The sequence below is a fragment of the Halichoerus grypus genome, chromosome 9 (genome assembly GCF_964656455.1).
Source record: "Halichoerus grypus chromosome 9, mHalGry1.hap1.1, whole genome shotgun sequence".
Classification (NCBI taxonomy): Eukaryota; Metazoa; Chordata; class Mammalia; order Carnivora; family Phocidae; genus Halichoerus; species Halichoerus grypus.
In genome coordinates, this window is record NC_135720.1 from 99,175,136 (window position 1) to 99,319,314 (window position 144,179).

At 38.3% G+C, this 144,179-nt stretch overlaps 1 pseudogene; it reads right to left on the bottom strand.

Annotated features, from left to right (window-relative positions):
- Nucleotides 1–34,430: 34,430 nt before the first annotated feature.
- LOC118522615 (ornithine decarboxylase pseudogene) lies at nucleotides 34,431–35,439 on the bottom strand (annotated as a pseudogene).
- Nucleotides 35,440–144,179: the final 108,740 nt, after the last annotated feature.

Here is a 144,179-nt window from a genome sequence, read left to right on the forward strand (position 1 = left end):
GTTTTAGAAAATTAATGTCTAAGTTTCCTAGCTATGTAAATTTCATTGTCACTTAAAAATAGCTCTGAAGAGAATAACCATCATGTGCTATATATCAGAGTCATTAGAACATTCGAACTGGAATATATTCTTAGAAATCATTTAGCCCAAATGCCTCCAACAAATGGAACCTGAGGGCTAGTGGAGTTAAATGGCTGCCCAAGGTCACACCGCTAGTTGTGAGCTGAGCCATAACGGAAATATTTCTGTCCTCCTTTCTGCAAAATTATTTTCCAACCCAAATTGCAGAATTGATCATTTTCTTGTTTGATTTGGAAAAAAAAAAAGATTCTGTGAGTAGATAGAAGGTGGAGAAATGCCCCAGATCTAATGTACATTTGTGTAGCACTTTGGGAGTTTTATGAAATCTCCTTGCAAACACGGTTGCCTTCAATGATGCTTTGGTATGTGAGGGAACTTTCACGTTCCCTTACATTGCAAGAAAACTTTTCTTCTGTTTCTTAGCACTTTTCATTCTATCTTTATGAATTCTGATACTCAGTAGAGTAAGGGCTGATGCCCCCATTATGCAAACCATTAAGCTTATATGGATGCACTATAACTGCTTTGGAAATGGTTATTTAGAGTACTCAGCTCACTGGTGCTGAATTACGGAGTTTTTTTCTCCTCTGCTGTGCAGTTCTGCGACCTCAGGTGTGTAATGGACACGAAGAGTGGTGATGGTGTTTGGTGCCTGGGGCAGTGCCACCGACATGGAGAACTGTCATGATCTCTGTATACCTCCTATCCCCTCCCTCCAGCCCGAAGAAGGGAGGGAGCAGGGAGGGCGCAAAGAGACTTCTTTGATTACAATTCCCTGTGGCCAACTGCTTTTCTCCATCTCTATTTCAGAACATAACTACTGACTTCCTTGGGGAGAGTTGGGTGAATTATAGAATTTTAGTATTAGAAAGAAATTGTAGAGACTTCCCGTTCAACTCCCTCATTTTATAGGTTCACAGTGATTAAAGTGACTAGCCCAGGGCCATTCACTCCTTTATCTATTTATTCATTAAACATGGTCTTTTTTTTTTTTTTTAAGGATTCTACTGTGTTGCAAGGGTTGAACAACTACATAGTGACAGAGCTGGGGATAAAACTTAGTTTTCTTTAGTCAAAGTCTGGTGTTTTCCGCTAGCCACGAAGCTTCCCATAAAACTATCGACAATGTTGTTGTTGATATGAAACCATTAATTCACTTGTGAGTCTTTGACTTGACTTGACTTGTTTATTTTTTTTAAAAGTTGGCTGAAAATTGCATTTTTAGGAGCTGTTTTCCAATGTTCGGGTAAAATATCTGATTAGTAGTAACAAAACTGTTCGAAGGAATCCTATTAGTTTGGGGGGAAGGGGTCTGTGACTCCCTTAGAAATACCAGAAGTGTTCTTTTCCATATTATTAATTTAGTCTAAAATAGTTTTCTTTAGGTATATTTTACTCCCCTTTTCCCTCATTTTATTTTATTTTTTTCCCTTCCCCCATTTTAAGTTTACCTTTTTTTTTTATTAATTAGGAGAGATTATATTGTTTCAAAAATAATATGTGTTCATTTTTTGAGCCTAATACAGATGGCCAGCCCTATACAGCTGGGCACAGCAAACAGTGTATGATGCAATTTTAGTAACACTTCCAAATAACAGTCCTGTCCACTAGTCTCCAGTCAGCTTCTGTTGGAAGCAGAAGCTTCTGTTGGGAATTTCCATTGTTTCACAAAGTCCTTAGTTGAGTTTAGGATACGGATACAGGCAAAGGGTAACCCAATGCCTGGGTAACACATTAAACAATATGTGGTCATCCAGTTAAGTAATTAGGACTGATTGTCACAGGGCGTTTGTTTGGCTGGAAGAGCTTGTTTTGATAGGGGAAATGAGGGAAGAGTTTGGAAATAATACCTAAGGACAGCTGGAATATTGCATTGGGGCCAGCCAGGGGGCATTATAATGAAGATAGAAGGCACCAGGGGATGGGGGAAATATGATTGTCATAGACTTTAGGGAGATAGTAAAATGGACAAATGGAGGTTCATTGATTTAAAAAAGCAAAGCAAAACAAACATTAACCCTCCTTCACTTTTTTATTTATTCAGCAATGTTTAGTGCCTACTATGTGCAAGACATTATGCTGGTTCTTTAAAATAATGGTGGGTTTGTCTTTTCATTTGTTCCCCTAGTATAACAAGTCAGCTGTCTGGGAAACACAACATCTGAGAAGTAGGTATATATTCTAACCCTGCAGGCAAAATCCACACTGTCTGTTTGCACCTTTGCCTCCGTCTGTCCCTCTTCCCTTCCCTGGCTGTTTTCAAGGGACACCATTAGGATGAAAGAGCAGAAGTTTGGAAGTGGGAATGATGAGCAGTTCCACCCCCAGAATTGTCAACAGGTATGCACACAGCATCTGCGACTCCGGGAGAGCTGACAGGCTGGGAGCCACCGTGGCTCACACTCGAAAATAATAATAATATCCACTTTGGAGTATGGAATTATTTATTACTACTGGTGGAATTTTTGCCAAAGGCAAAAAATGAAAATATCCAGTGAAAACTGTCCTCGGTCCACAGCCCGTGATACTCATGCACCGTAGGAACTGATTAACTCTGTGACCAAGAATAAACTGTACTATAGTTATTACTATTATTATTTTGCTTTTTAAAGACATTGGGAGTTTAGGAATCAGAGCAAACATAGCGCTTCACAGCGTTTGTATGAGCACTTGGGCAGAGCTGATGTGCATAACTGATGTCTCTGAGGGAGTTTCTTTCCTTCCTTCTTTTTAATTTCCTTTATTTTTCTCTTCCTCTCTTGCTCTTTTCTTACCTACAGTCCTTCTGGGGCCCAAGCCAGGCATGTGAAGATGGGGCGTGGTGGGACAGAGACCTACTGGCAGTGTTTTTTGAAACCTGCAAGAGGGAGTGCTCTCTGGCTATGTTTACGCGTTGAGTGTGTAATTAATACTTACGTGGGGGCTACTGTTACGTTCCTGTGCTCAGGTTGTCATATTCGCTTTTTGTTCTCCGGATGGACTGTGCATTGTGTGCCGTAAAGCACCGTAAGGCTTAAGTATCTATGTGACTGTATGCACTCGGTGTGAGTTCTTGCCAGCCCTACGACTCTGCGAGGGGCTTTTTAGCTGGATGAAAAGGCCAACCAACCTGCTGTCCAGGTTGCGCTCTCTGTGAGCCTGTCTGTGAGAGAAGGCCATGTCTGAGGATCTTGTTTCTGTACCAGTATTCAGCCTACATGGATTGGGTTCATGCCTTATTTTGACTCTGATCCTATTTGAGACCCCCAGCATTAGATGGTCAGGTTGGGTCTAAGAGCATCCAGCTCTCCATCCACATTTACCCTTTGGTGCAGCTTGCTCGTGTTCTGGGCATCTGGCTGCTTTTGGTAGTGTGGTTTTGATTCATAAATGTCTATTTGGGGTCGCATTTCATCTCACGGATCTGGGCTTTGTTTCCAACCCTGAGCCCCTTTCTGAGTTTTCCTGGGCTTTACAAACAGTGCGCCCATGGGGGATACCCGTTCTTCAACTTGATCCTTGAAGAGTTAGGTTCAAGGTGCCAAAGCACCACCATCTGAGAGGGAAATTGGGCTGTGTGTTCTGCTTTCTCCCTTCTTTTTTCTTCTTTTTCATTATCCTTTCCTTCCTTCACTTTTCTCATTTCTTTTTCTCTTCTCTTTCTCTCTTCATTTCATATGGGTATGCTAAAAAATCCAGAATGGAATATTTGAGTCTTGCCTAATTGTCAGGATATATATGATATCATGGATAAGGATTCTAATTGTATGACTTAAAGTTAACCAGTAAAAAAAGCCCCATTTTGCTATTTCTTTCCTAAGTAAAATATAATCCTTACAGAAACAAATCTAATATCTAGAGTTAGCCTAACATGCTAGGTCCAGAGTTTTGGGACGTTCTAGGTTAAGAATAGAAAATTGCTATCTTAAGAAAAAAACCTTGGATGAAACCAAATAAATTAGTAAAAATTGTGTGTCTCAAACTTAATACTTAACGTCCTTTTTTGTGTTCATGCACATATCTTTGGGGCTCCACATTTTATTCTATCAAAATATATTTAATAACAATTTGACATTTTAGGTTGTATGCAGACTCTTAAAATATTTTTATAGAAATATAGAAAATATGTGGAATATATTAAATAATTAGACATATGGTGAAGTGAGTCTTGAAGCAATGAATACCATAAATAATATTTTTAAAAACATTTATAGTATTTTACAGAGGACAGCTTCTAGAATTTTAAAATTTTTTGTTCAATTTTCTAAGTAATAACCCTTAAAAAGAAAAATAGTAAGGAATTTCTAACTACATGCCCATATATCCTCATCTTCAATTCTGAAATCTAAAAGCCTCTGGAAACCCCAAGTTTTGAGAAATTAATTTGGCATAAAAGATTGACCTGAGCTGAGGAGGCTATTTATAGACTTTATTCATCCTAGTTATTATGAATATTCACATATTTCACTATGGAAATGTTAATGTGTTCATGATGATCCAGCCTTAGGCCCCATCGAGGGTTCTACATAAGATATGGTAAATTACTTTTAAACTTTCGCAAAATTCTGAATTATAAAATACATCTAGCCCCATGTTTGGGATAAGGGTTTGCAGACCTGTATGTGTGGGTTATATTTCTCAGGAGATTGTGGCTCTTATTTGGAATCTAAAGAGAACAAATCATTTTCAGAAAAGGCATTTGTGGACTGGTCACTGAGAAATAATGAAAAATGGACTTTATTTTCCTGCTCCTCACATAAAGTAAAGCCATTCTCCTGTGACAGCACAGTGTAGCCTTGTTCTCGCCACGCTGAAAAGTAAAGCACCTTCGGCTCATATCCTAGTGAATCATCTTCAAAGAAAAAAAGCAAAGGCAAAGCAAAACATCATAAGAAACTTTGATACCTGGTTTATTTTTTTAAACTCCATTATATATTTTACATATATATGTCAAAAGGTGAATATATATGTACATATAATTTTCTTTTCAATGCAAGGAGCTTCTATTAAGTATGTCTTTTGAAATTTCCTGGGAAGTGTACATTGCTCTGATCAACCTGGCTCCTTTCTATAGCCATTTGCTAAGACTATAGAAGCCTTCATATGATTAATCAAGGGTCTCTGTTCACAAAATCCAATGATGAAAACATTTGACTGCTGCTCATCTGGGCAGACAAAGGGGTTTTGATCTCTGTGCTCTGCTGAGCTTAATACTTTACTTCAGATACATATCAATACTCAATCCGTACTTCTCTTCATATACCTCTGAAGAAATCTAGGGAACAAGAATTTTCATGACCCTAAAAATCACTGTCCTTAACTTTTGGCCACTCTAGGATTACCACGTATTTTATGCATATGAGATGCCATTGCATGTGTAAATAGAATTTTCAAAGCAGCATTTAAAATTTAAAAGCACAATGTTGCCAATCATGAAAGTTCTGCACACTATTTATGTTCGAGAATCTGCCTTATGTAGATATTTGAATATATTCTTTAATTTTCATTTAATGCTTCTAAATATTACAACTGTTTTTGAAAACTCTCCAAAATAAAATATTTACAAGAATCTCTTTTTTTTTTTTTGGTCCAAAGATTTTCATTAACATGAGAAATGATTTTTGTGTGTGATATCTAGATATATACCTTTGGATATATATGTCGCCAGTAAGTATGTAAGTATATAATATATATCCATCTTTATTTGAGAAATTACTGTCATCACACATTAAGTTTTGTAAATTATATTCTTCACTTCATTCTCATTTCCAAAATGCCTGTTGGTACATTCTCCTCGATATCAAAAGAAAAAATGCACCAAGGAATTCAGACTAGAGGGCTTTCAGTGAATGTCATAGGGGATCCAGTAGTTTCTGTCAACCACCTATAAGTCTCATTTGCATCTCCTCTCCTCACTACTTCTTATAATATGGCCAGATTTAACTTTTCTGACCATGACTTTTCTAGTCTAGACATCTGGTCCTCCTGCTTCTCTCCACCGCTGTTTTCTTCTCTTTGCCTTAATGCAGCCCACCTGGTCCAGCGGGATCTCCCACATGGTTCTTTCTCCCTCTTCTAATCCCCTAATCCTAATGCTGCCCTGCCTTTCACCTCATCTGAGGACACCTCAGTTTATACAGAAAAATGTTTGCTGAAGTAGGGGTGAAGGGTCTCTGTCTAAGGCTACATCATTTATCATTACCATCAGGATATATTTGAATAACAGGAATTTGTATCAGAAGGTGAAAATATTGTTTCCCCAGTGGTTTATTTTGACTGTTTGACTCTTTAAGAGAAAAAGACTTCAGAGAATCAATATGGTTTTATTTCAACCATGAGCTATTTTTCCTTTAGGAGAACAGCACGTTGTCGAGTGAACTGTTACTTTGGAGACCCAGTGAAGTCTCGTTCTATTAACAATGGCATCAGTTTTATTTTTCTGAGATAAAGGGGCACACCGAGGCTTTTTCCAGCAACTGGGAAATTATGCCACGATACCAAAATAAATAAATAAAAGCATTCTGTTTCCAGTATGAGATTCCCTCCAGGATTTCCGTTTTGGCTGGGATTACGGGAGGAGCGATAATGGTTTCGAGCCCATGGTGCATTTACTCCTATGCGCAACCTGTTCTATGCCCAACCTCTCCATATTAATATCCTTAGAATGATGAACTGTGAAGCCGTCTTCTAGACCGGATTCATCAGAAAATAGGAAAAGTTAGGCCCATTCAAGGCCACTCTGGAAACAAGGCAGAGGAGTGTGTCTCCTAACTGTGAGGAATATCTATACCTGGAAGTGTGGGTATTCTGGGATTCTGTGCAGCATGAATGCGTGTTCTTAATGCCTTAGGTTTCAGCCTGGGTTCTTTACACAGAGGGGCTGTTTTCAGTTTGAATCATCATTGTAGCCCTGTATATAACTACCCCACCAATAAAACTCAGGGCCATACAGGAAAATGAAGACACAGAGAGGCACAGACAGGAAACAGACAACCTGAAAACTCTTCCAAAGATCTACATTCTACTATGATGATGACTATTGCTCCTACCACTGCCACCAAAAAAGGCTTCTTTCTTTTAGTTGGGAGTTTGGTTTTTGAAAGTCCCCAAATAACTTCCGAATTTTCAATGAAGTTTCTTAGAAACCTTGAAAAGTAGGGCCAGAAAGAAGTTCTTTTCCTTCAGAAGGGTGGTATATTACCAATTCCTTCCAAGTGGGGAGGACTACACGCAGGAAGAAGACTCATGAAACCTGGCTGTCATTCAATCGCTAGAATGAATGTCATCCAATTGCTTTTTATTTATTTATTTATTTATTTATTTATTTATTTAGTTATGTTAATCACCATACATTACATCATTAGTTTTTGATGTAGTGTTCCATGATTCATTGTTTGCATGTAACACCCAGTGCTCCATTCAGTACATGCCCTCTTCAATACCCATCACCAGGCTAACCCATCCCCCCACCCCCCTCCCCTCTAAAACCCTCAGTTTGTCTCTCAGAGTCTTTTGCAGGAGACCTCACAGCATGCCGGGGTGGGGGAGGGGGTGGGGGTGGGGGGTGGGGGGGTGGAAGGGTGGTTGGGTGGGGTGGGGGAGGGATAATAGCATCCGAGCCCCACAGCTTGGGGTATTTCAGTTGTTTATTTTTTTGAGTCCCTAAGAAGTCAGGTTGCTGCAGCTTCACAAAGCTGAGGCAACTCCTCTGCCCAATTTAATCTGAGCAGCATAACAGATCCCTAGTTTAAAAAATACCAATTTGTAGATATCGACCTAGAGAGGTTTGTCCATTTATGACCATAGTGTTGCTGGGCATTCATTAAATAATCATTAAATAATCATTTACTCTACTGATGTCACAGAATGCCCAAAGTTAACCAATGTGAAATGAAAAAATGTTTTAAACTTTTCAGATGAACAAAAGAATTTTAAATTAGCAAAATATTCTGGAAAATTCAGAATTTCTGTTCTTTGGTTAAATTTATTTGGCAGTGCTAGAGAGCATGTTGTATCTCTTCTCTCCTAATCTCTATCTGGAGACATCCTTGTGCCTGTTTTTCCAACACGAAAACTCAGAAAAAGTGGTGAAGTGACTTGTCCAGAGAGTCATAGGAAGGAGCCTCTATATCCTAGAACTGATTTGGTTTTTTTTTCAAGATTTTATATATTTATATATTTATTTATTTATTTATTTAGTGAGAGAGAGAGAGAGAGAGAGAGCGTGAATGAACATGAGCTAGAGGGAGGGGCAGAGGGAGAGGGACAAGCAGACTCCCCGCTGAGCAGGGAGCTCCCACAAGGGACTCAGCTCGATCCCAGGAGCCTGAGATCATGACCTGAGCCGAAGTCAGATGCTTAACTGACCGAGCCACCTGAGTGTTTCTGATTTTCAGTGTTTTACATGGTATGTTTTTCCTCCAACCAAATGATATTTTGAGAATAGACATATATCTTAATACCATGCTACCTGGAATTTATTTAATGCCTTCTGTAAGTAACTCCTATCTCCCTGCTAATTTCATTAAGTAGTGGTACTCGATTAGACATTTTAATGAAATATCATGAGTTGCTATCACCCCACTCACCTCCATTTGAGAATTTATGTCTCCATGTAAAGGTGAAAATACTGACTCACCCTTGAAAAATCTCTAATCTTAACCATCCTTCAGACATTGGTGGTAGTGTGGTAAAGGTTACAAACTGTTCTGGGCAGGTTAATCGTCAAAAATATATTCTGTCCCCAAACAACTTCTCAGAATAACCCGAGTTTATTTCTCTTTAGCTCTGAAAGTCAAGTGATCCCTTAGGAAAGAAATCTCAAAATCCATCCAAGCTAAAGTTCTGGAAAGCTTAGAAAAGAAATCAAATATTCCACACTTGCAGATCAGACTCTGCAAAATATCTTGACTGCTAGAGAATCCTTGGGGATTAGAAAATATATTCCAATGCAACGCTCTCTCCCAAGGAGGGTGAACCACACAGTGATTCTCAAATACTCAAAATGGGACACTCTCCTGGCACCTGCTCCTGAAAAAGAGCTACTTGTTGGAGGAGGTGGGGGAGGGGCGGGGAATAACCCTGCAATTATCCAACACCAGACAACTTCTTGAATCCAGCTCACCTAAGCTATTTTTTCCCCCCCTACTCTGAGAGCAAAATGAATGCTGCAAGCAGTCAGAGTAATAATGGTCTTCCCCCCCCCCCCCATTGTTTCCCTTCATTCCCCCTGAAACCCTAAGCAAGGGACTGGAGAGACTTCAGGAGCCTCTTCACGGTAGCACTTCACAGGCTAGAAGGTGACAGCTTCGCCAGGGACTAATGCAGTCCGACATAATTGAATGTGGCCTGGAGCAAGGCAGCTGCCTGCCGCCACTCTTGATTGTAGCTGTCATGGGTAGCGCCTGGTGCAGGAAAACGCGTTCCATGGAACGCCGGCCCACCGCTCAGCCCCGTGGTGATAGTTTAGTCACCCGGACGCTGCGACCACGGTTTTGTAGTTAATAATTGTCAGTATCACACTGCTGAGTGAGTGCGGGCGCTGGGCCTTTGAATTATCAATAATCTTTTTAGTGATCTCTCTTTCTCACTCTTTTTCTTTTCCTCTCTGGCTCTCTTTCCTCCGGAATTTAATCAGACCCTGGAATTCTGTGTATACACCAGAATTTGACCTGATTCAGAAGTACTACTCCATCCATTTTTGACTTTGTTTCATTTAATGGATTCAATGTTTCTTGGCGCACAAAACAACAGTACTTCTGTATTTTCTGTTTCTGTACTGAAGCTGCTCAGAAAATGATCTGCCAAATTAAGTTTTATGAGTAGTACTGAAAGTATTTGACATTTTGGGGTTTCTGTTTAAGTGATGTAAAAGCTCGTTAAATGCAAATGAATAATGTTTCAAAGTATTATATTTCTTCTTCCAGCTAGATAGACGCAGATTTTATATTTCTTCTTCCAGCTAGATAGACACAGATTTCAGGTTAAATTCTTTGCAAATAATTTAACTTAAGGGTAAACATTTTATATGCAAATAAAATAATGAGCAATAAAATAAACATAACTATATTTAGTATTTGTGTATTCACCTATGAAAAAGCAAGTTATGCCTTTCTGTAAATTGAGGTACAAGTGAATGGAAGATGGAAAGAAAAATCATATGGTTTGGATTTTGAGGATTTGATTTTACTTTGTATTTATTCCTGATTTAATAATTCAGTGTTTTAAAATCATATAAATATTTATGACTTATTTGTACCCATTTGACTTTGAGGTAAGAATTAAGTTTCTCTTATGACATTTTCTACAATTAATCTTTAGTTATAATTAAATTCTTTTTTTTTTAAAGATTTTATTTATTTATTTGAGAGAGAGTGCACGAGAGGGGGTAGGGTCAGAGGGAGAAGCAGACTCCCCACTGAGCAGGGAGTCCGATGGCGGGACTCGATCCCAGGACTCCAGGGTCATGACCTGAGCCGAAGGCAATCACTTAACCAACTGAGCCACCCAGGCGCCCAGTTATAATTAAATTCTAATGTCGGATAGTGGTGTGAGCTTTATTTTACAGATAGGTAAGTGGAGATGCTGAATATTTCTAAGGCTGATGCAAGCGTACAGTTGTCAGATGGTAATGCTAAAAAAAAGAGATTTGGATTCTTGAAACCAACTTTAAATGATAAAATCTACACTTTTCTTGGAAAGTTCTATGGTTTTCTCACAACCACAGCCCCACCCAAATACCTAGTTTCTTTCATCAAATCTTGTCTGTATCTACCTCATGGTATCAGTACTCTTCTCAACCCTCCTTTCCCCCCAAATTGGGCTCTGTGTGGCACTTAGGAAGATATTTGATAAAATATTCAAATGAGTGGCAAGGGTAATATCTACATGACCAGCTTCAAATGCAGCCAGACTGTCATTTTACTGGGACACTAGGACCAATGTTTTTGTTCTTTGCTGTAAAGCTAAGTCATGGCTAAACCAGCTACATTTACTATTCAGTCTCGTATATTCATGTTCTTAAACTTAACCAGAGAGGTTTAGAAAGTTGATCTATCACCTGTTGAATTCTAATGACAGACAATAAAAAGATAATAATGCTGGACTTTTCAAATTCTAAAATATCCCCTTTAAGGTCCATATCATTGAGCTATACTCCCTATATTGTTTGCATTTCTTGAGAGAGCTACTCATCTCTCTAATATATGGATTACTTATTTTTTCTCTATTAGAAGTAAAAAAGAAAGAGAAAGTCATATTTATGAGTTCACTGTGTGTTTCTCAGAGATTTTCACATGTTTTACTTTTTTTGATGCTCTCAACAGTCCCTCAATGAAACCTATGAGGCTTGGTTGTATTAAATTAGAAGATAGATAGGGTTAAGTCCTGAGTTAGAGATTCAGGATTTCCTATGGTTACCCGCAGAGCCATAGTATCTTGAGGCTGACATAGTTAAAGAACAGATTCTACATCAGTATAGAATTTTACTATAAAAGTGAATTGCTACAAATAAGTGTATTGTAATATTTTGCATGGTGTTTTTTTGTTTGTTTGTTTGTTTCTTTCCTGGAATGAGTTTCCTGTTTGCCCCTTTCTGTAGATGTTACCCTGTAGATAGTTCTAGGAGCTAAGGTTTAAGGTAATTGCTTCAGTAATTTCATTCTCTGGAAAGCTATATGGAAAGATGGGGGTGGGGTGAATATTTGATGTGCATGAAGGTATTGCTCTGATTTGCACAGGCCATTTCTGCAACCAAAAATGTTATGACTAATCCCTTCAACGTGGAGATGTGTGGAGAGGCAGTGGCTGAGATTTAAATGCTGAGGTGTAATTTTAGATAGAAGTAGCTTCCAAAGTGGACAAAGTGGACTTTAGATAAAAGTAGCTTCCAAGGTGGAAATACTGAAATCTAATGGGTGTGTACAGTGCTGAAGGTAGACATCTTGAGTTAAAACTCACTTCTGATTTGTAAATGGTAAATCACCCAAGTGCCCTTTCCTACTCACCCCAGAAACAAATAAAGAGATAATGTTATGACCCTCCATCCCAATTCTGCTATTAACCTGATCATTTAGAACCAATAGAGAGTGTCAACCTTGAAATTCCAACTGTCTCCAGAGGCTCAGTTTCATGAGCTGTTGTTCATAGACTACTTTACTTTGTCTGAAAAAACATAATGGAAATCTATGCCCGTCTTCTAGATATTAATATGCATCTCTTTATATGTGCATCAATATAACTATAATATATATACATGTAATTATATGAACATTTCTCAATGAGAGGATAAGAATTAGCAAATTAGCAAATGAACCCCAAGTGTATGAGGAAGAGATAGTGGTAGCTAGCATTTGATTTGGAAACATTCTGACACTAAGAAATGTCTTTTCCTGTGCTTCTACATGGAGAGTAGAAGTGGTCCCCAAACATTCTTTTGGTTTAAAAATTTTAGCTATGATGCCTCAGCACTGCGGTGTAATTATCAACCATGTTGTTTCATAGATACTCTCTTTGCCAGGGTCTGTTCATTTCTAGTCACAGTCAAAAATCATTTGCTAATGCTTCTTCTATTTTAATTTTAAAATATAGAGTTTGCATTCTATCACATGTGCTGGTCAACAGTAGCTTTTTTTTTTTTTTTAAATGAGTGAGGCCTCTGTGTTTTTACTTTGTTAGGTGTAGGCAGTCTGTATTCCTCCTATATTTTGCTTTAAAATTGATCACCTTTCACCTGTCAGTTATCAGTTATATTGCTATTAGTCAAGATAACAAATACCACCAGCAACTGTAGCTCTTTTTACTTATCTCCCATTATTTAGTAACTTCAACAGTATTTGGCAATGGAGTTATACTGAAGTCCTTGCAGGTAGTTAACTTAGAAGTTCTACTCTAAAAGGGCAAAATGGCCAGAAGCCAGAAGCAGAGTTGTTCACCATCATACTCTATTTAAGATGGATTTTTAAAATAATACCAGGACTACTGAAAATGGGGGGAAAGGCATCAAGCAGAAAAATACGACCTCCATGGGGCGCAGCTAGCTGTCTCCGTGAGCAAGGGGAAAGAGAGGCTTTCACCCGGTGCTGGTTCCATGGCTGCCCCAAATGAGATTGTCCTCCTCCTAGGATTCCACGCTCCATCCCTGCGAGGGAGCCGCAAGTTTGCTGTATTTCCGTGAATATGAAAAAAGTATATTTTTAGGAGTCGGCAACTATGACTAGTCAGCTGTCGGATTGTATTTAGATTTGGGGAAGGCTCCGGTGAGGGTTGAAACCACTTGTTTCGCTCTCTCTCTTTCTCTACTTGTCACTGCGATGACGTTGGCCCTGGCTCCAGGGAGCCCTTGGTAAAGTACAATGCCCAGGGCTATGGGAGACACGGGCCTCAATAACTGATATGAAAGGTCCTTAATTAAGCACTTAGCATTTCAAGGCAGTCATCACTGCTCGCCCACAGCCCGGGGTGGCAGCCCGTCACCACCGATAGGCCACCTAGAAGACTAACGTGAGTTGAGTCGAGTCTTTTGTACTTGAGGCGAGCCGCCCGGAGGCACAGGCTGATCCGGTGACCCTCCCAGATACACTTTCTCCGCCGAAGGAACAGGATATGGGATGTGACAACACCACAGCTGGGGAAGGATTTTCCTCCCTGCCGTCCACCCCACACCCTCTGAAAGATCAGGGATTTGAGGAGGAAGTTAGAATGACAGTGGCACTTTCTTGGCTCAGCAGATCAGGACGGATATAACCGGACCCAGTGAATGAATAATGGTGAATGTATTTATTATGAAGCAAAAGGGAACCCCTCCACCATTGTAAAATGTCAATTATCTTGCAATTACCCAAGGCCTCGAAAAAGTCAACTAGGAAAGAAACATCTCCCTCCGCTTTTTTTTTTTTGCCCCCTCCCTCAACACAGCACATAATTCTCTGGGCATGAGAAACCAGAATAAACATCAATGTTTGGGGAAGTTTATCTTGATATTAAGGAGCTGGGAGACTTGGCAGCATTAAAATGGAAAGGGTTAATGGAATGAACTATAGATTAAATTGTAAAGCAATCAAAGAAAACCAGTTTATAGCAGACACCCATCTTCTGGTGTTTGGGTCTGTGTCAAGCCATGGATGTGGAAAATTAAAGCCATACTGAGAAAGGAAATGAACCATGTCTAATACATCCCCAGCAATAAAATGTTTTCACTAGGACTGTAAAACTGTGGCTTACATTAGGAAAAAGAAAATCAAACTATATGTCAATTCCACATCATGGGACATGAAGTGTCCACAAAAATTTATATTACTATTTAGAAGTGTTTCATTCTGGTGTTTTATTGTGATTGGATGCGCCCTCCTCAGTATCTTTTGACTGGTATGAAAATGATTTGAACTACTTTTTTAGCATTTATTTTACATCTATTACCTGTTCTATTACTTTTTATTATTTTATTGTGCTTGTGTAGAGGATTTTGCACAGTTTTCATTATAATGTAACATTAAGTCAATTTATTTGTGTATTACATGCTGTATAATTGCACCTTTTTCTAGAACAATTTGGATTTCATTATCTAACAAATCAGCACTGTTACATTTCTAAAAGCTCTTGTTAGAAATCAAGTGCATTTTCAAAGTAGGACAACAGAGGTCAAGTTTGCACCAAAAAGATTCCTCAGTAATGTTGGAACTATTTGAACATCAGGTGAAGGTCATATTGAAAAGAAGGAAAGACTTGTTTCTTTGAGGAAATATTTAATTATTCACTATTGTACTAGGTTAAGATCAATAAGGATCAATACTGCAAGAAAAGGAATCTTGTAGAACAAAGGGCTCTGACATGGAACAGATAAGAGTGAGATATAGATCACGGAACGAACAAATTAATCCAGGAAAAATGTCAATTGTAACTGTGTTTGGTTTATTATTATAAAGGATATCAAGATACCATTTGGATGCTTAGTTTACAAGGGCTATAAATTGCAAAACTACCAGGCACGATGAAGTGTACATATGTTTTTCCATAGCTATTTTCATAAACTGCTGCCTAACACAGAGGTGGCATAAATGATTTCAGCAGTCACATAGGTAAAGTGCAAAACAGTAAAACAAAACAAAACAAACCCCAGCAATCACTAAGAAATTGATTAAGCTGTGAAATCATTAACAGAATGTGGATTGATGTTTTATAGGCATAATTATATTTTACATCTTCAATGAGTAAGGATGTAAAGATGCTAAGTTCTTTGACACTACATTTTCTAGATGGCATACTTGGTATTTATCCCATATTATTTTGGCTTCTTTGTCAACTTCTCATGAAATTTGCCTTTTTGTTCTTATTAGACTCTTAGCAGCCTCAGGATGGTGACCATCCGATACTTAATACATCTCCACAACCTGTGACCCAGGAGAGAGAACAGTAATATTGACTTAATACTACTAATAGCAGTAAACATCAAGAAATATGATTCCATTATTTAAGACAATAAGTCACTCATTTTATTTAGTTTCCATGAGATGGGTTACCAATGCCCTTTTTTCCCCCTTAAGGATATATAGTATATGGGAACTTTAATCTAGAGAAAATTCCAATTTCATTTGTAGGATCAATATGAAATTCTGTTTTGATGAATTTGGTGATGTATATACCAAATAAAAGTGTTTTGATTTCAAAGAGTTCATTATAAAAAAATGGAATATATTTTATTCGACCTGAAAGTTTTACCTGTTATTGGAATTTCACCCACAATATTCTCAAAATTGTTAAGTAATATCTCTTGGTGAGGGGTTTTATACTCTCCACCCACATGGAAACTGCAGGGAATGTGGGAGAGGATGCTTTAGTGAAAATTTTAGCACAGCTTTTGGACATGTGAATAATATTTCATTAAATCTTAGCCTTTTTAAAAACTAAATTGTTACCTTTACAAATAATATCTTTTAATAACGTTTCTGTGATGTGCTGCTTTGTGACTCTTACATAGCAAGTCAAGTTGTTGGGGGAAAACAACAAACAACAATAATAAAATGCATCCATGCATTTAATGGCTCAAGTAAGTTTGAATGAAGCCTTCAATGTATGATCTTCTTTTGTCCTTTTCTGTTTCTTCAATTTTCCTTTTTTATACTTTCTGCTTCTTGTTAGGCTTTCTCTCATTTTGTGATTTATTTCTACCCTTGGATTTTAGATAATAGTCTAGTGATAGGAAAGTCAAGGTATTTATTGGCCTCTACTTTAATCAGCTCTTTATTCCTTTGGTGAAACTCCCTCGTGCTGGCAGCTAATAGCCTTCAGGCTAATAGCCATGCATTTCTGCTTCTCCCAGTTGAGATGTATGGTTACCAAGAGTTAGTTCTGTTTCCCCAAATTTGTACTTTTCACTATAATTATACAGTGTAAGTGTTCTATCACCCAGTAAGATCTAGGCTAAATGTTTGTCTCTATGACAACTGTTGAATACTTTAAGAATACTTGATAAAATAAATTGCAGTAAAAGATTTCAAGCCCTCATGTGAATAAGACAGAAAAACAGTCAACATTTTCAATTCTGTACACATTGCTTACATCTCATCAAGACACTCAATTCTAAAGAAATCCAAACTAAATATACTAGACAATACTTTGTGGGCATGGTTTTTGCTTTAAAAATAGTAACTCCAATCAGGAGATCCATACTCAAAGAAAAGATCTGGGCCCTACCTCAAAGTTTGATGGGCAATGAATGAATATTAATACTTAATAAGTTAAAATAAATTTTAAATGGATGCATCATTTTTATGAGTCCCTGGATAATAGCGCTAAACATAGTGCTAGTTGATATTATGCAGTCTAGCTGGTCCAGCTTTCTAGGATTCCTAGCAACTATATTGATACTAAAAATCAATGTAGGTACATACCACAACAGATACCCAAGTATCTAGATTTATATGCATAATCCAAATATATAAGCAAGCAAAGCAAAACATAACTCTTCATGGAAAAAGTGAGCTAATATTTATATTTCTCATACTGAGAAATTAACAGACACTATTTCAATTTCCTGGTTAAACTGAGAAAAAAGAAATATAATTTTTAAAAGGTAAGAAATAATCACTTAAAAAACCAAATGAACAACAAAACACTGTATTTTGGAATTTTTAAAGGAGAAATTAAAGAATAAAGGCCTATTGCCAAAGATAGGAAAATAAACTATTTACAATAGAAATAAAATGACAAGTATATACAGACTGAAAACAAAAAATATATAGGATAACATGTATATGTTAAATATCATATGAAATATATATATTTTGGGATAAATATAGCTTTAAAAGAAAAGAATATGAAATTGGGTTAAGAAGAAAAGTGATTACCACCTAAAACAAAACAAAACAAAATGCCTCAGTTTACAAGTAGAAATATAAGAAATACAAACAAACCAGATAATAATCAATAATCAAGTTATTTTAAGTTGAGTTCAAGTTAAAAGCTTAAAATGTAAGGGGGAAAAAACCCAACCATGTTAAAAGTAATGATAAAAGGTATGACGGAAGGGGGCGCCTCGGTGGCTCAGTCGTTAAGCGTCTGCCTTCTGCTCAGGTCATGATCCCAGGGTCCTGGGATCTAGCCCCACATCGGGCTTCCTGCTCAGCGGGAAGCCTGTTTCTCCCTCTCCCACTCCCCCTGCTTGTGTTCCCTCTCTCGCTGTATCTCTCTCTGTCAAAAAAAAAAAAAAAAAAAAAGTATGATGGAAGAAAAATTACATCAGTGTAATGCACTTACATGTTTCAAATTATGTAGCAGAGAAATATTTGAAACTATGTTCTGGTATTCTAAGAAGAATTGAATGTACAGTGATAATGGTGGTAGATATTAATATACCCTTGATTTCTTGATAAATCTGGAACACAAATTATAAGTGATGCTATAGATATTTTAAATAATTTAGTTAATAAAATTAATATCATTAATCTAATAAGCATGTTAAAATTCTGTCATGAAGAAAACACAACTTTTTTACATGTCCATGAAACTTTTTTTTAAAGGACTATATATTAGGTCACAAAGGGGGTCTTAATAAAAGCAGAAATGTTACAAACCACAATTATCTGTTTATAAATAGAGTAGATGTAAGTACCAAACTGGGAAACAACTGAAAACTTCTCAATCATTTGGAAGCCCCCACCTCTGTTCACTCAACTATTCTAAAACATCCTTTGTCAGACGTCAGTTTATCAGGGGCAGTTTTCCTCAGGGTGTTCAAGGACCACTATATTTGAATAAATGTGGGAGTGTCTGTTAAAAAATGAATATTCTGGGCATGAATGCAGTCATTCCAAACCAGTCTGTGAAGGTGGTGCTTGGCGATCTGGGTTAAGCCATCTAGGGAATTTTAGACCAATAGTGATCTGGAAAATTAGTGATATTAGCTCTAAACTTAAGTTTGGAAAGAAAAATAGAGACCCCTCTTGGGAGATGAGAGATAGAGCATCTGTTTATCTCTCTTCCTCTAAAGACCCCTCTGAAATGCCAGAGAGGGAATAAACATGTAAATTTATAGAAGTAGATAATAGCAGATAGAATTAGACAATACCAGATAAAAGTTGAGGAAGAAAAGAGTGTGCTTCGGGCATCGAGAGATTTCAGCAATTCTGGAAGATGAAAAGCAGATAGAGTGGTAATTCATGTAATAGGGCAAAGAGGAGAATATGGATAAAAGAGTCAACTTGCCTCTTAGAATCTCACAGAGTCTTAGATCCAAGAGAAACCAGCGTGCAAGGTGAGAAATGTGATAAAAATAGGACTTGTTGAAATGTATATGTGGGATAGCTGACTCACAGCCCCTCCCTCATCCAAAATATATATTGTAATACAGTCATATGTCTGCTCCCCCTCATATGATCTCATATGATCTCATATGATCTGCCCCCAAATCACAGGTAGGAGATTGGAGGTTTCTTCTTAGAAGAAAGAGAATGGCCTCAGAGAAAAGAGCTTCACGTTCTGTATTTTTGTGCTCCCCTAACAAATTGGCTGGCATTCTGATGATCCTAGATCCAAATGCAAAGTCAATAATTCAGGAACACAAAGCTTGTAATCAGCGGCTTAGTGACTTGTCATTATGAATATTCAATCAAGGATCATCAAATATCTGAGAAAATTCTTCAACATGAAAGAGGGGCACTGTGGTGGGGGAAAAACAATTATATTAGAGTAGCCAGATGTAATGAAGTTCTAATAAAAGATGTTTGTAAAAGTATTGAATCATAATTTTATTTATTATTTTTTAAAAGATTTTATTTATTCATTTGAGAGAGAGAGAGAGATCATAAGCAGTGGGAAGGGCAGAGGGAGAAGCAGACTCCCCGCTGAGCAGAGAGCCCGATGGTGGGACTTGATCCCAAAACCCTGGGATCATGAACTGAGCTGAAGGCAGATGCTTAACCGACTGAGCCACCCAGGCACCACTTAATCATAATTTTAACAAGAAGTTGTGACAAATAAAAAAAAATCAAAGAACAATTCCTGAAATACAAAAGTCAGAGAGAAGTAATATAAAGTAGAAGAAATCTCTGTCAGTAAGTTAAACAAAAAGACAGCGAGAGGGCGAACAGAAGAAATAAAAGAGACATGAAGGGTTATCCTTTAAAATAATTCTCAAAAGAAGAGAAAAACCAAGGGGAAGAAATTATTAAAGAAATAATAGAAGAGGGGGACCTGGGTGGCGCCGTTGGTTAAGCATCCAACTCTTGATTTCAGCTCAGGTCATGATCTCAGGGTCATAGGATCGAGCCCTGAGTTGGGCTCCCTGCTTAGTGCAGAGTCTGCTTGGGATTCTCTCTCTCTCTGTGCCCCTCCCCCCTCAAATAAATAAATAAAGCCTTAAAAATAATAAAAAGAAATAATAGAAGAAATTTTCCCAGCCCTGAAGGTAATGAGGCTCTAGATCTGTGCTGTCCAATATGGTAACCACTTGCTGCAAACAGTTCCACACACATACTCAAAATAGCATCAAAATATGTTCTCTATAAAGCAACATGAATCACACAGACACAGATTTGCCAAAGTAAGCCAGGAAGCTTAAAGTTAATGAGACAAAACCTTCCAAGTTCCAAGGGAAATGATTTTTAAACTTAAAATCTAAAATCAGACAAATGCTTTATCAAACCATTTTTAAATATGAAGAAAGGATATTTTCTGACTACCAACAGTAAGAAAATTTACTTCCAATGTACTCTGTCATAGGTAGCTACTTGTGGATGTGTTCCAGCAAAATCTAAGAGTAAACCAAGAAATAGGAGGATATGGGAACCAGAAAAATGTGGGTTCAGCCCAGAACATCAGGTAAGCAAAGTTGCAAGGTAAATTTCCCCCCAATCTCCCTAATGTGAATTACATGAAAAATTTATCTATCCCTGTTTCGGGGCTTTGATTCTATTTCTTGCAAATTGGATTATGATGTTAAAAGAAACTTACTGTCATCCTGCCTTGGTTTACATTGCAAAGCATCCCTGTTACAGACCCAGGCCTGAATCATTTTGCTTTAATTTGGATGCTTTCCCCACTATTAGGCTAGGGGGTAGAAATGTTTATTATAATATGTACCTTATTGTGTCTTTGCAGAAAGATGTCCAAAAGAGTACTTACTAAAAATTGTGTTTTTTAAAAGATTTTATTTATTTATTTGAGAGAGAAAGAGCATAAGCAGAGAGGAAGGGCAGAGGGAGACGGAGAAGTTCACTCCCCACTGAGAATGAGCATGAGCCGAGGAGGGGCAGAGGGAGAGGGAGAGAATCTCAAGCTGACTCACCCCTTAGTATGGAGCTTGACACAGGGCTCCATCTCACAACTCTGAGATCATGACCTGAACTGAAGTCGGACGCTTAACTGACAGAGCTGCCCGGGCGCCCCTAAAAATTTGTTTTATGTTGACTCTGGGTGCTGGGACTTTGGGAGAATTAATTTTTCTCTTTTCTCTTTATTGATTGAATTTTGTACATGTAAGCATTATAAATTCACAGGGAATAGTGAAAGATTGGAAATAACTTAAATGACCATAAGTGGGAGGGACTGGTTAAATAAATCTGGTATATCGGTGCAATGCAAGATTTTTAAGTACTGATGTATTAAGTAAAAAACTCAGTGTGACTGTCTCAGTGTGTAGAGTAAGGTACCATTTGTGTAAAAAAGTGTGAAACAAAAATATGTACATCTATTTGTTTATGTGCAAATATCTCTGATAGGATATGTAAAAGCAGGCAACATTTGTCTCTAAGGAACCAGTGATTTGAGGTCAGAAGTAAGAAGAATTTTCACTATATGCCCTCTTCTAACTTCTGAATTTTGAACTCTTTGCATGTACTACTTATTTACAAACAATATTTAAAAAATTACAAGTATATCCTAGGTAGGATAATGTTCAAAATGTCTTCCTCCCAAATTTCAGACTAGAAAACTCTTAGTTATAAGACTCACTTAAAGGGTTATTTCTTTGAAGATTTTTTTTTTTGATTACTATTTTTTCCTTTCACAAGATGACATAAGCATCCCCCCTGTCTTCTGCCAGAGGACCCTATCTATAAATCTACTGTAGTCCCCAGAATATTGTATCACAGCCTTTCAATTCATCCTATCTCAGAGAACAGCATCTCCAACTATCTACTTAGCCATCCTTCATTTATTCATCTCTTATCCTTTATGTTTCATCTATTACCAAGTGCTATAAATTTAGCTTTTTATATTTAATTTTTCTTTTCTCTACTGTTTCTGCCACCAGATAATTCAAATAACTCATCAATTATTACCTGTATTACTGCAATCAGTTTCTAATTTTCTTCCCACTTCCAAGTCAGTAATTATAGTGTGATCTTTCCAAAATACAAATTAGACACCTTACTTTTTAACACTGGTCCTCCAGAAAACAGGGACTGAGGCAGGCATTAAAAGGATAATCTGGGGGCCCTGGGTGGCTCAGTCAATTAAATGTCTGATTCTTGATTTCGGCTCAGGTCATGATCTCAGGGTCGTGGGATTGAGCCCCACATCGGGCTCCACGTTCAGCTCTCTCCCTCTGCCCCTCCCCCATCTCTCTCTCTCAAATAAATAAATAAAATCTTTAAAAAAAAAAAAGGATAATCCATGTGGGAGGTGCCAACCAATGGTGGAAAAAGAAGAAAGGACAGTAAGCTAGAGAAGATGTGAAGCATCAAAATGGTCCAATACAAAGTGATCAGCTAGGATTAGATACACAAATTGTTCTGTGTTTGGTTCACTAGGAGAAAGAAAAAAGGGGGGAATTTTAACCACCCCGTTTTCCTGCCTCCGATTATTCAATGTTCATTCCATGAAAAGCCAGTTCTGAACTCGGGGACTTTTTTATTCAGAAACTTTGTGGTCAGATTCCGATTCAGAAAGAGTTGCCAGATTCCATGGCTTGCAATGTATTGTTTTTATGCAAGTCAGAAAGTGGCAGAAAGGGCTGGAAACTGATTGTGCAGCACTCCTAGGACGCGTGACCGCCCTGTCCCTGATGGAGGGGACCCTGTCTAGCAGTCAGCCAACACCTTCAAAATGGAGGAGTTACAAGATATTTGTGTCTGATACAGCTGTTAAATTAAAATGGCTTTGGGTACGCCTGAATGGCTTAGTTGGTGAAGCGTCCCACTCTTGATTTCAGCTCAGGTCATGATCTCAGGGTCCTGGGATCAGGCCCCGCATCAGGCTCCCCACTCAGCAGGGAGTCAGCTTCCTCCTTCTCCCTCTCCCTCTGCCCCTCCCCCTGCTCTCTCTCTCTCAAATAAATAAATCTTAAAAAAAAAAAAAAATGGCTGCAATGGCTCCCACATTTTCTTAATTATAATATTCAACCTCCTTAACAGACCTCATCTGGCAAACTTCTCTCCGTCTTCTTTTTTTCCAGCCATGCTGAACTTCTTGTGCCTCCCATAGGCCACACTCTCAGGTTTCTGTTCTATTCACCTGTTCTTTTGTTGGTTCTCAGTTATTTCCTTTTTTAGTTGGCTCACTCCAGGTCATCCTTCAGAACTAACTTTGGCCATTATGGACTTCATGAGGCCTTCCTTGAAGCCCCCAGCTTTTGTTAAGGAGATGGGCCAACATGGCTCACTCCTGTATTTACTTTGCTCTTGGTATTTATAATGATTTTTCCCATTAGAGGGTGAGTTCTTCAAAAATAGATTTTTGTCTCTTACCACTACATTCCTCATGTTAAGGTAGGGCTGGTTCTTTTAATAAGGCTCTTTGTGTATTAGGACCAGAAGCCCACTCAGGCTTGCTTAAGTGAAGTGGGATTTATTATGAGGATACAAGGCAGTTTACAGACATTGGAAATGATGCATACCCATACCTCATAGGAATGGAGTTGGAAATGAAACTGTCCTCTTTCTCTTTTTTCTCCCTCTCTCTCTCACTCAGTGATTTACTTTGCATCTCTCACAGATTTCCAAGTGACACATCAACATGGTCTTCGCATCTTTGCTTTCTCTCTCCCTCCTTCTCTTTAGACAAAAACAGAGGAATCTGTTGTTTTTGCCCAAAGCCCCTTCCCCTTAATAATGGAGCTCTATTTTTTTCTTTCTGGGCAACTTTTTGCCTCCTGAAAATAGCCAGCACCCCCCAGCTCCATACAAGGGATTGGCCTGTGACTTAAACCAGACCATAATATTCTATTTTCCTAGGGATCTGAATTTGGAGCGACACTCTAAATGTGATTAAAGCTGATAAATTTTTCTGACTATATATATATATTTATATATTTTATATATATAGATATATTTTTTTAGAGAGGAAGAGAGAGAGAGGAGGGGGGAGGGGCAGAGGGAGAGAGAGAATCTTTTTTTTTTTTAAAGATTTTATTTATTTATTTGAGAGAGAGAGAAAGCATGAGAGGGGAGGGGAGAGGGTCAGAGGGAGAAGCAGACTCCCCGCTGAGCAGGGAGCCCGATGTGGGACTCGATTCCGGGACTCCGGGATCATGACCTGAGCTGAAGGCAGTTGCTTAACCACTGAGCCACCCAGGCGCCCGGAGAGAGAGAATCTTAAGCAGGCTCTGCCGCCAGCTCGGAGTCTGAAGCAGGGCTTGATCTCACAACCCAAAGATCCTGACCTGAGCTGAAGTCAAGGGTCGGACGTGTAACTGACTGAGCCACCCAGGCGTCCCTCTGACGATAATACTATAGGGGGATCCTTATTTAAAGAGACCTCAGAGCTTCTTCAATTCTTTTTGATTCTGTGAAGTAACCAGTTCCCTTACAACAAATTCTCTTTAGACATTTAATTTAGTCAGTTTCTGTGGCTAACAACCATATGATACCTACTGATACTCCAGTTTTCTCTGCTTACACATGGCCAACACCCAAGCTCATGGCCTGCCAAAGCCCTTTGTTCAAATTCCAATAAGAGCATCTGGTCCCCGGTTATCAGTGTACTCGTTCTCCTCAGTTTATACATACTTGTTCCTATCGACTGTGGCCAGGTGTGGTGAGGCCCCATTATAAAAATGTGGCTTCCTAGGGCTACTCCTGAAACTAGGGCAATGGATAAGAGAATATACTCTGCGACAATATGAGTCCTGAGCTGTGTGTACTACTTTGGCAAATAGACCTGCTGACTCCCCTTTCCTGCACCCTCTAAAGTCTCTTTCCACAACCTGAAGGCCACTAGCAAGATAGGTGATATGTGTGGATGTACAAAGAGTTATTTAAGGATTCAGTTTATTTACTTATATTCTGGGGCCAGGATTCCTCTATTTGAATCTCAGCTCTACGACTCAAGAACTGTCTGACCATTGGAAAATTATTTAACTCCTTTGAACCTCTATCTTCTCATCTCTAAAATGAGGATAATAAAACTACTGGATTGTGTGAGGATCAAATGAGTTAATCAGTATAAATTGTTTAAAACAGTGCCTGATGGGGCAGCTGAGTTGCTTGGTTGGTTAAGCATCTTACCTTCTGCTTGGGTCATGATCCCAGCGTCCTGGGATCGAGCCTCGTGTAGGGCTCCTCACTCAGCAGGGAGTCTGCCTCTCCCTCTGCCCCTCCCCCTGTTTCACTCTCTCTCTCTCTCTCAAATAAATAAGTAAAATTTAGAAAAACCCCAATTTTTTATTTATTCATTTGAGAGAGAGAGAGCGAGCAAGAGCATGAGCAGGGGGGAGGGCCAGAGTGAGAAGGAGAAATAAAAAATCTTAAAAAAAAAACAGGGCCTGAAGGATAGTAGTTTCTAAATGGATGTTAGCTAGTATTGCTGATTATTTTTGTTATTACTATTATTATGTTTGGGATGACATCATTGCGAGAAAGAGCAGAAGTGAATTTTGTGCACTCCTGTGAGCTTCATATTTGGGGACAAAGGGGAATTTGAAGGAGTTTTAGTTGAATAATTAATATGCATGTAGTTTTCTTCATTATGTCAGCATTAAGAAGAATTTCCATATTGGGGCACAGCAGCACTGTTTTCTCAATCTATTTTTTGTCATTTTTCGGCTCCAAATAAGTCAGACTCCAACTCCTCTTTGCCCTGCTCCATCGTTGCGATTTCAAGAATGTAGGATCTTCAGGTTCTTCTACCATGTTTTACTTGTGTCTTCACGTAACTTATACATTATAGCAACATATAGTATATATAATATTTATATTAAAATGACAGTTTCCAAAATATAAACCACATATTTTGGCTTTTGAACTAAAATTTAAGTGTTCATTATTAATCATTTATTTTTCCTCATTTCGTTTCATGGAATCAATTAATTCATTATTTAAAAGATTGTATGTAGTTAGGGTACACAACATGATGATTTGATCTACATATACCCAGTAAAATGATTACTATATTCAAGGTAATTAACATGTCACCTCATGTAATTACCATTTTTTTTGTGATGAGAACACAAAAAAAGCTGAAATCTACTCTTAGCACATTACCAATATTCAATATAGTATTATTAACTATAGTCACCATGTTGTACAATAGTTCGCTAGACTTGTTCATCCTACATTCCCACCCCACCCCAGCTCCTCTTTATCATTATCATCATTCTACTTTCAGCTTCTATGAGTTTGACTTTTTCTTTTAAAGATTCCACATACAAGTAAGATCATATAATATTTGTCTTTCTCTGGCTTATCTCACTCACCATAATTCCCTCCAGATTCATCCAAGTTGTCACAAATGGCAGGATTTCTTTCTTGTGGCTGAAACATATTCCATTGTGTGTGTATATATATATATATATATATATATATATATATATATATATGACACATTTTATCTATTCATCCACTGACAGACATTGAATTTTTTCCATAAACTTGGCTACTGTGAATAATGTTTTGATGAACATGGGAGTGCAGAGATGTCTTTGAGACACTGATTTCATTTCCTTTGGATATATACCTAGAAGTGGGATTGCTGAATCATATGATAGACCTAGTTCTGATTTTTTAAAGGAATATCTATACTTTTCCATAATTTTTATTCTCACCAACAGTGCACAAGTGTATGGAATTTCTTTTTGATCAATACTACTCATTGTGATATGTAGCTAGCTAATGCTTATATAATGAATCAACTTAGAATTTCCCATCATGTTTCTCTTCTCCCTGGTGTAACTACATTAAAATTCTTGCGTCTCTCAAGTCATGCTTTTCCATACTTTTTCACCTTACACATTCAGTTCCCGTCTCCTGGAATGCTGTATTTCCATCCACTTTCTTCTTGGCTATCTCATGTTCACTCTTTAAGACTAGAATCCAATGCCATTTCTCCCTCAATAGTAAAAGGCACTCTTAAGAGGCCATACTCCCACATTTGGAATGAATTTGGTGATTTTGAATCATAGTAAATGATCAAGGTCATCTGTGAGGCATGTTGCTTCAATTATTGTGTTAAAATATTGAAATTTGCATATGAAATTTTTAACATAGAAGTCAGACTTTTCACTCTTTGCTGTCTTTTCACTCATGGGTAGTGGAGGTGCTGCTTTAAGTTATCCTTGTTACCAGATAGACTCTTTCTACAACCTGGATAGCTACGTGAACAGAAAAGTGTAGATAAATGCCAAAGCACATGGCCTTACATGGGTCTTGCCGTTGGCAAGGGTAATTTCATCCCCTTTCCTAGGACTGAATGCAGGTCAGCTCTGCAGGACATTACAGGAAATGCCACTTCTACCTAATTCTTTGGAATTTAATATACCCCTTGTTTTTAAAGATCTTTATACCGACCATGCTATTTCCACAAATTCATGGTTTTACTTCTGTTCTTCCCTTTGCTTGGAATGACTTTCTCTTTCTTTGTCCCCTACAACTCATCTTTGATTCTGTGAAGTACCCATCTCAGATACCATCTGCAAAAGAAAACCAGTCCCATGTAGCCCAGGTTTGTCTATATGCTATTCTTTGAATAGCCCCTTGTCATATGCTCATTCCCTTAGCCCCTTGTCATATGCTCATTATTAAGATTATCAATTTACAAAAATAAAAGTTCTATTTATTTTCTTGTTTGAGTCTCTTACACATTTATCTTCAAGACCCACCGAAGGAAAGGGACGTTTATAAAGTAAGAGCAGGAAATCTGAAAGGGGTGAACAATGCAAAGATGGATGCATGGTCCTGGGAAGGAGCCTTCACATGTGTGCATGAGCTTCCCGATGAGGTTGAGAACCGAGGATCTATGCTTGCACCTATCTGCCTTCTCTCCAGTGAGAAAAATGGAAGCTGACATCTCAGGGCAATTCTTTGTCAGAAATATACATCTGCATGAAGAGAAGAGAGTTAAAAATTTAATCTGCAAAGCTATTTAGAGAGTGGATAGGCCTTGACAGGCCTCCCAAATGTATTACAAGAACAAGAAGAGTGGAGTTATGAAAAAAAAAAAAGCTGTTGCAGCAAACAGAATGAAACTAAGCTTTCTTGACAGAATCAGTTTGCCAAATGACTTTAAAATCACATTTGTCCTTTTTTTTTTCTTAAATATACTCTAATTTAAATGTCTAAGAGAAACTTTTAGAATGTATGTGGTACCATTAAAGAACTCTAAGGTAAGGATACCACAATAACATACATCATGTTATTTAGGAGAAGGATGTGTGAAGCCAAATTAAAACCTGTCAAACCACTAACCAGTCACAAAAAGGTAATGAGGAGTCTGAAGGCATCTGTGAATATCTGACTGATAATTTCAAACTCTCCACCTTATGTTTAAAATACTGCTTGAGATGAATGAACACAGTAAACCACTGCTAGTCAACTTCCAAAAAATATGATGATTTCATGTCACTTTGTGTTCTGTGTTCATTTTCTTTTACCTACTACTGCAGGAAGTTTACCCTTATATTACAGCCCACATTTCATCATTGTTATAGGGAAAAGTGCTGTTCTATTTTTTGACTTAAAGTTAGTATTAAATTTCTTTTTCTTTTAAATTCATAGTTATTTCCCTGAATGCTAAAATAAAGAAACATATACTTTTTTTTATCAGTAGTACTTGGGGTAGATAGACCACCATTATCAAATAGTTAAGAAAAAAAGGTATAAAATCATATGATCTTTTCAAAAGATATACAAACAACTGTGTAATAAAATTCAAGATTTACTGAATGACTTTAATGTTTCAACCAAGTTCTGCTATTTTTACAGTCCTACTTTTTTTTTTTTATCTGACCAGACCTCAGATTAGGCAAAAACATACTACTTACTCTAGCAATATCCTGCCTATTAATATTGTAGAAATTTTTTTCCATTTGAAGTCCTAACAACTACTGAAGCATAACTTTTAAGTCCTAAGATGTAAGTCTATCTTAAAATGTTCTTTTAAATCTTTAATATCTAGGGCTTACCCATGGTTATCAGATTTTCTGTTAAAGTATCAACTTGTTAAATATAAATACTCATCATGTGGCCCCCAAACCCAACATATCTGCTTTTCTTAACCTACTATGTTCTTTGTTAGTGTGTTCTGAGCTAGCTTGTACTCTGCTCAGATATAGGTAACTTAATGGAAGGATTCAGGTTTATCACATTGTAGTAATTATGAGGATGTTTATAAATATATTCTTTCTCTTCCTCCTTTTTTTTTTTTTTTTTTAAGATTTTATCTACTTATTTGACAGAGAGAGCAGGAGAGAGCACAAGCAGGGGGAGAAGCAGAGGGAGAGGGAGAAGCAGGCTCCGCACTAAGCAGGGAACCTGATGCGGAGCTCGATCCCAGGGTCCTGGGATCATGACCTGAGCTGAAGGCAGATGCTTAACCAACTGAGCCACCCAGGCACCCCTCTCCTCCTTCTGAATATATGGTAACTTTGCATTTATCTAGAATATTTTAATTGTGGTCATGTGCCTTCCTTTGGCCAGTGAGATGTGAGAAGTGATATGTTTCACTTCCAAGAAGAAGCCGTATGAGCCAGTGCATGATGTCCCATGTTTCCCTATACTTCTCTGGAAATGTTGGAAACGTGTATTAAGATGAATCTTCTGTCAGACTTGGCTTTTGAGCACCAAGTGAATATAGTCCTTCTCTATTCCCCAATCCCTGCTGATGACACCTGTTGGCTATTCAGTATGAAAGAGAAATAAATTTTTGCTGTGTTAAGCCACTGAAATTTTGGGGTTTTCTGTCTAGAGAATAACTTATTCGATCCTAATGTATCATCTTTTTGGTTATGTGGAATCTGGAGTAGGGAGACAAATTTTAAAAGGTAATTTTAAAATCATTTATTAGATACTGAATCTTGTCATGTACCTTTTCTGAATGTATTTTTTCTTTTATTTTCTAAATGTGGTAAACTATAGTGACTGATTTTTTAACAGTTTTATTGGAATATTATTTACATACCATATAATTCACTTCTCTTATGTGTACAAGTCAGTGATTTTTAATAAATTTATAGAGTTGCACAATCATCACCACAATCTAATTTCAGAACATTTCCATCCCCCTGAAAAAAAATCGAATGGTTATTTGCTGTTATTCCTTATTCCCATCTCTAGTCCTAGGCAGTCACTAATCTGTTTTCTATCTTTGCAGATTTGTCATTTCTGGACATTTTATATAAGTGAATCATACAATATGTTGTATGCTGGCTTATTTCATTTAGCATCACGTCTTCAAGGTTCATCCATATTGCAGGATACATCAGTTCCTTATCCCTTTTCAAAGATGAATAATATTCTACTATATGGATATACCACATTCTGTTTATCCATTCACCGGTTGATGAGCATTTGGGTTGTTTCCAGTTTTTGGCTATTATAAATGATGTAGCTATGACAATTTGAATACAAGTATTTATGTGGACAAATGCATTAATTTCTCTTGGCTAGATAACTGGAGTGGAAATTTATGTTTAACATTTTAAGAAACTGCTAATCCGTTTTCCGTGGTGGAGGATGCACCATTTGCCTCGTTGAGCAGCACTGCTAGATCCACACCACCGTTAGAGTCTTTGCATCTTAAAGGCCCTTCTATATCAGTGAAAAAGTATTCTGGTAATAAATCAGAATATTCTATCTCTCATTCCTTTCTTTTTAACTCATACATACTTACACACATGGAGAGTGAATACCCATATGTTCTGGCTGGTTAATCATTCTGGGTAGAAGAATAGCCATTAGAATTTCCATTTGTTCTTGAGCATTTCATTTACTGAATCTTGTATGGCAAATAATTCCTAAAGGCATGAGTTTTCTGTTGGGATAAAGTCTGCATGCAGAATTAGGTGATACTGCTTCTTTCTGACTCCTGCTTACACATCCTGACTTAGCAGTGATGCTTTCAATGTTGAAAAATCATCTGTCCTGCATGATTTTATTTTTATCATGTGCATATATGACTGTTCCTGAAACAACAAAGAGCCAGCTTTTAATAATATGTAAATATAAATGGCTTGATTATGTTTCTTTAAAGTCATTTAAGGAAAAACCCCACCTGTTTTGTCATCTACTTTATCTTTTCCTTCATTGTTAATTTTCATTTATGTTGACCAAAGGTATTAATTTTTTATTTGTTTCAAATAAATATCCTAAATATTTCTAAATATATGTATATATTCCTGATAGTAGGACCAAGCCTAAAGCCGAGACCTAAACTGTAATATTTTCTACGTAATCCAAACAGGTGGCCAGCAGAAGAGACAATGAGAGGGAGTTCAAACAAGAAAAGCAAGATGAAGAAAGTGGCAACGGAAGGACAATGGCAGCAGAGAAGTAATTTGGGTTTTGAACTTACTGACATGAGGAAACAAGGTGTGATTTCCCTCTACTTACTGCTGAAAAGCAGGCTCCAAGCTGAGGCAAAGTTCAGTGTGTAATAGGGTTTAATCATAAGACTGGTGGTTGGGAAGTAGGATCGATCTAAGATGTACCTTTGGAGTTATGCATCTCCAACTGTCCTATATTTATCTAAAGTTGGAATGCTTCTCTGCCAAGAGGGAACTGGATCTGATAAGCTACTCACATTGTGGTATCACTTAGATTGCTTGAATGGTTGGCATTTTGGGGTATGGCTAAAAGCTTAGGCATTGAGGTAAGTCTATGAAGTTTTGAAAACACTAGCCCTTTTGTGACCATGGTCAATTTACTTAACATTTTATATTCAAAATAGGTATAATTCCAGAACCAATGCCATAGGTCTTTTGTGAAGGTTCATTGATATAAGGCATGTAAAACAGTAGACACTGTGTCTGCCGGAGAGTAAATTCTCCATAAAGATTGGTTGTTATTGTTAATGATGAGTGGTTGCCATTCTGAATGGTAGAGTATTTTTTAATTCTTTTTCTTTTTAATAGCTTTATTGATATATCACTTATATGCTAGACAATTCCCCCATTTAAAGTGTAGCATTCAATGCCTTTTCTTATATTCACAGATGTATGCAAACTTCACAACTTTAGAACATTTCATTATCTCAGAAAGAAACCCCAAACCTTTTATCTGATACTCCACTATATCCCATCACACCCCCAGCACTAAGCAACTACTAATCTTTCTTTTTTATAGATTTGCCTTTTCTAGATATTTCACGTGCATGGAATGATACAATTAGAGGTCTTTTGAGACTAGTTTCTTTCATTTAGCATTATGTTTTTAAGACTATCCATGTTTTAGCATGTATCAGTACTTTGTTCCTTTTTATGGCTTAATAATATGCCATTGTATGGATATACAACATTTTGTTTATCCATTCATCAGTTGATGAATTGTTTCCTTTTGGTTATTATGAATAATGCTGCTATTTTCTCTGTGGAAATAGGTTTTCACTTTTTTTTTTTTAAAGATTTATTTACAGGGCACCTGGGTGGCTCAGTCATTAAGCGTCTGCCTTCAGCTCAGGTCATGATCCCAGGGTCCTGGGATCGAGCCCCACATCGGGCTCCCTGCTCAGTGAGCCTCTTCTCCCTCTCCCTCTGCCCACCGCTCCTCCTGTTTGTGCTTTCTCTCTCTGACAAAATCTTTAAAAAAATGAAGACTTATTTATTTGAGAGAGAGAGAGAGAGCACGTGAGAGCGGGGGAGGGGCAAAGGGAGGGGGAGAGAGAGAATCTCAAGCAGACTCTCCACTGAATGTGGAGCCTGACATAGGGCTTGATCTCACAACCCTGAGATCATGACCTGAGCTGAAACCATGAGTTGGACGCTCAACACATTGAACCATCCAGACACCTGTTTTCACTTCTTTTGGCTAGATACCTAGGTATGACATGCTGGGTCACATGGTAAGTTTGTTTAATTATTTGAGGAATTGCCAGACTATATTCCAAAGCAGCTTCACCATTTTTCATCCCCACCATCATGTACAAGGGTCCTGATTTCTCCACATTGACTGTGTACAATCTTTTCTGTTTTTTCTTTTCTTTTTCTTTTTTTTAAAGATTTTATTTATTTAACAGAGAGAGAGACAGCCAGAGAGAGAACAGAAGCAGGGGGAGCAGGAAAGGGAGAAGCAGGCTTCCTGCAGAGCAGGGAACCCAATGCGGGGCTCGATCCCAGGACCACGGGATCATGACCTGAGCCGAAGGCAGATGCTTAACCATCTGAGCCACCCAGGCGCCCTTTTCTGTTTTTTCTTAAGATTTTATTTATTTATTTTATTTTAGAGAGAGAGAGAGAAAGAGAACATGCACAAATGGGGGGGCAGAGGGAGAGAATCTCAAGCAGACTCCATGCAGAGTGTGGAGCTGGATGGGGGGCTCCATCTCACAATCCTGAGATCGCTACCTGAGCCAAAACCAAGAGTCGGACACTCAGCTGCCTGAGCCACCCAGGTGCCCCAGAGGCTTTTCTGTTTTCTTAAAAGTGAAATGGTTATAATTTAAGTCTATAAAAACTTCACAAGAACTTAAACTGGATAGAGGATATAGTTGGACCTTATTGAATTTTAACTTTCACAGAAACTATATAAGATTAAAGATAATGAGCCCAAATTGTACTTTTATTTGGGAAGTTTTGATGTCTACAGTCATATAGAATGATTTAATGACTATCTAGTTGTATTTGAGGGACGAGACAAACTTAGGGTCCCCCTACTCTTCTGCCATCTTAACTCCTCCTCCCTGTCTACAGTCATTCAAACATGGCTTATTTTATAGGACCAGCAAGTAATTTATTGTCCAAACTACAATACCTTATAGAGGGTGAAAGGAGCTCTATGTATAATTATGCTGGGGAACAAGAGTAAGTTGAGGCAGTCCCAGGCTCACTAGGGCATGTGGTCACCTGATGTATAGTGAAAGACCTCACTCTGCACTCACTCATTTGGAAATATATTTTGCTTGTTTTCTTTTTTAGCAGAAGATAAATTTGTATTTATCTCACACTTATAGGCAAAAGTACATGAATATATATGTGCTGTTCTAAGTTTTCTTTTTTTATTTCAAGATACTTCATTTTATTTATTTTTTTAAGATTTTATTTATTTATTTATGAGAGACAGAGAGAGAGAGAGGCAAAAGGAGAAGCAGGCTCCCAAGGAGCAAGGAGCCTGATGCGGGACCCGATCCCAGGACCCTGGGATCATGACCTGAGCCGAAGGCAGACGCTTAACCATCTGAGCCACCCAGGCACCCTCAAGATACTTTATTTTTAAAAACAGGTCAAAACACTAAGCTCGTGGCCCATTCTGCCAATGTACAAGCTACAAATATTCCCTCAGCAGCTGAGTGGCACTCTGGTAGCATGTTTGAAAAGTGAATAAAAATCCATATAAAACAAATATTCAAATAGTTCCCATAGGAACACAGATAAATGGCCCCATCTCCTAGTGTTCCATATTGTTGCATCTGCCAACCCCACTTACAAAGACAGTTCAAAAAAAACTAGCAGTACTTAAGTTAAACGGTCCCCCCCCAGATCCCATAATTCAAGCTAAACTCGAAGTTAACGGCTATCACACGATAATGCTAGCTGAAGCACAGGCAGCAGGGGACACTTCATCCCACTTCATCCTGCTCTCTCAGTGGGAACACAGGACACAGGCAGAGTGCTGACGTCCTGCTCCTCTCCTTCCAGCAGGAAGTCGTGGTTCTGGATCTGCTGCATAAGCTGCCATGTTGGTCCCAACGTCACAGAGTAGATCGTCGGCCTCTGGAACCCTTTGAAAGTAGAAGCAGTGGCAACAGTGTAAGCACCCATGTTTCCAAAGAGCGTCCAATCGCCCACATGCATCTTGAGCAAGTCACAGTGCTCAACAATGCAATTAAGGCAGTCACATGTTGGTTCCCATATGCTGGTTGAATAATACTTCTAATCTGGTTTGGGTCTCTTCTGCATGAGGGGCTTCATGTGTGCATGATCATAAATGATGCAATTAAATGATCCATATACCGCATCATTCACATAATACCTAAAGGTTTGTTCACTAGACTCATCTTCATCATCAGAGCCTGTCTATTCCTTTAGTACGATTTTTTTTTTTTTTTTTTGGCAATGATATTAACTGCAAGCGTGAAAGCTTGGAGTTATCTGCTGGGCTCAGCTATGATTCTCACTCCCGAGCTTGCTGGAAAACACTTGTCCAGTGCTGGGTTAGTAACACTGGTGATCTCTTCAAATTTAAGCTTTACATCTTCAGATCCAAGAAAGCCACCATTTATATCAAGCAGATACTATGCTGAAGCCAACCTCAGCTCCCATGTCAAAGACACAGCCAGTATGAGAGATGGCGTGCCTGAAGGTCTCAGTATAGCCACTTCCTACGTGGGAGCTGACACTGATGACATCAGTATGTAGCTCTTTTGCCCCAAAAGAAGACTGCTGGTTTTGAGTGTGGCACCAAATTCAACACGGAGGCAGCAGACTGCTTTGAAATCATTAGTGGTGATCTGCAAAATCAAGTTCGCCTTTGGGTGTGCCCTGGCAACTTTGATTAGTCGGACTTCACAATCAAAAGTTATCATCTGGACTGCATTATTAACAGCGTACTTAATCTGAGACACCTGTTTGGATTTGCATAGATAATCGTCTCTGGAGGCACCCGGAGCCTCAGTGCCAATGGTGTTTCAGTCTCGCTGGTGAAGTCAAATCCTGTCCCAATGGCAGCTAGGGTCTTCACTGTGCTTCTGTTATCACTGCATTCAACTGCATCAAAGGGGGTGACCTGAGGAAGAGCTTTTAACCATCTCAGATGTTTCTTTAGAATGTCTCCCAGGTCTACAACACAGAGGGCATCCTTATCATCAGAAGATGAAACTTCATTCATTTTTTTGGTCCAGACTGTGCTTGGCAGTAAAGCCTTCAAGGAGGAAGTGGCAGTCAAACTCTGTATTAACTAAAGTTGTTCATGGTTTCTTGATGTTCCCATGGAAAACTAAGAGATGGAATTCAGAGAAATTTTGGCCAGCATTTCACAAAGGCAATTCCCGGGAATTCCAAGTCCCACTGAAGATCCGTGTGCCCTTGGGGCTGCAGTGGAGATATTCTGATGAATACAGAATTTGCTGTCTTAGAGCCCCCGGGGCACCGCGGGCCAGCCCCATGGAGAGTGCACAGGCCGGCCTGCTGCACCGCTGCCCTGGTCAGCCGCCCCCCTGCCGCCCCGCTCCCTGCTCTGGGGACCACCGGCCCCAGGTGGCTCCGGGAGTTCTGGTTCAGAGGCCGGGGGGCACTGACCTGTTGTTCCCTCAGAACAGGGACAAGATAACTGATGCACACAGGAAATGAACCCTAGCTGTTCTAGTAGGCTGTGTTGTTTTTCCAGCCATACTGAAGTGGATTGCATCATGGAATTTACCTTTTATATAATGTCTACATTTTAAAGATTTTGTGGTCCTTATATCATGTTTTTGGATTCTTACAGCTCCCTCCCCCAAGAATGCCTATTACTGTGTTAGGCATATAAATGTTGCCTCTTCTTCCAATAAGTATTATAGAAATAATTCATGGCAGAGTGCTTAGTGTTGTGGAAATGTGCAAGGGGGTCAGTCTGCATTTCAGGGGTTGGGGTTTCTAAAACAGATTCTCCCAGGCAAATTCTCTTCTCTGAATCCTTTTTCCCCGTTCCCCTTCCATTCTACTTCTCTGCTAACCAGCCAACCAAACTGACCCCAACATCCTCAATCGTATTGGCTCTTGAAAAAAATAACAACTGTCCTATCAATTGGAATTCTGATTTCAGTGAACATACAGGGTCAATTTGACAACTTAGAAAGCTGGAGTCTTGCAAAGTATCACCATGCAAATGACAAACAGAGAGGCACCTGTTCCTGCCCCAGGAGGGAAATACCGAGTACCACAGTCTTGCCTTAATTCACCCTCTCGAGGAGTTACATTTGTCAGCAGCACAAACCGAGTCATAGCCATTAAAGAACAAACAACTGTGAGAGAAAAGCAAGCTGAGAGAGAGGAAAACAATGCTATCCACTTTAATACACAGGAGGGCTTCTTCAAGAACATTTGAGTTGCATGGAAGGTTGACTCTCAAACGGTTGCCTAGGTCAGCAGGACCTGAGGCAGTCCCTGGGGTGAGGACTGGTCAGGTAAGTTAAAGCTGCCTTCAGGGCACTTTCAGCTTAGGCACCAATTTCCTCAAGACTGAGGGTAAGAAAGCAACACTGTTTGAGTTCAACTTTCTCCTTCACTTTTTTTTTCTTGTTTCCTTTTTTCCTGTGAGTCCAGGATATCCAAGAGTTCTTCTAATGGCTGGAAAAATTCTTTATAAGGATGTTGCCTCCTGGTTTGATCTGGGCTTAACTTTTTAGGAATCCTAACTCATTTTCTACGCTCCAGGCATGACTGCGCAGAATTTTTTTAAAAGATATTTTTACTTCCAACCCCCTAAGTTCTAGGTTCCCTTTCACCATGAATTCTCCAGACCTTTTCCCAGTACCAAGTTAGGTACTGAGTTTGGTACTGAGAAACAGTTGCTGTTTCTCGTTACAATTTTATTTCCCAGCTCTCAGCTCTCCTCATGTCAGTTTTCTTCCATATACCCTTGAAACTGCCTTATGTCTCTTTGTGCTGATCTCATTCCTGGCTTGACATATTCGAAACAGGGTTTTTTTTTCCCCCCAGACAGAAATTGTTCTACTTTTATTAATTGTCAAAGTAGGATATTAATGGAAATACTCTTTATTTCATATATATTACATTATAATATTATATATATCATAATATATATGTATATATATTTTAGTCTCATGTTTCCATTACTGAAGAACAAAAATACTCTGTGGTTTTACTTCTACTACTATTAACAAGGCTAATCAGAACTTTGCTTTGAATAAGATTTGGTGATCTTATATACTCACTAGATCTCTGCTGAATTTGAAAGTCATTCCTCATAATCCTCTGGCTATTTTTCCTGTCTCCGATGGCTTCTCTTTCTCAACGCACTTCACAGTTCTGTCCTTGGAGCCCTGTGCTTCTTACTCTATGCAACAGAATAACGTATTCTGCAGCGTTCAGACAAAAACTGCTTCTTGGTCAGTTACCCATGAAAATTTCCTAAGAAGGTGGCACACTGGAAGCCAATATAGCATATATTATCGTTTCCTCCAATATTGAAGCTCTAATTCTGACTGAGGCTCAGATGAGTAGTGGTTTACCCTTAAGGACCATGCTGTATGACATGTAAATAATTTTAAAGATGAGCATCCTTTTTAACAAGGCAAGATGTCTATCACAGCTCAGGAATATGGGGATTGAGACTGAAGGAGGGTATATTTCTTTTGGATTGGCAGGTGGAGTCGCTGTACTTACTAAATTGTGATCTGTTTCTGTTTTGCAAAGCATACACAGTTGAATTTGTAATAGTGAAATGTGTGCGTGATCAGGCTTTGTTACTCTCCTAGGGTGATCCTGTCTGTGCTCGCCATTTCATGTACCATCTCTATGTATATGTGTATATATGTGGAAGCTGTTAGTAATATTAGTATTAAGTTAATTACTTTCCTGACTGAATGTGGTAGGTCCTGAGGCCCCAAAAATATGGGAAACATTTACAGCTAGCTACTTCTTGATACGGGTAATTTTCCCATTCATTTGACAATTATCCATTCAGCTCACTGTATGGCAGGCTCTATGCTAGGTATCAGTGATATTAGGACAAATTAAAAAAACAATTCCTGCTTAACAGACCATTATGCCTTATAAAGAGTGGTCAGTGCATTCATTTATTTTGTTAGAGAATTGATTAATTTACTATGTATTAGGTATTGTGTGGCAACCTGTTAATATAAAGAAGCATAGTTCCTGATTTCTTGGGGCTCTCAATTTAGGGTTTGTACAGGAAGGGAAAGAAATAGACACATAAAATGGTCATTATGATACAATAGAGCCATGCAGACAGTTAGGTGGTATTAGAGAAGAAGGACAATATTATTGTGACAAACTAACCTGCATCCAGGAGGAGTAAAAAGAAATCTTGACCTAAGATTTCTCTTACTTGTGTAGTTTAACTATTGATATCATTGATTTGTTCTTTCAGGACTGACCACTTCTAAAAGAAAACCACTACTGAGGATTTGGTGGCTGGTGGATGACTTTATACAAGAGGTAGCACTTCATTTGGGGCTTGAATACCACTGTTATTTTCCATGTGGGGGCACAGTTAGGGACAGTGGGCACTGTAGCCTGGGAGACCACGATAAGCCAAAGCATAAAGTAGAAATCATAAGCCATAACATAAAGCTAAGTAACATGAAGTAACGTAGCATAAGTTCTTAGTAAGGTGTATTGTGGCTTTCCTGACTGCACAGAGGTTGTGTGTGATAGAGAAAGGTGAAAACAAGGTGAGGTGGTTGAGATGAGGATACGTATGGGCTGACTTACAGAGTAAGCTAGGTAGAAAAATGTGTACTTGGTGCAACATCCAGCTTTCTATCCATTGCTCCATCCCAGCAGTTTTTATCAAGTGTTTACATTGTACTTATAGTGCTGTGTTCTGAAAATATGTTAAAGAAGAAAAAAGAAAGAAAAAAAAGACAGGATTTACCTCCAAGTGTATAGTTTAATTTAAAAATGGATAAGCAAAGTAAGGAAGTATGACACAATCTCATAACTGGTATAACACAAAAATATACAAAGAAAAATTTCTGGAATCTGCCTGGAAGAATCAAGGAAAGCTGTACCCATTTGGTCACCTTGACTCATATAATGAAGGAGGGGTATAAGATGGTAAGGTTGAGGGCACTGCAGACAGAAGAAACAACAAAGACCAAAAGGTATAACAGATAGAGCCTTTCCGGGAGAAACCGTGTGTAGTTCTAAAATGCTACAATTTAAAATGTTTTTGTCCTTGGAAAGGGATCAGTATGGTGGGAAGTGAAAATGATCAGGGGCTGTTGAGCTTTATCCTCCAGCTTTGTCGTGCTCTGGAAGGGATTAATGAGGTGGGTTATTATACTCAAATTTGTACTTTACAGATTTAATATAGACAAAAAGTGGAAGGCATTTTGTAGTAATAATGCTAGAAATGAAGCCTGTCTGCAGGAGGACTAATTAGGAGGCTCTGTACCGAGTGCGGTAGCAGAAATGGAGACATAAGAGACATGAAGTAAGTAACCAGACTTGAAGACTGAACATATATCTGGGATGAGGAAGTAGGGGGCACACAAGAAGCTCACACAGTTTCTGTCATGGTAACTAAGTAGATAGTGACACCATTAGCTAGACTAACAAGTGATTGAGCCAGGCTGCATCAGGGACTCCAAAGCTATGAAGTTACAGGATACCTCTTCCCCATCTTCCCCATAAACATATTTGGTGTGAATTGATAGGCATAGGGCTATTTCCCTGATTGGAGAGACAAGATCTGGAGCAGTGTCTTCCAGAGAATAAGAAGTTAAGGGCAGTGAAGAAGATGGCACAAAGCTGAGACCACTGGAAGAGACTGCAAGTATTTATTACTATATTCTCTGTGCCTATTATGAATTCAAGAACTAGAAGAACAATAGCGAGAAGAAATTCAACCACAGATTTGGAAAACCCACTCCTCCCTACAGAAAAAGATAAGCAATAGGTCTTTATAATATTTTTTAAAGCTTTATTTATTTGAGAGAGAGAGAGAGAGAGAGAGACAGCACACTCGAGCACCAGTGGGGGAAGGGGCAGAGGGAGAGAATCCCAGGCAGATTCCCCGCTGAGTGCAGAGCCCAACATGGGGCTTGATCTTAGGACCCATGAGCTAAAATCACTAGTTGGACGCTCAGCCGACTGAGCCACCCACACATGCCAGTCTTAATAAATTTTATAAGCATGAATTTTTCAAAGTATTTGTTGCAAATTGTTCATTATTCCATTTTATAAAGAACAACTGTCTTTTTCCAAATGTGGCTTTGCAACAAGAATTTTCATTCAAATTCTAAAGAGGTACTCTGAAGTATTCAATATGATTTGATTTTATAGGGGAATTTCAAAAATAGGCAAAAAATGAGGAATATGGCACAAAAAATAATTCATTCCTGTATATTTAAAGAAAAAAACTCACGAATCACCATTATTTATCTTCTGCTAATAAGAAGTCAAACATGGAGAAATGCTTTTAATTTGATACGCATTTAAATTGCAAAAAGAATTTGAGCTTGTTTTTATTTGAAATGTAGAGATGTGTTTTGTTTTTATAGAGTGAGTTATGTACTTTTTTGATGTTTTCAAGGTTTTATTAAAACATGAAACATAAACAATCATCAATCCAATTAGGGGAAAGTCTTCACAATAAACATCTGTTGGTTTTGCCAGTCAGCATCCAAACAACCTTTTTTGGTAAAAATTTCCTTTGGGAAACTGCCCTTTTTTCACTCTCGACAGTAAGATTGTATGGTAATAGACCACATCTTGCTCTAAGGATGTGTCCTGATTGGAATAATGCAATCAGCAGAGCCCATCAGTAGAGCCCTGACTACAATGATCAATCAGTTCAGGTGTGGGCACATAATCCAAGAGTTAGATGAGGTCGCTTGGGAAGAAAGTCCTCCTCTCTCTCCTAAGGGCTCTAAGTGAGGTGACTCTAAGTCTTCCTCTTGATGGTATAGTAGGAAGACATGAGGATCAGAATTGGTGCATTCATTTTGCTTTGGGAAGAGGGAGAGCCTGAAGGTTCCTGGGGGAATCACCAATGAGGAGACTCCCACTCCGAAGGCAGAGCAGATAAGCTGGATCTTTGTGACAGTGTTGAGTTGCATTTTCCTGTGTTTCCTAATATGTTAGCTAATTTAGTTAAGAATCAACTTTCTGTTGTTACTTCATGGGAGTGTCGTGGGGCCGTAAGTAACTTTCATCTTTAATAACTCGAGGTAGTTTATCTACTAATTCAAACATATCATGTCCATAATTATCAGATCATTCAAGATTCTGAATATGAAAGGAGAATTATTAGGGATCGAGGTTATTAATGGGAGTGCTTTTATAGGAAATTTAATTGAATTAAGCTATATTCATTTTGCAAGAGGGAGAAAGAGTCAACATGTGTCTTTGAATATATAACCAAAGCCCAGGAACTTTGAAAGCTGATGTACTCTACTTGAGAGAATTTCCTGTGTCAGGGCACCCAGGTGGCTCAATTGGTTAAGCATCTGCCTTCGACTCAGGTCTAATCTCTGGGTCGGGTCCTGGGATCGAGTCCTGTGTAGGGCTCCCTGCTCAGCAGGGAGTCTGCTTCTCCTTTTCCCTCTGCCCCTCCCCACCTTTCCTCTTGTGCACTCTGCTCCCGCTGTGCTTTCTGTTCTCTCTCATGCTCTCTCTCAGATAAATAAAATCTTTAAAAAAAAGAAAGAAAATTCCTTGTGTCTAATTTTACAATTTTCCCAACTGTTAAGACATAGGAAGTGGAGCAAAAGAGGGTGAATGTCATGATTTTCTGTAAAGTCCCTTTCTTACTCGAAAGAACAAAGTGAAGAACTAATCATTTAGAGTCATACAACACGAGAACTCACGAAGGGTCAAGAGTAATAGATCCTTATAGAACTTTAGATGAGTATTCCATCTCATTGGCCTCTAAAATGTTTACATAGAGTGAGCATAAGGTTTATCCCAAGTTAAAAAGATACTGTGACTCATTTCTGAGATATCAGAGGCTTCTCTGAGTTTAGACCATTGGGTGGCTATGTTGGGGCAGCTCTGCTGGGCAATGTGCTTGGATCATAGACATCAGTAGAATGTGTGATAATGTCAGGAGGAGAAGTAAGAAACAGAATTTTCAGAAACAAATCATTGACTATCATATACCAGATACCAAAGATACAAAGTCAATGCCAAAGGCATGTGTCATCTGGAAACTGTACCCAGGCCTATTACCTGAGAACAGTGACTCTTGATCTATCAGACCTAACCTCCCCTTTTCATAATAAATGTTTTGTAATCTTCTCTTTGCTGTCCTTGAATGAAAATCATAGATCATATAAATTAACTATACATGTAATTAAAAATCAATATGATGGTCTAACTGTAATATCCAAGAAAAATTATATAAAAATAATGTTTATATTTTTCAATATATGAAGGCTTAGGCATCACTGCCCTAGATACAGTGAGGTAGTCAAGTGCTACAGCTGTACCTAGAATCATGAATAGAGAAGCTACAAATAGAGAAAGGTAATGATGTGATTAATTGGTAACTGACATATCAGACTAGTGATGTGCTCTTCAAAACACTGAATAACTCTAGAAAAATTTCAAACCAGACAAAGTCTAATCTTCCCTGGATTTGCATTCTTGGAAAATTTAAGATATTAAAATCCAGCATATTAAAGTTGCAAAAATTGTATATTTATAAATGAAGTCGAATTAGGTTCTAGATGCAGATATTTGTAAAATGATTTTAAATTGGTCCATTATCTGTGATTTGTAACAGATGCTGGACAAATGACCTTTGTGTAAACACATTGTACCCACTCGCTGCCAGTAGCATTCCATAATCATTGTGACAATCTCAAAACACCCCTACCTGTTTCCAAAACTACCCATAGATAGCGGTAGTGTCCCCTTTGATAATCAGTGTTTTACATGTTCATAGGGACCCAAACCATAAATCACGACGAAGGGCGAAACTCTACATAAACAGCGTTATGCACAAGGCTGAATGAGAATGCAGAATAAGGATTTTGCTTGGGTAGTGTACAAACATATAACTGTATATGGATACACAGAAATTGTATATGGCCACATATAAATGTATCCATATAATATACCATTTAAATTATTTCCGTATAAATATACATGTCTTGTCCCTAAAAGAAGTTTTTTTTTTTTCTTACTCCAAAATAAAAGAATCAATTGAGAAGTAAATAGTAAGTACTTAAGGTCATACTTGTCATTTCAAAGAAAAGTTTTATTTTGAAACTTAAGTGTCTCTTCTTTTCCCATGTTTTATATTTGGTGTAGAGCCTGGAGTATGCTTGGATTCAAACATGCAACTCCAGGAATGGCTTTTATTTTGGAATTGGGTTGTACAGACTCCATTACTGCCCGTGTGGTATGCCAGCCTGATCAATAGCCTGATGAGGCATGTGTGGCCTGCACTGCCCAGCCCCGCTATTTTCAGCCTAATTAGCAGCTGCTCAAAGATGGGAAACAGGTGCAGATCCAGGGCCAGACCAGGGAAGTCTGCCTGTAATTAACAAGGAAAAAAGGGTCAGATATTGGGAGGAATATCAAACCGGCCCACTGGGGTTAACATGCTGGTCTCAAAGGCATAGTCACCTGAGATCTTAAGCATGCTAATGTAAATTATGCAAGCTTTCAAACAACGTGGCTGCATAATCAGTTGGCAGAGAGGAAAATGATTTTTTCTTTTTTTTTTTTTTCAATAGAGTAGGGAAAAAGGGCATCTACAAACTTATTTTTTTCTCACCATGTTGTGGACTTGCTCGTCATGTAGTGACATTTTCTGAGAAGCAGTCATGAGTCCTTAAAAGAAGTTGTTAACCAATTACAACTCTTGTAGAAATAGGTGAAGTTTGGAGGAAAATCTAATAATCAGGCTGTTGAGAGAATTACGTATTAACAGATATTTGGAAGCAGACACATTATGCACATGTGGTTCTGTATAGTAAATTGATTTTGGTCATTGCAACTTTTTGAATCACTCCATAAAATGAAGTCCATTTAAGATTCACAAGGACTTGCCAAGGGCCAGGCTAAGTTTGGAGAAGGTGGAAGAGCAAATTTTTGAGCAAATAATGAAAGACATGTCGCACGCCAATTCAAATTCTGGCTTTAATAGTCAAGCTTTCGGTATCAAGGCATTCTTTCTATTCCAATTCATGGAGCTTACAATTCACTCTAGGCTGAGAAGACTTTACATCTTGTCCTTTTTAGCATTTAGCATTTAGTCCCCCAGTAAACTGTCACCTACATGGTAACGGATTTCCTAGGCTAGAAGAGTTTTACATTTCTGATTGAGTAATTGGTGGCAGTTCCATTCAACCTAGCCAAATTAACATTATGGGAAAGAAAAATCCCTAAACCTCAGATACTTACCAAAGGTTTATTTCTTGCTCTCAGTGCAGGTCTTGTGGATTGACAATGGCTTCGTATTGACTTCATTACAAATCTTAAGTGGGAAGAACAGAGTCTCTCTGAGACACAGCCTATCCTTGTGACAGAGAGGATACAATATGGCAGAACCTTGGAAGTGGTTTTCATCCTTTCCACTTACACACCACTTGATTTCCTATGACATCAGTGAGGTGGGATGTATAATCGTCCCTTGAGGAGGGGTGGTAAGTACTTTGGGTAATAAAATCGACTACAGTGAGTAGTGTGTGTATAAAATGTATATAATCTATATACATTTTTAGAGAGCTAGTCCTTATTGTGGTGTGAATACAAGTACCAATGTGTCTAAAACAGTGTGAATGTTTTAAAATCAGAGTCATACGAAATGATACACTGCCTTATTTTTGTTTTCAAATATGCACTATGTGCCAGGCACTTTATAACTTTATTTTTCACGCTCCCTGGAATCTTGGAGTTATCCCCATTTTATCGAAACTGTGGCTCAGAAACCTTCAGTGATTCGCTCAAGTCTCTTTAGCTAAAAAAGTGGTAGCATGGGGATTCCACCCCAGCTCTGTCACAGAACACACTCTTCTGAATGTACTAAACTGCCTCAGAAGATGTGGCAGGTCTGGCAGGCACCTTATCTCACGGGCTCATAACACAATCTGTTGCATCTGTCATATTCTGATTGTAAGATGATTGGGGGCATAAGAGGGTGCCTGTGCTGTCTGGGGAGCATCAGGCAGTAGCTCTGGGCTCAGTGCAGTGAGCTTGAGCACTAAACAGAGGACACACACTTTCAGGACTGAAGTCAAGGTGACTGGTCTTTCTAGGGTCCCTTTACTTCAGTATCTTTATATTAGGGTTCCTCAGTTTTGCACTGTTGCTTACTTTGCACTGGATAGTTTTCTGCTCTGTGTCTGTGTGTGTGTGGTGGCTGTTCTTAGGGTGTTTAGAAGCATCCCCAGCCTCTACTTATTAGATGCCAATAACAACCTTCCCCTAATTGTGAAAAACGAAAATTGCCAAATGTCCTTGGTGTGTCACACGCACACACACGTGTACAAAAACACCCCTAGTTATAGGAACCACTGCTTTACATCCAAATGATAAATTTGGTATAGAATTAAAAGTAATATTACTGATACTGAACTCAATTTTATATGAAATCTAATCCTCTTGTATTGTATGATAATCATCCATTCTTTAAACAACAGTAATTGATCACTTATTATATTCAGGTACCTTGCTAGCTTGGATGGGGGAAGAGGTAGTGTGATAACGAATGAGATCAGTCAGATCTTCACTAGATGATGTGCTTTGTAATTCTGCACCTATAAAGGAGCTAAGAAAGATAATGAAAAGTTAGATTGAAGTTCTTTATGTGGACAAAAAAAGGCTGAGGGTTTTTTTTTTTTTAAGATTTTTTATTTATTTATTTGAGAGAGAGAATGAGATAGAGCATGAGAGGGGGGAGGGTCAGAGGGAGAAGCAGACTCCCCACTCAGCAGGGAGCCCGATGCGGAACTCGATCCCGGGACTCCAGGATCATGACCTGAGCCGAAGGCAGTCGCTTAACCAACTGAGCCACCCAGGTGCCCCAAGGCTGAGGGTTTTTAAATATATCCAAATACAGGAAGATCAGCAAATTTGGACAAAGTTGAGGTTCAGACTGCAAGACCTCAGGCCAGTTGTGCATTAGATGTTACATCATCTCTAGAATGGGAGGAAGAATGATTGCCTTCCACAGGGGTTGCTGTAAGAATTAAATATGCCTTATTTCCTTGCGAGGCACATTTTAGTAGTTTGAAATTGGCATGCACATTTAATGTGCTTTTTGTTAGTCTCCTCCCAATTTTGCCACCTGTTGTTATCATGGAAGGCTGGAAGGAAACTAGACTTTCTGACTGGAAAACTGCAGTTTACCTGTAAGTTTTATATACCTGTTTGGAGGTCAGGTCAGGGAGCTTTGGGCTAGATGAGGAGGAGATGAAGTGGGTTCCTATTAAAAAGGCCTACGTTGGCTAAAGGATGGAACGGATGACCAAAAGGAAAGAGGTATTTTGAAGCAGTCAATATCAGGGTTTAAAGAAATAAACAAAAGAAAAGCCATTATATAAAATGAGAGCCATTTACCATTTGAGGAATGTTTGAATCCTGACTGTGACAAAAAGCCAGGGAGATGGGGCAGATTTCTGTTTGAGTGCCCTCCAGTTCTGTTAATAGACTATGTATGGTGGATATCACAACTTCACTCTCACTTTCCACCTTTTTCTTGTTGAATTCCATTGGAAATTTTATGTCTACTGGCATTATAAATGACTTATGACTTGGGTCTCTTAGTTTTTCATCATTTGCTTATGATACTAATTATATGTTAAACAGGAATGCTCTGGAACTTGTTTTAGTTGGGGGCCAAGGCCCATGAAACATTAGGAACCATATTGCATTACCTTGCATTTAGGAGCCGCTTAATGAATACTGGTTGATTGAGAGACTGATCCTACAGAAATTGAAGTGATGTCCCGTATATGGTTAAGGCTGCTCTTGTAAGTCTAAAATTCCTCTTGTGATGCTTGTTTTTGTTTAAGTACAAGACATTATTTTTAACTACAAGACATTCAAATTTAATAGTTGGGTGAGCAAGGAAATAAGCCATTTTATCTCTATTTAACAGATGAAAAAACTTAAGTCTAGACAGTACAGTGTTTTATTTAAAGTCACATGGTAAGTAAATTTAAGCGGGGACTCTGTTTCTAGGAAATCATGAATTACCCAACCACAACCACTTTCTCAGCCTTATATCTAACAAACACTAGGCTAAAACATGTCCCCTGTAGAACTAAAATGATAGAATGGGTACCCTACATCCCAGTGCATATTGTTAAGACTGGGGGAAAATGGCTGTATCTTGTAAATTAGAAGGAAATAGAGTAGCATCATTAGATATTTCAGTCAAGTTCAACAGCCGGCCTCAATTCTTCTTTTAAAATGCAGAGTCTCAAAATAGACAGGCTAAGATTTATAAAAATAGATTTGTCTGTCACTTCTAATTTTACATTTTGCAAACAAGTTGTGCTTCAGTGAAATTTGCAGATAGATTGAGCATCTGGCAAAAGGAAGATTGTCATGATTTTCATGGTTTGGATTCAGACTACAAAGGATAATTGGTAAAGATAATCTTTTGTTTGAATAGCCTAAATGATTTTACCTCACTAACCCTGACGACAGATGGTGAGTATAGTTATTATCAGTTCATTTTTGTGAGAGGAAGGAGACTGAAGGACCAAAGCACTGAAACCTTCCTCATTGCTGAAGCCACGGAGCATTGTGGAATGAGGTTCTAGCCTAGGTTTGCAAGCCTAGCTTTGTCACTAACTGGCGTTGTGAGCTGGACACGTCTCTGAATAACTGGAGCTTCCTGTACTCAGCTGCAATTGGACAGAGTCGATTAGACCTCCCTACTCAAAGTGTGGCCCATGGACCAGCAACACTGTCACTACCTGGAAACTCATTAGACTCTCAGGTCTCACCGCAAACCTAATGAATCAAAATGCACATTTGCAAAAAATCCCAGGTGATTTCTGTGAACACTGCGCTTCCAGAAGCCCTGGGTTTAAGGCTCTTAGCACAGGGATGGTGGTGACTGGCTACCAGCCCTAGTAGCATCCTTGACATAGAGTGCACTATGGGATGAATAAACAAATGAATGGAAAGGTCACCCAGTCAAACTTCAAAGACAAGTCATCTTGACCAACAAGACCTTGAAATCTCAGAGCTCCTTTTGTGAGTTGTACCGATTGTTTCCCCCACATAGAAGCATGAGAAGCCTGTGTTCTCATATACATTTCTTCCTTTTAAACAAAAGGATCTTACTTTCACATTAAAAAAAAATAGTTGCCCCTTGCCTGGGTGGCTCAGTCAGTTAAGCATCTGCCTTCGGCTCAGGTCATGATCGCAGGGTCCTGGGATCGAGTCCCGCATCAGACACCCTGCTCAGTGGGGAGCCTGCTTCTCCCTCTGCCTGCCGCTCCCCCTGCACACTCTCTGTCTCAAATAAATAAATAAAATCTTTTTTTTTTTTTAAATAGCTGCCCCTAACCTCTCTCTTCACTTACTGATTCTAAGTGGTACAAACACCAAACCAATCTGTCCTTTTCCTTGAAGCTACTTTCTTTCCCTTTCTCAGCCCACCTGCTCAGGCATCACATTACTGCCAGGCCATTTGCACCATCTGCTCATTTAAGTGTCCGTTGATGGGAGGACAGAGGACACCTGGTGACCGTGAAGTTGGCCCAATACACTGAAGGGAATCAGCAAAGTGGTAAAAAGGCACGAAATGAAACAGACCTTGGGAATCCAGAGGGTTGAGTTTCCAAAGAAGGAGGGACGAGTGAAGCGGGTTATGCTTCTGAGGCCCTAGGCAGTCTTTTAATTTCCTGACCTTTTGCTTAGTGAGAACTGCCCTGTGAAAGGAGAGACATTCCTAAGGAAGCAAGAGCACATTCATTTTCTGCTGAACAGCTGCTTCCTGCAAAGCAAACAATACGTGGTGAGCCTGCTCTGGGTACCTGTTGGAGTGAAGATTGTTACATGTCTGAAAGACCACTTGTGTGTCCAAGCTGCTAGCTAGGCCATTGCTTCTAATTCTGCAAAGCATCTGTAGCCAACTGTTTATCATTTCTGAAAGCAAATTCAGACGGAAAGACCTAGCTATAACCTGCAGAAATATGGCCAGAGGTCTACTCTGGAAGATTGGGTCTCAGAGAACCAAGCAAAGGGCCCCAAGACAAAGTTAGGACACACAATCCTAGACATACCCCAAGGAGCTTCAACGGTCTGTCAGATGTCTCCTTCTCAGCCCAGAGTTACTGAAAACCAACTGTCACACATTTAGGTCATGGTTTCAATTCTTAACAGAAAGTGACTGTTTCACCTCACCCGGCAGTATGCAAGTTCATTAAAAACATTAGCCGTGGGGGGCATGAGGATATTTCCGTCTCTGAACCTTAACAGAATCACTTCAGAATTCATTGTAAATAGTTAATCAGAGCCATTTGTACAGAATAAGTGTAGTGACGAAGAGAGTCGTCTCTGGGAATAGGATCTTAATTTCATAATTTACTTGTATGACTATGGGCGGAATAGTGTTTCTCTGTCCTATCTGTAAAATGAGGTGCTGATAGCAACCCACCTCACAGGGCTGTTACAAAGACTGTGTGTACCGTGTAAAGAACTAGTCTGGCCTATAGTTAACTGTTACACAGTTTGCTATTATTTGAGAAGTGAGAGTGTTCTGAAACTTGTTTTCTCTCTTTTTCTTACCCAAAGAAAATAGACGCTAATTATGGAAACTGTTAGGATCAGCATTCTGCATGGATTCCAGGTGATAAACCTCTTCCATCTTTTCACTTCCTGCCAAGCCTTGTTTCCCATTACCTTATTATTTGACTCCTAACTCTGTGGGAGAAAATAAGAAAAAAGAAATCTATCTAATGATTCTTTCCTATAGTGTCTTCCTTGTCAGCATCTGCTCCATCTCCAGTAGATATTGATGTATTGAAGGTTCCCTCAAGCTTGTTCAAACAGGGAATTAACTTTAAGTCTCAGCGATGAGAGGGGGCTTAGTTGGAGCCAAAGTATCTTGCTGCCCTTAAAACTAGTCCAGGCCCTCACAATGGGGTAAGTCAAGAGTCTCAAACTCAAGTGCCCACAGGGGCCTGAAAGAGGGAAGTGCTGTCAGCCTCTCTTCTGTTGCTCACTTTAGACAAAGATAGGGTGACAGATACATATGGTTGTACTTCGAGGCAGATGATTGTGTAAGAACAGCATCAGCAGCCTTACACACTAGATCTCAGTTTGGGAGAAATTAACAAGTGGTGAGTCCTGTGGAGAAATGGCACCCATTTGAGCTCAAGAGGGAAGCTGCTACTCAGTTCACGTGAGCCCCATGTTGCTCGATTTTCTGATCTTTAAAGAGAAGCCTCAAATGTGGAATTCTTTTTTCAAGTAAAATCTCCAGATTTTTTATCAGCTGAAAATTTCAGATGTCAGAACATGGAGGGGGACAAATAAAGCATGTTTACCAGTTGAACCTAGTCTATAGGCTTCAGTTTTGGGTTAAGTTACATGCACTTAGATCCCTCTCCATGCCAGCCAGTAAATTATGAAGAACACTGTACATGCCTAGTAGAGGGCTGGGTGCTGTAGGGAGAGAGAAATCTTAATATTGGTCAGGAGATAGGAAGGAGTCTCATCCTTGAGGGCTTTTTCCCTTTTCTCCTTTAACTTTTTATTTTGAAATAATTTCAGATATACAGAAAATTTGCAAAAGTAATGCAAAGACTTTCCATAGATCATTCACCTAGATTCTCTAAATATGGCTAATATTTTACCATATTGATATTATGATTCTCTTTGTGTTGTTCTTTTTTTTTTTTTTTAAAGATTTTTTATTTATTTATTTGACAGAGAGAAAGCAAAGTAGGCAGAGTGGCAGGCAGAGGAAGAGGGAAAAGCAGGCCCTCTGCTGAGCAGGGCGCCCAACGCAGGGCTTTATCCCAGGACCCTGGGATCATGACCTGAGCCGAAGGCAGCCGCTTAACCCACTGAGCCACCCAGGCCCCCCTCTTTGTCTTGTTCTTAATCTCTCTTTGTATCTCCCTTTTTGGGTTTATCTCTATTTGTGTGTGTGTGTGTGCGCGCGCGTGTGTGTGTGTGTGTGTGTGTGTGAGCATGCACATGATTTTCCTGAAAAATTTGAGAGTAAGTTGAAAAATCAATGTCCTTTTACTTCCAAATGGTTTCATGTATTTCTTAAAAGCAAGAATATCTTTGTACATACCACAGTGTAATAGTCAGATGAAGAAATTAACATTAATGCAGTGTTATTATCTGATCTTTAACGATCATTCAAATTTCATGCCCCAATTTCTTTATTGCAAAAGAAGAATTTTGGGTCCAGAATCCAACAGTGTCCATGTTGTCTCTTCATAGTCTTGTTTGTTGGCTGGGGTGGGGTGGGGAAGCAGTTTCTCTTTGTCTTTCATAAGAAAAGACAAATCTCTTTTGTCTTTTATAACATTAATATTTTAGAAGAGTACAGGCGATTCCTTAATATTTTAGAAGAGAAGAGATTATCTTTCATTTTGGGTTTGTTTAGTATTTCCTAACGATTAGATTCAGGTCATGCATTTTTGTCAGGGATACCAAGAAGTGATGTTGAGTCCTTCTCCATGTAAGAAAGACACAATGGGAGTATTTGGGGAAGACTGTCCATTTGTTTTGGGAAGAGAAGCATTAACTGTACAAGTACTGGCCCTCCAAACTGGCCTTTTGCTATTGTTTTTGTGATTTTAACCTTGTTATTAGACGATCGTATTCAAATTCTTTCAGTCTACATAAAGGTTTCTCCTCTTCTCCCACTCTGTATTTGTTTTCATCATGAAATATCCAGATTCTTTGGATCCATTTGGTATTGAGATTATATGTAAACCTAGGCAGTTTGATGAATCGGTAGCTGAAATAACAACAAAATAGAGCAGACAGGACTCACCATTGAATTTGGCATCAGGAGCCTTTCCCACTACTTGGGCCCTCAGAAGCTTTAAATATGAAGTAAGAAGCAGACTGTGCATTATATAGAGTGTAGAGATGCCTAACTACTTCATCCTCACTTTGTTTTTTTATTTTTTAAAGATTTTATTTATTTATTTGACAGAGAGAGACACAGCGAGAGAGGGAACACAAGCAGGGGGAGTGGGAGAGGGAGAAGCAGGCTTCCCCTGAGCAGGGAGCCCGATGCGGGACCTGAGCTGAAGGCAGACACTTAACGACTGAGCCACCCAGGCGCCCCCATACTCAATTTAATAAAAGAAATACTTCCTGGCATTTATACAATTTTGGAAAATACTCAAGACTTTATCCTATTTATTGTTTCTTTTTTATAAGACAAAATAGTATGCAGGTGAAGATTTTAAAATATTAGCATGAGAGAGTCCTGCACTGGAATCCTAGTTTTGTTCCTTGGGACAGTCATTCTGTGGAAATGCTTTATGAAGCCCCTAAATTTGAGCAGCCTCAGAGAGCAGCAAAGCACAGGTTCTTAAACTAACAGGTTCTAGTTGGAGCTTTGGATTTGCCATCCGGTATTTGTGGAATTGTAGACAATTTGCTCTCTGGAGCTCAGTTTCCTCATTTGTAAAATGGAGGATTATCTTGCCAGACTCTCACAAGGATTAACAAGATAAACAAAAGAAAAACATTTAACTCAGTGCACTTGGTAGAGTCCAATAAATGTGGATTTTCTTCCATATTCTTTTTTATCTAGGCACCTTCAAGGGTTTACTAATTCCCTCCTTGTTACAAAGTCCATTGGGAGGAATTTCAGTACCTAGTTATACTAAAAAAGATTTGGTAAAAAAAAGAGGCACAGAATTTAAAAAAATTTTTCACAACCTGGCATGTTGGACATATGCCCGCTCTCCTTACAGTCCTAAAATCATGAAAGCAAATATTGATGATTGGGAAGTTTTTACATTAATATGGTACGTTTAACCAAAATACTTGCAGAATCAATTTGGCAGTCACAAATAGGAAGCCTCTGGATCTTGGTTCTATGTAGAAATTCCCTTTTGGTAATTTAAGCAGTTCCTTACAATTGGAACTCAAGAATTACTGTGACAAAGTAAGCTACAACGTCTTTCATGTGTTGAAAGGAGATTATCATGGACTGAAGGAACATGGTCCCATGTAGAGAAAATTGCCCCCTCAGGTGGTTCTGACTCACTGGTGGAGTGACAGTGTGCATGTAAGCCTGCCTTCAGCTTCAGTGGCTCACAGATCCACTTTCGTTCACTTTAGATTTTTGCAGGCACATGACATCATAGTCCTGGTAAAGATGAAACAATCTTGAATTTCTATTTTCTCACCTTTATAGGAAGTTACTTCATTGTTGTACAGCTATTTCTGCTTTTCTAATGTATTTGAAGGGAGTAAGTCATCAGAAATAGGGTAGGGAGAATGTTGAAGAAAGGGAAGGGTGGTGTCATCATCCACTTTTTTTTTTTTAAACGCTGCTTATATTTGGGATGCCCATATGACTGATTATCCAAATAATATTATCCAATAACCATAGGACTGATTATCCACTCTTACTTTTGAGAGAGAAAGAGGGTGTTATTAGTAATTTTACTGAGACAAAATAAGTAAACTGAGGCTGACCCAGGCAAACCGGGGTATATGCTCATGATCTCCTTGAGGACTTGTGTAATTAAAATTAATAGGAAGGTTACACTTGAGGAGAATGGTTAAATAAATAAAGCTGCCAATGGGCAGTAATCCCACTTACTGCTATCCCCTATCTCTGTCCTTCTCCGGGCTGGTTAGGGCTCTCCATTGCAGGCTTGTCACCATGATTCAGACTTCAACTGGCTTTTCTGGAAGAATGTATGTGGCTGGTGCCCCAATTCTCATGACCCATTTCAGAGAACTGAAGATTTGTCTTAGAAATTCCTTCACAGTTAAAAGGTCTGTTTGTGGTGATCTTAGTGTAGTGGTCTTTTTTGAACAGAGGAGTTCATGGTCACAAACAACAGGGGAAATCTGGCGCTAATGTGTTTGGAAAGTGACTGTTTTTGTTTTAGGGAGAGGGTTTTTGTTTGTTTGTTTTACCATGGAGGCAGAAGCCTTCTTCCCCTTCACTTCACAATCCTGTGTACTTGTGAGCCATGGGCGTCTATAGCCTTTTCATGAGCCTTTGTTCAGTTGTCCCTCCCCACAGGCAGAGTGGACAGTGTATGCAGGGTGGCTTACTCATGGAGCACAGGCTTCTCATTCTTCTTTTTTTTTTTAAATAAAGATTTTATTTATTTATTTGATGGAGAGAGAGAGCCAGAGAGCACACGTGGGGGGAATGGCAGAGGGAGAAGGAGAAGCAGACTCCCCGCTGAGCAGGGAGCCCGATGCGGGGCTCCATCCCAGGACCCTGGGATCATGACCTGAGCCGAAGGCAGACGCTTAACTGACTGAGCCACCCAGGTGCCCCCAGGCTTCCCATTCTAAAGAGGAGTACAAACAAGATCCAGAGAAGCAAAGTGAGATGCTTGCTGTCACAGCATTTATTGTATATATATATATATATATATATATATATATATATATATATATATATACATACAGCTTTTCTGACCTAAATAAATTTGGGTCCAGTTGATGGAGTAGTCTCAGGGACTTCTGAATTAATAATAGGGATAATACAATAATAATAGTGAAATCATAACGTGCTTACCATGTACAAGGCATTGTTTTAGGAGCCTAATGCATGCTACTACTTATACCTAACATTTTAATCAATATTTAAAATTTTTCCCTAATGGTAAGTGCAAAATTTAGACTTCTTTTCCTTCATGGGGTATAGAATTAATTGTTTGCAACACATTAGCCCTGTTTTGTTTATTTGCCAAGAAAGCTTTGGATAGATAGTTTTTCTCATGTAACTGAGTGCTTTTAGCTCTTTCCTTGTACATTAGAGGAGTGTTTTTCAGCATACATCTTGCTGCTTTTGGTTCAAGGCTGAATGCGGCTTTGTCTTGCAGTGTTTATATTTGTGCTGTAGTAGTGCGGACTCATATGATTAGGTAAGGTTTGTTGCTGGAGGCAATATTATGCAATTGCTTAAAATCTTACCCAGTTCAGATGGTTAACGGTCTTCAGTGGCATTTAACTCCTGTTTAGTGTTTATTTGTATTCAAGTACTTTAAGATAGGAGTTTAGTTAGCTTCCTGGGGTGACCTTCTGCCTGATACTATTATTTGAGTTACATTTCAAATATAGCAGGGGGCAGGGTGGGGAAGGAAAAAAGGAAAGGAAGAGAAAAAAACATGGGTCACATTGTCATTCATTACCCATTAAATGTTTAGGAAGTATTGTTTTCCTCAATACAAATGAGAGATACAATTAGCCTGAAGGGCATCACTTTCTATGTAAATCCAAGGGGAAGTCTCCCTGGGAGTGTTGGAGTTGGGTGTGGTTGGCTATAGGCTTTTCACTGTCCAGTTCAGGTCCCAGTGATTTTTCTAGGAGTCCTGGCACCGAGCTGGGCACTTAGTTAATGCTCCGCATGTAATGGACTGGAGGGATGAAGACTTAAGGAGAGAACTGAAATATAGTAGAATATTAGAAGGGGTTGTTTTGTCGTGTTGAAGGATGCCAGGGTGGGCTTCACTGTGGATTATAAAAATGAAAGAAAGATTGATAATTATTTATGGTAGGTGTTGAGCAGGAGGATCCAAGTACCAACCCCAAGTGAGGACTCCCACCACTGGAGGTGGGCGAGCAAAGATCAGAACACAGTGAACCGTTAGGAGTAGGAGCCCACAGACCTCCACCCACTGCCTCATATAGGCTTCAGAGTCCCTGCGGAGAACTCGACACACGAGGCAGCAGTCAGAAGAGTATGCCACTCAGAGAAAGAAGAACTACAGCCAGATCAGTGTCTGGAGTACGGCTAACAGGCCCCTCTGATAGGCATTCAGGGGAGTGGACTGTATAGAGGACTCTGAGGCTGCAGGCAAAGACCCGGTTCTCTTCCTCCGGAGGCTGACGGGCTGGTGGGGCTGGCTGGCCCTCAGTCACAGGACCCACAGGCTCATGCAACACAAGGACATTCACTTGTGTTGAGTTGTATTGGATTGTATTGGGTAGTACTGAGGCGTAGTGGGTTGTATGGGGTAGTACTGAGTTGTATTGGGCTGAGTACCCAGAGCAGGGGAAAGGTTTCTTCTAATCGGGAAGAATCTGGGGCTGCATGACAGCTCCCGCCAACCTTCCACATGGGTGAATGTTTCAGGCCCCGAACACAGATGGGGCAACCCTCAGAGTGCCAGATTGCAGGATAGCCGTGTCCACAACATAAGAAGGGGCAGAGGGGAGTGAAGGCTCAAACTAGAAATGTGCTCCTGGAAAATGAAAACTTAGTGTGGTTATCTCCATCCCTCCCCTCAATTTTATGAATGGCAGACATTACTAATCAGTCATGGAAGTTTTTGCAAATAAATTGGGATACAGTCAGAATCCTTTTGCTTTTTATCTTCAGAATCCTTCTTAACAAATCATTTCCTGTGGCCATTGTCAACTACAGGGAGTTAGTGTATGATTTAAAATGTATTTATTAGAGGACTACAGATCTTGTGAAATTAAAGGCATGTCAGCTCTGAGGTGGGAAGAGAGCAGAGGACAGGTATCTGTATTGAAACGGGCCTGGGAAAGGGTGTCAGAGGAAGAAGAGAAGATCCCAGTAGGGGAGAAATGGATCTTATAGACTCAGCTGGGTTGGCATGGATGGATGAATGAATGAATAAATAATGAGAGGTACATTTGAATTAGTCAGAATGTCTGTATTCCCCTCATGGCATTTCCTTCATTTTTAAACAACCTTGGGCAAACCCCATATGTCAGATATTTCCTAGCAAAACAAAGATCGGAAGTGCAGCAATATCCTGATAATTCAGGCAAAACCTGCACTTCTGCTCGGAGTACAGAAAATACCACTGGGGAAGAGAATTATAAATAAAAACATGTTTTTCTTTTATAACAGCATGTCATTACCATCTTTATGAATTTATATGACATCTTTTACTTAGGAAAGTAAATGGAATTCCATTAATGTTTATAAACGACTACTGAAAAACTATGCAGTGTGGGGTAGCATTACGATCCAATACCCAAGTTAGGGGACTGGAGCTCTTATTCCTGAGTGATTAGGCTAAACTCCCGATCACTCATATTTTGACTGAAGCATTCCAATAAGAAGTGAAAAATTTTCTAAATTGTATATTGAAGACCAAAACATGTAACCAACAGAGAATGCCTTCATTTTGTATTTTCTTATAGTTACTTGGAGTTATGTGCCCATAGTTTTAACCACATATCTTGGTGTACTTAATGATGTGGGGCTCACGATTTTACTTCTTTGCTTCTTGCTGTAGATGATTACCTATATATCTTCACTTCTTTTGATCTGTTCAATGTAAATCAAGAAGAAATTTTATTACATGCATTTCAGTTGTCAAAAACTAAAAATATGTAAAATTCTACAACCTAAAGCAACCCCCGTTAACATTTTGGTAATATATACCCTTCTAAAAAACACAGAAGAGATTATTTTTATACATTCTTTTATAAAATGACTTTGTACTGGGGCACCTGCATGGCTCAGTTGGTTAAGCATCTGACTCTTGGTTTCGGCTCAGGTCATGTTCTCAGAGTTTCGAGAATGAGCCCCATGTCAGGCTCTGCACTCAGCGCAGAGTCTGTTTGAGATACTCTCCCTTCCCCTCAAGCCCCCCCGCCCCCCGCTTGCATGCACTTTCTCTCAAATAAATAAATAAATAATAAAATCTTTTTAAAAATTTAAAAAAGTGAAATGACTTTGTGTTACTTCCAATATGTTGTGTGATAAATATCTCCTTTCTATATCAATAAATTTATATTTATGTAAGATAGATATATCATTTTTCATGGTTGCCTAGTGTTCTATTCTCTGGGTTTAACACAAGCTACTTAACCAATTCTTAATTTTGGATATAACATTTATTTCCAAATTTTGCAATAATGTAAAGAAATAATATCCCTGAAGTTAAGGATGGAAGCTGGTATCCATCCTTAATATTTTGCTAGGGATAAACCTTGGAAGTGCTATTGCAGGGACAAAGAATGTGCACATTGTTAAAACTTCCGCTGTAGCTTGCTGATTGCCTTTCAGAAAGGTCGAAGGTGTTTTCACTTTGAATGGCTGTGTGCGGAAGTCTAAGAAGCCTTGATATTATCCTTTTTCTTTCTTTATTTTTCATCTTTGCCGATCTGATAAATTGTGCTACTGTATCTCAGTTTAATTTGATATTTTAAATTTTACTTGTGAGTTTGAAACATGTTTATTGGCCCTTTGTATTATTTGATTTGTGCATCACATATACAGGTTTTGTTATTTTTTTTTTCTGTATGTATTGTCTTTCTCATTGATTAAAAAATAACTATTAAGTATGCAAACCCATGGGACTATCTGAATTTTATAATTTTAATAGATTTCAAAATATTCTATATCAGGATTTTGAATTGTGAGAATCCACACTCATTCATGCTTTCTTAAACTGTTCTCACTGCAATGACCATTAGCAAAAATATGATATTGACCTTGGCAGAAACTGTTCTGAACCACCTTCTTAATGGTCTTTAATAGTAATGAACTAAATTGTAACTGAGCAGAGAATAAAACTTAGCTATTCCAAAGTAAAATAGAAAATGGAATCAATTATACTTTTCAGCTAATGGCAAGGTCATTTTTTCTTCATTTTCTAAATATTTTAGGCTAAAGTAGATTTTCTCATGGACTTATTTTTGAGGGGGGTGGGGGTGCCGATTTGCCAGATAACTTCTTCCATTCTGCATTGCTTAATAATGCTGGTATGGACAGAGCCAGAGTGTTAATGATCTGAGGATCTAAACTTCAGATGAAACAAAGATCACAGATCAAAGTGATTTTGCCTTGCGGGGACTCACATCCAGGGTCAAATGCAGGCTCTTGGTAGGTGATTGAGGAAGGAAGGATAGTCTGAGGAGGAGATAGTGTGGCAGGTTCTTCATCAGCTCTGCCGCAAAGCACTTTCTGAGTGTGACCCCCATGCTTAAGAATCATCACACTAGGGGCACCTGGGTGGCTCAGTCGTTAAGCGTCTGCCTTTGGCTCAGGTCATGATCCCGGGGTCCTGGGATCGGGCCCCGCATCGGGCTCCCCGCTCGGCGGGAGGCCTACTTCTCCCTCTCCCACACCCCGGCTTGTGTTCCTGCTCTCGCTAACTCTCTCTCTCTCTGTCAAATAAATAAATAAAATCTTTAAAAAAAAAAAAAAAAAAGAATCATCACACTACATCCTGATTCTCCACCAAGCTCAAATCTGAGAGCTTCATCTTTGATTCAGCTGGTACACTGAGATGGATATTCATATCTTTATAGACATGTTGCCTTCCCACCCCTAATTTTTTTTCCTCATGGTGCTTGGTGTTAGGGTGAAGGGCGAAGGCCACATTTGAACATAAGTCAGGTTTTTTTTATTTTATGTGGGGGAAAGCCGGGGGCGTTTGCAGAACTTAAAACAGAAATCAAACCTTTAAAGGTTGACTGTATATGTCCTGCCACTCATATTCTCTTCTGGCTTCTAACTTTCCCTAGGCTTAAAATACATCTGGAGTTGCTGCTTCCTTTGTTCTTCAGAGAGTTCATTTCTTATTCTTTAAAAAAAGCACACACACACAAAACAAAAAACATTTTTTTTAAAAGGGCAACAAATAAAGTTTTTGTTGATCATAATTTCAAAGCTTTGTTGCCTACAACTCAGTAGAACAAAACAGGACTTGCTGTTATTTCAGAGAGTGCCATGCTGTACCCTAACTTGGTAGGCTTCTCAGTGGGCAGTTCCTCAGCTGAGTGGTTTACTGACTATGAAATTAGGAGGAACTGGGGCAGGAGAATCAGCCACTGGATTTTGAAATGAAGACAGATGAGGAAATGCATCCGGAAAGAATGCTAATTTAATATATCCCAGTACAAGCATATCTTAGAGATACGGTGGGTTTGGTTCTGGACCACCACAAGAGAGTAAATATCGCAATGAAGTGTGTCACCTGCAGTTTTTGGTTTCCCAGTACACATAAAAGTTGTGGTTACACCATACTATAGTCTGTTAAAGTATGCAATAGCGTTATGTATGTCTTTAAGAAAAGTACATACTTTAATTTAAAAATATTGTTAAAAGATGCTAGGTATCCTGTCATCTTAGCTTTCAATGAGTTGTTGTCACTGATCAAAGATCACCATAACAGGGGCACCTGGGTGGCTCATTCGGTTGAGCATCTGCCTTTGGCTTGGGTCATGATCCCAGGGTCCTGGGATTGAGTCCCACATCAGGCTCCCTGCTCAGCGGGGAGGCTGCTTCTCCCTCTCCATCTGCACTCTCTCTCTCTCTCAAATAACTAAATAAAATCTTTAAAAAAAATCACCATAACATATAATAATAATGACAAAGTTTGAAATACTATAAGAATTACTACAATGTGACACAGAGACACAAAGTGACCAAATGCTGTTGGAAAAATGGCCCCAACAGATTTGCTGGATGCAGGGTTGCCATAAACTTTCCATTTGTAGAAAACATAGTATCTGCGAAGCACAGTAAAGTGCAATAAAATGAAATATGACTGTATCTTTAATAAAAGCTACAAAGTTTGGCATCAAATCTGCTTCTAATCATACCTCTTAGTGGTTATATCAATATAAATATTATAGATGCTAGTTTATAGTTCATTAAAACAATTGGTTGAGTGCCAGGAATGCTATTTAGGGATTTCAGCCACATTCAGAATGTATCATAATTGATGAGAATAACTAAATCCTTGACTTGCTTCTTATTGTATAATATACATATAATCTTATTTTTTATCACAGTTGTTTCACTTAAATATTTAAATAACAAAGATGTTCTAGGCTACTGTGAGGAAAAAAATATGATAAGGTGAGTACATTTTCTGCATTAAATAGACTTTATGCTTTCATTGTGATAGCAACTTTTGATGAAGTGAACATTTTGGTACGTTCAGTCTTAGAGAAATGTATATTTCTTATCTCTGCCCACTTAACTGGTTTTTCCTCCTTTGCCTAGAGATTCCCATTTCCTCTCTTTGTCTTTCCCATATTCCTAATCCTGCTCATGGAAGTCTTGACCTTTCTCATGAGTTCATTCTCTGTGGCTATATTCTGGGAAGAGAATATAAGCCCAGACAGACAAGACCCCTGTTGTCCTTGAGTTTATAATCTACAGAAATCTTCCTTGATTTTCTCTTTCCTCAACTGCTTCTGTTCCAGTTAGAACTACTTGCTTTCCTTTCTATATTGCTCTTAAAGGCTTTGAAGCTTAAACCTTTATCATAGTTATTTCTCTGCTTTATTGAGTCTTAAGTGCTGATCAATTAAATTGTAACCCTTCTTCCCACCTGAGTTCTGAACCAGTTAAGATCAAACAGTGAGGTGAATGGGATATAAAATAAATCTATTTTGATAAAGCTCAGAATGGGCAGTAGGCGGATGGGGTTCCTGATACCGAACTCCAAAATTAGACAATTATTTCTTAGTAAAAAACTCCCTAGAAAAAGTGAACACTGCCATGTGCCAACTCTGCTAGGTATGGTACAGTATGAGAATGAACTTCCAGCAAATCCTAAAACTTAAAAGGTAAAGGGACTAGAAAGGGGGTGTCTATGCATACCCAGTTTGTCTTCTCAAGCCGGACATGAGGGAATAAAAAGTGTGGATTAGGCCAGATGTGGGCTCCCTCCACATCTGGATGGGGAAGAAGTGTTCCCATTCCCACACACTCTGCATATTTCCCTACCAGTGGGTCCTTTCTGAATTTATTTTTTAATACTGCAGAGTGGCTAGAATGCAATAGGCATTTGCAAATTATTAAATAAATTTATTAGAAGATAAGCACATTTCATGGATTTACTCCAAAACAAAGAAGACTTGAATGTTCTTGGACTGAATAAATTCTAGTATTTACTACTTTGTAAATAGTATATTCTACCTCATGTGTATTTTCATGATATTGACACTGTCAAGATAAAACGTTTAATCGTTATAGTCAACCATATCCAGTCTTGTATACTTACTGAGGAAAAAACGTGAACATGAGTATCTTAAAAAATTATCAGTGAATATGGTGGCAATAAAAACTTCAAATCACTGTAGACTGAATTATGTGAAAAAGGTCTGAGAAGACCTCACTGTGATCCAAAGAGCTTTTTTAGAAATCTTGAAACTTTATAACAGCATCTGGAACTGAAATCTGGGATGTGGTAGAAGAGAAATTCAGGAGATAGGGACACCTTGGCAACTAAGCTTAAGAAAGTCTGATGCTATTTCAGCCATACATTTTAAACATTCTTAATTAATCTATGTCCCCATCCACCAACCATGTGATGTCAGTCTTTGCTGATAACAGAACATCTGCTGACTTGGTCAGGGAAGCAGCCCTTCATTCAATCGGGGATATGGTCTGATTTTCCTAACAGCAAAGTTTGCCTTAGGGTTTACCATTAATTAATTGTGTCTAAATATTAACTGACATCCATTCTAGGGTGTGAGCAAAACTCCCCTCCAGGGTACATCCTCTGTGGAAAATCTAACATTTCCATTATGAAAGCCAAGAGGATGAAATACTTTTAGAAATGTGGCTGTTGAGTGCAAAGGAGGAGGCAAATATCTCCTACCAATTGAGGAAAGAGAAAAGAAAGAGTAAGAGAAATGGCTCCAGGGAAGGGGATGGTTAGAGAACTGATTCATGCCAGCATTCAAAGAAATGGAATAAAAAGAAGGAAGAGAGAATGGCAGGCTGGCTGAGGAATCTTCCTGTATTAGAGCTGTAGAGTCCAACGAGCCATGGGGTTGTTGTGATGGACAGGAAGAGGAACTCTTATGAGAACTTCACCTTGGAAATGCTTTCCTTCCATAGGGGAGAGGTTTGTCTGCAAGAATAACTAAAAACTGATGGTCTTGGGTCATATAGAATTATATCAAGTCTTTTGTCCTTTTATTTCTAGAGAACTGACTTTAGTTTGAGATCAAATTACAAAGTAATTCAAGCTGTTTGCTTCATGTTCAAGAACTAAATAATGTGTTAGATCCGATGCTGCAATTTCTTATTCCTCACAAGGAATGATTTTGTCCTGAGGAAATGATTTAAGCAGGATCTTTTCTCCTTTTGGACATCTCTGAAAACTGAGACCCCCTGTGTCAACGTAACTGTTTGCGCTTAAAATTTTTTAGCCAGAAAGATCAGACTGCATACTAATAAATAACTTTACCCTCTGCTTCAGGATTTTCTTGTACACCAATTTGTCCAGGCAGACATTGGCTTATATGGGAAAATAGCTATTGAAACAGGACAGTAGGTTTCTCACATGGACTAAGAGCAGTAATCAGCTCATCAAGACCTGCTTCAAGATCCTTGCCCACTATGTCACAAACTTTGCTCAGTCTAAGCTGTGACCTCTTGAAAGACCCATCTTTAATTATTTGACCCCAAATCCCTTCAGTTTCTTCCTTCAATCTGGGAGGCAATTAGGACTCTATACCAAAGTAGTGTTTCCCCATGTTAGAGGAAGTTTAATAAACTCAGCTCTGTTTGACCCCACAAGATTTGGTGGTCTTACAGGTAACTGAGGATCTATCTAGTATGTAGGTAGAAGCATCCACATGGACATTACATACTCTCAGGATGTTATCCAGGTTTTTCACTTTAGTATAGAGGAAACTAGGCATCAGAGTTGTCAGTGAAATTGGGGAATAAGTGACTTAGTTGAAGAGAACAACGAGGTGCTATGCTTGAATAAGAGCCTCAGGAGAGCAGGTTTTGAGACATTAGAAGAAAATTAATGGTCTGTAGAACTAGAAACCAGTAACCAGTCTCTTCTCTTGACTATGAGGTCCATGCTTTGTGCAAGAGTGAGATTCTCCCTCAGATTTCCAAGGAGACATCCAAGTTTTGTTTAGGATCCAATAGTGGAAAGAATGTGGTAAATACTTATCTTATTCTATATCCATGAGGGACCCAGATGTAGAGGAGAAAGTTTTCATAGAACAATTAGTGAGTCCTTCTTAAAAAGTGAGACCTGAATAGGATTTGGCAATAATAACTCAGTGACTGGACCTTTTTAGGACTTGGAACTCTTTTATTTCTGAAGATGTAATATAGACTTCCAATTCTCTGACCACATGCCTTATATTTCCAGCTGTCTCAATTCTTTTGTTTCATCATACCTGATCTTTTATGTGGTTGATATCTCAACTTTTTTGTTCGTTCCATCAGCTCTTATATTATTTTATTTTTGGCCTAGGATCCATTGCTTCTAATGCTTACCAAATTTCTCAACTCCATTCTCTTTTATCATTCCAACAATCCATTCCTGGATGGGTCCTACTGACTGCCTCTCTAGCTTCTCTGTCTGGAGGGCTAAATTTTCCGAGTACTGCTGGAGAATAACCATCACATATAAATCCATGGTCTCTAACCGCAATTGGGCTCTTACCACTGCCTAGGAAGTTTTCTACAGGTTCTTGAAGCACTGCCTCACTAATTCCCCACAGCTAAATTTTGAAATCTTCCCTGTTCTCCAAAGGGCACCTATCCATCTGCCTCCCTTTCACTCTCAACATTACTGAACAAACAAAACTAACACTACCACCACCAACAAAAACCACATCAACAACAGCAATAATAACCAGGTAGGGGATTTTATTAATGACTTCAGCTTCCAGTAATTATTTTTTAGAGTTATATTTGACATACAACATTGTGTAAGTTTAACGTGTACAACATATTGATTTGATACATTTATCTTGCAATCTGATTGCCATTGGAGTGTTAGCACCTCTATCCTATCACATAATTATCATTCCTTCTAGCGCTGGGAACACTTAAGATCTAGTCTCTTAACAAGTTTGATGTTTATAATACAGTTTTGTTGTCTATAATCACTGTACTCTGTATTAGGTCTCCTGGACTTAATTACCTCCTAGTTGCAAACATATGCCCTTAAACAGCCTCTCCCATTCCTCCACATTCCCCACCCCCACCCCCCGCCCAGCCCCTGGTAGTTATACTTATCTTGTCTTCATCTTCTAAAATAATGGAAATCGTGTATATTCCTGAGACTGACCCCCTCATGAGTGTCCTAGCTCTAATCCATTCCCACCTTTTCAGGTGTTTGGTCCATCTGTGAACTTATTCCTATCTCTCCAGTTTCTTCTCCATTGCCTTTTTTGTATCAGTCTTTAAATAGGCTCAATTGTTTTCAATTTTCAAAAAGAAAAGATAGCCTTCTACAACCTGTGCTCTTCTCTAGTCCCACTCACTTTTCCTCCCTTCTCTCTCTCGTGATGTTTTTGAGCTGTACTTGCCCTCTTTAGTGTCCGGTCTTTCACTCGATTCTCAACCTGCCTTCTAACTCTTCCCTCTGAAATGCTACTGAAATGGGTCTGGCAAAGGTCACCAATGAGTTTTTCATGACTTCATTCTTTAGGAGTTTTTCATCTTTATTTCTTTTGTTTTACCTGCAGGGTTTTATGTTATTGAACAAGGAAAGCCTCAGAGAAGAGTGAAGATAGACATTCCAGGCAAGGGAGTATGGCATAAATAAGGGAGGGTGTCATGGAATTCAAGGAGACAGTGAAAAGATATTTGGGGCAAGGCATAAGCTTTCTATAGAATAAGGGGGATAGGAGGAAAGTATGTTGGTATTAGATTGTTGGAAGAGCCCCGAAGACCATGTCAAGGAATTCAAACAGTATTCCACAGTGACCAAGGATTTTTTTCTCAAACTATTGGAAAAGAGAACAGTACACAGTATGAGGTGTCCATTATCATTTATCTGTCACTGTGTTTCAAACAAGGTGACTCAGGCTTCCTTATGCTTATGGCATAAATCATGGGCAGTTGAGGTAAGGGAAACATAAGGAATACTTTTGCTTTGAGTTTGAGGCTGGGCAAAAATTTCCGTGAGATCCAGGAAGGCAGTTGAAGATACAGGACTAGCCTTGCAGAAAGGACAGCACAGACATGCAGATGAAGGAGTTATTCCTGGAGAAGTGAGTGCTGAAGTATTCATCAAGATCTCTGTTGAGACAAGCAAACCATTCTCAAGATAGTTCCTTCCTTCCCTTCAATTTGCTTTTTTTTTTGGCACTCAGAGAATTCCTTGCAGTACATTTGTACAGAGTTCCATTTTATCTTACATTTAAAACTGTTGTCATTCATAGATGATACCGTTTTTGTTACACTGATAGGTCCGTTAGTGACTGGTGGGTAAGGCACATTTTTCCTTTTGACAGTTGGCTTGCAATTTTTTTTTTCTGTACATGCTGAATTGCTTTCTTGCTCTTACAAATATATTCAACATCACAGTTCTGCCACATGACAGACAGAAGGCCCTGGCAGATTCCAACCTCAGGAAGAAATTATGTCTGTTTCTATAGTATTATTCAGAGATCCATGTATGTATGTCAGGAGACACCTTTGCGTTCGCAGTGGGCTTCCACGAAATGAAAGGCATACGATGTGATATTCCTTGATGTCATTTTAACCAATTGGATCACTGTGTTTTAAGTTAATTGTCAAAGAGTAGATTAAAAATTGGATTCCATGTGCTTTTTACATGATTTCATAAATATGTTTTAAAGTAAAATGTAAGGGTTGATGCTTGGATTTGATGTATTTCTTGTGAACTTTGAGATCTATAAACAGACGATTGTACAGTTCTAAGTATTAGTGACCAAATATCAAGTTTCTGATGATGTAGATATACAAGTAGATAAAAAACTAGAGTGTTTGAAACAGCTGATAAAGTCTGCAACAGTTTCTAATCTATTTTTGTTGCATTCTAGCAGAGATCCTGATCTTCCTTTGGTATTGTGTGACATCTTCAATTAGAATTCATCATGATTACAGGATACTAGAGTTGTCACTCTTTCTTTCTGGGAATGTTGTATTTGTCAAAAACTCTTTCAATGTTCATTCCGAGAAACTTTGCCCAGTGTAATGTCTGTGTACATACCTATACATATTTGTAATATACATAATATTATATTTAGTGTCTACTTCATATCCTTCAGATGTCAGTTACTGCAGGTTTTTTGAGAGTAGGGCTAGGCCTTTCTCAATATCTTGCCTCTGCACCACACACAATTCTCTGTAAATAGTGGTTATACAATTGTTTTTTGTATTGAGGTGGTCTATTCCCTATTTACTCCCTCATCTCTATTATCTATTGATGACATTTTGTGTGTATATATCTGTTTGCCAAATTCTGTACCTAGACTTTGGATAATCAATATTACCACAATATAATTGTTATAATATTATTTCAATTTTGGGAGAAAAAAAGGCAGCTAAATGATGTCACCTTTATTTGCATTCAGACAAATCCTAATGACACAGTTTGCTTGAAGTCCCAGAAGTTTTCACACTGGGGTGGAAAGTAAATGATCTATAGCTCTTAGCAATCATTTCAGAATAGCCATATCGTACCTGTCTAGTGAAGGACACTTTGGTTTCTGAATAGATAGAATTGTCCTAGCTATGTGATTATAGGGCCCTACTATCCCAGTATCTCAGATCATATGTTCTTTTTGCAGCATTGTGCCTGGGGCATTTCAGGGCAAGGTCCATTTTTCCTGAGAGGAAATGTGTTGGAGTGGGATGATCTGTCAGACTAGAAGGTCTAGATCAGTGGTTCTCAGAGTGTGCTCCCCAGACCAGCAGTGTCAGCATCCCCCAGGGAGGTAACCAAAATAAAAGTTCTCTGGTCCCATCTCAGGCCTATGGAATGAGAAGGTCTGGGGGTGGAGCCAACAGTCTGTGTTTTAATAAGTCCTCCAGGTGTTTCTGATGCGCAGGAAAGTTGGAGAGCTGATGGTCTAGAGAGTGGTTGAGCACTTAAAGAGGTCATTCAACATGGACAATGTATGACTTAGAGGATGTGCTTCCTATTTTCATTCCTGCACTGATTCAGTTTGCAACTTTGAGCCTCAGGTTTCCCAGCTATAAAATGAGGGGTTATAGTTACAAAGTTAGAGTTACTATAGCTTACTAATTCTAAACTCTGACAGTGTGCTGCTTTCCCAAAGAGGAAGTTTTCTCTAGTTAGTCTTGTGGCTGCAACATGGTAAATAATTTCTGGTTTCCCTTTCAGTCAGTCACCTGACTTGGTATTCAGAGGAAGATTAACCTAAATGAAACAAAGTAACTTTATCACTGGATGCTTGACTGATTCTTAAATTTCGGTGGCCTTTTATAGTGAGACACCTACTGTAATTCTTAGCCCCACAGTCAGCATACTCGGTGAGGCTATGGGACCAACTCCCGGTTTCAACCTGCCAGTCCAAGATGTTCCAGCAGATAAGATGATTGGGTGTAAGTGTTCCTCATAAAATTTATCTCTTAGTTTCCTTTTTCCTACATATTATCAGAGAACAAAGGGTGGGAGTGTCTAGAACAAGATAGGCATTTGCTATCTGGTAAAATTAGTATATTAAATATTAAAGTTTGTAGTCTAGATGTGATTGCCTAAAATGAGTTCTAATGGACAAATTCAATCTTTTATACCAGCTCTAAAACAAATACAGTTATTCTTCTAGTCACCTAGGTATACAAACTTGGAATCTTCAAATAATTCATCTCTTTCTTATACCAATGGTCATTATATATTGTCCTCTTAATTTTTCATTTATGATATTTTGAATTCATAATGGCCTCTAGATTTTCCATACTGATGCCATTGACCTCAAAGTCTCTGTGTGAGGTTTTGTAATCCATAGCGCAACAACAACAATAGCTTCTTAGTGGGTTTGGCTACATGGTCCTCAAACCTTAACATGAGACATAAACTTGACTCTAAAAAAGAGGCATTTCCAGTAGGCTATTTTTGACAAGTGAGATTTAAGGTTTAATAAATAAATGCCATACATTTTCTTGAACAAACAGAAGGCAATGGTTTATTCTTTTTTTTTTTTTTTTAAGATTTTATTTATTTATTTGACAGAGAGAGACACAGTGAGAGAGGGAACACAAGCAGGGGGAGTGGGAGAGGGAGAAGCAGGCTTCCCACTGAGCAGGAAGACCAATGCGGGGCTTGATCCCAGGACCCTGGGATCATGACCTGAGCCGAAGGCAGACACCTAACGACTGAGCCACTCAGGCGCCCCGGCAATGGTTTATTCTTCCTCAGGTGCTGTCCATACAGGATGGATCTAATTCCAGAGGTCACTCTAGTGGAGCTTTTAATGGACTCTTCCCATGTTATACTAATAGCATGTATGAGTACTTGACTTCAGCGTCTCAGACTATCTGTCTGTCAATCTGGCACTTTCTTCAAACAAAATATTATTTTCAGGAAAAAAAAAAAAAGTCTGAGATCCAAAATAGACTAGGACTGATAAAATTGTGTTCCAGTTTGTGTAAATGATCTAACCTCCTTTTAGACACTGGGGTCTGGAATGGCTGTTTTAGCAAATTTCTTACTCCATCACCTTGTTAAAAATACAGATGGTTGTATAACTTTGTCTAAGCTCATGCATTATTGAGCTGATAAATCATAGTGGCTTTGAAAGAGCCAATATGCTCCAGCTGCCTCTCATGCAAATTAACTGCATGTGCTAAAACTCCTTATGGAAATTTCAATGGCTAAAAATATTACACACAATCAAAACCCAATGTTATTTTTGCTTTTCCTCTACAATATTTTCTTAGTATACATTTTAAGAGGTTTTCAATTGTGGTAACTTCTGGATTTGGCTTTATTTTAAAGGAAGAACCTACACGCACACACACACACACACACACACATACACAAATATACATATATATGCATATATATATATATAACCAATTCTCATTATTAGCAGTAATTATGTTCTATGAAGTCATCACAAATGCTGAATTAGCAAATACTGAACGATTGCTCCTAGGGGCAATAACAGGGTTAGGTTCCTGTGAGCCTCTGCTCACATTTTGGTTAACCGATCAATATACAACCTTGTTTTATGTGTTTTTGTTTAAAGACATTTTATATAATATCTATTGTTGAATTAGTAGCACTGAATATGGCCAAGAGTACTATAACTCATGTCTGAATGAAGCTCAGCTAATACATATGTTTTCTCCATGAGGAATATCAGGCTCCTTGTGCTTAGGAACACTAGACAACTAGTTGAGGGCCATTTTAAACAGTGAAATCCCCTTGGGCTTCTGGGTGGCTCAGTCCATTAAGTGTCTGCCTTTGGTTCAGGTCATGATCTCAGGGTCCTGGGATTGAGCCCTGCCTTGGGCTCCCTACTCAGCAGGGAGTCTGCTTCTTCTTCCCCCTCCTCCTGTGGGCTCTCTCTCTTAAATAAATAAATAAAATCTTAAATAAATAGTGAAATCCCCAACAAAAAGCAAAAAAATACAAAAATATATGGCAGTAAATATACTATTAACAGGGCACTTGTTTACAATCTGAGTGCTAAAACAAGAAGGCAGTTGGGTGTGAGTCAGAAGATTCAAAATTTTTGTCACTGTGCATATGTTTGCAAATGACCATGAAAACAGCTGTGAGTATTGACTGATTGGGGGGTTACAAATAAATTTTAGCAAGTAGGATCTGTGAAAAATGAGGATCGATTGTATGATAATTAGATGCGAATGGAATGTGGTAAAAATTTAGAACTCTAAACTCAAAATAACACAATAAGTCTACAAGTATGTTCTTAAAAGTTTCAAGGTACCCCATTCTGCGAGTTCCTATTCAATGAAAGTGAATTTATCTTCAAGTATAGTTTCTTCTCTCACGTTCTGACCATATTTTGTCTCTGCTACTTTTTTTCTTCTATATACATGACTTATTATTTTGATGACCAGGACTAGTTACTTTTCCTTGGTTCTTTGTTTCTTAGCTAGTGATGTGATTGATTAGTTATACCTGGTTAGACTGGTATTGATTAGTTATACCTGGTTAGAATGCCAACATTCAAAAGACATTGCATGATCTCATTGAGCCACAGTTTATGAGTTGCCCGTGATTTCTTACATGAACTGAATATTTATATTTTATAAGTAGACTTACTTTTTTTCTCTTCAACACATTCACCAGTCCAATGTCCTATTAAAACAGTTACTTCTTGTCTGCTTTGAGCTTCCCTTCTTCGTATCTAAATGCAGCCTTTAAAAGAATATAAACTGGAGGACTCTGAGAAACAAACGGAGGGTTCTAGAAGGGAGGGGGGTGGGGGAATGGGTTAGCCTGGTGATGGGTATTAGGGAGGGCATGTATTGAATGGAGCACTGGGTGTTATACGCAAACAGTGAATCATGGAACACTACATCAAAAACTAATGATGTAATGTATGGTGACTAACATAACATAATAAAATAAAATTAAAAAAAAGAATATAAACTGGAAAAATAAAGTAACTTTCTAATTCCTTTTATTCATAAGCTGGTTCCCTTTAGATTCTTATTACTTATTATAATAGCTATTTTATTTTTTAAAGATTTTATTTATTTATTTTGACAGAGAGAGAGAGAGACAGCGAGAGAGGGAACATAAGCAGGGGGAGTGGGAGAGGGAGAAGCAGGCTTCCTGCTGAGCAGAGAGCCTGACGTGGACCTTGATCCCAGGACCCTGGGATCATGACCTGAGGCGAAGGCAGACGCTTAACAACTGAGCCACCCAGGCACCCCTATAATAGCTACTTTTAATGAAAAGTGTTATCCTTTGTTTTGAAGTTGTCCAGGTTTGCTATGAAAGATTGAAATCCTTGTTTCCTGTATATTACTGTAATTTAATGTGATGAAAGTATACAAACACGCTATTTTTAATGTTAATTTCATATCTTCAAATAAGAATACAAGAATAAGAATATAAATAAATCCAACCAAAGTGAATTATATCGGTACTGAATATCATATACCTTTTTTCCCCACTTGATAACTTCCAAGTGGATAAAATATTCAGATATACTAAGAAATTACTAGCATTTCTAGATCAGAATATATTTCAAGACAGGTTGAAAATAGTTTTGTTGTTATGGAAGACTAATTTTGTTGTTTTCTTCAGAAGAAGCTGGATTTTGGTATAAATATACATTTTTCATCATCAAGTGCAGTATCTAGAATAGAACCTATTTAAGAATGTTCTGTGTGAATTTAAGAAGAGCATTTTCTGAGTTCCATAGGCCAAGCTGGGTATTAACAATGCAGTACTTACGGTGTCATGTTTATTAATGACTCAATAGGAGGGACAGAAGTGAAGCAAGTATAGATGTAATTCACTCTTCGTACTATCTTGGCACTGTAACAAACCAACAGGATGAAAATATTTGTATAAAGGATGTGCCTTCTCTTATGTGTATTCTTAAAATTGCCTTGGAAGCCTCCAGATTTTTTTAAAAAAATTTACTATTGTTATATTTTAGGTAAGGCAAACACCTTTTCTATGTTTATGTGATAAACTTCCCCTATGTTTGCCTAGACTTAGATTCGCATGTCAGTATGAAAGCAAAGTCGTGGTGTTTATGAATTAAATGAGTTCCTCAGGGATAAAAGAACCACAAGGAATTCATAATAATTATGTTACTGGAAGGACATTCGGGGACATTTCGCCTAACCCATGTATTTCTCAAAAGAAGAAACAGAGGTACATTTTAACTAGAAATCAGAAAGAACATGTACACCAGCAAAAAATTTGCCTCTTCCTCTTCCAGTTTGTGTTTAGGTTGAAACCAAATCTTTCATATTCACATAAGCTAACATCATAAGGAAATCAGGGGACTCTTCGATGGTGGTACATCTGTCCCTTCTGAGTATTCATGGTACTCCAGGGGTGGGAAAGAAAGAATAGTATTTCTGATGAGACAAGCCAGGAAGTGGTCCTCCTGGGACCAGCAGGAGCATATTAACATTCCAGAGAAGAAAGTGACTATGTGGCTTACACAGCAAGAGGGTTAGACTTGGCTCCGAGGCTACAGTCAGAGAGACAGAGAGGGAGAATAACCATACACTTTAGGAATAATACAGTTTTTTATAAATATGTTCATTCAGTTTCAGCAAAATGATGTGGGTTTTCTTTTTTTTTTTGGATCTATTTTTTTAGTTTTGACTCTATACCAGTTAGGTTAATGGTAAAACTCTGGATATATTAAATTTTTCCCATGATTGACGATATTCATTTTAAGGATTTGAATTCAGAAAGACACAAAGAAACTTGCCCCCAGTCCTGTGAAATAAGATCATTTATCAGCTCTGCTTTATTTGCAAAAGAAGGTTCAGTTGCCCTTTATATTATTGTTAGAGCTCAAGACAATGTTTCTTTACTTATGAGCAGATGTTTGAAATCCTCCAGGAGGTTTCTATAAGACTATGGAAATGAACTTGGCATGGGTACTGGGCTCCCAGGTGGAGCGGTGCACATGAGCCTCCTTAGAAGTGTTAGATCAAGGCTAGTCCGGGAGAGCAACAGAGCCTAGCCACCAAAAGCCGAGCGCTTTGGTGAGTGACAGGTACAGCCTCCTTCTGAAGCATGAAAAGGAATGCTAAATGATCTCCCTGACAGAATAAATCTTCTGTTTGTTTGGTCTGGACCAGATGTGCTACAAGCTGATGTGGAAATGTCTGCTCATGCCAATTTCACTTTAAATCACAATTTGGCAGGCCGGGTAGTTTTGATAGTTGCAGCCCATTTAGCACTTTAAACAGAAATGTTTTCTAATGGTCTTTCCAGTTCATTTGCAAATCCACACCAGGACCTAAATAGGGTTGTGAGAAGCTGTTCTCTAGAGATGTGGGTCACTTGATCAAAGAAGTCTGTCTTAAGATTGAATGGGAAATACGGCTTTATTTCCTGTGCTCAACAGAGTGATCTCTATGTATGGATAGAGGAGCTCTGTGTGTCCAGCACTGGGCTGAATGCAGTACCACGGATTTATTTCTTATTGCTGTTTCATCTGCAAGTTGCTTTAATATTTTTAAAAAACAGGAGTAAAATGCTGATTACCAGCTTCCAACTGTTCTGAACAGTTCTCAAAATCTTGAGTTAGGAAAGACCGAAAAAGATTCACTCTTCTCAATATATATTACATACTTTGAACCTATGGATACTCTAAGATCCATCACAGATATGGCCTGCAAAGAAATCTATGAGGAATTTAGAATTTTAGGAATATAAAAAATTCTCCTTTGAGAGGAGCAATTCTTTCTTGAATTACTTGAAAGTATGATTATCTTACCTTCATTTTTCTTCATAGAAGGGATCTTCATGGCTCTAGTTGAAAAGAAATTTTCATTAGTACTTTCTTCCTGATAACATGAGGATAGGAATCTTGATCTTTTTATTAATTTCTGTATCCCAAGTTCCTAGATAGAAGCCTGGTACATAGTAGCTGCTCGATAAAACTTTGTTGAATGATTTAATTCAGATACATGAGTGTACTTTTACCATTCCACTGGTGATTAGAGAAAGAGTTTGGTATTAGAACTCCAGAAAGAATATTCATTTCTGTGGATTCAGATGTAAAATTTGAACTCTTACCTATAGTTCTTGATTAAAACATCTCCAAAGACTTCCCATCAATAATGGGAAATGATCATGACATTTGTCATTGGGGCTTGAAACAATGAATCTGTTGTTCCATTGTAAAATTTTAATTTAGACTCAGTCTTATGAAGAATTATATATATTTTTTTTTTTTTAAAGATTTTATTTATTTATTTGACAGAGAGAGAGACAGCGAGAGAGGGAACACAAGCAGGGGGAGTGGGAAAGGCAGAAGCAGGCCTCCTGCCAAGCCGGGAGCCCGATGTGGGACTCGATCCCGGGACTCCAGGATCATGACCTGAGCCGAAGGCAGTCGCTTAACCAACTGAGCCACCCAGGCGCCCCTATGAAGAATTATATTAAAAAGTTATCATGTGGGGTGCTTGGGTGGCTCATTTGGTTGAACGTGAGTCTCTTCATCTTGGCTCAGGTTGTGATCTCTGGGTTGTGGGATGGAGTCCTGTGGCGGGCTCCACCCTCAGTGGGGAGTCTGCTTCTCTCCTTTTTCTGCCCCTCCCCCTGCTCGCTTGCTCTCTTTCTAAAAATAAATAAATCTTTTTAAAAAAAAGCTTATCGTTTTTTATCAGTCTCCACCATCTCTATGAAGAGTACTCAGAGAATACTAATGATTAAAGTAAATTAAACATTTTGCTAGAGAGAGACACTTTATGTAGATGTAAAGACATTCTCGTCTTTCAGAAATACAGGGGAGGTTTTTTTATTTTTGGTTTTGGTTTTAATATTCACCTCAGATGAAAATACCTTTCTAGGCAAGACCAAAAACCCAGGGGCTTTATAACAAAAGAATTTAAATTTAAATATAGAAACAATAACTTCTTCCTGTTAAAAAAAGTAAATAAACCAAATCAAAATACAAATTGCAAAGTAGGGGAAAATTGCAACATATTTGAAAGCTATGGGCCAGTTTATTTAATATATAAAAGCTCCCAAAATCAATTAAAACATATATATAAAGCAAAAGGTGCTCAAGTTCATATTTAAAGCTCTGTAAAATATCATTTTTTTCACCTGATATACTGATAGACAAAAAAATGCTTGATAATACACTGAATATAAGGAGTGAAGAAATAGGTACTCTCATGCATTATCGCTGGGGGTGTAAATTGCTGTATCTTCTCTCAAGGACAATTCTGGAATAGACCTGAAAATTAAAATCACTTTGACCTAACAGTTCCACATCTGAGAATTTATCTTATGGGTGTACTTGCATCTATGTCTAAAAGTACATGTTCAAAGATAATCAAGAAAATTTCATGCAATATTGTTTGTAGTAGCCAAATACTAAAAATATCTAGTGGTCTATCACTGAGTAAACTAGTTAAATATGCTGTGCTACCCATATTATGGGATGCTTTGAAGCCATTAAAAAATGAAATTTTTCCGTATGTTCTAAAATGAACTAGCTTCATTTCAAAATGAAATGAATGGTGTTTAAAATAAAATGCTGATTCCTATTCATTATTAGCTCTGTGCATTTAAAGATATACTTTTTAACATATTTATAGTATTCAGAAATATTTGAGGTCTGTGTGTGTATGTTTGTATGATGTTAATGTATATCATGGCGGAGTTAGTGATGGCTAATTAAACCTCACTTAACTGTCTCATAAAGCAATCTGTAATATAGCTCTAACTTCTAGTCACATTTACGGACACTAGAACTTATCTAGAGATTTTCATTGATAGGTGTTTTATTTTCCAGATCATAAGGAGAATATGTAAAAGTTTTTTCCCATGTGCGAAACTTTTGGGGCCATTAAAGTGCCATTTTGTAAAATGACTGTTCCCGTGCAATAAATGTTGCCCCGGGAACTTGAAAAAGTTTATTATCCTCCTAAAAAAATGCATATTTTATTTTTTAGTCACGGCAGGAATGAACCTCATAAACTGGATGAGTTTAATGGGCTCACACTGAGCTTAAATGGTGGTATCCACTTTCTCAGTGCCTTTTTTTTGCCACATTGGAGGTGCAGCCCCCACGTGATTCTCCGCAATGCTCAGCTCCACTAACTGCTCGGCTGATAAAATTACTGTCTGAAGAGAAAGGACACCTGTAAAGCTGAGACGCCATTGAATACCTTAACAGTTGTGTTGCTAATGTTAAAAAGGTAAATTATTTCAATCACGAAGACACAAATATTGAAAATGAAATTGCAGACGGAAGAAAATACAATTCTAGAAGCCCCCTTTCCTCAATATGTCTATGCAATGAATAACCTCGTGCTTTGTACAGATGCTAGGAAAGGTTCATGTTGTGGGCTCTAAAAGTGGTCGCTGTGATTAGTTAACATTATATGACTGAGTCTTCTGGCAGTTGTGTTGGATGCATTAGTAAATTAATGTAGATGGGTTGGCAACCTGGTGAACGAGGTGCTAAGCTTCTCCTTGTTTTAGGTCATGTGGGAAGGAAGGAAGTCAAAAGGAAGGGATGGAGAGAGAGTCTGAAGTTTTTTATTTTTTTGTTTTTATTTTTTTTAAGATTTTGTTTATTTATTTGACAGAGAGAGACACAGCAAGAGCAGGAACACAAGCAGAGGGAGTGGGAGAGGGAGAAGCAGGCTTCCTGCTGAGCAGGGAACCTGATGCGGGGCTCCATCCCAGGACCCTGGGATCATGACCTGAGCTGAAGGCAGATGCTTAACAACTGAGCCACCCAGGCGCCCCAAGAGAGTCTGAAGTTTTAACAGTGGAAATTGGCCAAGTGTTTTGTTTTGAGTGAGTGGAGAGAGATGATATAGAAATAAAGGTGGCAGTGACCTGTGTATATGTATTTAAAACACGTGTCTGTGTTTAGTGTAGCCTTTGGCATAGATAGGTTGCCAGATTTTACTCACTCATTTGCATGGTTTCTCATCTGGGTTTCAAGGATCCTTAGATTTGTGGATGGACTTCAGGATGACAGTGACCTTCTGGAATTGAACAGGAGCTTTTTCTTATGAGTTCATTTTGTCCCCCATCACAGAACTGGTAGCATGCACTAGGTTCTCAAAGAGACGAATATAGCTTGATGTTCATGGGTCTAGTTTGTTGACCCGCACACAAATATTCCAGCTAGAATATATTGTGGCAAACTCTTCAAAGAAGTCTAACAAATCTGTAGAGAGTGTAGAGCTAAGGGAGCAGGAGAAGAAATAAGCCCAGAAGACTTTAGGAAGACCCCAGAGCTGTGCTTACATAACTGTCTGGTTATAGAAGGCAAAGGTAATGCTCATTCCTGTAACAGGACATAAGTGAACGAATCCACCTTTCTAAGCTACAAATGCTGCACTCTAACAGAGTACACCTAAATATATGTAACATATTTACCCTTGTGGACAGTTCACTTAGGGCTTCCTGGTCTGGAAATGTTCTCCATGGCATCTCTTCATTTAAGCTGCCCCCAAAGTTGTGATCATAAAAAGTTTCAACACTGTTATTGTTCTAGTGTTAAAGCTCCCATTTTTGTTGCCTTTCTTTTTCAATAAAAAAGGGGGATTGAATATTTGGTACCTCAAATTCATATCTCAGTCGTTTCCTTGAAAATGCTAAGAAGAATATATGGGAATGCAATGCATGCAAGATCCATTATTTGTTCCACAAGCATTTGCTGAATTCTTTAGCATGTTTCAGCAACTGGATTTGTTGCTGGGAGTACAAAGATGAACATAATTTCTGTCTCTGTGAAGCTCACAGATTAATGGGCCTAGGGGCTGGAAGAGACAGAGAAATAAGCTTATAAATTAAAACAACTCATGAGTGTCGTTTTATATCAAACTTTCTTATCAATCCCATATTTGAGATTGGAATGTAAATACTTCTGACAGCTCTGTGTTAAGTTAGTGGGTATTTCAGTGATTTGCAACCCTTGGTACCCAGCTGATCACCTTGTAGCATTTTAAATACAGTTGCCTGGGGCTACACTCAGACCTTATGAATCAATAATCCTGGGATGGGGTCCTGGTATATACATTTTGAAGAGCTCTACAGTGCTTCTGATGGGCCGTAGATTGAGACCCTCTGAAGTTTTATAACATTTTTATGATTTAATCAGAAATACGGGTTTAGGGGTGCCTGGGTGGCTCAGTTGGCTAAGCATCTGACTTCAGCTCCAGTCATGATCTCAGGGTCCTGGGATTGAGCCTCCTGCTAAGCAGGGAGCCCACTTCTCCCTCTCCCTCTGCACCTCCCCACACACTTGTGTGCACTCTGTCTCTCAAATAAATAAATAAAATCTTATAAAAAAAGAAATGTGGGTTTATCACAAGAGTATTTAGAAAGTCAGCCCAGTTACTAGGAATCACATGCCAGTTAGACCTTTGTCCTTTCCCAGTGTCCCCAAGTCCTGTTGACATGTTAACCTTAGATATGGAGTCGGCTCGCATTTATGGTTGTTGTGTAGCTAAGCTTTGTTTTTCTGAGCTGATTATATTGCACTTGGTTACCAGAATTCCGTTTATTCCAAAGAGAAGATAAACTATGTCAACTGTTAGAAAGTCATTAAAATATACCTCGAGGAATAGTTAGATCCTTCTGGAAAACACTGACACCTGTTGTCTTTTACAGCAATCCCGAGTCTACCTCATACATTTTCTTTATTTTTTTCTCTCGTTCTTGGGAGATGATTTCCATGAAAATGAGATCTTTATTTCTTGAGAGTTCATCTGTTCCTGCTGTTCACAGGGAAAAAAAAAAATGCTTAAACTTTAAGCTCGATGAGTTGAATTAGAATGCTTCTCAGCATTTTCCACAAGGATCAGTCACTTTTTGTGGTCTATCAGGAATTCAAGCCCCGCTGCCTACCAGCTGCTGTTGGGATGAAGGTTTGCTGGGGCTGTTTTCTTGTGGACATGTCGTTCTCAGGGACAGCCATTCCAGCTCCTGTGACTGCAATTAGGGAGAAGCTTGCATCCTCTTCAGTCTGTGTTCTTAAACTTTACCCTCCCTGTAATCCGGTAATGCCTGAGTCTGACAGCAGCTTTTCCTCAGAGCATTAAGTTCCAGATGATGGACATAACACTTTATGAGCTAGAATTTCTTTTCATAATTCTTTTTTATGTGTCACTTTCCCTTTTATTTTATATCTCTCTCTAACTACAAAGTAAGTACTAATGCAAGTAAATGTAACAGAACTTCTGTAATTAGGCACTGGCCTAGGTTGGCATTTGCAGATGTACTGACAAATGTTTTCTCCGTTAACTAGCTGTTTTCTTCTTGTATTGAGTGTAGGAATGGCTGAGAAAAGCTTTGTACTATTGCTTGAACTTAGAATGTGATAAGAAGGGAGAAAAAAAAGTGCTATGCTTATGTAACATTGTGATTTATTGCCTTTGGATCTGTATGGAATTTAAAGGCTCATGGGATTCTAAAAACCATGTATAGTAAATTGTATTTTAATAAAATTTTGAATATTAGGGGGTTATTGTGCATAGCAAAAAAAAAAAAAAAAACCAAACCCAAATGATATAGTCCTATCTTTAACATCCTCTAAATAATCAATCATTTTCTTAACCTATATGGAAGTTATAATAAAATATTATCAAAAATTGAAGCCATGCATTCAGATTAATTTATTAATTTTCTCCAATTGGTTATAGAAAATAATACGATGAAACTGTATGTTCTGCTTTATAACTTCATTAGTGAGAAAGAATCCATTTCTTCAACATATATAGCTAAAGTTCTGAGACAAGTTGGAAGGAGACTCGTAAGAAGGCTCTTGTTCTTTGGAACAGTCCTGAATCACCTTTTTGCAACATTTGTTTTTTTGCTATAGCTGACATTGATGGTTACATTTCCCAAAGCCTTTCTTCTCTGTCTTCTCCCATTGGCCAAATACAACTAGGAGAGAGACGGAAAATACCAGATACTTTCCAAATTTCCTTCCAGCTAAGAAAGACCGGGTGAATGAGAACTGGTCTATGACACATGAAGGAAATTATGCTGGGAGTTTCTGGCAGAATATTCTTCCTTGATAAGAGGAAACAGGTAAGGTATATGCATGGAAGCCCCTCTCTTCCCTTACTAATTTTGTACATGCTTTATATGCAAATGTAATACTTGGAACAGCTGCATCCATTCTGTAACCATGAGGAGATATCATCAAGTGCTTGAGTAGAGCAAAGCAGAAGGATAGGAAGATCCTGGTTATTTGATGACATATGGAGTCACTGAATCTACCCTGGAACTCTATACCTCAATATTTTTGTTATGTGAGGGGTAATAAATACCAGTTCATATATTGGTATGAGTATTTCTTTTTAAGGATTTTATTTACTTATTTTGAGAGAGAGAGAGAGCACAAGCAGGGGGAGCTGCAGAGGGAGAGGGAGAAGCAGGCTTCCTGATGAGCAGGGAGCCCAATGCAGGGCTTTATCCCAGGACCCTGGGATCATGACCTGAGCTAAAAGCAGACACTTAACAGACTGAGCCACCCAGGTGCCCCTGTATGAGTATTTTTCATTTAGGTTTTCCAGGCCTTTCAATAAAAAGTATTTTAACTGATAACTTGGTAGATGCTACAAGACTTACAAAGGAGGTTAGATCTGTCTATAAGAGAAGCCTCAAGATTTGGAAATTCTCTAGTTTTATTTAATCAACCGGTAATAAAACTAGATAAACTACAAAGGGAAACTCAGTTGATAGCTGGCAGCTCTGCAACCAAGGACAACGATTTACAAAAATAGGTTAGAAGCCTATATCATCAAATTTAGATAAGAATGAATGTATATCAGGTGGTAGCTCACCACTCAGAAAAACCAGAATCTCAAAGATTAAGGAGAAGTGATAAGTTAGACTCTTAATGGAAAATCTGAATTGAGGCTTATGTACTCTATTAGGAAACTAATTCAGCCTCCAATAATTTTTTTCTACCTTATTCAAATGGAAAAAGAAAGAAAACCAGGTAAAAACAAGGGGCACTTCCTACATTACACAGGTGGGCAATGCAATTCAGTTTGAAAAGTTTGAAACTTGGAAACTTTTTTCATCAGAACGAATTTAAAGTACATTCAATTTCAAATTTAAAAAAAAGTGATTTATCAAAGGCATGATGCTTTTAACATGAGTATGGCAATTAGGGGAAGTATTTGAACAAAATTGAACTGGAAACCTATTTAACAATACCTGTATCTGAAACTATAAGCAAATCTATGGATACTGATAGAATTATATGTGGCTCTGTCAATAGAGAAGTAGAACTTGACAGTAGACAGAGTAATTCAGGGAAGGAAAACCTACACAAACTGAATGAAATATAAGGCCAGCAGTGAAGGTGTGAGGCACTAGGCAGTATACAATCTAAGCTGCTATGGAGATACAAAAATACAGTGGCTTAAACCATTTAGAAGTGTGTCTCTCTCTCACATAACAGAATAGAATTAGGTGGTCTAAGCTTAGAAGATTCTTGGTCATCCTCAAGATATAGCTTCCATCCCTGGATCCAATTCTTGCAAAGGGAAGGTAGAGAAGACAAAGGAAGTTCATTTCTTTCAGGGGCATGGCCTGGAGGTGACAAACATTAATTCTGTTTATATCTCCCTAAGAGAACAAAATCACACAGCCACCCCTAGTTGCCAAGTAGTGCTGGGAAACATACTCTGTAGCCAAGGGGCCTGTCCCTTTATAAAACTCAATACCACTCTTCTTAAAGGAATGGAGAAGGAACAGTGTGGGGCAATCGTCATTTCTGATCCAGGAGGAGTCAGTGTTGGAAGGCATAATGGGGCTGTAGAGTCTTAGCTTTTAATCCTGATGTTCACCTTGTCTTTGGGAAAATTTTCCTGACTACATCTGTGATTTTAGTTAAGTATGCCTTCTTTTTAATGCTCTAGTGCCAATGTAGACCCCAGTGTTACCAGGTTGGAACATGTATCTTTATTTTAGCAATTAAAAAAGTAAAGTAGTACAAAAATAATCCCTACACATGGTTACAAAAGATCATACAGGGTGGACTTCTAAGGAAAAGCATAAGTTTCCTGCTCCCCAGTGGCCTTCAGAAAAGGGGACACCTTTTCAATTCCTTTAACTATGTCTTCCTATAGGTATATCCATATCTCAAAACACTCTTATGTCTACAAGCTTTAGTTTATTAATTTTAGACATCATCTGTTGAATCTTAGCTTACTTACCGGTCATGGCATACCTCTCACTCAATATTATTATATTAAAATTAGTTCCTTTACTCATTGTCTTTGTAACTTTAAGTAATATGCTTACATATTCATTTCTTATTTGGTCAATTATAGACACTATTTCTTGATTCTCTACTTTGAAGGTGAAGATATTAGCACTTCTGAACATTTCTTTCAGCTTTCATCTTCCATTCTAACCCAAACTTTTGTCCTCTTTATTCTTATATGTTAAGGTTGATAATATTACGTTGTATTCATTAACCAAAATTAAGTATCTTATAATTTGTTATAGGTTGTTTCTAAAAGTTGAAAAATCTATGAATATTGTTTACATTATTATGACTAGTGCAGAGGAAATGGGTTAGCAAAGGGTTTGTATGCTATCCTCCCTACCCTGGGGACACTGGGATGGAGAAGGAAAAAGTGGAGGGGGTCGGGGGGAGAGAAAGGAAGAAGTAACCCATTCTGAAAGAAAACTTAGAATTTATAGGTTTACGAAGCATGGCCTGTTTGAAATGTCAGTGTCAGCTGTATCATGATCAGAGTATAAGAGGCATTTTATGACTGAAAGGGCTCCCTTTGAGTAAGTGATGCATTACTCTGAGATCGTCTATGCTAAATCTGGGTCAGAGTATGTCCTAACATTGTAGGAAGAAACCAGGCAACTTTTTTTTTTTTAAGATTTTATTTATTTATTTGAGAGAAAGAGACAGAGACAACGAGAAAGAGCAGAAGCGGCGAAGAGAGGGAGAAGCAGACTCCCCGCTGAGCAGGGAGCCTGTTGCGGAGGTTGATCACAGGACCCTTGGATCAGGACCTGAGCCAAGACAGACACTTAACCGACTGAGCCACCCAGGTGCCCAGAAACCAGGCAACTTTTTGGGGGGGGTTCCAGACTTCTCCACTTCTCTTACCTCTGTATCTCATAGTTACCTATATTCTTTGAATTAATACTAAAGTTTAATATTAAGTAAGATCCCTCTGTTCCTTGAGAGTCTGATTTGACAATCCAACAATATTTATTCTCATCTATTTCTTAATGATCACAAAAGCAAAAGCATGGGGTGAATATGTTTTCACTCAGTCCTTTTTCCCTTAGAGTTTCTATCTGCCTACTTTTTCATTATATTATTATGTTGGAATATATATGTTTGAAAGTAATAGTGTATATTATTATATTTCAAATTATCATTATATTTTTATCATGCCGTCATTTCTGTGATGTAGGTAAGAAATGTTGAATGAAAAGCACATTTTCTGAACCTTTACATATCTAAAAGTATCTGTATTGATTTTTCACATTCGATTGATCAAATGGCTGCTATAGAAATCCAGTAAAAAATAACTTTCCCTTATTATTATGAAGGCATTATTACAGTTTTTAAATTTGATATTGACAAGTCTCAGCACATGTATGCATGTAGCACATCCCCTTAGTATATTTCACAAATGATTTCATTTAAAAAAAACTTTGGTTTCCATGAGTTCTTTCAGAAGTCTCCTAGAATTGCCTGGAGTCATCTGAAATGAAGCAAGTCAGTTCACCTTAAGCATCTCAGTTTTTTCATCTAAAACTGGGGACTGGAAAAGTTTCCTTCCAGTTTTATAAATGATGGTAATAATAAATACAATTTTTTTCAAAGAACTTTGATGTCTATTTTTTATTGTTCTGATTCACCTTCATGGATATTTGCATGGTAGGCAGGATCATTTTCGTTATTCCCATTTTATTGCTGAAGAAACTGAAGCACAAAACTATTAAATAACCTGTAAAGGTAAAAACAGCTTTGCTTTATTTAAATTATTACTTTAAAATTTGTTTAAAAGATGGTAAAAACACAACTTGGCTTAAAATGAAGTGTACTATGTTAATATTTTGCTAAAAGTATTCAGTTAAGTACATTTTCCTCTAAGGACTTTTCTCTCATATCACAAAACAAAAATCACGCCCTGTATCTACTGAACAGGTTTTAAAAATTGTACTCCATTGGTGCATTTATGAGAATGAACTATGTAATCGACACACAAGCGCACACGTGCAAGCGCATACACATACTCATGCACATGCGCGCACGCAGGCACATACCACCCGCAAGGATCACGGTTTAACATAGTAAATTAAATCAGAGGTCTTGACAGGATTTTACTGAGCAGCACAGAAAAGATCAACATTTTATATTCTTGGTACATGATAGTGGGCTTAAAATGATACTTAAATTTCTGTTGTAATAATTTCATGTCATAGGACATTTGAGAGATATTTGTTTGTGTTTGCCTATGCCTAGCTATAGAAGATTAATTACTTGGTGCATAGCAAAGAAAAGAGATGATGAAATACCAGAGCTTTTGTTTTTGTTTTTTAAATGAGCTAAAATTTAATTAGATTCCAACATGTACTAGGTACTAAAGAGAACATAGATTTAATCCCTACATGTGGGCTTAAAGAGAGAAGTAAACAAGCCTCTAAAGAGGAAAAATGAGACTCATCTTCTATTTCTTTTAATAATGAACTTTTTCTTGATTTTTGTGGTAATTCATGTGTATTATAGAAAATTTGAGAATACAAAAAATATAAACAAGACAAAACAATGTATCACCCAGCAATAAATATAGTTAATACATGGCAAGTTTACTTTTATCTTTTGTCAAAACTCAATTTTATTAATAGAAAATAAGCACTTATTCCAGTTTCAAAGTTGTTATAAAGTTGCTAATAAAAAATAAATTTAAAATAACCACTTAATAATCCAGTTTTGGCAAAGACAGTGAAACTGTGGTTTAAAAAAACTAATTGGCTCTATTTGCTCATAGATATTTCAGAATTTATTCTTAAAAGTTTCTGGAACTTTCCTGAATGTAAAGTACAGGAATCACTGACCTACAGGAGAAAGCCTTTCTGGGACAGCCAATGAGAAGTGAAACAGTCCTCAGAAAAAGAATCAATGTGTGTTCAACATGGTCACTTGGACTATACAACAATCCCCTCCTACCATTTTTCCCCCTCCCACCATTTTAGCTCAGGAGGAAAATGCTTCTAAGCACTGAGGTATGAGTAGTCGGGCTGTCATTTTCTATTACAATTAGTCTTTCCAGCTAGTAATAGTAAATCTGGCACTGATGCTATTGGTCCTGTGGTTTTTAGGAAATTCTGTAAATAGTTTGGATTTAGTTCAACTTATTCAGAAATTAAACATGTTCAAAAAGGTTCACTTCTCTGCCAGAGTTAAGTGTCTCCTGGTTTAGTATTCTTATAAAATATGTATGACATGTGTAGGTAAGTCATAGTCTTAAAGCATACTTAGAATACTGCATTATTTAAACATACCTATTTTAACAAAATGTCTATAATTAGAAGTAGCTGATGAAACTAAATCCAAAGTTATGACAAGGGAGATTCATTTTCACTCGAAGCTGTGTTACTTAGGAAACTTTAAAAAAGCACATGCCATTAAAGCCATTCAAGGAGAGCACCATTTCCTCGTTCTCTACTATATGATTCCAGTTGGGCTTGGCCAGACATTTGCATTTCCAAATATTTCAGAAAAGTGCACAGAACTGTTAAAAAGTCTTTTGTGCAAAAAAAATATGTCTTTTGGCAGCAGTGAATAGTAGTGCTCTTCAGAATTTCCTATAACACAATGACAAAGGCAAGTCCCAATACTTGATCAGACGTCAAAGGAATGGGAAGTAAACAATTAGGTTAAAGCTTACTGTGAGCTTCTGTTATCTTTTTACAATATACGGTTCACCAATGTGAGTAAAGTGGACTTTTGTAAGAGAATACTGTTTGGTGGCTATGGGATCCTGTTGGAGGAGGTCATTGAGAGGCTGTGACTTTTATGATTCTGGGGGGCAGTTGCCAAGATCTGCTTGTCTCGCGGCCACCCAAGACAAGCCTTGTAAGTTTCCTTGCTTGTTACTGATCTGGAGTGGTCTGCCTCTTTGTTCAGTCTCTCTTGCCCTCTGTGTATGGGGGCCATTTGGGGAACCAACAGGTCCTCTAGCTGTGGATAGTGGCTAATAGGATCATTCACAGTCGATATTGTGGACCACAGTAGCATTTTCCCGTGCAGCTCAAAAAATTCTGGATAGGGTTTATGAGATCCTTTTTCTATGTAATTACACACATTCACTTCCCAAAATTGACTTATTTTATATTTAGGGTTTTTTTTTAATTTAAAAATTTTTTTTAGGTTTTTTTAAAATATGTTTTACAGTGAATATTTTCCAATGTTACTAAATGTTCTTTAAAAACATGATTTTATGGGGCGCCTGGGTGGCTCAGTTGGTTAAGCGTCTGCCTTCGGCTTAGGTCATGATCCCAGGGTCCTGAGATTGAGCCCTGCATTGGGCTCCCTGCTCGGCCGGAGTCTGCTTCTCCCTCTACCCCACCCTCCTGCTTGTGCTCTCTCACTGTCTCTCACGCATGCTCTCTCTCTCTCAAATAAATAATAAATAAAAATCTTTAAAAACCAAAAACATGCTTTTATGGATTTCATATTATTTCATTGTATGGGATAAACCATAATTTAAAAGCTTCTACATTGTTTAACATTTAGTTTGTTTCTAAATTTTTGTTATTACAACTAACGTTGTAACAAATATCCTCATGTAAAACAAATCTTTGTACTCAGCTCAGGTCATTTTCTTAGGTAAATTTATCTGAAAGTTGAATTATTGGGTTAAAACTATACTATCGACACTTAAGACCTTTGATATTACCAGATAGTTTTTCAGGAAAAGTATGAGCATTTCCACTTCTCCAGGAGGTTCCAGCAATGTGTGGCCAGCTCCATGTTGCCACCCTGCCACTGGGGTCAAGCACTGATGTCAACAAGAATTTGCTAACTTGACAAACATTAGATTGTATATGTTGCTTTGGTTATTGAATGAGCTTGCATTTTTTAACATGTATTTTTACTGATTGGTTTATTTTTATCCGTGAGCTGTTCCTTTTTTTCCCCCACTTTTTCAGTTGAGGGTGATTTGTAAGCACTATTTACACACTGAGGAAATTACCACTTATTTATATTTGTGATAAGCAGTTTTCTGGGATGTCATTTGCCTTTCGTTTGTTTATGGTGTCTTTCGATATATAGAAGTTTTAAAACTTCGGGTAATTTCAACCACTGATATTTTCCATTGTGATTTTTTTTTCTGTTGCCTTTACATTCAATGATCTTTATCCCTGGAGCCAGGATTGCTGGGCTATGTAGACACAGCCTATGAAATAAGACACCCTTGGTGTATGGGGTGCATTTCTGATCTTACAGATAGAGGGATGCTTAAAATGCAATAGTGAGCATGTTACTAGGTAAAACTGCTGAAGGGCTTCCCATTGCTGTAAATTTGAGTCATAAAATCCTTCCCCTCATTCTTTACAGTCCCATGATAATGGATTCCAATTTCACCATGGATGACAAATTATCTGTTTGGCATCTATTGTAGTATCACAGGTGCAAATTTTGGTTTGTAGGAGCTGTTGTAAGAATTGCTTATCATGGGCTCCCACAGCATCTTGTGTATCTGGTAAGTACTGGAGAAAAGGTTGCTCTTTTGCTATTACTAAGTACTTAGAGCCATATAATAGAATGAGGTCTATCCCCCTCTACGCCACATCAGAACCAGTGTATCATGTCTTATACCTCGTTTACTGGGTAGCTGCCAAACGTCCAGTGTTCCTATCTGTGTTTTTGGTTTTTTTGAAGATTTTATTTATTTATTTGACAGAAAGAGAGGTAGAGAGAGTACAAGCAGGGGGAGTGGCAGGCAGAGGGAGAAGCAGGCTCCCCGCTGAGCAAGGAGCCCGATACGGGACTCGATCTCAGGACCCTGGGATCATGACCTGAGCCGTAGGCAAGTGCTTAACCGACTGAGCCACCCAGGAGTCCCCTTATCTGTTTTAATATACACCTGATGTAGTGCTTCTATTGACCTGGTAAGTGCTTGTCTTTAAAATATTGAAATACTTCCTTACCTTGCACCCAGATATCTGTTTTTTAGAGGTTCTTAAATGTCCCACACTGCCCTAGACACCCTAGCCCTTCATTCCTTTCTACCTATGCCCCACTACCCTGCAATTCATGGACTAATGTTTCATACCTGGAACGGCATTATTCTTAAGTATTCTTAACGTCTTAAACTGACTCCTATTCACAAAATGCTCTTTATATCTTCCAAATGGAAGGAATGTTTCACTCATTCCTACCAATTCTTTCCACTTTGCCTTCTGGATTTCCTGAGATGTGATTTTAAAAAAAAAAATCCACTTCATCATTAATTCTTTGGAACATTCTTTTTGACTTGCCTTAACTCCAGCCTCCTTTCTTCTGAAGATTCTCTTCCTTGCCATCCTCTTACATGGAGACTGTTTTTTCTTTTATATCCTAAGTACATCAGAAGGCTAAGAGTTTGGAAGAACATCATTCTTGCTACTTGTTTCTTCTGTCTGTTTTGTCCATTTCTACTCCTTTGGCCCCCCCTTCTTTTTAAATTGAGGTATAATTGATATTAGTTTGCTAATGGTCTTGCCTTCCTCAGTGATGTCATCTACTAACTCCCTGGTCATTCATTTCATTTGCGTTCTTGGCTCAGTCACCTCTACTTCCAGTTCTTGATCATTCTCATTGGCTTCAATATCCCAGAGACTGAACAACCCAACACACTGAGATTGGACTTTGTCGGCACCAAAGCGCCCCATTTCTGAATAGTGATTTCAATCCCCCTACTTTCTGCTACCTCTTACCTTTCTAGCCATTTTGATCTGTTGTCCACTACTGCCAATATTCTATAATCTTTTGGATCCATCAGTTCCACTGATTCTACTGCTCTTCCTTCAGCACCTTCCTCTTTTCACTTTTCTCTTTGTCCAGCTTAAATGTTGAACATTTTTTCAACTCTAACTTTATTTTTCCCTTCATTGGTGCTCACCAATGAATTCCAACCTTCTCTGTTCCTCAAGAAAACTGAAAATTCCTGGGCGCCTGGGTGGCTCAGTTGGTTAAGCGACTGCCTTCGACTCAGGTCATGATCCTGGAGTCCCTGGATCGAGTCCCGCATCGGGCTCCCTGCTCGGCAGGGAGTCTGCTTCTCCCTCTGACCCTCCCCCCTCTCATGTACTCGCTCTCTCTCTCATTCTCTCTCTCTCAAATAAATAAATAAAATCTTTTAAAAAAATAAAAAAAAATAAAAAAGAAAACTGAAAATTCCTAGAGAGACTCAATACATTTGGGCTGATAATATTCATTTTATATTAATTTATTTTCAAAAACCTCACACAGGCATTGAACAATTTCCTGTAATCCTACTGTTTACCTAGAACATTGTATTTCTTACTTGCTGCACATAGTATTTTGGTCCCTCTTCAGTCTTCTTGGTCACCACACATCTCTTCTGATCATACTTATCACAAACTTCATGTGAAAAAAGACAGCCATTCAATGGGAACCCCTTTATTTTCTACCACAGAACCCACAAACCTCATGCGTCCTCATACATTTCCTCATTCCTCTCTCCTGTTACATTAGGGAAGCTTTTCAAAGATAGTCTCTCCTCTTTGTTCTGCAGTCCATCTTCTTTTAGCTAGTCAAAGATTCTGCATGCTCAGCTTTTCCTGTCTACAGCATAACTAGTTTCTTGCAGTCTCCGGATCATTCCCATCAAATGTAAAGCTACTCTAGTAACTTCCATTTTACAAAAACAAAAATGCTACCTTTTTTAAATGCTACATAAATGCTACAGAATCATTTATGCGATTATTTAAGTTCCTTTTTCCTGCCCAAGGCCTACGACACTACCCAGTTCTGAATTGGTTTTATTTCTGTGTCTCAGCTCAGGGTTTCAAGTTCTACACGGTATGAGGAGTACTGATGGATCCCATGACCATTCGTGGGCAAATTCCACATGCTCATCTCTCATGTCTCTTTCCACTCATGATTTGGGATAAGCAGTAAGATGCTCTAGGCCTATGGTGGAGTGGAGATTTCCTGGTGCCTGTTTTTAGATTGTGCATTCTCAGTAGAAGATTACCCCTAAAAAACAAAGCGAAACAAAATAGGCTACATTCTGAGTCCCCGCAGATGGGCCCATATTCTTGATAGAAATGAAGCAGTTGTCAAGGATCAGACGTGGTTTTGTTTATCCACTGTCTGCCCATAATGGAAAGATAACCACTCTTCAAGGTCTTGGTTTTCAAATGTTATCCCTAGAGCAGCATAAGAGGGCCCCACTCCAGACCAACTAGATAAGAATCTACATTTTAACAAGCTCCCCTGGTAATTCATATGCATTTTGAGGCCTCTGAGACTAAATTCCAAGTAATCCATGAAAAATAAAAATAAAAATTTTCTTGCTCTGTTTATCTGATTATAAGTGAAATAGTCTGTAACAGTCACATCATGATGAAGGCAAGAGATAGCAGTATCCTCTCTTTCTGATCTAAAATACACAAATTAAATTGGGAGGATGAACTATAACATAGTCCTGACCCAAGAATAAAATGACCTTTTGATATTGCCATGTTCTGTTTAATAATGCTCACTGTGTACTTTTATGGCTTCCTTGAAATTTCCCTACTTTTGGAGGAGGGACTCATGGGAGCCATTCTTTTCTCCCTCGGTGGCTTTATGTAGGTCCTCCCTGTTTCTGTGGTAGATCTTATTCTTCAGATCTTTAGAGATGATTATCTCTACCATGGGATACAAATTTTCAAAAGGGGTGAAGTACCATCAAAATGTGACCAGTCACCTAGGCAAACAGTGTGCTGTTTTAGAAAGGGATGCAGCTCTTGAGGCAAATTATAACTAAAGTTACAAATGCCAAACCAGACACCTGGGTGGCTCAGTTGTTAAGTGTCGCCTTCAGCTCAGGTCATGATATCGGGGTCCTGGGATCAAGTCCCGCATCAGGCTCCCTGCTCAGCGGGGAGCTTGCTTCTCTCTCCCCCGGTCCCCCTGCTTGTGTTCCCTCTCTCACTGTCTCTCTCTCTCTGTCAAATAAATAAATAAAATCTTAAAAACAAAACAAAACAAAACAAAACAAAACAAATGCCAAACCAAAGCAAAAATACAGTTGAGTCTTCTCAAGGAAGAGTTTGGTGACTGGATCCAGAGTGGCCCTCTCAATGTTTTCCCTTAAGTGAGAAAAAGGAGGCTAAACTGTTTTAAAATCTTAAATAGGAGAAGAAGAGTTTTCTTTAAATCCAAGTTTTTTGGGGGGTATATACTATTAAAGCATGAAAAATCCATGCATTAAGAATTTTAACTTTTGGATCTCTTAGACCTATAATGCAATGTTATTAACAATAATTAATTACTAACATTTATTGAGATTGTTGCAGTATGTACTTAATATGAGTATCACGCTTGGTTTTCACCTGTAACATAGGCACTGTTTTTTTCATCATTATACAGAGTCAGAAGCCGAGGCCCCGAGACTAACTCATGCATTGTCTCTGCTGGTAAGGAGTGTAGCTGAAGTCTAAACTCAGGCAGTATGGTTTCAGAACTCTGGATTAGAACCCCTGTGTCATACCAGAGATTTTTGTCCTTAGGAGATGAGATACACACTAGGGACATATTTCCCAGACATGCCTGTAGGCATCACTTAAGAAACTTGTTCAAAATTTCCAGGTCCCTCCCTTGAGGTGGACACCAGTAATCTGTAAGAAGCTTCTTGGGTAATTCTTATCAAGAATGACTGGGAAAAAATGCTTAAAAGATATTGAAAAAAATGCAAATATATGGTCTTACTATGTGACTTAGAATCAACTAAAATCAGGTTCTTTCTCTTTTTCATAGTATAAGGAGGGAAGGACTCTCAGAAGACCCACTAGGAAGAGTTTCCTGACATTGTGGAGGGAAGGAAGGCATATTTAACTAAAAATAATCATCAAATAAATTAAAATATTAGAGATAGTTTGATAATAGAGGAGAGCCTGGTTGCTGGGAATTGTAACTTCTCCTATACCTCCTTCTATTTATTATCTACCAAGAGTTTTGGCACTGATCATAGTCAGATAAGGGGTAGACATTCACAGGGTTAAACGCTCATCTAAATGGTCAAGTAGAATATTCTTTTTCCCATGAAATTTCTTAAGATAATCCATTATATATTCAGCAGGGATTATGGATTTTAGAATACTCTGCACCTCATAAAAAGAGCAAATAATACTATGTCAGTAAACTACAATATTCCTGTAATTCAAATGTACTTTCTGCACAGAGAAAATCAATATTGCTCCAGGAAAGGTTTTAGATAGATTGCTAACCAAAATAGCTCAAGGTGAGATTTTTTTTTTTTTTAAGATTTTATTTATTTATTTGACAGAGAGAGACACAGCGAGAGAGGGAACACAAGCAGGGGGAGTGGGAGAGGGAGAAGCAGGCTTCCCACTGAGCAGGGAGCCCAACGTGGGGCTCGATCCCAGGATCCTGGGACCATGACCTAAGCCAAAGGCAGATGCTTAACGACTGAGCCACCCAGGCGCCCCAGTGAGAATTTTTTTGAAGAGTCAATATTTGAAAGAAATGGAATGCCATGATTAAGCAATCCAAAAATCCAAAAGGTGGAACATTCTACAGGAGAACTATTTTGTGCTCTTGAGAGAGTTAATAACATGAAAACAGACACACGAAAAAGAGTGAGACTATTGTAGATTATAAGAGACTAAACAAATACAATGAAATGCAGTGTGCAAACCTAGACTGGATCCTGGTTCTGGTCAAAAGAAAAGAGTTATAAAAAAGAAAATTTGGAGCAGTGGAGAAATTAAAATATGGACCTAATATTAAATGTTATTATAGAACAATTATTAATTTCTTAGGTCATAGTGGTATTATTCTTTTGGTTCTTATTTTTAGGAGATGTATGCTAAAATTTTTAAGGATAAAGTGCCATGATGTTGCAACTTTCACAACGCAGAGTACTAACCACTATACGATCACGGCGAGCTACCAGGGACCTAATGTTGCAACTTTCAAATGGTACAGATATATATATGCGCACACACATATCCATATGCATACACACACACACATACATACACACAGAGGTACATATAAAGAGAGGGAGAGAAAATATGGTAGAGTATTCTGGCAGCTATACTCTTTCCTACTGAAAAGAACAAGAACTCCTTGGAGATATGGATGATTCTAGGTCTGGGGAGAAAGGTACAGATGATACTCAATATTTTATTGTAGCAGATACCAAGGGAACTGTCAAAGACTACTAGGTTTGTGTAAAAAGACTCAGGAGACAACTTGAAAGGCTTCCTCTGGCCAAACGTGGGTATCAATAAGGGTAATAACTTCAACAGATTTAAACATCAATTATGTTTCTATGAGTTCTTAGTATGTGTTAAAAAAGAAATGGTCATCATTAAAGGATGGAGTAATTTGAAAGTTGGTAAAAACGATAGAATAGAGCATTTATTTTGCCTTTTATATACAAGTGTATTACTGAACAAGAAAGTGGTAAATGAGAGGACATTTCTCTTTATAGAAGTATATTACTTAATAAATGAAGAAAAAATAAAACTAAAATATCAACATTTTGTACTCCTAATGAATTATTACATCTGTGTATTGCACATTAATGGTTGCTAACATCATAACAAGAGAGATTACTAGATATAACAAGTCCCCAGTGGAGCAACATACCACCTACTAGGAAATACCCTTTCCAAAGATGTCATTCCTAAATCTAATCAAGTCTTTAGGTCCAACTAAAAATTCACAAGAAATATAGAAATCAAGGGAACATGTAAAAAACAAACAACAGCAAAAGCTTCACAGGGATGCAATCAGAAAAATCCAGAAAAATCTACAGAGCAAGTACCTAATTTTGTCAACGAATGGAATACAAATAAGATGGAGAAAGAAAGCTATAGATTAAAGGAGGCTTAATAGAAATATTATTTAATTGCTATATGTGGGCCTTATTTGGATCCTGATTCAAACAAACAAATGATTAAAAAAACTTTTATAATATGATGGAACATTTGGGCGTTAACAGGATGTTTGAAGGCATTAAGGCATTATTGTTTTTAGGTATTATAATGTTTTTGTGGATATATGGTTTCTATTTTTGAGCAGAGTTTTTATCTTTTAAAGAGACATATGAAAGTAACTACAGAAGAAGTGATACAATGCCTAAGATATGTTATATAATAATATGGAGAGGAAGTAAAAGTAGATGCAACAAGACTTGCCAGGAATTGACAATATGTAAATTTTTTAAAAATATAATTTTATTGATATTCTGTCTATTTTTATATTGAGCAGTTAAGAGTTTAGCTTGTAATGAGATAGCAAAAATCCTCCCAGCCATTCATTCGGCTGAGATAACAGGCACAAACAATGCTAGCTGCAAAGTGAGCAAGAAGCAGTTTTTCTCTTAAGGACATGCTGTAGCTCTTATTCTTCTTCTTCAAGAAAAAAAAAATATGAAATTGATACTATTATGTTCTGCATTTCGCAGATGAGGAAACTCAGACAGAGGGAGACAAAGTCAGTTGCCCAAATTACACACTGTGATTTGTAGTTGAGACAGTTTCCATAGGCAGGCACTCTGAATTCAGGACCCAGTGCTTAACCACTGGGCTGAGATGTTGTGACCTAGCGTGGCTGGCAATGTTTTCTGCACGTGGAACTTACAAGTAACTTCATGGCTTATTTGATGGGTGCAGATTCAAAATTCGGTGTAGGCCAAGGAAAAAGGCCACATGGCTTATGCCTCTAGATTCCCAAGACTTTGGAGTTGAATCCATTTTGATACATGGAAACATGGACCATACGGATATGAGTATGAATTCTGGAGATGGTAGGGATGAATAATCACATTATTGTTCCTTTTATCCATATGCAAAACAGGGAAGGAAAAATATTTTCTTTAGTGGTTGAGAAATGCTGTTTCTCAGAACTGAGAATTGAGAAAATATTTTTCCATTGCATTGGCTATAGTAAAACTGCTATCTTCAAGCAAGATAACTGACTCCTAAGAATGAATATAAAAAGAACCTCAACATAGTAAAAATCTTCCCTATGCTAATGTGTTCAGATATTAGAAACAAATTGATTACATCTGTAAAATAGAAGAGAAAGAAAGATGGAGTCCTCCAGGATGCAACAGGGAGAATTTAATACGCTGCCTTAAATCACTCAACCTACAACACATCTAAAATGTTAATTAAGCAACTTTTTTTTTTTTCTTTTTTTTATCCTCACCTCTGCTCTGCTGGCTTTAGTAAAAGCCTGTCTGCCAACATAACTCTCTACAGGTAACTCCAATTCTGTTTGAAGTTGGTGATCTGGGCTTGGCTCATAACATTCACAGTAGATTTACCTGAAAGATCAATAAAAGCGTGTTCAAAGCTAGATCGGCTTCATGGAGTCCAGGATTTTTATTAATTCATATAAACTTCCTAAAACTTTCAGTGTAAAGAAAAAGAAGGAAACTTGAGAATATTCACATTGTAAGAAATTGAATTGGTATCATGGAGTTTTAGAATTGGTTTGGAGCCCGTGAATCCCCTCACATGTCAGAATTCGTGGAGGCACCAAAAGCTGGGTCTTTCTTAAATCTTCTAGGAGGTCTTAGAATCGTCAATCACATCAAAGAGGGTTTTATAAGCGCCAACCTCTTTGTCGTGGATGCTGTGAAAGGTTAGTAATGTGGATTTTGCCCTTTGTGAGCAGATGCCTCTGACCTCAGTAGCCTATGTGTAGCTAGGTGTTAGCTATATGTTTTACTAATTCTGTAAAGGAGATGGAAAGACTATAAACAAAGAAGAAGTTGAATCAGATAAAGAAGGTATGCAGGTTCCATGTGGACAATGAGAGGAGGCTGGGAAAAGAGGGTCAGGTAACATTTTAGGAGGCATCTAATAATGGAGTAAAAATAAAGCATGTCTTTTTAGAGCCAAATATCAAATTTGGCTGGAATGTTCTGTGCAATTTGCTAATCTCCTTGAACCTCAGTTTTTCTGTTAGTTAAGGATAAGAAAAAATAACTTATTTAAAGGAAGTAATTTGCTTTCTCAGAGAAATAGGGATTTTGAAAGACTACTTTGAATTACGATTATATATTTCAAAATGCGGAGTGATAGAAGGGGAGATATTTATTACATATTCTGGGGTTTGGAGAGGCTTTCATGGAAATAGTGTCATTTTTACAGCTTAGTGTTCCATATAAGGGTTCCGGCAAGTCAAGAAAAGCAGAGAGTTCCAGCCACAGGGCCTGAGGTGGGATAATTAATGTGTAATCTGACTAACATTTATCATTTATAATTTACTGGAAGAGTGAGCTTACATAGGGACAATTGTTTTCTTCTTTATGTTGGGAGAGGTAATATTCTTGCTTTTTCAAATTCAGATTTTTTTTTTTAAAGACTGTATGGTTTGACTAAGAGTGTAAAATTAGGACCTAGGAACTAATCAACCAGCAGAGAAGCTTTGATCTTTAAAATGCTGGAATTATCTTTAATCAGAGGAGATTTAAATTGGCTAAATAGTGGGATTAAGGCAAAATTATCATCATTTTGTGCACTAAAATGTTAATTCTCTTTCTACTAATGGAAATATTTCTATGAATAAGAACTCAGTTTTCTTTTTAAATTAAATGATCCATTGCTTTCTTATTGGTTCAGTTTTAAAATTATTTTACCTTTTAGCACAGCTACTATCAGTATCCCCAATAGTGAAATATAAATGCTGACCTAAGATTTTATTATACTCACCAGTGTTTTAACTCTTCTCTCTAATAGAGTACTGCCTGTAATTTTTGTGAGGAACTTTTTATCACAACTGTTTTTCTCTCTAGAAAAACATCTTGGTATCTGAGCATGGATTTCACCTTTTATTCTATGGGATCCGTGTAAGGGACTTCATGAAAGATTGATTTGAAATTTACATATTTTTTACATATATTTTAAAAGCCATAACAAAAACAATATGCATACCCAACATTGTCATATAACATATTTTACTACCAATATATTGACATGTGTTCCCAGGTAACTAAATTTGCATGGATCATAGAAATCAGTGTCTTGATATATACATATATTTGGACATTTCATAATTGGGTCATTGATCATTTATGCATTCATAAACATCACTGATCGGGTTTCAGCTAGGTTTTACAGGAGCTGGATAGGTGCATTGGTTTCCTTAATTTCAGGGTCATGTTTGTTCACAAACAGGCCCCTATACACAGAGGGCAAGAGGGAACTGAAGAAAGAGGTGGGCCACTTTAGATTGGTAGGTGGCAATTTTAAGAAGCAAGTGTTGGAGGAGGTCATCAGGAGGACGTGACCACCGGTTGACCCCAGAGCTGCACCTGGGCAATCAGAGGCTCTTCCACCCCTACTGCCATCCCCATTTTTGTAATGTGCATTTCACTTGCCTTTCCTACTCCCAGAAGCTGCCCCAAGGACATAGTCCTGATAGTGACGTGTTGTTGAGACATCTGGGTGGTGTATGTGACTGAGCCCAGTTAAAGTCTCTGTGTAAACATGTAAGATGTAATGTATGGTGATTAGCATAACATAATAAAATTAAAAAAAAAAAAAGGTTCTAGCAAGAAGGTGTGGAGTTCTACTCTTCTTGTGGCTGTCCAAGACAAGCCTCCTTTTTTTTTTTTTTTTTTTGTGGTGAGGAATTTATTGCTTCTTTTTTTTTTTTTAATTTTTTATTGTTATGTTAATCCCCATACATTACATCATTAGTTTTAGATATAGTGTTCCATGATTCATTGTTTGTGCATAACACCCAGTGCTCCATGCAGAACGTGCCCTCCTCAATACCCATCACCAGGCTAACCCATCCTCCCACCCCCCTCCCCTCTAGAACCCTCAGTTTGTTTTTCAGAGTCCATCGTCTCTCATGGTTCTTCTCCCCCTCCGATTTCCCCCCCTTCATTCTTCCCCTCCTGCTACATTCTTCTTCTTCTTTTTTTCTTTCTTAACATATATTGCATTATTTGTTTCAGAGGTACAGATCTGAGATTCAACAGTCTTGCACAATTCACAGCGCTTACCAGAACACATACCCTCCCCAGTGTCCATCACCCAGTCACCCCATCCCTCCCACCCCACCCCCCACTCCAGCAACCCTCACTTTGTTTCCTGAGATTAAGAATTCCTCATATCAGTGAGGTCATATGATACATGTCTTTCTCTGTTTGACTTATTTTGCTCAGCATAATACCCTCCAGTTCCATCCACGTCGTTGCAAATGGCAAGATCTCATTCCTTTTGATGGCTGCATAATATTCCATTGTATATATATACCACTTCTTCTTTATCCATTCATCTGTTGATGGACATCTTGGCTCTTTCCACAGTTTGGCTATTGTGGACATTGCTGCTATAAACATCGGGGTGCACGTACCCTTTCGGGTCCCTACTTTTGTATCTTTGGGGTAAATACCCAGGAGTGCAATTGCTGGATCGTATGGTAGCTCTATTTTCAACTTTTTGAGGAACCTCCATACTGTTTTCCAGAGTGGCTGCACCAGCTTGCATTCCCACCAACAGTGTAGGACGGTTCCCCTTTCTCCGCATCCCCGCCAACATCTGTCCTTTCCTGACTTGTTAATTTTAGCCATTCTGACTGGTGTGAGGTGGTATCTCGTTGAGGTTTTGATTTGGATTTCCCTGATGCCGAGCGATATTGAACACTTTTTCATGTGTCTGTTGGCCGTTTGGATGTCTTCTTTGGAAAAATGTCTGTTCATGTCTTCTGCCCATTTCTTGATTGGATTCTTTGTTCTTTGGGTGTTGAGTTTGATGAGTTCTTTATAGATTTTGGATACTAGCCCTTTATCTGAAATGTCATTTGCAAATATCTTCTCCCATTCTGTCAGTTGTCTTTTGGTTTTGTTGACTGTTTCCTTTGCTTTGCAAAAGCTTTTTATCTTGATGAAGTCCCAATAGTTCATTTTTGCCCTTGCTTCCCTTGCCTTTGGCGATGTTTCTAGGAAGAAGTTGCTGCGGCTGAGGTCGAAGAGGTTGCTGCCTGTGTTCTCCTTTAGGATTTTGATGGACTCCTGTCTCACATTGAGGTCTTTCAACCATTTGGAGTCTATTTTTGTGTGTGGTGTAAGGAAATGGTCCAGTTTCATTCTTCTGCATGTGGCTGTCCAATTTTCCCAACACCATTTGTTGAAGAGACTGTCTTTTTTCCATTGGACATTCTTTCCTGCTTTGTCAAAGATTAGTTGACCATATAGTTGAGAGTCCATTTCTGGGCTCTCTATTCTGTTCCATTGATCTATGTGTCTGTTTTTGTGCCAGTACCATACTGTCTTGATGATGACAGCTTTGTAGTAGAGCTGGAAGTCCGGAATTGTGATGCCACCAGCTTTGCTTTTCTTTTTCAACATTTCTCTGGCTATGCGGGGTCTTTTCTGGTTCCATACAAATTTTAGGATTATTTGTTCCATTTCTTTGAAGAAAGTGGATGGTATTTTGATGGGGATTGCATTGAATGTGTAGATTGCTCTAGGTAGGATTGACATCTTCACAATATTTGTTCTTCCAATCCATGAGCATGGAACGTTTTTCCATTTCTTTGTGTCTTCCTCAATTTCTTTCATGAGTATTCTATAGTTTTCTGAGTACAGATCCTTTGCCTCTTTGGTTAGATTTATTCCTAGGTATCTTATGGTTTTGGGTGCAATTGTAAATGGGATCGACTCCTTAATTTCTCTTTCTTCTGACTTGTTGTTGGTGTACGGGAATGCCACTGACTTCTGTGCATTGATTTTATATCCTGCCACTTTACTGAATTCCTGTATGAGTTCTAGCAGTTTTGGGGTGGAGTCTTTGGGATTTTCCACATAAAGTATCATATCATCTGCAAAGAGTGAGAGTTTGACTTCTTCTTTGCCAATTTGGATGCCTTTGATTTCTTTTTGTTGTCTGATTGCTGTGGCTAGGACTTCCAATACTATGTTGAATAGCAGTGGTGATAGTGGACATCCCTGCCGCGTTCCTGACCTTAGGGGGAAAGCTCTCAGTTTTTCCCCATTGAGAATGATATTCGCTGTAGGTTTTTCATAGATGGCTTTTATGATATTGAGGTATGTACCCTCTATCCCTATACTCTGAAGAGTTTTGATCAAGAAAGGATGCTGTACTTTGTCAAATGCTTTTTCTGCATCTATTGAGAGGATCATATGATTCTTGTTCTTTCTTTTGTTAATGTATTGTATCACGTTGATTGATTTGCGGATGTTGAACCAACCTTGCAGCCCAGGGATAAATCCGACTTGGTCGTGGTGAATAATCCTTTTAATGTACTGTTGGATCCTATTGGCTAGTATTTTGGTGAGAATTTTTGCATCCATGTTCATCAGGGATATTGGTCTGTAATTCTCCTTTTTGATGGGGTCTTTGTCTGGTTTTGGGATCAAGGTAATGCTGGCCTCATAAAATGAGTTTGGAAGTTTTCCTTCCAGTTCTATTTTTTGGAACAGTTTCAGAAGGATAGGTATTAATTCTTCTTGAAATGTTTGGTAGAATTCCCCTGGGAAGCCATCTGGCCCTGGGCTTTTGTGTTTTGGGAGATTTTTGATGACTGCTTCTATTTCCTTAGTGGTTATAGGTCTGTTCAGGTTTTCTATTTCTTCCTGGTTCAGTTTTGGTAGTTGATACATCTCTAGGAATGCATCCATTACTTCCAGGTTATCTAATTTGCTGGCATAGAGTTGCTCATAATATGTTCTTATAATTGTTTGTATTTCTTTGGTGTTGGTTGTGATCTCTCCTCTTTCATTCATGATTTTGTTGATTTGGGTCATTTCTCTTTTCTTTTTGATAAGTCTGGCCAGGGGTTTATCAATCTTGTTAATTCTTTCAAAGAACCAGCTCCTAGTTTCATTGATCTGTTCTACTGTTCTTTTGGTTTCTATTTCATTGATTTCTGCTCTGATCTTTATTATTTCTCTTCTCCTGCTGGGTTTAGGCTTTATTTGCTGTTCTTTCTCCAGCTCCTTTAGGTGTAGGGTTAGGTTGTGTACTTGAGACCTTTCTTGTTTCTTGAGAAAGGCTTGTATTGCTATATACTTGCCTCTTAGGACTGCCTTTGCTGTATCCCAAAGATTTTGAACAGTTGTGTTTTCATTTTCATTGGTTTCCATGAATTTTTTTAATTCTTCTTTAATTTCCTGGTTGACCCATTCATTCTTCAGTAGGATGCTCTTTAGCCTCCATGTATTTGAGTTCTTTCTGACTTTCCTCTTGTGATTGAGTTCTAGTTGCAAAGCATTGTGGTCTGAAAATAGGCAGGGGATGATCCCAATCTTCTGGTACCGGTTGAGACCTGATTTATGACCTAGGATGTGATCTATTCTGGAGAATGTTCATTGGCACTAGAGAAGAATGTGTATTCCGTTGCTTTGGGATGGAATGTTCTGAATATGTCTGTGAAGTCCATTTGGTCCAGTGTGTCATTTAAAGTCTTTATTTCCTTGTTGATCTTTTGCTTAGACGATCTGTCCATTTCAGTGAGGGGGGTGTTAAAGTCCCCCACTATTATTGTATTGTGGTCGATGTGTTTCTTTGCTTTTGTTATTAATTGGCTTATATAATTGGCTGCTCCCATGTTAGGGGCATAGATATTTACAATTGTTAGATCTTCTTGTTGGATAGACCCTTTAAGTAGGATATAGTGTCCTTCCTCATCTCTTATTACAGTCTTTGGTTTAAAATCTAATTTGTCTGATATAAGGATTGCCACCCCAGCTTTCTTTTGGTGTCCATTAGCATGGTAAATGGTTTTCCACCCCCTCACTTTAAATCTGGGGGTGTCTTTGGGTCTAAAATGAGTCTCTTGCAGACAGCATATCGATGGGTCTTGTTTTTTAATCCAATCTGATAGCCTGTGTCTTTTGATTGGGGCATTTAGCCCATTTACATTCAGGGTAACTATTGAAAGATAGGAATTTAGTGCCATTTTATTGCCTGTAAAGTGACTGTTACTGTATATTGTTTGTGTTCCTTTCTGGTCTATGTTGCTTTTAGGCTCTCTCTTTGCTTAGAGGACCCCTTTCAAGATTTCTTGTAGGGCTGGTTTCGTGTTTGCAAATTCCTTTAGTTTTTGTTTGTCCTGGAAGCTTTTTATCTCTCCTTCAATTTTCAATGACAGCCTAGCTGGATATAGTATTCTTGGCTGCATATTTTTCTCATTTAGTGCTCTGAATATGTCCTGCCAGTCCTTTCTGGCCTGCCAGGTCTCTGTGGATAAGTCTGTTGCCAATCTAATGTTTCTACCATTGTAGGTTACATATCTCTTCTCCCGAGCTGCTTTCAGGATTTTCTCTTTGTCTCTGAGACTCGTAAGTTTTATTATTAGATGTCGGGGTGTTGACCTATTTTTATTGATTTTGAGCGGGGTTCTCTGTGCTTCCTGGATTTTGATGCCTGTTTCCTTCCCCAAATTAGGGAAGTTCTCTGCTATAATTTGCTCCATTATACCTTCTGCCCCTCTCTCTCTTTCTTCTTCTTCTGGGATCCCAATTATTCTAATGTTTTTCGTCTTATGGTATCGTTTATCTCTCGAATTCTGCCCTCGTGATCCAGTAGTTGTTTATCTCTCTTTTTCTCAGCTTCTTTATTTTCCATCATTTGGTCTTCTATCTCACTGATTCTTTCTTCTGCCTCATTTATCCTAGCAGTTAGCGCCCCCATTTTTGATTGCACCTCATTGATAGCCTTTTTGATTTCTACTTGGTTAGATTTTAGTTCTTTTACTTCTCCAGAAAGGGTTTCTCTAATAACTTCCATGCTTTTTTCAAGCCCAGCTAGTATCTTTAAAGTGATGATTCTGAACTCTAGATCTGACATCGTACTAATGTCCGTATTGAGTAGGTCCCTGGCAGTCGGTACTACCTCTTGTTCTTTTTGTTGAGGTGATTTTTTCCGTCTTGTCATTTTGTGCAGAGGAGAATAGATTAATGAGAGAACAAAATGCTAGCAGGGTAACAACGTCCCCAGAAAATATACTCTAAACAAATCAGAAAAGACCTGAAGCAGTGGGAAAAGAAAGGGAAAGAGAGAAAAAAGAAAAGGAAAGAAAAAAAGAAAAAAGAAAAAGATAAAGATAAAAACAAACAAAAGCAGAACAAAACAAAACAAAACAAAAACAGAATGTGATCAAATATGATCAGGCTGGTTTATAGATCAGTGCCACACACTAGATTTTGGGTGTATTTTGGTCTGTTAAAAGAAAGTCCCTCCCAAAATTTTAAAGAAAGAAAAACTTATATATGTACAAAAATAAGGGTTGATATGATGAAGGGATGGAATATGACTGTAAAGATGGAAATTATAAAAAATTTTAAAAAAGGATTTGATAAGTTGTTTGAAAAAAGAAAGAATAGGATTAAAGAAAAAAAAGAAAGAAAAAAGGGAGAGAATGTGATCAGGCAGGGGAGTAGAAAAAAACCATACACTAGAGATTTAGAGTATATTTTGATCTGTTAGAAGAAACTATCTCAAGATTTTAAAGAGAGAACAACTTATATATATATGCCAAAAATACGGGTAACTACTATGAAGGGATAGAATATGACTTTAAAAATGAAAAATAAAAATGTTTTTTTTTAAAAAAAGGGATTGATAAGATGTTAGTTGAAAAAGGGAAAAAGAAAAATTCAAAAAAGAAAAAAGAAAAAAAGACAGTTAAAAAAAATAATTAACTTTGAAAGACTAAAGAATCATGGGGAAAAAGCCATGAATTCTATGTGCAGTATTCCCCTAGCGCTGGAGTTCTGCCGTTCTCATTGATCGGTAAACTTGGTCTTGGCTGGCTGTTCTCGCTGATCTTCTGGGGGAGGGGCCTGTTGCCGTGGTTCCCAAATGTCTTTGCCGGAGGCAAAATTGCCCCGCCCTTGCCGGTCCGGGCTAAGTAATCTGCTCGGGTTTGCTCTCGGGAGCTTTTGTTCCCTGCAAGCTTTCCGTACAGCTTTGGAGGCGGAGAGTGAAAATGGCGGCCTCCCAGTCTCCGCCCCGGAGGAGCCGAGAACTCGGGGTCCCGCTCCTCAGCGAGCCCCCAGAGAAAAGCAGTCAGTCACTCCCGTCTCCCCGGTCTCCGGCCGCACTCCGCGCTCACCCGGCCTGTGACCGCGCCTTTCTATCTGGCACCCGACCCCGGGTGGAGTCTCCAAACCCAGCAGATCCCCGCGGTGCGCTCCCGCACCTCTCCTCCCGGGGGAAGAAGGTGAGTCTCCCCGGATCTGCCGCTTGTTGGGTCCCTGCTGGAGGAGCAGTGGCCCGACTGTGCCGCGGATCACGGTTTATAGCAACCCCGAGCTGAGAGCCCGCGCCTGGGCTCCGTCTCTGCAGCCGGCTTCCCTGCTCCGATACCTGGGAGCTCTGCCGCACTCAGGCACCCCCGGTCTTTCTGTGACCCCGAGGGTCCTGAGACCACACTGTCCCGCGAGGGTTCCACCCCCCACTTCGCCACCAGAGTGACGTCCCTCAGTGGAGCAGACTTCTAAAAGTTCCGATTTTGTGCTCCGTGGCTCTATCACTTGCCAGAAGCGGCCGAGGTGGGCCCCTCCCCGCCGTCTATCCTCCCGAATAACGCCTGGGATTCACTTCTCCGCACGTCCTACCTTCCAGAAAGTGATCGCTTTTCTGTTCAGAGAGTTATTGGCTATTCTTTTCTTCGATCTCCTGTTGAGTTTGTAGGTGTTCAGAATGGTTTGATCCCTATCCAGCTGAATTCCTGAGAGGAGATGAAATCCAGGTCTCCTACTCCTCCGCCATCTTCAAGACAAGCCTCCTTTGTGAGTTCTCCTGTCTTTTTCTTTTGTCTCTCCCTACCCTCTATTTGTAAGTTCTCTCGTCTCTTTCTTTTGTCTCTCCCTGCCTTCTGTGCAACAGGGTCCAGTTTCCAATTACACCTGGGAAGCTTCCAGAGGAGGTTTCAAACCAACAGCAAGGAAACTTAACTGGGTTCAGTCGTGTACCGTCCAGAAGATTTCAACAACACACCACAATCTCACGGCTGTGTTCTTGCGGCAGCTTCTCTGGTGGGGAAAGCAAGCAGAACACGCATTCGAAGGACAAGGGAGGAGTGTGAGGAGCCTCCAATTGCCCAGATCCAGCTCTTGAATCAACTGGCAGTTATATCCTTTCCACAATCTCCTCCAACAGGTAGGAAACTTTTTGTCTATTTGTTAGTTTAATTTATCCTTTTAAATGAATGTTGCTATCCATCTCTCTGGTGATAAACAATTCATTCATTCATTATTTTTTTTTAAAGATTCTATTTATTTATGTCAGAGACAGAGCACAAGTGGGGCCTGGGGAGCGGCAGGCAGAGGGAGAAGCAGGGTCCCCGCTGAGCAAGGAGCCCGATGCGGGACTCGATCCCAGGACCCTGAGATCATGACCTGAGCCGAAGACAGACGCTTAACCGACTGAGCCACCCAGACGTCCCACAGTTCATTAATTTATTATTAATTCATTCATTTATTCATCAGACATTTACTGAGAAACTTCTTTGTGCCAGAGTTCTAGAATTGCAATAGTGTTCAAAATAGTGCCCCTACCTACTCTTATAGAACTTACAGCTAGCAGGAGAGACTGCAATGAGCGCACAAGCAGATAATTAATTACACATTGAGGAACCCTTGCTCTAAAGGAAAATAGATTAGTGTTAGGAGAGTATAATGGGCAACTAGAAAGAGGGAAAATCCTCTTTATAAAGGAGACTTTTTTTTTTTAAGATTTTATTTATTTGACAGAGAGAGACACAGCGAGAGGGGAACACAAGCAGGGGGCGTGGGAGAGGGAGAAACAGGCTTCCTGCGAGCAGGGAGCCCAGTGCAGGGCTAGATCCCAGGACCCTGGGATCAGGACCTGAGCCGAAGGCAGACGCTTAACGACTGAGCCACCCAGGCGCCTGTATAAAGGAGACTTAAGACTGCAACATGGAGGTTGATGAAGAACTAGGTGATAAAGAGCCTTTGTGCAGAGGCCCTGAGATGGAATACTCCTGGACCACTGGAGAACCTAAAGAAGGCCAACATGGCTGGGTGAAGTAGGTGAGGGTGACTGGGGAACAAGACAAGGTAAAGAGGTAGTAGGGCCACATCATGAAAGGTCTCAAAGGTTAGATTCCATTCAAGATCAGTGAGACTCCATTTAGGAGTTTCAGTAGGAGAATGATAGTGTATTTAAGAGATTACTTTTGTAGTTATGGAGGATGGATTGGAGGTTGGCAGGAATGGTATGAGGGAGACTTGTTATGAGCTAGTATGAGTCCAGACTGATGGTGAATTAGACCAGGATGGTGATGGTGAAAGTGGAGAGAACTGGACCAATTTAAGATCTAATTTGAAGATGAAATAGATACAACTTGATAATGGGTATGAGTGTGCAAAGGGGAGGAAGGTGTCACGTAAGGTTCCTGGGTTTCTGGTGTGAGCACCTGGGTGGTTGATGATCAGAGATAGAGAACCCCAGAGAAGCTCATTTTGTGGGCAAAGAGGAAAGAATCCACATACAGGTGGGGAAACTCCCTGGTGCTCTAACGACCAGAAAGGGATTCCTTTAAAGAGTGATATCTATAAATCAGAGGAGAGTCAAAAATATTTTATGAGATTATGTTTTTCTCTTTATTTTTCAAAGATCCGGGGTGGCTTATCCTGAGAAGTGTGAGGAAGAGAGTAAGCTTTACACCTCCGTTCTCACTTGTGGTGTGGTGTTAGTACATTTAGCACTTGACAGTTTCAGAGGGCATCAAACAAAGCTTTTGCTTTTTTTGATTCTCTTCCTAAAACTTTAATAAGATGCAGGGTTGTCACTTGAACTATATTACAAGGGGAGAAACCAGGTATCACACATATTGGTAGTTGATCCTTGGCTCAGCAAAGTATCTCACAAAATGTTTTGGAAATAATCTTGGTTCGTTTAGTTGGATTTGTCATTTTGCTCTGGAGCTCCATGTACCTTTTGGGGGATGAAGAGATATTTTTACAAATAAAAATAACTTTACCTTTTAAAACAGTATCTCTCAGGTAAATATTTAGTTTCATTTGGGTAACCTCTCAGTCAGTTCGAAGTTCACACATATTGCGGGGTTTTCTTTTCTTTTTAAGGGAAATTTCCTTTCCCATATTCCCCCCCAGAATGGTCTCTAAGGGAAACTTCCTTTCCCATCTTCCTCCCCAGAATGATGTCTGGTGCAGGGGGAGGTTACGTCACCATGGTTCCATTGGCATGCTCCTATATACATCTTCATTCTCGTCTTTGGTCTTGGTTTAAGATGCTGCCAATTTGGAATGGCTGGTTTGGTCTTGTCTCTGGACTTCTGGCACTAGTATTCAGTGGTGGTGGCTCATGCCACTCATTTCTCTTGGACATAGCTCCAACTTTTATTGCTAAAGCACACGGCCACTCTCCTAATCTCGGGTTGCAAGGTTTCTGAGGATCTGTCTTGATCCTGGACTTGTTCTAGGACTCTGATTCTCCTAGAACCTCCATGCCCCATTTTAGGCTATTACTTCTACATCACTTTGGATTTTCAAGCTTCTGCAAGGCTCTGAGCAACTACCTAAGCAACTATGTCATTTATTTGTAAGTTACCACCTGACGCCATGTTAACTCCTACCTGCCTTCTCTAAGATGTTTGTTGTCTTCCCTCTGCTATGTCTAAGGAAGAAGGGTACCATAATTTATGTCCTCAGATTTTCCTTAGATCTACTGTGATGTGTTCATACCCCTAACATCCATTTCCCTTGCAGATGTTCATGACAGATCTTTTTACCTTAGCTTTCTTCTCCTCCTCCTCCTCCTCCTCCTCCTCCTCCTCCTCCTCCTCCTCCTCCACCACCACCACCACCACCACCACCACCACCACCACCACCACCACCACCACGTGTGTCTACTCTTTCCCATTTACTCTCCAGTCCTGTGGTAGTAAAGTGTTTTTAAGAAATTGCCAAATTGGTTTCCAAAGGGGCTATAACACTTTCCATACCCATCAGCAAAGTATCCTAGTCTCATTCTACACCTCTGGTGGTGGCAGCTCTGGATAGAGATTCTATAAAAGTGGGGTTCTTCTCCAAGTTTGTTTTTTAACTAATTATAAAGAATTTCTCAATGCTACCAGTTATTCCAACTCCAATTTTCCTCATTTACATAGTGGGCATGGAGAGGAGTACTGTCATTTGACTTTTGATTACACAATGAGATGATATATCTAAAATAAACACCATTTGGGAAAGACTATGTTTGAATGGGCTTTTATAGTTCAAAAAGCTTTTGAGAGTTTATTGTCTTACTTAATTCAGTAAAAGAGTGATCCACAATTGAGAAGGGTGTATGTATGTTTATGACTTCTACAACATGAAAATCATTGAGAAATGGCATTAAAAATAAAATTATGTCAAATTATTTCATAATTTGCTTCATATATCTTAAACTTCTCATTTTGAGATAATTATAGATTCACATGCACTTGGAAGAAATAATACAGAGACATCCATGTACCATTTGCCTAGTTTGTCCCTACGGTAACATCCTGCAAAAGTATATAGTGTAATATCACAAATAGTCTATTGACATTGCTACAATCAAATAGCAGAACATTTCCATTACTATAAGGATCCCTCATTTTTTTTTTTTCTTATGGTCACACTTACTTTCCCCTCACCAATCCCCCTCCTCATCTTTAAGCCTGGCCACCACTAATCTGTCTCCTTGTCTACAATTTTGTCATTTCAAGAGTATTACACAAATTGACTCCTACAATATGCAACCTTTGGGATTGACTTTTTCACTCAGCATAATTCTCTAGATATTTATCCAATTTGTTGCATGTTTCAATAATTCATTCTTTTTTATTGTAGAAAAGTAGTCCATGGTATGGATGTACCACAGTTTGTTTAACTTCACCCACTAAAGGACATCTTAGTTATTTCTGGTTTTTTGGCTATTAGGAATAAACCTACCATGGATGTTTGCGTACAGCCTTTTGTAAGAACTTTTCATTTCTTTGGAGTAAATCCCCAGGAGTAGGATTCCTGGGTTATAGGGTAGCTGCATGTATGTGTATCTGTGTATTTTGAAGAAACTGCCACGCTGTTTTCCAGAGTAGTTGCATCATTTTAATTTCCACCGGCAATTTATTATTGATCTGGTTTATTTCTATCCTCACCAGCATTTGGTGTTGTCACTGTTTTTTATTTTAGACATTCTGGTGGGTGTGTAGTCATATTCCGTATGTTTTAAATTTGCATTTCCCTAATGGCTAATGGAAATGAATGTCTGTATACCTTCTTCTGTGAAATGTCTGTTAATATCTTTTGCCCACTTTCTAATTATATTTTTATTTTAGATATATAAAGTCCTTTGTTGGCTATGTGATTTGCAAGTCTTTTCTGTCAGTCCTAGTTTGTCTTTCATTCTCTTAAAATGGTCTTTTACAGAACAAAATTTAAAGTTTTGATGAAATCCAGTTTATCAGTATTTTTCCTTATGGATCATACTTTTGGTGTCAAGTCTAAGAAATCTTTGCCTATCCATAGACAGCAATGACTTTCTTCTATATTTTTCCCTAAAAGTGAATAGTTTTTCCATTTTGAGCTATTTTTTATGTAAGATGTGAATTTTAGGTAGACATTCTCCTTTTCTTTTTTCCCCTATGAATGTCCAGTTGCTCCAGCACCATTTGTTGAAAAAGATAATCTTCCTATTGTATTGCTCTTGCACCTTTGTCAAACTTTAGCTGGGCACATTTGTGTGACCCTATTCTGCATTCTCTATTCTGTTCCATTAATCTGTGTGTCTGTCCCTCCACCGATATCACAGTTTTTTTTTCTTAAAGATTTTATTTATTTATCTGAGAGAGAGAGAGCACGAGTTGGGGGGAGGGGTAGAGGGGGAGGGAGAAGCAGACTCCCTGCTGACCAGGGAGCCCAATGTGGGGCTCAGTCCCAGGACCCTGAGATCATGACCTGAGCCGAAGGCAGACACTTAACTGACTGAGCCACCCAGGCGCCCCAATATCATAGTTTTGATTAGAATAGCTATACAGTGAGTCTTGAAGTCAGGTAATTTGATTGCTCCTACTTTATTATTCTTTTTCAAAATTCTTTTATCATAAGTTCCCTTTGCCTTTCCATATCCTTTTCTTTAAGACTTATTATTTTTTTTTTTTAGAGCAGTTTAAAGTTCACAGACAGCAACACCTAGAGGAAGGTACAGAGATTTCCCATATATGCTCTGCCCCACACACGCGTAGCCTCCCCCATCATCAACATCCCGCATCAGAATGGTCTGTTTGTTACAATGGATGAGCCTGCATTGCCACATCAGTCCATAGTTTACCTTATGGTTCACTCTTGGTTTGGTCAAGTGTATAATGGATTTGGACAAATGTATAATGACATGTAACTATCATTATGGTATCACACAGAGTACTTTCACTATCCTCCAATTACTTTGTGCTCTGCCTACTCATCCCTTCCCTCTACCCAAACCCCTGTCAACCACTGATGTTTTCACTGTCTCCCTTATTTTGCCTTTTCCAGAATGCTATTTAGTTGGAATCATAGTATATAACTTTCTCAGCTTGGTTTCATTCATTTAGTAATATATGCCACTCCTGTTTTGTTTTGAATAATGTTTGCATAATGTATCTTTTCCTAATCTTTTACTTTCAACTTACTTATATCATTATATTTGAAGTGTGTTTTTTGTGTATGTATAGAATAGGGTGAGGCTTTTAATCCATTCTGCCAAGCTTTGTCTTTTAGTAGGGATATTCAGGCAATTTACATTTAACACAGTTGTTGATATGCTGGGGCTTAAGTATTGATTTCCTCTTCATTCCTGACAGATATCTTCTGTCAATATAAAATTCTGAGTTCACAGGTTTTTTTTCTTTTAGTACTTGAAAAATTTGCATTTCTTTCTGGCCTCCATGGTGTCAGATGAGAAATCTACTGCTATTCGAATTGTTTTCCCTCTAAAATTAAGGTGTTATTTCTTTCTCACTGCTTTTAAGATATTTTCTTTGCCCTGAGTTTTGAGAAGTTTGATTATGATATATCTTGGTGTGGATTGTTTGGGCTGATCTCATTTGATGTTTCCTTAGTTGAATCTGTAAGTTTATGTCTCTTGTCAAATTTTGGAAATTTACAGCCGTTATTTCTTTGAGTACTTCTCCACCTACCCTCTTTTGTATTCCATTGCCATGAATGTTAGATCTTTTATTATATTCCCCCAAGTGCATAAAACTGTTACTTTTTTTAAAAGTATATTTCTCTTTGTTTTCAGTTGGGTTATTTTTATTGTTTTATCTTCAAGATCATGGATTTTTTTCTCTGTCCCTTCTATTCTGCTGTAAAGTCCATCCACTGAGTTGTTTTTTAAAGTTTCAGCTGTTTTAGGGGTGCCTGGGTGGCTCTGTTGGTTAGGTGGCTGGCTTTTGAGTTCGGCTCAGGTGATGATCTCAGGGTCCTGGGATCGAGCCCTGCATCAGGCTCTATGGGGAGTCTGCTTGAGGTTTCTCTCTTTCTCTCGCCCTCTGTCTCTCCTCCTGCTCGCCCTCTCTCTCTTTAAAATAAATAGATAAAAATCTTTAAAGAAAATTTCAGTGGTTGTATTTTTCCATTCTAAAATTTCCATTTGGTTCTTCTTTATATCTTTTTCTTCTCTCTCTCTCTTTTGTAAGCTGAGACTTTGTATTTTTTGTTTCATACCTGTTCATAATGGCTTGTCGAAGCCTTTTCATGATGGCTGCTTTAAATCTTTATCAAATAAGTCTTATACCTCTTTTGTCTTGATTTTGGCATCATTGATTATCTTTTTCATTCAAGTTGAGATCTTCTTGGTTCTTGATATGATGAATAATTTTTGTTTGAAACATGGACAGTTTGGGTATGATAAGACTCTGGATCTTACTTAAACCTTTTGTTTTAGCTGGCTCCCAGTGATATTGCACTGGCAGGGGAAGGATGGGGGTGCTTCTATGATATTGACATTTAAGAATGGACATCCAGTTTCCCCACTAGGCTTCCTCTGACACAGGTGGGGAGGGGGCAGGGGAAGACTCCTCATTGTTCCCAGGTGGGCTGAGAGTTTCTGTCTGCCCCACTAGGCCTCTATTCTTAACCATCCTAACTGAGAAAGATAGGAATGTCTCTTATCACATATTACTCATCCCATAACCTTGCTGATATCACAGGGGGTAGTCTCATTACTGCCAGGTGGTGGTGAAAGTCTTGACTCTTTACCAGGCCTCTGACACCACTCACAAAAGGAGGATGGAATGTCTGATTATTATTGGGTGGGACTGGGAGTCTGGGATCCCCACTTGGTCTCCACTGAAACTCTGAGGTGGGTGCCTCCTTACTGGCTCAGTGTAGATGAAGTCCTGGCTCCCTACTCAGTCTTCTCTGACATCACCCTACTGGGGTAGTGTGTGTGTGTGTGTGTGTGTGTGTGTGCGTGTGTGTGTGTGTGTGTGTGTGTGTGTGTGTGTGCGTGCCCATCCATGCCAGTGGGAGCTTTGGTATACCTCATGTACCTGTTGAGGGCAAAAGTCTAGGTTCTCCACTTGTCCTTTACTGGCATGGGCATAAGTGGGGCCACAGTTTTCTCTGTAGCATTTAGATGCAGTAATGTGGTTGATGCCTAAAAGTTTTCTGTTCTGATAGGCTTCTCTTTTCCTGGTCCTTTGGCTAGAGAGAGAATGCTTTTTTTTTCGTTGTTGTTGTTTTGTTTTGTTGTATTGTTTGTCAGGTTTTTTTTTGTTTGTTTTTTGTTTTTTGATCTGCATCCTTTGACATTTTTCAGGTGTCAACATCTTCAGCTCTAAGTCTGGAATATAAGAGGTAAAAAGAAAACAGATCTCATCACCTTGTCTTTTTTTGGGTTCTGAGGTCCCCAGCTAGTCTGTCTTCTCCTTCCCATCTTTTAGTCTTCTTTTTTATTTTAATACATGTAATATTCAGGGGTTTTAGTTGTACTTAGTAGGAGAAATGTGTATATCTACTCTATCTTCTCCCATTTCACAGAAGGAGATGTTTGATTTTTTTTTTTTTTTTTTAAAGAAAGGAAACATTGTAATACGGAATCTTCCTGTGAATCTTTCCTGGTCCCATTCCTTTCTCTTCCTCTGGTTTTTAATTTGTCTTTATTTATGTATTTTTTTTTTTTTTAAGATTTTATTTATTTATTTGAGAGACAGAAAGAGAGCACATGAGAGGGGGGAGGGTCAGAGGGAGAAGCAGACTCCCCGCTGAGCAGGGAGCCCGATGCGGGACTCGATCCCGGGACTCCAGGATCATGACCTGAGCCGAAGGCAGTCGCCTAACCAACTGAGCCACCCAGGCACCCTATTTATGTATTTTTATACAGTAATCATACTACAGTGATTTTTGCAACTTGATTTGTTTATTTCCTCAAAAATACTTTCTGAACTCTACCCATGCTAACATACAGACTCTTAATTTCGCTAGGTTTGGTGGCTTGTTGGGGTTTGGGGTGATAAGAAACTGTTCATAGCTGGGCTGACACATACATCTCAGACAAGTGGGTTTTGTGTGTGCCATCTTTTGCGGTCATCAGCTATGACGTTAATGAGTAAGAGTTGCTGGCAGAAGGAGAGGCCATGCCCTGTAGATGTAGGAGACATCTGTAGGGGCTCCCAGGACTGAGCTGTCAGTCAGGCCCCTGGCACCACGACTGGGCTATGGCATGGGTGTACAGAACAATCACCTGTCTTCCTGGGCCTTACGAAGTCTTCTAAATGCAGGTTGAAAGACCCTGGCCAGTGGGTGTCCTGAGTAGAAGAAGGCACAGGCTTTCCTCCCTGGGTAGTCTCATCAGTTGACTATGGCAGAGTGGCTGGGCTTAGCCCTTCAATTAAATGTCTCACATTGCAATGGCTCCTTTTTAATACTATTAGCAAGGTATTTCCTTAAGAATGGTTGTATAAGATGATTTAAAAATATACCAAATATGCCTAAATGCTGATTAATGTGTCTGACCAGGGTGTCTTGAATTCTTTGACTTTTAGGGGCCTTTATCTTGGTATCCCAGAGGCCAGTTTGGACTGACCTGGAAGATGGCAAGATACTCTTGGCCTTCTGGGACACTCAGTGACATTTAAAGACTACTGGGGCTAGCTTGTGCATATCTCAACGAACTAAAATCAAACCATAATTGTAGGGCTTTCATCTAGAGAATTCTAATCAACCTTGAAGCTAATGGACCATTGAAAAAATTCTACGTTGAAGCTCTCTTTGCAAGTGAGAGTTGTATTTTTTCCATGTGAAGCTTATACCCAGATTGTTTTGGCATCTTAAGCATCATTTTGCATGAGAAAATTTCATGGGGTTAAGGAGATATTACAGTAATAATCTTGTTATTATAATCTTATTTGTATTTTTCTACTCCTTATTTCTGGAATATGATGGCTAGGGATTCTTGACTGTTTTTCTTCTTCTCTTTCACTTTATATTTTCGTTTTACTAAGATTACATTTATGTACCTTTGAGCAAAAATATTTGAGCCACATGACTGAGCTAACGTTACATTTAGAAGTTATTTTATTAGGCTGCATTTTAATTTTATTCCATTTGTCCTCATTAAACAACTGTTTGCCCCCTCAGGCATTTTAGAGCTAACTTTCTGACTCTATATTGGTTCCCAGGCTGTAAAAGTTAAAGCTTATTTGAATTTTTTGCTTAGGACTCTTTTAAAAACACACATAAAAAATCAACTTGAGAAATTCTAAATATTTGTATGTATACCTACTTTGGTAGCATAATACTTGTTTTATACCCAAGGGATAATATCTATAAATGGTAATAGTAGTATCTGAGTAAAAATTTTCTCTAAAAGGGATGGTTGTGTGTATGTGTGTGTATCCCTAAAAAAGATATGTGTATATATGCATTTATATACATGAACATATAGCTACCTATCTCTCTCTCTCTCTATATATATAGTTGACTGTGGAACAACATGGGTTTGAACTGCATGGGTCCACTGTTAGGCAGATTTTTTGCATAAATACAGTACTACAAATGTATTTTCTCTTCCTTATGAAATCTTAATAGTATTTTTTTCCTCTAGCTTACTTTATTGTAAGAATACAGTATATAAAAACCTACAAAATATGTATATGTTAATCAACTGTTTATGTTATTGCTAAGGATTAGTAGTTAGGCTATTAGTAGTTAAGTTTTGGGTGTGTCAAAAATTATATGCAGATTTTTCTACTGGCGGAGGGATTGGTGCCCCTAACCCTCATGTTGTTCAAAGGCCAACTGTATATATTTATGTATACAGTGTATAAATTTACAGTGTGTAGATTCTGCCTAGGACTACATGAAGCCAATGTGTCCCTGTGGTGTTCAAACTCCATCCTTAACCACCCTCCCTTTCCCGCCCCATCCCCCCATGCCCTTCCTCTGTCACTTCCATTCCCTCTTCCCCTTCTGCAGTACCTCCCTGGAAGAACTGGAAGGAACAAGAATAGGGATGAAGAACTGGAGAGGAGATGATGTGGGCCATTGTTATAATCCTTTCTTGGCGGGGGGGGGGGGGGGGGGGTGGAGGGTGGGCGGGGGGGGGGGGGTGTCTGTATTTTCCACCATGCTGGAGTTGTATTTCTCCACTGCTCTTTTCTACTCTTCTCTGGGAGGCATGGAGAAGGAGATCCAGACATGTGGTCCTTGCCAACTCGAAATTATATTGTTACAAATTTACTGATTGTATAGAAGTCATTCAGTCTCTGTGGACTTTTTGTTAAGGGATTTAACAATTGATTTAAATTAAGAGATTGACCTTGCTCTTTCAGGTCATTTTCTAGATTTAAATCTGTAATTTATCTTTTATTTTTTTCTCTTTTTATCATCTTTGTATCTTAACTGCTTTATAATTTCCTTCATCAGTTTTCTTCTTCTCCCTATCTTTTTCTTCCTCTGAAAGTATTGTGGCAGAGAGATCAAGTTTAGGATTATATACCTAGCTGAAAAGAGTTTTTTCAATAGCAAAGGAAAATAATTTCCTTTTAGTTGTTCAAGCTATTCAGAATTCTTACTTTGTTTTCTTTATTAGTGACATATTCATGATGTGTTAATTTGATTATCGGTTTGTACATTTTCTTTTTACTCGTCTTCATTGGAAAGGCAATTTCAGTCAGGGTGGACAACACTTTCATTAAGTACACCCACAAATATCAAAACTCCCCCTTCCAATGAAATCAGATACTTGCCAGTTAAAGAAAAAAAACCATTATGTGATCATGAATTTTATACCCTGTTATAACTTGACTTCAATTTGATGTATTTGTTGGTTGCTATTGGGTTTTTATCTTGGAAAATCCTACTCATTAAGAAAATTTTCAGAGTGTAATAAAAAAAATTTCTCACATGTGATCAAGAAAAGGATAGAATGGAAAGTAACCTTATTGAATGTCTGTGTGTCAGGCATGCACTAGTAGTTACATAGATGTGAACTCTTAAGCATAGGTCAGTAATGAAGAATGTAAAAAGCTGAATAACTGCTTAATTGTTTTTAAATGGCTAAAATTCAATATTGCCTAGGGATGAAGAGTACCTCAATCAATGTTTAGGATTTCTATTGATCGAACACCTTAAACATTTTTTTAAAAGATTTATTTATTTATTTGAAAGACAGAGAGAAAGAGAGAAAGAGAGAGTACAGGGGGAGGGGGAGAGGGAGACACACAATCCCAAGCAGAATCCCCAGAGTCCCCACTAAATATGGAGCCCATTATGGTGCTCAATCCCAGGGCCCTGAGATCATGACCTGAGCTGAAATCAAGAGTCAGTTGCTCGACTCACTGAGCCACCCAGGCGCCCCAAACACTTTAAACATTTTGAACCCCATTATGGACAATAATATAAGATAATGTGATAATGCTAAAAATATTGTGAATTTCACGGACAAGCACCCTGATTTCATGGAAAGAAGACTCCTCATAGATTTTTTCTATTATAATTATGTGACCTTGGGATCATCTTGAACAAGTTGTAAACTTCTGTTGCTCATCTGTAAAATGGGGAAGCAGTAGAACACACAGTGAAGTTATACATTAGTTGCTTTCTTACCTACATTACAAAGATCATAATCAGAAGTAACTGTTGGGATATTCTTCAAATTTACTATTATTGCCACCAAATAATCTGGTTTATGTCTCTCATTTAAGTAGAAGAGGGAGAATTTGGCTATTTGATAATTTATTGGAAATGTCCTGATACAGTTCAGATATGGAAAAAAAGCCATGACTGCATAAAGAAAAATGGCAATAAGAAAGAACTGTGTCTCTATGTTCATGTGCAGGGGACACCACTTTATTAGGTTTTAGGAAAAGGAGCTAAATATGTTACTCAACCTGGGTTCAAGTCCTAGCTCTGCCACAGAGATGTCATTTAAGCTCACAATTTCCTTTCCTGAAAGCAATGGTATTAATACCGGGGCTGCCTGATTCATGGTAACAGCAATAAGATTAGTTTACATTCAGTATTTCTTTTAACTCACACGGACAAGATCACTTGGAGGTATAAGAATCTATGGGTTACTCTTCTATGTGAAACAATGCTTCTGACTGCTTGTAGATTTTAAGATTGCTTTTATCAGTTACACATCTTTGAAAATTTACTGTATCCTTCAGAACACCCTACTTGCCTTGTTACTTCCAACTCTAAACTCAAGTTCTTTTTCTTAAACAAGGGCAGTGTGCATAAGAAATGTGAGAGTATTTACAGTTTGTTCCAGAATGGTATTTTGATGCATAGTACTAGAAAAATGAGACTGACTTGGTTGGGGCTAACAAAATTTCATGTTTTTTCCCCCTTATTCACAAATGTTAATGACACTTTCAAAAAATGTCAGTTTTCCAAGATAAAAATGGAGAGTTTAATGTCATCTTATTCCAATCCTTGTTTTTGAACATTTCAGTATTTGTTACACTGAAGTGTCTGTCAGTAAATAATATTCACTCATGCTCCTTGCTTTTTCTTTTTAATGTTTTGAAAAATCTGACTCTGGTGGAAAAATACTGATTAACTATTCCAAAACTATTTTGATCATATTCCAAGACCCAAGTGATGCATGAATAAGTTCTTTAAGTTCTATATCTTAAAAATAATTGGATCTTTCTAATCCTAGGTGTCCATATCCCATGTGTTAGCTGGCACAGAACTAAGTAAATAACCCTTTTTTTGTATTTGCATTTTAATTTCCCTTTAACGGTTTTGCGAACTATGTTTTCATACAGAGAATATGTCTGCATTATAAATAGATGTCACTTGAGCTGTCATTTCAAAGATCTATGATAGGAATCTGAAAATCAAGAGACAATGTTTAAAGTGGCAAATTTAGTTAGAGTTTTTGAAACATTTTTTTAACTGTGCCCCTTAAGATGAAAAATTATATAACCCCCTAACTGATACCACAACTTGTGGTGTACTCCTTAGTAATATGAATTACACACATGCATCAATTTGATTTAAAGTTCACAAGATAGTTTTTAAACAAAATTATACATACAGCATAAAACCGGATTGTTAACACTCTACCCTTTGATTATGTGCATCCATAATACATACATACATAATGTTTCATAAACACATTCTATCAGTACAGATAGAGTTCTCCCAAATACATGTCATTCTTCTAATAAAAGCTAAAGACATTTTATAAAATTCAAAAGATACACCATATAAATGAAATAAGCCTCTGGGATGTTTATTTACCATAAATGCTTGAATTAACTGTGACTGTGGTGAATTTTTCCTATGAATTATGTTTTCAATGAATTATATCTTTTCATGAATTTTGTTTTTAAACCGATATTACATTGTTCCTGTTCCTTGCTGAATTATCCTTTGCAGTGGGAAATATTTTAAACTAAATACTTGCCATCTGGCCCTGCCAGGGTGAATGTTTCTCTCACAGCCTTGACTTGCAGTCGAAGCTGATGTGAGAGTATGTCATGGTTGTTTTGACAGTCCGGTCATCCTAATCCAGGGATTCGATCCCTATGGTTTGTCAATTATCCTGCTAACCCTACAGCGAGAGCAACACTCAAGGCACTGAACTGTCAACCAATAACCAAGAAATAATGTCAGGAGCCAGAGAGGCAGGAAGGAGAGAGGCATGCTTTTGACAACAGAAGTCTGTATCATTCAACATTTATTTTATTTGTGGGGGCTCGTAACAAATTAATTACGGGAATCGCGTGATGAAATGTCATCCATTGCTTTGGACATTCTTTAGTGTCTAAATTTAAAAAGCAAGGATTTGACTGCTTGTATAAGTTTTCCTAACATGGGATTCTGGAACATAACTCTGTGTTGAAAATGGCTAGATCACCTGAACTTAATTTGACTGTTAGTGATTTTTTTTTTTTCCACCTGCCTCATGTTTACTGTAAGGTCTTCAGGGGAAAAAAAAAATTAATGCCCCTGGGCACTTTGTGTGTGCTCATGGAAATAATTTTGAAAGTTATTAGGAGTCCCATTAGTATGGAAATGAATGTAAATATGGGGGGTGAAATTGTGCCTTATGTATGACCAAAAAAATACATTCAAAACCAAGAATTTCAAAGGGAAACTTATTTTTGAACAATTCATGATCATTAATAGTTTAAAAGAAGAAATAAAAGGGACTTTTAAGTGACAATGGTATCTGTCTTAAAATGAGAACATGATAATGAGGCTTTAAATCTGCAACTGCTCTTGAATAGGGCTCACCGGAACTCTCGAGTGACATCAGATAAAATCTACATGGGTTTTTATTCTGCTCTAGTTTGCAATCTGTGTTCTATGTGTGTATCAGTTCAAATATCTCCTATATACATAAACTGAATGGTAGACCATTATTAACCAACACGAGCCTGGGATCGATCTTTATATAAATGCTTGATTGCTATATCCAATGACAGTTTTTACCTGCATGTCTTTCTTTAGGAAAATATTGAGTGAGTCAAAGTTCCTGCTTTGTAAAGTGCAAAAAGTTTGAAATTTAAACACATTTTGTGAAATTCCAATAAACAATCACACTGGCTCTTGGCATTTAATGAATACAGAACATATTTTTCCTGCTTTGAGAAATTATAAAGTAACTTACAAAATAATGCTTTTTTATTTTGGGCAGCACCCCCAAAATAAGAAGAAAGAAAAATATAAACATAATGCAGACATTCATATGTATAATGTAAAAATCTTTTTTAAAAAAGATTTTATTTATTTATTTGAGAGAGAGAGAGAGAGAGCAAGCCCAAGTGAAGGAGAGGGGCAAAGGGAGAGGGAGAAGCAGACTCTTTGCTGAGCAGGGAGCCCCAAGCAGGACTCGATTTCAGGACCCTGTGATCATGACCTGAGCTGAAGGCAGATGCTTAACTGACTGAGCCACCCAGGCACCCTGTAAACTACTTTTTAGAATATATGTATCAGAAAAAATATACCACACTATATAGGTATAGATATGTAATGTTTTGTACCCAACTTTTTTTTCCCATTAGTGAATATGTTCCCATGTATAGCAAATTCTTTGAAAATAGAATTTTTTTGACACTGTTAATATTTTAATATATCAATATAGCATAATTCACTTAAGTAATACACTAATGTTGGATTTCATATTAATTAAACTTGAAAAGATGTAAAATGACTGCAAGAGAACTCTTATTCCTGATTTATTTTAGACTTATTTCTGATTTTCATTTTAGGATGGATTTGCTTCATGTAAATTATAAGTCAAAGAATATCAATTGTTTTGATCATCTGGGAGGACTTCAAATCTTATTTAAAGGTAATGATTAACTCTTAAAAAAAAAAAGAGACATCTGGCTGACTTGGTCAGTTGAGTGTACAACTCTTGATCTTGGGGTTGGGAGTTCAAGCCCCACATTGGGTGTAGAGATTACATAAAAATAAAATCTTAAAAAAAATAAAGTGAGTGATTATCACTAGAAATGTCCTTATCTCCTTAATATATTGTTAATTGCTTCTTTTTAGGCTGTTACAGGTGTAGCCAACTTGTAATTATTATTTGTTACGTGTTCTAAGAGATAGAAACATGTCATGGCTGAAGAATAGCATTGGGGTCATTAGAAGAAATACTTATGTTTTTAATCTAGGTGTTATTTCCCAGTGCTAGTGGCTTACTCAAAAACTAATAAGGTGGAGGGCAGATTCCACTTTTATTTCATACCAGCTGTATTCTTAGACAGATTTCTTAACCTCTGTGCTTTAATTTCTCCTTCCATAAAATGAAGGTGATATTATTGTCCACATCTTTGAGTTGTGGAGAGGATTAAATTAGGTAATGTGCATCATCTACTTCATGCAGTGCCTGGCACATAGAGGGCCTCCAGTGAATGTTAGCTGCTGCTATTACTGGAATATAGCCATTAGCAAATAAAAATGTATTCGGATTTAACAAGCATTGCATTTCTTGTGCGCAAGTCAAGAATAGCAAATATTTTCATTATGTACATAATACCTGGTTAAAAAAGCTTTTATTTGTAACAATAGAAACTTTTTAGAAAAGTACAGTGCAATATAGTAGCAATTACTCTTGCCTACTGGGAACAGCAGAGAGGAAAGATCCTAGTGTCTTTGTTTGGGTTATGTGTTTGTGTGTTATTAGCTCTACATGTAAGGATACTGTGTGATGTAGCTCAGAACTGCTTAAAATTTAATGAGTCATTTGGAGATCTTACTAAAAGGCAGATTCTATAAATCTGGGCTGGGTCCTGAGATTCTGCATTTCTGGCAGATCTCAAGTGATACTGATGGTCTAATGGCTACACTGAGTAGCAAAGATTTAGAATAAAAAATTAAGTTAGTGAAGTTTAATAGTGAGTTTTTAAATTTTTTAAAAAAATTTTCTTTCTTCCTTCATTTCTTTCTTTCTCTTTCTTTCTTTCTTTCTTCCTTTTCTTTCTTCTTTCTTTCTTTTTCTCTTTCTTCTCTTTCTTTCTTTCTCTTTCTTTCTTTCTTTCTTTCTTTCTTTCTTTCTTTCTTTCTTTCTTTCTTTCTTTCTTTCTTTTTCTTTCTTTCTTGTAAAGAGAATGAGAGAGAGCATGAGAGCAGAGGGTGAGGGAGAGAGAATCCTGTAGGGCTCGATCCCAGGACCCTGAGATCATGACCTGAGCTGAAACCAAGAGTCGGTCGCTTAACTGACTGAGCCAGCCAGGTGCCCTGTGAGTTTTTAAATTAAAAAAAAAAATCTTTTTTTCCTCTTTAGCTCTTTGGTTTTGGGCATTTATTATATTTGCATATTATGAATTTGAGTCTCTTCAGTGTCTTGCAAAAGTGGGAAGTCAACACATTTTTTTCCCCAAGAAGGGGGAGGGGCAAAAAGAGAAGGAAAGAGAGAGAGAGAGAGCACGTCTTAAGCAGGCTCCACGCCAAGCACAGAGCCCCACGTGGGGCTTGATCTCATGACCCTGAGATCATTACCTGAGCCAAAATCAAGAGTTGGACGCTTAACCGACTGAGCTACTCAGGCAGCCCGGGAAGTCAACACATTTATATAAAACTAATATTCTCAAACAATTGGCAGGTGGGAGGAGAATAGGATTTAAAAAACCAAAAACCAAAAACCAAACCTCTCTATCCACTGATCTTTGGCTGTCTGCAAATTTGACATGAATGTTTGTAGCCAGGTTGTGGGTTTTTTCATCTCTGGCTACTTCTCAATGCCACTGTCACCACAGAATGCTGTGGCTTCTTTCAGCTGGCCTCCACCAAGGCACAGAAGCAGAAATCAAATTCCATCAGTATTGTTTAATGATGACCATAATGAGGACACACAACATTCCTTACATCAGAAGCTGTGCTCTGACTGCTTTTTGTCCATGATCCTCACCTGATTTTTTTAAAGATTTTATTTATTCATTTGAAAGAGAGAGAGAGAGACAGTATGAGCACAAGTAGGGACAAGGGGTAGAGAGAGAGGGAGAAGCAGACTCCGCACTGAGCACGGTGACAGACAAGGGGCTCGATCCTAGGACCCTGGGATCATGATCCAGGTGGAAGGCAGACGCTTAACCGATTGAGCCACCCAGGTGCTCTGATCCTCACCGGATTATTACAGAGTAGGTATGCAGCCAGGAGGCTATAAAATATTGGACAGCTTTTCCTAATCTTCTTAGAACATCCATTTTACTCAAAGACTTGGAAAATCCTATTAACACAAATATGGATCATTTATAACATAGAATTTGTATGCATTAAAAAACAGTATGAGAGATTATGGTAGGCCACGTCTATCTATGTTCCTATACCCCAGGGATATTGTTTCACATTATTTTGCCATTAAGACTAACTTCAAGGAGATAATATGAATGCTATTGGAAGTGAAAAGAACAAGAGAAGAAACCAGGGAGGCATCATGATAAGAAAATTGATATAAGTCAAAATACTTAGTTTCTAATCCTTGCTCTGCCATTCACATCCTTGGCAAAGCTTTATCTCTGTGGGCCTCGTCAGTTTTCTCATTTGCAAAATGAAACAGTTAGACTGATTTTGCAGTCCCTCCAAACTCTGGCTTTCTATGATTTTATGATTGAATTATTCTTTTCTACTGAGAATTTTACCCTAATTCATAGGCGGCCAGTTGACTATTTTGTATGGTAGAGCCTTCCCCAGCCCTGGCTCCTATGGTAGTCTCCATCTGTGACCAGGACTGTCAGTCATCCTGTGATTATTTTCACTGTTCTGCAGAGTCAAAAGCCTACCCTAGAGATGGAGTTTCATTTGAAATACAGTTGAGTACACATGATGCTAAAAAAACGTGTTACCCCACCTGCAATGGGGCAAGTCTGGAAGAGAATTTACCCCCTAAATGTAGGGTATCAATTTGGCAATGTAAACCACCAGGCCAGCTACTTGACAATTTGTCACTCAACTTCAGCAAAACTATAGAGGAACAGCACAATGAATTAATGAAGAGCAACAAATCCCCATGACAACATGTTAGTTCATTAAAATTTTATCAGCATTCTTCCTAAGGAAAGTGTGCCTTCTGTTCTATGTTGAGTTTCTTCAACATTGTTTTACAGCCAATTCACAGCATTCTGGTGCTTCAAAATTAGTTCCTGTGGAGAGTGAGATACACATAGACTCTATATTGTGTCACACATGGGTCTCCTGGGTGTCACGATGAAATATTGCCTGCATTTTTGTGTATCTTATGGCTTAAACATTAACAAGCATTTCCCTACTGCCTTTTTTGAGAATAGGTTAATTAGCTGAAAATCCATCTCTGTGTTAATTTTTAGCAAATGCATTAAATTGCATTTCATAACTATCTTTCTAATATTCAACCAAAAAAGGCATCAAATGGGGGGGGGGGATGGCAGAATATTTTCGCTTGCTGTCACAGTGGCATTTTCCCTCTGGCTTTGGAATACACAGAGTAACACACAAGCCTCTATAATTTCCTTGGATTCTTTTTCTCTCCTTGAAATTTTTGTTATGTATAATCCAGATGCCAGTGATCCGGGTGTTCCCAAGTCTTCCAGCGTAATAGGGATATACTTCCCTTTTATAATTAAAAAAAGTCTCATAACCCCATCCTATAAACAATAGGAAATGCAGCACAGTTCCCAATATTTTCCAGGGTTTTTGAGAGTATTACATTCTTTCTATTTAATTTCTACTATGAGTTCTAATGAATTCCTGATTTCACTCATGTCTCTCCTTTTATAAAAAAGTATCTAAATGGACATATATATGGAAGTCAGCCCTTTTTACTCTATTGACAACAAATTGAGGATCACAGCAATTTAGCACCCTCTTTATTTACCTCCACAGGTTGAGGATTGTGTATTGTTGAAGAACATGGATTTAGACCATTCATCCATATATACATATGGCCATCATGAGATCTTTTTTTTTTGGCACAGAAATTGAAGGAATGATTTTTTTCACATGTCACTAAGTGTGTTTACAATGAATTTGATTTATGAATTTGATGATCTGTGTAACCTTTGTATTATGAAGTTTAGCAAAGTGTATCAAATAAAATCACTCATTTCCCTTGATTTAAAATTTTTTTTTTAAGGAGTGCCTGGGTGGCTCAGTTAGTTAAGCATCTGCCTTCGGCTCAGGTCATGGTCATAGGGTCCTGGGATTGAGCTCCGCCTCAGGCTCCCTGCTCAGTGAGGAGTTTGCTTCTCCCTCTGCCCCTCCCCCTGCTTGTGTGTTCTCTCTCTCTCAAATAAATAAATAAAATCTTTAAAAATTGTTTTTTATTTTTTTAAAAATATTTATTTATTTATTTATTTATTTATTTATTTATTTATTTATTTATCTATCTATCAAAGAGAGAGAACACAAGCAGGTGGAGTGGCAGACAGAGGGAGAAGGAGAAGCAGGCTCCCCCATAAGCAAGGAGCCTGATGCGGGACTCGATCACAGGACCCTGGGATCATGACCTGAGCCGAAGGCAGATGCTTAACCAACTGAGTCACCCAGACATCCCTAAAAATTTTTTTTCTAAGATACACTAAAATTAAACACATTTATACCAAAATCTATCTATAAGAATATTTATGACAATATTGCTTATAATAAGAAAAATGGAGTTAATCTAAATATCTGATAAGGTTGATTAATATAATTTGTTACATCCCTAAATTGAATACTAGTCAGTCATTAAAAATAATGAAGTAAATCATGATTTCCTGACACAGGGGTTTATACACAATATGTTGGTAAATTATAGGGAAGTATAACATGATTGTATATTTGTCCCAGAGTGTCCGTAAACATGTAAGTATTTGTGTGAGATGAAGTCTATAAGAAGACACCAGAAAGTATTTATCACTAAGCTATGGGATTTAAGGTGACTTGTTTTTTTTTTCTTTATGCTTATTTTCTAATTTTTCTATCATGGCCATATCATATTTAGTAATGTCTTAAAAAAGAAAAAAAATTAATCATAAGCTTTAGAAAAACCAATTGCGAGAATCACTTTTATAGGATAATTAAATGCATTGGAATCTAATTGTATTATGTATGGCAGGATGTCTCAACAGCCCCACTACAGACATTTTAGGTCAAATAATTCATTGTTGTGGGAGCTGTCCTGTGTATTGTGGGATATTTAATAGCATCCCTGGCCTCTACCTACCTGATGCATGTAGCAGCCCCCAGTTGTGACAACCACAAATGTCTCCAGACATTGTCAAATGTCCCCTGAGTGGGAAGAGGGGCAAAACAACCCTCAGTTGAGAATCACTGATTTACAGGTATTGATTGATTGATTAATACCTTGTACCATAATTCTTAATTTGTATGTGGAACAATTATCTTCTCTCACATGTTCATTCCTCTAGTAATATTCCTCTTCTCATGCCTCCAAGAAGTTGTATTTTCCTTTTTTCAGAGAAAGCCTGAATTCAGAGACACAACTAGAGTAATTGACAAGGTGTAGCTGGCTCAGAGCACGGAATCTGAAAGGATTACCTGTTAATGTCACCATGGCTAATTGCACAAATCACAGCTATTAAGGGGGACTTGTCCTCCAAATGCATGGGCTCTACACCTTACATTTAACTTTACAACAAAAGAATGTCCAGCCAGCTTATTCTATAAGTCACATATTTAAAAAATATTTACTGTAAATATAGATATATTCTTATTTCCAATAATTAGGCTGACTCTGGAAAATATATGATTCTTATTATCATTAGGCATGGCTTTGAGTTCTGAGCCTGCCGCTTTCCTGTTCACATGTCCCTGGACAAGTCTTTTAACCTCTTTAAGCTGAAGTTTTGTTATTTGGAAATAAGGATAATATTAACAGCCCCACTAAACTACATGATTGTAATAAATAATGAGTGTATTTATAGCTTTAAAGTGCTGTGTAAACTGACAAAGACTCCATACCCATTGGGAATTCATTTCTCATGGAGGTTATTGGTGGCTGAGGTTGCTATGGCAACTTTCTGTCTTGTAATATTCCAAAAAAAAAAAAAAAAAATGCCTAATAGATACGTGCCCTCTATGTACACCTAGAAAGCAAATAGGGATAATTAAGGAATTTAACTTGAACTGTTTAATTTTAATTGTTTAATGTTTCAGTATTCATCGTAGAAATTAAATAAATCTCAGATGCTGGTGGATATGGAATATAAAACTAACGCAGATAAGAAAGGAAGAGAAAGTAAAATAAAGGTGAATTCCTAAAAAAAAAAAATAGCATCACAGAAATTAGGAAACACATGTTTGAGCTCATTTCAAGAATTACCAGTGTGAGATTTCCTCTGATAGTTGTTTTCCCTGCTTTATTCAACCCTGTTAAAATGAATCAACCAATGGGGCTTCTGCCATATCCCCCAGGAGCCTCTGCTACACTGTAATATAACTAAACATTAGAATATCTTTTTCTGATTAGCTGTCTCACAGCTTCTCTCCAAAACATCCCCTGTGGATTTCGGAAAATTACTGCAAGCTCGCATCTGAACAAGAATGGAAGATACACCAGCTCCTTTGCCTGATAACTCCTATGCCTGCAAAGTTCAAGATTGCACATTGACAGCTTTAAGAAAGCATAATAAAACGGATTTAAAAACATATACCAGCCAAATACTTGCTTTGACTTTCATTTATTCTTACTTTTCAGTCCTTCAAAGTTAAGACATAAAGTCAGCCTTAGATATGATACCCCAACAGAAGATGATACAAATACTTGAGTGAAATGTGGGGTATGTACATGTGTGCCTTTGTGTGTGTATTAAATAGTCCCTGCAGAAGGACAATGTTAGAGTCCAACATGACAAACACGTGCGCACTAATATTGGTTTGCTGTCCACTGTGTGCAAAGATGATACAACAAGTCCTCTGATTAGCAAGAAAAATATTTTCAGATTGGTTTCCAAGGAGGGGGAATGGATTCAGGATTAACTTCCTTCCTTCAGTTTTGTTCCATCTTCCCGGGGAGTGGCACACGTTTGAGAAATGATTGCTTAACGTACTCTTAGATCAAGGAACAACTTAAAGAGAGTTAATAGCCACAAACTTAAAGATATACAGACCTGGAAGGGAGTTAATATGATTAACTGAGATGAGAGAAATGGCATGACAGTACTCAATTTGTCTGGGGAAATGGCTGGATCCGTTTTTGATAGCTGTGATATTCGCAGAATATGTACATACCTATCTAGTCATTCAGCAAGCAGTGGAATTGACAATGTCATGACCAGGAAAGAAATAGATGGGAAAAATAGATGTGCACTTGACTGCTTATGCTAATTGGAAGTTTCAAGAGTGGGTGAGATGACCAAGGTTGAAAAAACAAGCATATGAAATTGTCAGACTTGTCACTATTGTCATTTATTATTATTACTTTTTACATTTATTTTCTGTCTTTCAGACTAGACCTTAAGCTCTGTTGCAGAGCCTCCAGTAGTCTTGTTTACCATTGTATTCTAGAGCCTACCATCATGCCTGGGACATGGCACAACAGCAGAGATTATTCCTAAGTTAGGACAGAAATCAACTTGTGTTTTGTCATTGTTGTTATTGATTTTAAGTGGAGCAGTCTCATCAACAAAAGGATGTAAAGGTCATTTTGCCTCTCCCATCAGATAGGCTTTTTACATTCTTTTTTTGCAGATTTGTGAATGGCATGGGGTCAGGAGGAAGAATTATGTCTGTTTCAGGCTAGATGGAGATTGACTGTCATGAAAACACCCTTCTTATTTTGTATGAAGGGTCTGTGCCCCACAGGTGATTATATAGATAGGATTGACTTGGTGCATTGGTGCTTCGGGGTAGGGTTCATCTAGACTCAGCAGGAGTCTCTCTAGAACAGGGAGGGACTGTGAAGGCAGACTGCTCCTTTGCTTATTGCAATGAGGTCTGGGTGATCCTGGGTTGATTCGTCAGGGCAAGATAACCATTGTTAGTGTTATTGCTTTCTAAGTTAAATGGTCATCTTGACAAGGTATAGGAATGGAAATTGTGGCAGAGGTGGGCTCTCCTCTTTCTGATTAACTGCTGGCCTGATTCCCAGCCCCGTGGATCTAAGTGGGGCCATAGGACTGTGTTCCGGTGATTGGAATGTGGGAGGAGCTGCTGTGTGCCTCTCCCAGACCAGGCTAGACTGCTAAACCTTCTGGCAGCATCCTTCGTACTTTTTCTTCCCTGATTGCTAGCCAGATGCAAAGAATCTGTGAGGAAGCTGGGATCCCACAAATGTCAAAGACATAGAGTGATGACTGCATGGAAAAGGGTTCCGTTCCCACAAAACCGCTTGGAGCCGTGACATGAGCGAGACATGCATCCTTACTCTATTAAAAGCACTAGTAAGTGGGGTACCTGGGTGGCTCAGTCGGTTAAGCAATGACTTGATTTCAGCTCAGGTCATGATCCCAGGGTCGTCTGATGGAGCCCTGACTCAGGCTCTGTGCTGGGTGGGGAGCTTGCCTAAGATTCTCTCTCCCTGTCCCTCTGCCCCTCCCCACCAACCCCCCCCCCGCCCCACTGCACTCATGATCTTGCCCAAAAAATAATTAAAAAATAAATAAAAGTACTAGTAAGTTAAATGGTCAGCATGGGAGTGGGATTAGTGCCCAGTGTGTCTCAAGTCCTAGTACACGAAATTGCTTTTTTTTTATATTGAAGTGATTCCTTCTCCCATCATCTTTTATCTCAAAATGATCATAGCACAATGAAAGTGGGAGGTATGGAAGAACTCCTATCTGTGCATTCAGCTAGCATATGTTTATGCATTACGTGCTCTGCAGACGAGGAGTAAAGCTCTTTAGATATGCTGTTTTATCTCTCAGATTGCCTCTGACTCCTAGAAGGAAGGTAGAAGGTAACGATTCTCACCAGCAGTCTTCATATATTAGACATGAAGTACCTGCGAATTAATAAATGAAATCTGTATCCATCAATTAACTTGGAACTTATCTCCTTGTGTGGTCTTCAATTATTTGGTGAAGAACTCTGACTTATCCAGGAACATTTTTCTCTTTGAAGAAGAAAGGAGAGAAAAATGTAGTTTGTGGAAAGAGCAAATTTGACTTAAGGCCCATTTTTATTAATGTTTCACTTGTAATGACTGTAGCTTTTGAATGACACCCAAAATGCATCTTGAGTTCTTAAAACAGGACCCTTATTGACTTAAATACAATTAACTTATTTTTTGTTTTTGTTTCTTTCTTTTTCCTTTATGGTATGGTGAAACTCTTCTCTCCCCTTCTGTCTTTCCTTTTACCCATTGTCTCCAATTTCTGATGGGAATCTTATTTTATTCGGTGACATTTATCCTTCTATGTTTTCTTCCATGATCATATAATTTTTAAATAAATTGCACCTTGCTATTATTCATGTCTTATGTGTTCTTTGGTTCTTCTTTTCCTTGTCCTTACTACATTTTCATTGGTCCCTATTCTTGACACCTCCTGATTCATCCATTTAAACCTACATGTGGTATTAGTCAGGAATCTTTTCGTTGAAATATATGGAAAGTTAATCCAAACTGGCCTAAATAAAAAAGAGAATGTTATAGACTAAATAATGGTCCTTCAAAGATTTCTGTATCTCAACCCCCAGAACATGTGAATTATGTTACCATATGCCGTAAAAGGGATTTTGCAAATGTGATGACGTTAAAGACCTTGAGATGGGGGATTACCCTAGGTTATTAAGGTGGTAATCACAACAGTCCTTATAAGAGGGAAGAAGAAAGACCAGAACCAGAAATAGGAAATGTGATGATGAAAACAAGTAGTTGAGTGATGTGGGGAAGGGCCACAAACCGAGGAGTGTAGATGACTTCTAGAAACTGAAAAAGACAAGGAAACAGATTCTTCCCTCAAAGTGCTAAAGAAATATAATCCTGCCAGCTGAGGACTCCAACCTGATTTAGACTTCTGACCTTTAGGACCAAGAAAAAATAAATTTGTGTTGTTTTAAGCCACCAAGTTGTGATAATTATTTACAACAACAATAAGAAACTAATACACGGTATCTACTTGTTTATATCTGGTTTAGGTGGGACTGAATGCACTACTTTTTTTTTTTTCAGTTCCTGATTAGAGCTTCATGTTTTCATTCTTTTATAAATCTTATAATGAAACATCTATAATTTCAGTGTAAGTGTATTTAAAGTGAAGCATAAACTTGTGATACAGTTGGGTCACGGAAGCTTTATGGATTTATATAATTTTCCCCATCACTTGTTGATGGTGTCTCACCCATATGTAATTCTATAGGATTTTCTATGATCTAGTCTTTCCAAAGCATTCAACTTCTCCTAAAAATAACACCGACCTTTCTTTTTCCTTGTATTTCACTAGTGTATTCAATATTTAATAGCATTTGTGATTATAATAAATTTGAGAAGAAGCATTGATGACTTCATAATAATATTGTTAAACTAGACAGACCACATTCAGTGTGTATGGTTATTTCACTATGTTTTATTGAAGGCATGAAGAGTATTAGTTCAAACAGAGAATTGATTAAGTATAGATCAGTTAAGAGAACTCATATCAGCTCCATTGGCCTGGTTTGGCTTACACAACCATCTTTGACATAATCACCCTGGCCAAAGGAAGATATTGCAGATAACATCAGATGGTTCCCCCAATGTGTTTCCCTTGAGCTCTTCACCTTCCTTCCACTATAAAAGCTAAATAGGCCAGATACTTGAATTTTTATTTTTTATTGTAACTAAAGATGGCTACATGATCCTGTTGTAACTTCTGAGATGTGAACAGTCTTCTGGGGGATTTCTGGGAAAAAGCTCTCTCCCTGATAAAAGGTGATATGAGTGTGAAAAGAGTGTGTTTCCCATTCCACCCTGGCATGTCCCCTTCCCCCACTTCTTGCTTATAGGTGCATTTGTGGGACTACGAAGGAAAAGCTAAGAGTCTTAAGGACATCTACCCCACAGGTTGCAATTATGAAGCTGCTGTAATAACCTGGAATTGGCTATTTAATTACGATCTGTCACTCTCCATTGGTTTTCTCTTGCTGGCAGATGAATGCTTCCTTGCTGATGGAGAATAGAATAAGCTGATAGAATACATGAGGATTATGTTTTTACTCCCAGAGACAGGGTGTGTATTGGTTAACAGTCATGGGCTGAGGATGGGGGAGAGTCATTTCCCCAAAGGAAAACAAAAGTGCTGTTATTAAAAGAAAACGGGAAATGGATCCTAGACAAAAATAACAATAGTCAACCTCACATGGGCATCAAAAACTCCACTTCTCCTATATGGATCCAAAGTGAAAAGGCAAGCCTTAGATGTTGTTTCCAGAGAAAATTGAAGCACTAAACTCAACTACTCTGCTTTCCTCAGCCCTGCTAATGTTTCTTTTCCTTTCCCTTCTTTTCCAATGATGCTAGGCACTTGTAAATTAGAAACCTATGTGGAGTAGGAAGATAAGTTGACTTGAGCTAGAGTCAAATGAAACTGTCAAAAGAGGAATGCCAGTCACTTTAAGCTGCTGTCTGAAGTCTGCCTGCCTGTCTCCTTCCTGTAGTCTCTGTGAGACAGCTCTTGTTAAAGGCATATGTCATGTCAGTCAAACACCATAGGTGGTGTTTGGAGTTTGAGGTATTGACAATAGGTATTTCCTTTTGTCTCACATCATCCCATCTCAAAGGTATGTGGTAGGTACAGATGCCTCTTGAAAGAAAGGGGGCACAAATGATGGATGAAAAATTGTCAGTGGTAGCCAGAACTACCTATTATTTCCTGACTTACCAAATGGAATACTAGATTTCACAAAAATGTTCCCCTTTATTTGAGCACAAGATAATTTTCATTACTGACTTTATAAAAAATATGTAGTTTTGCAGGTTGGTTGAAAATTGTAGAGTTTGCATAAGTTTCAGTTCAATGAAGGTTACTGAGAATCTACTGAATTAGGTGCATAATTTAATGCAGAATAACATCAGATGGTTCCCCCAATGTGTTATCCTTGTGAAGGATAATATAAAAATCAGAAGACAAAAATTCCTGCCTTGAAGTGATTTACAATAGGGGTGCAGGGTGGGGAAGAAGAAGAAAAGATAATTCCATAATTATAATTCAGGGAAATTAATTAAGCAACAGAGAAGTGGTACAAAATATCATGAGTTCTGAATTAACATCTGGCCATAGAGTCAGGGAATGTTTAAGATGAAGATGATATTTAATATTATATTTTGGGGGTATGTGAAAATGAACTCTATGTTAAGATGGGAACACCTGTGTTTTAGGTCCAACCTTTAATAAACTAGAAAAAATTATTTTTATTAATTTTGGGAAAATTAATACCTGAAAAATTTACCTTTATTAACTCAGATTCATCTGTAGGATGGGCAATATTTTATTAGTGATGATATTAGCCTGAAATATTTTGTTTCTTTTTTATCTAGGGAAGTGATTAAATTATTACATGATGTGTATTTAAGTATAAGACTTTAAGTTGAAAAACTGAGTGTTGCTGGAGGGGAGGTGGATAGGAGATGGGTTAAATGGGTGATGGGTATTAAGGAGGGCACTTGTGATGAGCCTTGGATGCTGTATGTAAGTGATGAATCACTAGATTCTACAGCTGAAACTTATGTTACACTGTATGTTAATTAACTGGAATTTAAACAAAAATTTGAGAAAAAGCCTTTAAGTTGAATACACAAAGGGAAAAGGAGTGATACTTTTATAATTAATTATGTGTAATAGCATCTATTTTTTACATAAGAGTACTCTTATAAGATTATATGTTCCTTTTTGCCCCTGTCTTATTTCAAAAATGATTTAGACACTTAACAAAAAGAAAGTATATAAATGTTTTTAAGAGTAAATTTAGGGGTGCTTGGGTGGCTCAGTCAGTTAAACATCTGCTTTTCGCTCAGATTATGATCTCGGGGTCCTGGGATCGAGACCCATATTGGGTTCCCTGTTCAGCAGGGAGCCTGCTTCTCCCTCTCCCTCTGCCCCTCCTCCTGCTCATGCATGTTTTTTCTCTCTCTCTCAAATAAATAAATAAAATCTTTAAAAAAAGAGTAAATTTAACTTATTGATATATATGAATTTTAAAAAATTGAAGCATTTTAAAAATGCAAATTATTGTGTCATGAAATATGCAAAAAGCAAGTAAAAAGAAAGTGGTAGTTTTCATTTAACTTATTTTTCACATCATTGTCCACAGTGTTAAATCAAGATATTTTTGGTTATTCATTCAGCATACCTCCGTTTTGTGTTTCATGACATCAGGAAGGATAAGACTGAGAAAACAAGGGGGAAAGTGTTGGTCCATTGAGGACCAGTCTACTGACAAATAAACAATATATAGTGACTGAAGGAATTAATTTGGCACTGAATGTATTTTCAGTGGTATACTAGAGAGTAATAAATAGGATAAATTTAAGTGAACTCATAATTGCTTTGAGAATTGGGCAAGACAGTTGGTATCTTTTTTTCTTTCGAAGGGATAGTAGTCCATACATACATATACAGATCTCTCTCTTTTTTTTTTAAAGATTTTATTTATTTATTTGACAGAGAGAGACACAGCGAGAGAGGGAACACAAGCAGCAGGGAGTGAGAGAGGGAGAAGCAGACTTCCTGCGGAGCAGGGAGCCCGATGTGGGGCTCAATCCCAGGACCCTGGGATCATGACCTGAGCCGAAGGCAGATGCTTAACGACTGAGCCACCCTGGCGCCCCAGATCTCTTTTGGGAGAACTAATCTTTCTCAAAATGCAACAATGTTTCAGGTGTTTTTCAATACTCTGATGAAAGCAAAGCAAAACAAAACAAAACCAATAACCCGAAGCTGATTAGCAGACCAGGGAGAAAAGATAAAGCATATACCAATTTTGGAATATTTTTTGAAACCTGTTTTGTAAAAAATAGAAAAAGAGAAGTCGTTTACAAAGTCTGCTTTGAAAACTTCTTTACTCATGATCTCTTCCTTAGCCTATTTTCTTTCCTTTCCCTTGGATACACTGAATGATTGACCTCACTCAGACACAGATGAGAAGAGAAGGGCTGAACTTAGCTCAGACAGTAATTAAAAAATACAACAAGGAGGGGTGCCTGGGGGGTGCAGTTGGTTAAGCGTTTGACTTTTGATTTCAGCTCAGATCATGATCTCAGGATTGTGAGATTGAGCCAGCATTAGACTCCATGCTCAGCAGGGAGTCTACTTAAGACACTCTCCCTCTCTCTCTGTGCCTCCCCACCCCTTTCTCTCTCTCTCTCAAATAAATAAATATTTATTTTTTAAAAAAAAGGAACAAGGGAAATGATATATGACTGTATTCCCAGGACCACATACACTATCAATGAGTGCTTACTTTGTGTTAGGCATTATGTTTGATGCAAAGACACACACATACACACACACACACACACACACACACACACACTTAATCCTATGATGATCTTAAAGGGCAGATACTATCATTCACATCTGACAAAGGAGAAAGCTGATACATATAGAGGTGTAGTAATGAGATGCTGAAGTGGCAGCTTCGGTTTAGATGCTAAAATGATATGTACTATATCCAAGGGAGTTTTGAGACATCCTCCATGCAGGTGGTCTTAAATCCCCTATGAATCTTAAATCTGTCCTAAATGTAGAGGGTGTACAAAGGGTTGGGTCATTGGAGATGGGGTGGGGAGGATTTTTGAAGATTTTTTTCAGAGCTGTGAGTGCTATTCCCTCCTCACAGGATCAGAGTTGGAGGTGTTTCTTCCTTGGAATGGAAAAAGAATCGATGAGGGATGGGGAGAGGAGCCTGGAGAGATGGCTAGGGGCCAGATCATGCAGACATCCTATTTGTCTTCTAAGGATAGTGGGAAGTTGTGAAGTATTTTACACAGCAGGATGGCATACTTCCAAGTTCACTTCTGCTACTCTGTGCAGAATGTTATTCTCTGCAGCCAAAAGTGGGAGTAAGGGGGTCAGTTGGCAGTGGTGGCCATGGACCTCCTGAGAGCTGATGGCCTGGACCAGGAGGGGGGCAGCTGTAGTGATGGACTCAATGCATATTTTGTGAAAGAATCAACAGAATGAGTTAATGGAGTAGATGTGGAGATGAGAATAGAAACTGATTTTTATGGAGCAAATTTAATTTAGAAGAGTAGACAGTCACTTCTGGGTTCTCTGAAGGAACAGCATTTTTAGGTTCGGTCGACCACTGAAATCAACTCAAAGATATTTAATGTCCACTTTTTTGGTAATTAAAAGAGGAATTTTAAAGGAAAGCATTTGCCTTGTAATTCCAAAAATGCATATATAAGTCAGTCCCTGCTCTTCACCACTTGTGGCACATGGTTTTCTTTAGGGAAATCATGTTGATTGTTGGAATTGCCCACCGAACATGACATCCTAACCTTTGGAAAGATTAGAAATGGAATTTAGAGAGAATATTTTCATGTGTATCTTTTATAAATAAGAAAAACTGAGACAAGACCAATCACACATACACAGTTCATTGGTTGTCAAAGAGTTCCGGGATCCGGACCCCATCAGATCTTTTTCTATCATCATCAAAGCACAAGAGGACACTGACAAAACTTGTCAGATGTCAACAACAAGACGCCTGCAGTGGTGTTAAGCCAAGATCAAGAATGCTGCAAGATGGGGCGCCTGGGTGGCTCAGTCGTTAAGCGTCTGCCTTCGGCTCAGGTCATGATCCCAGGTCCTGGGATCGAGCCCCGCATCGGGCTCCCTGCTCCGCGGGAAGCCTGCTTCTCCCTCTCTCACTCCTCTGCTTGTGTTCCTGCTCTCGCTATCTCTCTCTCTGTTAAATAAATAAATAAAATCTTTAAAAAAAAAAAAAAGAATGCTGCAGGTTAAAATTATGAGAGAGAGAAAGAGAGATAGAGAATGTTCAAGTTCATAGGCTGGAATAAGGTACAGTCAGAAAGATAGGAATGCCTGTTTGTACCATTGGACGATAAATTTTGGCTGCTGCAGTTGACCAGTTGGGTCCAGCTCATTTGCTCTTTGAATATAACTCTTAAGAATTTGTTCTGCTGCTAATTTGTCTCCACCCACCTTTCTCCTTTTTTACTTTCCTATTCATATAACTTGCACTGATTTGCTTTTGGTACTAACTAACTCAGTGCTCTGAGCCCTTCCTGAAATCATTATTTCTTCCCAATGAGACACTGCCAGAGTGCATTTTCTAGGGAGAGCTGGAGGATCCCTTTACTCTGCATAATCAGACTTGCTACTCATAGGTCCCCTCATGTATATTGAGCAGGGTACATTCTCATTGTCGCCTTCACATAAAGTAATGTATATATTACTTTATGATATTATATATTATATATAGTAGTATAAAATTATATATAATGTATATATTATAATTAGGTCTTAATTCAATTATATTAAGCATATGATTGATTATATGATTAATCATAACCACCAGAGTTTCTCATTCTCTGACTTGATTTTATTTTTTTAAATTTTTTTATTATGTTCAGTTAGCCACCATATAATACATCATTAGTTTTTGATGTAGTGTTCAATGATTCATTAGTTGTGTATACCACCCAGGGTTCATCATCACACGTGCCCTCCTCAGTACCCATCACCCGGCTACCCCATCCCCCAACCCCCTCCCCTCTGAAACCCTCAGTTTGTTTCCTGGAGTCCAGAGTCTCTCATAGTTTGTCTCCTTCTCTGATTTCTTCCCATTCAATTTTCCCTCCCTTCCCCTATGGTCTTCCTTGCTATTCTTTATTATTTTAATTAAGATTTGGTTATTACACTATACCTTCAATGCCATCCCGATCAAAATTCCAATGACATTTTTCAAAATGCTGGAACAAACAATCCTAAAATTTATATGGAATCAGAAAAGACCCCGAATCGCCAAGGAAATGTTGAAAAAGAAAAATAAAACTGGGGGCATCACGTTGCCCGATTTCAAGCTATATTACAAAGCTGTGATCACCAAGACAGCATGGTACTGGCACAGAAACAGACATATAGACCAATGGAACAGAATAGAGAACCCAGATATGGACCCTCAACTCTATGGTCAAATAATCTTTGACAAAGCAGGAAAAAACATGCAATGGGAAAAAGACAGTCTCTTCAATAAATGGTGCTGGGAAAACTGGACAGCCACATGCAGAAGAATGAAACTCGACCATTCTCTAACACCATTCACAAAGATAAACTCAAAATGGATGAAAGACTTCAATGTGAGACAGGAATCCATCAAAATCCTAGAGGAGAACATAGGCAGTGACCACTTTGACATCGCCCACAGCAACTTCTTTCAAGATACATCTCCAAAAGCTAGTGAAACAAAAGCAAAAATGAACTTTTGGGACTTCATCAAGATAAAAAGCTTCTGCACAGCATAGGAAACAGTCAACAAAACAAAGAGGCAACCCACAGAATGGGAGAAGATATTTGCAAATGACACTACAGATAAAGGGCAGGTATCCAAGATAAAGAACTTCTCAAACTCAACACCCAAAAAACAAATAATCAAGTCAAAAAATGGGCAGAAGATATGAAAAGACACTTCTCTGAAGAAGACATACAAATGGCTAATAGGCACATGAAAAAATGTTCATCATCATTAGCCATCAGGGAAATTCAAATCAAAACCACATTGAGATACCACCTTACACCAGTTAGAATGGCCAAAATGGACAGGGAAAGAAAGAACAAATGTTGGAGAGGTCGTAGAGAAAGGGGAACCCTCTTACACTGCTGGTGGGAATGCAAGTTGGTACAGCCACTTTGGAAAACAGTGTGGAGGTTCCTCAAAAATTTAAAAATGGAACTACCCTATGACCCAGCAATTGCACTCCTGGGTATTTACCCCAAAGACACAGATGTAGTGAAAAGAAGGGCCATATGCACCCCAATGTTCATAGCAGCAATGTCTGCAATAGCCAAACTGTGGAAAGAGCTGAGATGCCCTTCAACAGATGAATGGATAAAGAAGATGTGGTCCATATATACAATGGAATATTACTCAGCCATCAGAAAGGATGAATACCCAACTTTTACATCAACATGGGTGGGACTGGAGGAGATTATGCTAAGCAAAATAAGTCAAGCAGAGAAAGTCAATTATCATATGGTTTCACTTATTTGTGGAACATAAGGAATAGCATGGAGGACATTAGGAGAAGGAAGGGAAAAATGAGGGGGGGGGAATTGGAGGGAGAGATGAACCATGAGAGACTATGGACCTGAGAAACAAACAGGGTTTTAGAGGGGAGGGGGGAGGGGGGGATTGGTTAGCCCGGTGATGGGTATTAAGGAGGGCACGTACTGCATGGAGCACTGGGTGTTACACGAAAACAATGGATCGTGGATCACCACATCAAAAACTAATGATGTATTGTATGGTGACTAACATAACATAATAAAATTAAAAAAATAAAGATTTGGTTATTACAAATTACTGGTGTGCCTCAGTTCAAGAAAACCCTTTCTTCTTTCCTGCCTCCCTCTCTGCCTACTTTCCTGTCTTCTTGTTCTCCTGCCTTGTTTCTTTACTTCTGTATTCCATCCATGCATTCAACAAATGTTGAGTGCCCTCTGTGTGCTAGGCACTGGGCTGGGTGCTTGTGATTTAATAGTGAAAAAAACCGATATAGTTATTTTCTTATAGCTCTTATAAGTAGTAGAAAAGGATCTATTAAACAAAATAATTTCAGATATGGATAAAGTTTAGGAGGCAAGTTATCACTAAGCTGTGTGAGAGAACAATGGAACATGATTCTACATAGAGTTCCCAGGGACAACCTCTCTGAGGAAATGATGTACTCATTGAAAGCTGAGGGATAAAAAAGAAATAGTCAAATATACTTCATGGGAAGTGTTTCCATCACAAAGAACATCAAGTGGGAAGGCAGTAATAGCCCAAATGGTCTTTTGTGTGATGTAGAAAATGATGTCCCTTCCTCAAGACATTGCTGGATAATAACTATAATAAATAGACAAATATGTGAAGAAACCAAATGTGAGTTAAGCCTCTTATAATATCAATATATACCCTGTAAAATTTTATATTGCCAGCTGACAATATCCCTGACCAAAGGTGGGAAAGAAGTTCATATATTCGTGGAAATAAAAGATGCCTCATGATTCTGGATTCAATTTAACATGATGGAGAGAGAGACAGGAGTCATGGTTAGGAAGGTTTGTTGTTGTTGTTTATTTGTTTTGTTTTGTTTTTCCAAGCAATTCAAAGTCAGAGCGTTCAAAGTGTATTTCTGCCATTCTTCTCACTTTACCTTCCTGGTTACAGGAGGGCTGCAGTGTCTTCATGGGTAACATATGTACACAATTGATTTCAGAAGCAAGAAATAGCAAATAGTCAGGGAAAAGAGTTTTTCTGTTTGACTGCTTTTCTCTCCTCCCTTTCCTTCCATTCCATTCTTCTCCTCCAGCTCCTCTTCCTTCTTCAATTCAGGGAGGAGAAGATTTCTCAGAAGCCCTCCAGCAGACTTCATCTTATGCTTGTTGGCCAGAATTGGTTACTCGAATATACCTCCAACAGGGATCACTTGTCTGACATCAAGGGATACCTACCTCAACCTCCTACCTCCAAGACTTAACCATTACATTTATAAGGGAGATATGCAGAAGACTGCCTGCTAAATTCTTTTTTTAAAGATTTTATTTATTTATTTGACGGAGAGCGAGAGAGCACAAGCAGGGGAAGCGGCACAGGGAGAGGAAGAAACAGGCTCCCCGCTGAGCAGGGAACCCGATGTGGGGCTCAATCCTGGGATCCTGAGATCATGACCCTAGCCGAAGGCAGATAGATGCCCAACCGACTGAGCTACCCAGGCATCCCTAAATTCTTAAGTCCTTAGAAAGGAGTCTGGAGCGATCAGAAGGCTCTAAGAAGAGTTCCTAAGGCAAGTTACACCATATAATGTGTGTTTCAATGAGATACTGCTGAGAACTGGATGGTGAGCATATCAAAAGGCACAAAAGGAGTAGCAGAAAGACAAGTTAGGAGGCATTTCCAGAAGTTTGGGTGAGAATCCAAGGTCACCTACCCTGAGATGGCAATAAAAAAAATGAGGAAAAGAGGTAATGTAACCAGGAAGAGAGAGCAAGGATATAACTCTGTTTATCTTGCAGCTCTGTCTTTTGAATTAGAGATGGACAGGGGCTCCTGGGTGGCTCATTCTGTTGAGCCTCCAGCTTTTGATTTCGGCTCAGGTCATGATCTCAGGGTCCTGGGATTGAGCCCCGCACCAGGCTCCCCATTGAGCGGGGAGTCTGCCTGTCTTCTTCTCTGCCCTTCACCCCACTTGCTCACTCGCTCTCTCTCTAAAATAAGTAAGTAAATCTTAAAAAAAAAAAAAAGAATTAGAGATGAACATAGACTACCAAACTCTATTATTAGTAGAAGAGGGGGGTGGGCTATTATTTACACCTTATTTTCCTTTTATTTTATGTAAAGAGAAGCTGTAAAAATAAGTCAAATCTAATCAAATCATTTTTTCTTTGCATCAGAGATAGTTTTCAAGTTTTTAAGAAAATTTTTCTAGATCGTTGATTTAACCGAAGCTCATGACTTATCACCAAATCTTATGACTTGTCTGCTCTCTTATCTTTTCTTGGTCCTTTTTCTTCCCATCCCTCTCTCTTGAATGTGGCACCTCACAAAGCCTCTCAAAGACTCCCCACTCAGTTTCTAGAAGTGAAGTAGTTGAAACTCTGGCCATAACTGCTATGACAGTGTGCAAAAGGTCCAGTTCCTCAGGGAGCATGTTCCTCTTACTCTCCCATTGACTTTGGAGGGATAAGAGACACTGTGTAAAAATGGCAGCATGCTGTAAATCTCTGCTCCCTGTGTGTCTTAAACATCCATGTCAAGTGTGCTGAATTTATTGACAAAATCCACACTGTTCTTCCTGATGGCAGTACGGAAACTTGAGAGCTCCAGATGGACAGGCTGTGTTTGGTTCTGCCTTATACATCAGCAACAGAACAGCCTCTTAGTTCACCTTCATAATCTTTATAGTTGATGGTGAAAAAAAGCTTTGTTTCAGCTACTAAGTTGAAGCCCAAAGCATTAGCAATGTAAGCATTTTATTTAGTGGCATTTACTTAGAAGAGTGAGATAGCTATGTGGTTATGTAATTCTTTTAGGGTTACTTTTTTAATTCTTTGTGAAAATAGTTGGAAAGTTTTATGCTGTATTTTAGAAGGCACAAGAAACGGTGCAGAACTTCAAAGCTAGATAAAGCTTCCAGAGAGCACTCAGACTGGTCCTTTGGCCAGAGTGGAACCAGAAAAACTATTTCAGAGTAACAGATTTTTGTTTATTCTTGTTGATAAGATTTTAAAATATCTGCCCTTAATATTTTATTACCCACAGTTTTAATTTTTTTTCCGTTTTTTTTTTTTTTTTTTTTTTTTACTTTAGCTAGAATTTGCAAACAGTATTTTAAGCGAACAATTTAACATGTTTTGTCAGATGTGTGTTCTAATGTAACCCCAATTTTCCAATGAGGTATAGAACATTTTCCTTACCCAGTAAGTCCTCTAGCGCTCCCTGACAGTTCCTACCCCATCCCACATGCAGAGGCAACCACTGTTGTGTTTTCTATCACTATAAATTTGTTTTGCCTGTTTTTGAACTTCATATGATTCATATTTACTCTTTGATGTCTATTTTCTTTCAACATAGTATTTTCAGTCATGCGTGTTATTCTATCAATAGTTTACTCATTTTTATGAGCTGAATGGTATTCCACTGTATAAATATAACCTAATTTGTTTATCCATTCTCCTGTTGGTGAACATTTGGGTTGTTTACATATATTTACTATTAGAAATAAAGCTGTAAGGAACATTTTTGTATTAATCTTTTGGTGGGTATATTTTCATGTCTCTTGAGTAAATGGGTTTACTCGGTCATGAGGTAGATATA